Raw genomic sequence first — 144179 nt, 5'->3', positions numbered from 1 at the left:
GTGGTTGGGATGGTGATAAAGATTGATTTCTAGGAGCTTCAGCCATCTGGGAGTTTCTTGAGGACCATCCAAGTCTTTGGGTTTAGTAATCCACCCATACCCAACTAAAGCAGCGTGTCTTGTTCACTGTAACCTTAGAGCTTCATTCACATGATACGCGGTAAAATGGCTCTGCAAAGACGTTGTGTTTCTTTGGAGAGAGCCGTGCCACAGGCGGAAAGCCCTCGGCATCGCCCAAGAATTGGCAACAATTTAGATTGCGATGCAGTTCAAATGACTTAAACTTACACCTTGTTACCAGACCTTTCAATGCGCAAACTCTATGTAGCGCCACAAGCTAGCAAGGGAAATAATCATGGAACATAACTAGTTGTTTTCACCAAGAGGCTTTGCGCCAAACCTCACAGTGAGCAAAACGTGTATCATGTCAATGCAGCTTAACCTACTCAATTCCACATTACATTATAGTATTTCAAAGGCATAAAGCATCAAATGCACCACTATCGACTTACTTCAAACTCTTCGAATAACTTGAAGAATTGAACGGTTTTGGTATTGTTGGAGCACATTTCAGGTAATTTGAGTTTTCTATCCGCAGTCCAAGCACACTGTGATCGCTCAACATTATGCCTACTGCAGAGATAATGATTTGATGTGATAGAAAACAATTATTAATATGTGAAAAAAAGAAAGCACTCTGTCTCCTCTACCATAGCACTCTCACAGGAAATATCACATTATGTTGCATAGCTTTTTATGATTTCATGCATTATTTATCTACATGACTTGAGAGAAAACTGATGCCTTATATGGTCGGAAAAACATCAGCACCAAAATGGACTCAACCACATATTTCTTTAGAAAATAAGTTAAATTATTCAATCCCTCTAAGTCTAATTAAACATTACAAATATCCAAACGACATCATTTATAATGTCTTCATTTCCTGTGTGATGTGGTTGACCCACAATGTGACATAGTTGATCAGCTTTTTATAGAACAGGGCTTTTAAGTTGCTGAGAGTGCTTCACATCCTGTAAATATAATGAGCTACGTTTCAGTAAACTGCATTCAATCATTGTTTGCATAGACAATTATTCTTACAGTAAATTAATATGATTCACTATGTCTTTCAGAATTTTTTCTCTTTTACCAACTTGCTGATTAATCCGTACACTTTCAATTTTTTATAAAACCAAACATGTACACACTCAAATATCAAATGTAACACAATAACATGTTTTGTTCCAGTGTCTCAAATGCATCAGCTCTGAAAAGTGGGTTACAGTTCATCCTCTATGTGGTTCTTAAGTACACAGTAGCTATTCCAATATCCTGTGCTAATGCATTAAGCCGTTTTGTTGAGTTTTATTCATCACAGTGAATTCACAATAAAGTAAGATACCAAAAGAGAAAGGGTCAATAGAGACTGATGTCTTTCAAGTTTGGCAAAATACTGAGTAGCCTATTAATGCTACAAAAAACAAGGAGTTCTTACAACACACCTGAAAAAAGCTGATGCAATCCAACACAAATCCTCTGCAAAATGTAGTCCCTTTGAAGCTTTCAATGTTCAGTCTTGGTTGACTCGGTCACATTGAAATATGTCAGGACCAATTGGTGTCACTTTTTAACGCATTGGTTACCCCATTGGGTTATCTGATAGAAATAAACACATCAACGTTACAGTATGTACGTATGTTAACTACGTAATGTACGTGATGCAGTTATAGAGTAGTTCAGTGATGACTTAATTTTGTAGGCCGACCCGGTAGTTAGCATCGGAAGGGGTCCCTCGATAAAAAGCAAAAGTATTTCCCCGTTGGATTTAGGTATATTGAAGAAAAGTAGCTTTGTGGCAAACACACGTTTATTATACTTAACATGTTTTGTTCAGCAGGATCATTTCCACATATTGACACCACTTTGTGATTTACGAAGCGTCAATGCAATTGGCAGAAATAAAAAGCTACTCTAACGCTATGAACAAACTACATCATGGTCGCATGACTGCACATCACCAACGATAAGCTAAAGGAGGACTTGTGTCGGCTTGATGCCGTTTAGTAGTTTAATTTAGTAATTTTTTTGTATTTACTGATGTATTTTATGTCGCAGAACAAAACATGGAAATCTCTTCAGCTTGTGTTAACCACAGACCGTTTTTCAGACTGTTTTAAACACGTTCAAAAAAACGTTGACTTCAAACAAGGAAGCCGGAAGTGGTAGAATGCTGCAGTACTACTCTGTTGGGCTTAGCCAATACAACTTAACGGTTAAGCATAGGAGAAGATCATGGCTTGGGTTCAAATAAAGTATGGTTATCTGTTACTTAAGCATCGTACGTATGTTACGTTGTGTTAGTTACATTAAGTACATAGGTTTAAATAATGTAATATCTACTTTTGGTTTCAAACAGGACATGTACAAACGTTTACGACTTGAAAATGAATTAAAAACAGAATTAAAACTGAGATGTCTTTGAAAAGAAAAATTGGACTCATTGATTGGAAAGTCTGTATCAAAACAGCAGGAGGGAAGTAGACTAAAACTGCAAAGAAAGCACTGCAGTAAAACAAACTCAAAGACTGAAGGGTAAGTTCACATTTAGTAGACTTCTGTTAATATGTAATGCTTTTCATCTCTGATTTAAGCCAATGTTGGGAGAAATATCCTAGTTGCAAAGACCTTTGAAATTAATTCAGCTCTGCTTTATTCTGGCTGGCTTCTTCTCAATAGTTGCTGAGACTAATGGGTTAATAGGATTAAAGTAATTATCCAACACAAACTGAAAAAATGTGATAGTGTTATATTAGTATAATTAAATCAATCCTTGCTGCCATATGACAGATTCAAATGTGGCTCCACTCTCTCTGCTCCTCCTGGGGACACTAATTGACTGACAGGTGTGGGTCATTCAATTTGGAGAGTAAATTGAACGTCTAATTTACTACATGGATATAATAAAGCAAAAGGAGACCTCACAGACACAAAGAATACAGCTGTAGCACGTTGTCGTCACCACACTAACATGTAGGAGGTGAGAACAACAGAAATAGCAACCAGGAGGTGGCCTGCCAGCTGAGAAACAACATATTCACACTTAAACAAACACAACTTATAACGTAATTGCATTCACCTGATGTTTCCTATTCCTTGAGTCCCTTTATATCTGCAAAGGAAAAATGTCTCTGTGACGCCTCATGTAAACATTTGGACCCAAATCTAAGCAGAAGTTATTTTTGTTAACGGGGTAAAGTGCTTTTAAGGTGTATTTTAATATGTGTGTATTTTCCTCATAATCTTTTCATCCAGTATCTAAAACACTTCTGTCCCTGCACTAAAAACCCAATTCTATCACAACAAATTTCAATGCCCTCAACCAAATAAACTCCAATTATCAGCTTTGCGGTCTTTCTCCATCAAACTAAAGAGGGAGAGGATCACTTCACCTGTCACTGACTCTCACCAAGTTTAGATCAGTCTATAAATACTGTGAGATAAGACACCTACAAGGTGCTATAAGCCCTTCTGGCTATGGAGTTAAATATGGATTGGAGGAGGTATTGACGTCAGACTGACACACACGCGCACGTTAACACACACATTTGCACGTTCATCTGTGAGGAGTCACACACACACATACAGGCAGGCAGGCACACCCACACCTTATTTCCAACCCTGCCTCTGATGTCATTCAGTGAATTGGGACTCTCTCAGCAGCAGGGCATTATGGGATAGCTTATAAGAGCTTAATGACTCCATGAGGTAGAATCCTGCAAAATTAGAGGTTGAGAGAAATAGAGATAGACTGTGTTCAACACACACACACCCTCACAGTACATATCCGCCCAATCTCCACCTTCACACTTCCTATTCCACCGCAACACTTCTCACTCTGTCTTCTGAGTTAGTAGCTCTCACAGCTGATTGGCTACTCAGGCGGGTGGTCATTCACAATTGCAGATAAAGACATATCCCGTCAATAAGAAGCTGATCAAATTCTGCTCCCAGAGGGATGAAGTCCCAAAATGAATTGTGTGTAACGACAACACATAGATTTGCAATTTCCGTGGAAGAGAGGAAGATGAACTACTTCCTGTCTTGGTTAAACCATATAATCCAGCATGTGCACTTCGCTCAGCGTCAGCCAATCGACTTGCTACTCCATCACTGCGAGTGGGAAAAACACGCCTGTTTGTTATCCTGGCTCCTAAATGGTGGAAGGAGCTCCCCATTGACATCAGGATAGCAGAAACTCTGCATATCTTTCGTCGCAAACTGAAAACGTATCTATTTTGATTGTAATTATTGCTGAAAAATAAAAGAGAATGAAGCACTTGTTGAGCTAATTTAGGCCTTGTAACTGATTCACCAGAACTTGTGTGATCTTGCTTGAAGTGAATATATCTGCACTTCCCTTGTTGTTCGGAGTTTGAATCTTTATGGTAGCTCCACTTATTGTAAGTTGCTTTGGACAAAAGTGTCAACTAAATGATATGTAATGTAATGTAACAAATATGTGTTATTATATATTTTTACATTATATTTGTCTTTTTTTACAGAGGATGGAGCCTGGAGGTAAAATAACAACAACACGACTTATCTCAAGATCGCTCAAAACCATTTTTATTTTGGTCAATGCACTTCAGTTCAGCATCATGGAAACAAGCATAACAATGGAGCATACACACGAAGATGTTCCTGGAAATTAATTGTGATATTGGCCTCCACTCTAAAGACGTGAACGAGCTAGCCAGCCAACCCTGGGTCCAGCCGCCTTCCGTAAGGGAAATATGACAGCTTCAGTTGCTTGGGAAAGGGTGACATGGGGCACTAAGTTTGACAAAGTTACTTTTTTTCAAACCACAACTGAGACAAGAATTAGGTACCTAGCGCACACCATGGTTAAACCCTGTCAATCCGATGTGACCATGGACGCTGGGGTTAGCGTCGGCACAATTTGGAGTTACAGTTGCTAATTAAAGCTTTTTTCATGAATTTTGCATCCTCCCTGGCGGAGTGGAATAAGGCGAGGGGAATACGTGTTTCCCTAGCTAGCAAACTCTTGTATTCATTTTTCAGATCAATGTCAAAATAATATTCTTTGAACCTCTACCATGTTTTTTTTTGGTGCGGAAATTGAAGTTTATATATCGAACTTAAAACGTTTTGCAAAAAACATATTTTTAACTCTTTCTTTTTTTAACCTTTGAATCCCCCCCACTCTATGTCCCTTCTGGGACTCCTTAGTTTCTTATTCACATAATTCATTTGACTATTATGTTTATTTATTATGCTCTTCCATCTTGTGTTAATGGGTCATGTTTGATCCTCCATAAATTCGGCTGCTGACGTTATCTTCCTTTCCACAGAGTGCATTGCAACTGTTTCTCAGGGAGCTTAATAGGGTTTAGTCAGAGTTACAGGCAGATCAAATCAAATCAGAGTGGATGATTCTCTGTATTGTTTACTTGTATCAAAGCCACAGCTTAATGCTGGCAATCGAGTGTGTCATCAGGACTAATTTTAACGTGATATTTGAATAACAAAATCCTACGAGAAGCCTTATTAATCATTCATTTACATCCTGGCATTGTTACGCGCAGGGATTGTGATGTATAAGTTTGAGAACCGCTTGCACACGTATGTTGAGTAGGAGTGAACTGACGATTTTAGTTTCATTGTCCAATTATGAGTAATGTTAACTAATCACTGTAAGTTGGAGGGAAATGGGTAAGGAATCGGACCATATGGAGAAAGAACTCTGTGCTGTTAGAATCTGTGGAGCTACTTTATGCCTAAATCTGTTCGGCAGCTACACAAATCAACTATATGCACAAATCAATTGGCACATATATTTGCTCCTTTTCACACACACATGTATGCAAACACACACAAGCACATACTTCAGCCTGACAGTTGGTGTGCGTCATGCAGTGTTGATGCTCATTCAAATGCCTCTATGAAATGTCTGCGGCTGACTGTTGAGTGATGTAAGATTGATATGTAACTCCTCTTCTTTCAGCTCAGACAAATCAGTGGGTGTGTTCAGCTTTCAGGACGATGGAAGGGGGGATAGGGAGGGGTAAGAATTTGGAATAATACAATGCTGATTATGTTTTCGGATTCTTGACATGTTTTACAGCACAGCAAGGGAATACATTCTTTTTAGCTGGCAGGTATTTTAAATGACGTGACAGGTGACATGTTCTAGGAAGGCTACCTGTTTCGCTCCTGGTGTTAAATCAGGGATGAGAACATTTCTGCCTCCGTCTCCCTCCACCTCTCCCTTGTCTCCAAGCCTCCAAACTGAGTCTTGTCTCTCTAACAAGACCCCCTGTGTCTGCCTGTTTTCCTCTCTCATATCAGTCACCGCCTTCTCTGTCTGCAGCCCAGGCCCTTTTTAGTTTACCATGTCCACATCACGTGCCCATATGCGTCACGCAAGAGGCAAGAGGCTGAGGGTTAAAAATAAAAGATGAAAGGGGAACAGACGGATGCAAGGAGAAAGGAGAGGGAGTCTGATGACTAAAGGTGACGGTATGGAGGGGAGAGGAGGGAGGCCTAGCCTCAGAAGCAGCAGTCTGTGGGAGAAAAGCAACAAATCCAACCATTAATAGTTGTTTGTTGTTGTTTTTACTCTGCAGTCCGTCACCTGTACAAGTGGAGCCACTGAAAGCTCTCTGTCCTGCGCTGTGTCAGTGGTGCAGATCCAAATGAAAGTGTGGGAATCCTGAGTGATGGGAGATAATCCACAGTCGATACTATAACCGGTAATGTCATGTTATTCCACTTTGACCCAGGCCGGATGATGACATAGTACTTTGAAAACTGAAAACAACTTATTTGAAACTTTCTGAGTTGTTTCTGTGATTTGAAGATTTAACTTGTCTTGTCTTCTAGGAGAGACTGTCTGAGAATGTGCGTCCAAATTTGACTGGACACATGTCTTTCCCATTTAAAGTTTTGTTTGGAACAGTTTCATACGCGTTTGCCTTTGGATGTGCTCAGAAAACACTTTATACGAAGGGATACACTTGCTAAGGGGCACCTGGGCAAAAAAAGCTTAATTTCTATTAAGTTTCTAGCATTTATACACCCCCTAACCTCTTTAAATAAGTCACAAAACAGCTAGGAAATCCAAGAATGGATCGAGTATAGAATTGCATGGATCAGGATATTTAATCATCATTTGAAGAATGGCTATTTCATATCTTACAATGTATTACCATTTCAGGTTACATCGTGTAACCTAAAATGGTTGTAGATTACACAAAATAACTGAGGGGATGTAGTGGTAAAAACAAGGTGGGTAAACTCAAAACCCACCTGTTTTTAATGCAAGTAATAGTTAACTCCTACAATTTGCATTTGTGTGCAATTACCCTGCACAACATCCCTTCTGAATCCGCTCAGATCAAGCTAACGTTAGGTGGGCTGGCTAACCAATTTAAATAAGTGAAGCGAAAATGGGTTTGGCAGGTGGTACTGCTTCCTCAATTCTAAAGGCGATGTAAAATGGCAAGTCCAAACTGAAGCCTTTGTATACTTAAAAGTATGATTCTCAGATAAAGCAATATAAATGTTCACTGTATGGCATATAATAATAGATTTATTTTGTAAGCGCTTTTACATGTGCTCAAAGTCGCTTTACAGAGATAGTTAAAAAAAACAAATAAATAAATAAAAAAAACAAATAAATATAGTTAAAGGTCCCATGACATGGCCATTTCTAATGATCATAATTCCATTGTTGAGGTCTACTAGAATAGATTTACATTGTGAGGATGGAAGAATGATTTGTTTGGAAGACAAAATTCACGGAATAAAAGTGAATTTGTGTAACATTTATGCTCCAAATGTGGAAGATCCAGGTTTCTTTCATAAAATAAATAAAGTAATGGGGAGCATAGCTGATGGGCATACTGTTATTGCTGGAGATTTTAATCAAGTGTTAGGGGTTCTGGATAAAACTACCTTTTCCAATAATGTACCAAAAGACAGAATAGCAATCGAGCTATTGGGGAAGGACCTTGGACTGACAGATATTTGGAGGCTTGTCAACCCGAGCGAGAGAGAGTATACATTCTATTCTCACAACCATAAATCTCACTCAAGGATAGATTACTTTCTGATCAGCAAAGATTTGGTGGAGAGCGTTTCAGATTGCTCGATAGGACCTATAGCATTGACTGATCATGCTGCAGTTCAACTATAGATAGAATCGGAGGGATGAAACCCTCTTTAATGGTCACACATGCAGAGCACACAGCACACAGTGAAATGTGGCCTCTGCATCTGAGCCATCCTAGTACCAGGAGTCTAGTGGGCAGCTATTGTACAGCGCCCAGGGAAGTTCTCTGCATTTGACCCATCCTTTTATTAGGAGCAATGGGCAGCCATTAGGTACAGTGCCCGGGGAGCAGTGTAGGGACAGTGCCTTGCTCAGGGGCACCTCGGTAGTCACTTGGTTATTCCGGGACACGAACCGGTTACCTTCCGGATCCCAGGCCAAGTCCCTACGGCCTGAGCCACCACCGCCCTAGTGCTAACTATGATTAGTAATGGAGCCAGATGGGGTTAAGAAAAGCAAATGGAGGATGAATGTTTCCTTGCTTCAGGACACAGAATGTAATAGTTTAATGGCAGAGAATCTTGAGAGTTTCTTTCTGGTGAACATCGGGTCAACAGATAAAGTAGGGACAGACTGGGAGGCCTCTAAGGCATATATCAGGGGGAGAATTATAGCCTATTCCAGTAGAAAAAAAAGACAGCAAACACAAAGGGTAACAAATGTACTCCTCCATATGGAACAACCCCTCAATCTGTATAGGGAAAAAGGTATTTTATGGCATACATGGTTGGCAAAGGGATACATGTTGTCAATGATCTCTACAGAGATCACTTGTTTATGTCATTTGTGGACCTTAAGAAACAATTTAACTTGACTGATAAAGGGGATTTCTGGAAATATCTACAGCTGAGGAGCAGCGTTGGTTCGGTATTTGGACTGATAAGGGATGAGGAAGAAGAGAATAAGATTCAAGAGTTTCTAAATTCTCCCCATACTCTACACTCTGCCTCACTATTCTATAGAAATATTTCAAATATTCAAATTAGACTATGTGAAGCCCTGAGAAAGATATGGCAAAAAGATCTAGGTAGTGAGATTAGGGAGGATCTATGGCAGGATATCATCTCGAATGTAGGTTGGGCTACAAGGGATGCGAGAAGCAAGTTTATCCATTATAAAATTGTGCATAGATATTATTTTACCACCCTTAAATTGTTTAAAATGGGCTTAACTCAGGACAATAAATGTTGTAAATGTAATAGAGAAGTGGGCACATTTCTTCATGCTCTATGGCAGGGGTATTCAACTAAAATTCAACGAGGTCCAGTTAGAGAAAATCTCCCCATGCAAAGGTCCGGAACATCAAAATGTCTAACTTGCTTTATGAATTAGTGTGATATATATTGAAGTAGCCTGTAGCTGTATCAACGTCTGCATGTAATCAACAACTGACTGCCAATCAAATAAAGAAAGTACAATTCAAAAACAACAATATTTATTGTCAATGAACATTGAGCTATACAGATATACAGTAAATACTGTGGATATGTGTAATGTTCCTCTCGGGCTGCATTTAAAAATAAAATAAAGAAAGAAATAAAATAGCTTTGTTAACCGTTTCACATCATGACTTAACAGTTTCAGACGATTATAGAACATATCAGTCTTTACACATCATAACAATTGAACAGTTTTAAAGTTTCTCATATTGCAGTCCCTCACTCACTTTTTTGTATTGAGTGCGAGAATTGAGCTTGAGCTTGTCCTGCCAGGAGTTTAAATCTGGACTGAAATGGTGTCAGGGCCATTCTCATACACACATGCAGGTGCTCATTGGTTAGCCTCGGTTAGCCTGCCCTGGAACGACATTTAGTTTTAATTTTGATCCTGGTGGACTGATCATATTGGGCTCTGAGACTGCTTATTTTTTGTGACCTCAGTTCTGACTTGAGAGGGAATGTTTGGTCAAACACTTTGTGTTTTGTCTCATAGTGGCGGTTTGGCACTTTTAATCAGGGTTGGGAGGGTTACTTTGTAAATGTAATCGGTTACTGAATACATGGCTCTGAAAGTAATCCGAATACAGTTAGAGTTACGTGTCTTAAAAAAGTAACGTATTCAGATTACTTTTAGAATACTTTTGGAATACTTTATTTTTCCATAACAGATGGGTATGTTTTGGTGAACAGGAGACACTTATTTTACTGTTTTAATGGCTTATCAAGAGCACAACTCAAACACAACATCTTTGGGTCATTCTGGACAGCTCCCTCTCATCTGCACCCCACATAAAAAACATCACCCGGACTGCATTATTTGTACTCTCTTAAACCTTTCCTTAGAATATGTTATGAATTGTCAGGTGTCCTTGGGTGCTTTGAAAGGCGCCCCTAAATAGAATGAATTGCCATTATTATTTATTATCTGAAACGACGTAAGTTTATTAGTCCATCCATGTACATGTATATGCTGTACAGTATATAACAAGCTAAGTGTTTACTCCCAGCTAATTTTATAATTGGGTAAAGTTTCTGTTTGGTTTATTGTTCATGAAGGGGGTCACACAGATGTTTCATTGCCTGGATTTCAAAAGATCGTTTTCAAACTGAAGAGAGATAATAACAATTTAAATATGTTATTATATTAGTATTTAGTGTTTGGTTTAAACGGTAGACTTGACGTAATAAAGTGTAAAACCCTGCATCTTCCAGACTTCCAGATTTTGCCTTTTTGAGTTTTCATTTTCTGTTGAATGGTCAACTGCCTTTTTTTGTCAACATTGTTGAAGACACTGTTCTTATGTTTATCCACAAGGCAATTCATCTTTCAGTGTCAACATAAAAGACAAAGGTTTGTGCAGAAATGCAGATCAGACGAAGTAGCTTGAGTTAAAACAAAAAAGAGATCAATAAAACAGTGTTTTTTGAGCTGAATGGAGAATAAACACCCTATGGAGTACAGAACAAAATTATGTATTGTGTATCCTTGAGACCTGACAATCATTTTAAATGCTTTTCCTACAAAAAAGCAGATAATAGATCCTGAGTATCATTTTCCAAGAATGTGTCTTACATGGTTAGGAACTACAGGGGACACAGACAGTAGGACATACAACATGCAACAGCCATGACTGAAATTCAACCAGGGACCTAATGACCTTGTCATTGTTAAAGTTATCGGTAGTATGCAACTTTTTAATACGGACTCACATCATGACTCACATCATGACAAAACGTCACACACTTTCGAACTGCATCCTACGGAAGCCCTAAGATGCAATTGAAAAAAAAAATGGTGTTGTTTTATTTGTATGATTGATTTTTTAGAACCAGTACAAAATCTTAACAGTCTTTCTAAGCTTCTTATGATTTACATCTAATAATAATTTAAGTTAATAGTTTCGGCCACTGGAAGCTGAAGTGCACGACTACTGTGTTTTTATAATCTCAGTATAACACTCGATGGAAATTTTACTAAAAAAGTTTACTAAAATCAACATGGAAAAGCAGTTTTTACACAATATAATTCAGTCAATTTAGTCAATTCAGATAATGGCTGTTTCCTTACTTGCTGCTCAAGGCTTTCGTATAACTTACCTAAGGTCAATTTATTTTTTAACAATAATGTCTCAAGAGGTGGCACTAGACTTTTGCGCTGCCCGTCATTTTAACGGACAGGATCGTAACATTTCCGTCAAAATCCATTAATACCCGTCGGTCTGTACACAACTCTGACCGTGGGGGGTGGGAGACAGAGCACGCTCGTGAACTGTCACCAGGCGTGCCCGCTCGCGGGAGCGTGCCCCAGCGTAAAGCAAAAGCTCACAGACATTTCAATGATTTGTACGGCAAAGTTAGGTTTGGAAACTATATAATTTCCTTTTTTGCGGGCATGCATAACACCGGAGCCTCGCTGCGGGGAAGCTTTGGCGCTGTTCTGAGTTTGTTCTAATCCGTCAAAATGACGGACTGCTTTCAGATTTTTCCGTCATTGTTAAAAGACGGAAAATATTCGACCTCTCAAGTCTGGAAACTGTTACTGTAAAACAACATGGAACACAGTGGCACCAATAACAGGTTCAAAAACAAGCACTTCATGTTTCATTGACTGGATTTCAAAAGATCGTTTTCAAACTGAAGAGAGATAATACCATTTTAAATATGTTATCCATTATTTTGCTAGTTAGGGTTTGGTTTAAACGGTAGACTTGACGTGATAAAGTGTAAGACCCTTAGACACTCTGCATCTTCCAGCAATTATATACAGTACAGCTCTGGAAAAAAGATACCACTCCACATTTGTCTTAAATCTCAATCTCTACATGTATGGCAGCCATTCCATTCCAGTGTCTGTTGAATTCCAAGACAGAGAAACGTTGTCAGTAGTTTATAGAATACAATTAAATAAATCTTAATTTTACTCAAACACAAACCTATAGTAAGACCAGAGAAACTGGTCATTTTACGGTGGTCTCCGTCTCAGAGCTTTCCTTTTTCTATTGAAATGTATAATTGCTTTTTTTTGTCGACATTGCTGAAGACGCTGTGCTTACTTACACTTATGTTGTCAATTAATTCTTTCAGTGACAACATAAAAGACGAAGGCTATCTATTCTGGTATATTTGTTTACCCCATAGTAATAAAACGTAACCATTCCTCTACCATGTATAGTGCTATTGGGGACCAGTCCATAACAAACTCATCAGGAGTTCCTCTTAACACATATAATAATCTCTCCAATGACATTTTCATATATTGTCCCATCAGCCGAGGTAGCTACATTGATAATGAAAGAAAGAGAGACAGAGAGCGTGTGGAGTAATAGCTTTCATGTTGGTGATCATTTGCGAGTGAGAAAACAATGACCACATTGGCTGTGAAGACAAATGGAGCGAGTGAGTGAGCGAGATGTTGAGTGAGGGAGGGACGGAGGAAGAGGAGGGAGATTGGACAATATTGATCACAACACATGCAAAACACATACGGCTGAGTGTTACACAATTGTTTCGCTGTTGATGAGAGAGGAGGACAGGAAGTCGACCAAAGAAAGCAGAGTGGGCTCAGCCTCTCTGCTGTTGAATGTACTTCCTTTAGTGAGTTATTGAATGTCTCCCAGTACAAAGGAACGGATGTCCAAAATGTATTAGGTTCATCATAGCTACTCTACACTTCTAAACTGTACTTCTGGCCATGTAAATCGTCAACACTAGGATAAGTATGTCCGTGCTCACAGACAATATCACTCACCAATAATTCTTGACCAGATTTCTCTCTTCTACTAACAGAGTTTAACGTTTCTTTACCCTGTACTCTAGGCTGGGGTGGTATTTAAGAGCAACAACAGTTCATGGAGAGTACGACTGAGAGTAGGAAGTTCTTGTTGTTGCTCATTCAGCAACAACAAGAACACTGCAAAGTTGCTACAAGACCCGTTTGCTATGATTGTGGCATTTGTGGTTTTCGCATACTACTCCTTCTTCAGCAGCCTGAGACATATATTCTTTGGTTTACTGGGTATCAGTTTAAATCAATACATACCATTTTTCATATCAGACAATCAGAAGATAGATCATAGCGATTCAAAGTATTTACAACTAATATGCTATGCGTATGCCCACTTAATGCTCTTAATGATCTGCAAGTTTAATAAAATGGGTTATAGCATTCTTCCATTCAAAACGCCAACAATAATGCAAGGGTTATTCAATGTCTGTTATCGATTAGTCGGACTGGCTTTGGTGGCAAAGTGGTAGGCTAACATCATATGTGTGTGTTACGAGAGAAACATCACATCATACAGTCCTCAATTTATGGTGCTTTGTTTGGCAAAATTGTGCCATAAATACAGGAATTAAAACATGAATCATTATGCATGAAGGGATGGTACAGGTGAGATAGTGTGACAGTGGATACATACTTTATAGTATCACCTGCTGCTAGAAAACAATATTGGTATTTGTTGAACCATAGTGGCATTATTAGCCGCTCTTCAATCTGAGCGTCTTTCTGGAGAAGAGTATGACGTTTTTAGAAGAGTCATGCTCTTGCTTCGTAATAGCACATAGAACACACCTCCTACACAGTGTGCCATTGTTGGTCGGAAAAGCAACTATGTAAACGGTGATGTCATGACGAGGCTCGGCTCAGGCTCAAGTCGGTGGAAAAAAGTGGTTCTAAAGTGGTTACAAATTGAACTAACTGCGATTAAAGTTAGCCCCAGTTTGGTTCTAGACAGCAACTCATGTTAGTTAAACCCGGTAGAAGAGGAATGGCATACTCAGTTTGCTCTTCATAACTTAAAAATACACACAGTTGGTGAGGATCACAGTTTTTTGGTGAAAACACCAAGGCATTTTCTTGTAGAGAGGTCTTCCTTAAAAATTGTAAAACATTTAATATTTCAGATCAAACACGGTAATTTGTTCTAAAGAAATTCTTAAGAGGATAACCAACTGCGAGTTCGTTTTTTGCAATTTGATCATTGAAGGTTGAACATTTCAGCATGCATAATTGCAGAGCAAAAGGAAAAGTACCATGATTAATTTTCTTGAAAATTAAACCCTGATGACATCATCTCACTTTGCATGGATAATTTTTTCAAATGGTGCTGAAATGCACCTCAATATACAGTAGATATCAATATCAGCTCACCTTGAAGAAAACACAAATGCTTTGGTTCGCTGAAGAGCATGCCAAAGGTTTTTTTCACCTGTTTTTACAGAAGATAGAAAAAAGGTCCTTGCTAAAACATTTTTTCACATATGAAAAACTATTTGGTCATCTAAAAGAGATTATCCTGGCAAAACCTTTTTTTCCCTCTGGCATTAACCTGGCATTCGTATTTGTCTCATTTGCCTTTCAGTGCTTCCGTATCCCTTGGCTGTCTAGCTTTTTACAAAATACATTTTTTGTTGCCTTATAAGAAGAAAACATAATTACATTGCACTAATGCAACCAGTGTTCTGCAGACTGTGTGCCAGTATGTGGAAGAAGGCAGCAGTATATGGTTGAGCGGAAGCAGTGACGCAGAGGGGACAGAACAAATGAAAGACAGGAAAGGGAGGGAGAATTGGAAGACAAAGAGAAATGTGATGTAGCAGAGGGGAGTTGAACATTAGACGCTGAAATATCACGTGCGTCTTTGTCGGACACAATTGGACAGGATCTGAAACATGCTGCTGCCTCTGTGAGCATGAGAAAGATGGGCCCTGCCAATGAAAAATGTCTTTGCTAGTTTTCTGTAAAGCAATATGACACGTTGAGTCACCTTTCACGAGTACATGTTCTGGTTTTCTTTCCCTCGTTGTTTTTGTGCGTGACACAACTCTGTCTTTTATTTCTTTGTGTCTTTTGCTGCATGCACATCACCCTACCACCTTTCTCCATATTAGTCCTGCCCAATGGGAGGCAAACATGTCTTTTGTGTCCACTAATGAGATAAACCAGGAAAAAGATCTATCCTGACTCACCAAGTGACCCCATTAAATCGACCCCACTCCAGGATGTTAATGAAGAGAAGCAAATGTGCAAAAAGGGGTTCAATAACCGGAAGACATTATATATATTTAATAGCTTCAAGACCGGCCGGAGAACAGTGTGATGTGTGTTGTTACCTTGGCAACAGTCACACCTATACAGTATTCCATGACCCTCACTAACAATCCCTACGAATTCCTATCAGTGTTGACGTCACACAGGACAGAATTGCGCTGCCGCACTTGTAGAAAAGAATCCATGATTTGGATTAGATGATTGAAAGTGCAATCAGTTCATCTCCGGGAGTCTCCTGCCACGCAGAGAAAGATAACAACACCGTGACGCAGAGTGGATCAAAGCCGAGTAAGGAGAAAATAAAGTGAGATGCAGCGGGATGCAGACAGAGGGACCGATAAAGAGAGATTGGACAAAGAGACGGGCCAGCACATGTGCAGGAGTGGTTGTGGGCCGGGGAAGCCTCTATTTGATTCTGTGTGGGTATTACACAAACACCACGTTGTGAGCATCACTCTCATTGATGAGACGGTGCCTACACACGCAAACCTGCTGTGTGGGTGACTGGCACAACAGGGATTGACTGACACTCCGTGGTGGCATTTAGACAAAGTTGTGCCTCAGCAGCCACACACACTGGCACAGCTGGTGCTGTGGGTGAGTGTGAAGGGGTGGCCTGTGAGGTTTTGGTCCCGGATGGTCACTGGGTACTGGAACACGTCCATAAGACCAGTTAAGGACAAGGCAGAAGGGAACAACAAGACCACACACATTTACACATTTACTTCAAATGTCAGACATACAAAAAAGCAAATATTTGCCAAGGTCTTCTTTTTCTTTCTTGTCAAGTGTTCCTCTAAAATGCTCTTAAGAAACTGTGCTATAGTCACTGTATATCTTTTTATATTGTGGCTAGTTCTATTGCTTTTTAAAGCAACATAATGCCGGAATCTGTGTTTTGTGATTTATCACGGTTACAGGTTCATAGCTCTATTCATTTAGGACTGCTATTTCACATATGGGCAATTCTAGTGCTACAGTACACATGAACTTGGTACAATGACATTATTCATTATGAAAAACCTAGCAAGTGAACTAATTTGTTAACACGACAATCATCAAGCGGATACAACAACCCAAGACCTAGCAAGTGAGCTAACTTAGTTCTGTTACCCACCTAGCTCCAGGTCTGGCACAACACCAGCACTGCTCCCAACCAGCCATCACCCCAGGCTTGAAAACCTTGTTCTAAACAGGTAAACAGCAACACTGCCCTAATAGGCTAAATGAGCTACCAGCTAACTAGCTAAGGGCAGTTAGCAGATAGCAGTTAGTGTTTAGCTTTACTTTTGCAATAGCAAAAGCTTTCTGTTTTTCAGGAAACTCTGTATAGGCCTATCACAAGGCAGAGCAACCAAAAGACATCATGAAATAAAATCAAGTTTCACCGAAATGTATTTAGTGCCGTAAAACTGTCAGGCGATATCATATCAAAGTTACACATTGCAGAATTAGAGTTTGGGCTGCAGAGTGGGACTGAGAGAGGCACATTTCCCGTTTTTACAATTATGTTTTTCATCAAGTTTTGAAGCTGCTATTATAAGAAACAATAGGGACATAATGTTGCATTTCTTCAAGGACTTGACTGACACAAGTCTACAAGTCTGACTTTCATCTTTCAGCTAATTTCATCTTGGAAGCCTGCATAAGACTCTTGAACTGAATATGTCCCAGAGCATAATCTGTACCTTTCTGTCCAACTCAGTAACTAGATGTCGAGTTACTGCAGGAGTGCACTGCAGTAACTCAATAGGGAAAAATGCTTTAAAAATCTAAAATGAGCTTTACACAGTATGATAATAATAATGAGATGTTAATGTTTGTAATAGAATGTTGGCATTACCAGGCGTTAATATCTATTTGCAGCTTCCTATGATGTTAAGAATTGCCCAAAATGGTAATAAATTGTGTTTAATGGTATTTAGCTATAGTGATATTTCCACCTTTACTATGGTTAGATATTTATTTTTCAATGGGTCACTGGATGACAGAGCAATATGTGCATACATGTACAGTGACCAGGAATATAAAAACACATGTTTTATGTTTTATGACAGGCAACATTTAAGCGATATAAAGTACACAACATATCACTTTTTTCAGTAATAATACACAAACATTTCAAACATAATACAACTTTACAGAGCTGTTGTATTGCTTTGCATTACAGTGTATAGAGCTTTAAATCATTCCATTAAAATAGTCAACTACATTTGGATTATATTTGTAGAATGAAAAGGCAATCATTTTATTTATCACACTAGTATTATTGTCACCATTGATGCTATCTTGCTGTTTGGTAGTGTCATCAGCAGCTCGACAAAACAGACTCGAAAAAGGCGAGAAAATGTAGGCGGTTGTGTTGCTGTCTTTCTGGATTAATGGCGTCCTCCGTTTTCCTAATTGATCAGTTTAACATTACGTAGTACCTAAGTATTTGTTCTTCTTTAATTAAAAAAATACATATTAGAGCAATTACACTTTTACCTGCTTCAACAGTCTTTGTATAAAAAGATCCAATGGGGAAAAATAAGAAAAACCCACTTACATCTAACCACTCTTGCCTTGTATACACTTCTACCTACATCATCTAAGAAATTATGTCAGGATCTATAATTGTGCAAACAGCTTGATTGGAGCATGTCGTATTTAACCTCTACAGCACATACTACTCAATCATGGTTGTTTTCAATGACTCTCTTCTGGCACTGAATTCTCCCTTGTCGTTGAATCATAATTTGGGGGCATCCTCTTTTCTTAAAACAGAACCATCTAAGCTCTCTCTGCATCTCTGTGTCTGGCTGCAGCGCGCCGGAAGTAGCCCATAACTGTCTCTAAGAGCCAGCCAGGAAACGAGCCATCCGCTCTTCTCCTACCCGTTCTGCGCTCCTCCACACACAGAGCCCAGTCATCATCAATGGGCTCCGTGCCTTGCCCCCCCCTCTCTTTACTGTTTCTTCACTCCATCTCCCTTCCTCCGTTTTGTTCTATGTGCGTCGAGAACGTCTCCTCCTCTCATTGCCTGAGCGCACGTCTCCAACCAGCCCAATCTTTACGCGCGTACAAGCTCTCCAAGAGAATCCCCGACGGTGGGGCCCCTCCCCTTTCCGTTCCTTGCCGCCCTCACTCATTCATGACCCGGGATTGGTGACGTAGGAGATTCCTCCTTGCCCACTGCCGTAGGCAATAACGGCATGCTTGAGTATATATGGGACAGAGGTAACCAACAACCGGCACAGTCGCTCCGAATCGGGAACTAGGCATCAGCAGAGATAGCAGGCTTTACTTCGCCCTATTAGGCTAACTCGCTTTACGCTTTGGTTCAGGATGGACACCTCTTCGATTTCTCGGAGCCGACGATGCTCCTTTATGCGCAACTGCAAAAGTAAGTTTGTCTTCTTTGGTTTTGGATTCCTGGATGCTACAGTCTTAGAGCTAATGCTGAATTGTAATACTTGTACTACTACTACATTTCTAATCTAAGAAAGATTGATGTACTTTTTTATAAATGTTAAATGTAACATAAAATATGGATTAAAAAAAACGAGACTTTGACGTTCTGCTTTGCAACTGTCTACTTATATTATGACTTATAAAATCAGATTTATATACACACTTATATAGTCACATTTCAAAATGTAGAGAGGAATATAACAATAACGTTGTATAGAGCTTAGAAGAGCTGTTGCGTTTTGAGATTGTTGTGATCATTTTGTGGGTAATGGTCCGTTTAAGTGTACTCTGATGCGTAAACTTCACTTATTGTAAAAATAGAAAGCTCTAAAGTTGAGACCAAATCTCGATTTGACTCGAATGCCAGTGCAATAATAGCAAACATACTCATTCAGCATGCTGGTGTGATGTGTCAGTACCACGGACAACTCGCTCACCTTCCTCTCCTCCGTTATCTTCCAGGCGGTCTCTCCCTCTGGCTGGTGGTGTGGCTGGTCCTCGGCAAGCCAAGTCCGGCATCGGCGTGTCCGCACAATTGCGTGTGCTACCCGACGCCCATGACTGTGAGCTGCCAGGCGCAGAACTTCACCGCCGTCCCAGTCGGAGTGCCCTATGAGTCGCAGCGCGTATTCCTCCAGAACAACCGCATCACGGAGCTGAGAGTTGGCTCTTTTGGATTTGGGACTCAGGTAAGAAGGAATTTAAAAACGGTGTTTTCAGAATGGGAAGGATAAAGCTTATTTTTTTAGTGAAACAATTATTTGTATTTCACATTTAATGTTTAATAATATCCACCGAGGAGAAGAATAACCGTTCAATTAATGTGTTTTCTCGCATCAGGTCCTGTGGCTGTTCTCTAACAACATCACGTGGATTGAAGCTGGGGCTTTCAGTGAGCTGAGGGACTTGGAGGAGTTGGACTTGGGGGACAACTCCAACCTCCACAGGCTGGAGGGGGGAGCCTTCCGCGGCCTTGAGAAGCTCCAGAGCCTCCACATGCACCGCTGCCGGCTCACTGCTCTGCCCCATGACATCTTCCACAAGCTTTACAGCTTGCAGTTCCTCTACCTGCAGGTAGGGGCGCTGGAGATACATGCAATGAAATGCGGTTAGACTCAGTGCTGGCCTTGTTGAGCATCAAATTAATTATTCTGATTTTATTACTTTAATGAAAGTAGCAATACTATGATATAGAAATATTCTCTCAAAGTAAAAGTCCTACAAAATCTTAACGCAACTACAAAATATGTTTTTTTAGCCTTAACATTTAGAAAGTAAAAGTATTCACCTGATACAGAATAGCTTTTTTCCGAACCCCATGTAATAGATATTTAGATTTTAATTAATCACTTTAATATTGCTAAAATATTTGCCTCAAATAATTTGCTTTATACACTTTTTGTAATTGTTGTTTTGAAAATGTATTATTATTTCGATTTCTTATTAAAGAATATGAAAAAGAATATGATCTACAAAGTAACTAACGTTAGCAATTACATCCAGTGGAGTAAAAAATAAAAACACTTGCCTCTTAGATAAGTGGAGTAAAAGTATAAAATGAAAGAAAATGTACTTAGTTACTCTCCACCACTGGATACATACAAACAGATATCAGCCACCCACAGCTTCAACATCTTGTTACATATGTTACAAATACCATTGTGTCTCTTCTTTTCTTGCTTAACCTTTTTTATTCTTTGATTTTTCGTCCATAGGAGAATAATCTCCACTTCCTGCAAGACGACATCTTCTCTGACCTCATCAACTTGAGCCAGCTTTTCCTGCATGGCAACCGAATCCGCACCCTGTCAGAGAACGTGTTCCGTGGCCTGGTCAACCTCGACCGCCTTCTCCTCCACGACAACCGCATCAGGCAGGTGAACCGCAGAGCCTTCCGCGACCTCGGCCGCCTCACCATGCTTTTCCTCTTCAACAACTCCCTGGCTGAGCTACCCAGCCAGGCCCTGAGGGACACCCAGGGGATCGAGTTCCTCCGCCTCAACGCCAACCCCTGGTCCTGCGGCTGCGAGGCTCGCGGCCTGTGGGAGTGGTTCCGTGAGGCCCGCGTCTCTTCTTCCGAGGTTATCTGCGCATCCCCTGCTGCCCGCCGCAACCAGGACCTCCGCTTTCTTCGTGAGATGGACTTCGCCCCCTGCCCCCTTCCCGATGCCGGCTCCATCGCTGGTTCCACCACCACCACCTTCAGCACCAAAACCCGCTGGTGGTTCCACAAGAACAAGCCTCAGTCGTCAACGAAAGGTGTCTTCGAGAAAGCCTCAGAGAATGTCAAAGCTGGTTTATATGGTAAAGGCCCATCCACAACAACCTCAGTAGTCAAGTATGAGTTGGGGGAGGAAGAGCTGGCGCTGCCCAAGCTCGACGCAGAAGAGTACTGGGCGAATTACGGCAATGAGGACTCAGGTGTCACCCTGCGATGCTTCGAGCTCGAATGCCCGCCTGACTTTGACCTGCCTACATCTTCCTCCTCTCCCTCATCGCCCTCTTTCCTCACACTCCTAGCCCTTTCTGTTTGCAGTCTCTGCTTCAACCTCCACCTGCTATTCGGCTGAATCTGACTCTTAGCACGACATCCCATTCCCCTTTCAGCCTGTTTTAAAGGCTGTGAGGAATCCTGTTAGACTGACACCCCCTTTGCCCGATTTGCTGTAAGCCAATTCTCAAGGCACAGCCAGGGAGATAGGGGGACGGTGAGATTCTGAATCTACCACCTACAGGGCTTAACACTTTTCTAAGAGTTCTTCAACTAAGGTCAAGTACATCTACAATACTCTACAGGTATGGCTTTATGTCACCTGTATGGTGTCACGTTGAGTTTCCCTGCAATCAGGGCTACGAGGGCTGAGTCCATCACCGATATCAGTGCAATTTGTAAATGATGTGTTCATTTTGTCACCAATAATGGCTATTAGTGCATCCAATGTACTGGCTGCTACGAATACTACGATTGCTGTTAGAATCAGTGCAAGACAATACTGTAACCACTTAAAGTGTTATGTAAATAGGTATGATCTTTTGTGGTATCTGTGGTTCAACTTTCATCTCCATTTAGGAGTGCTTCTACAGGGCAGAGCACAGTGTGGATTAGAGTTTGCTCAAAGAGGGAACAGAGAGGAAGATATACTGTGAAGCTTGGAGGGGAAAGAGAGTAAGAGGAATGCAGGGGCTTTAAGAACAAAGGAACAGCAGCGAGGAAAACGACAGGGAGAAGAAAGGGAGGGGTTGTTCAACGAAACAACATTAGAAAGAGGAAGAGATAAAAAAGGAGGGAGAAGTGGAGACAGTGTTCATGCAGCAATAAGAAAAGAGGCGGAGATAACACAGCGAGGCACTGTGACAGGGACAGTGCTGGCCGTAGAAGCAGCAACATGCGGGAGAAAAGTAATAAATCCACTCATCAGCTAGTTGTCCTGCCCATCCATCTCACTACCATCCACCATTTTCTGTAAACGTGTTGTCGTCTGAGACAACAACTGTTAAATAATGCTTCCTATCAGGAAGCCAGATATTCTGCTTTTTTGATGTCTTTCTGTGACATATTGATATACTGTGTTAAGATTGTTGACATGGATGCAGATCAAGATCTTGATAAAAAATAATACACCGAATATTTCCTGAATCATGCTTTTTCTTTGGGGCTGAACCAACTTTAAAAAAAGGGATTAAAAGGGGAACACCATTACAATTCCAATGGTTTATGCCAATGGCCTGACAACTATTTGGAAACTACCTCCACAATCCAAAAAGTGGCAACCTTGTGATGTCATGAAGTATATAGTCTGCAGCTGCTTCATAGAAATTGGCATCAATCTTCCCTGATATTTTTGGAGTGTCTTAGACCGTAGACACAACATGAGTTACAAACTGTTTAAGGTTTTTTATACATGGTAATTCAGTGATGAAAGCAAAAACAACATGGAACTGAAAAAAAAAGAAAAAAAATCCACCAATAAGTAGCAGATTGCCGCTATTTGACTAAACAGTGACTAACGTGGAGTGAGAGGACTGACCACATGGAGCTGATGTCCCATGATGGGCATCTGTCTGTGTGTGTATGTGTGTGTGTGTGTGTGTGTGTGTGTGTGGTGTGTGTGTGTGTGTGTGTGTGTGTGTGTGTGTGTGTGTGTGTGTGTGTGTGTGTGTGTGTGTGTGTGTGTGTGTTAGTGTGGATGAATGGGGATGAATGGAGTCACATGCTGGCAGCTCTGCAAAAGGCAAATACGTCAGTAGGTTTGTCACTCCCATGACTCATCGGTGGGCGATGCAAGATGGATGGAAGAGGTGCAAATTGGCTGATTTGTAAATACGCTAAGAGAGCAAGAAGAGAGAACAGGAGACAAATTAAGATCAGAAAATGATGTGAAGCGATAGAGGAGTGGGCTCAAACCTAAAAGGGATTTGTAATTGCTGAGAATGCAAGAATAACAAGAGATGCTTAGCAGTGGAAGTATTGCGAAAAAAGGGAGGTGGAAGTTACCATTTATAGGCATTCACTCCCCGCCTATTGCCATGTAGGAATCAAGATACTGGAGGTGTTCTGATGCTGAAGTTGTTCTTTCCTTTTATTTGCACACCGGTTTCCTCCATCCCTTAACGCATTGCAAGGAAGAAAGGCAGGAAAGAGGGGTCCCCAGCGGCAGTAGAGGTGATGAGGGCAAGGCCAAGATGTAGGAGGAAGAGTAGGAGGTAATATAAGAGATGTACACATACACACAAAGATCCACTTTTGAAGCCAGTTAGACTTGCCTCAGAAACATATTAACACACTCTTCTTTTCTCTGTATGGCTCAGAGAGTTACTGGAAAGCGACTTGATCCTTGTCAATGCAGTTCATAGATAATGATGTTTTAGGGAAATATTTGGTGTAATTACTCTGTTTAGTCTCTTATTGAGTCTCATGGGAGGAGGTCAAACTGAGCCTGGGTGCTCTTCAGTGGCCATAACAGGGAGGTCACTGTCAGACGACCAAAGTGCCAGTTATACCATTTTCATGTTCTATGTTTTGTATCTGACGCAGAAATAATAATTCTATATGACAGATCATTTGGTATGTTATTTTTACTGTTAAAGAGTATGTAATTAAAGGAAGCAGTACATTCATACTTGTTTGAACAAAATGTGCTAGTGTGGGGGTCTTTCTTTAATGTTTTGGCGATTGTCTATTCAAACACCAGAAGCCATCAATGCACACACACACACACACACACACACACACACACACACACACACACACACACACACACACACACACACACACACACACACACACACACACACACACACACACACACACACACACACACACACACACACACACACACACACACACACACACACACACACACTTGCCATTGTGTAAGTCTTCCAGGCACTTGTCCAGCATTCTTAACGGTGCATCTATTGAGCTGAGAGAAATGGAGATCAGGAAGCGTGAAGATGAAAACAAAGCACGTGCACTGTAAACGTCCTTATTTACCCGTATGTCAAACTCAAGGACTCTGGATGGTACAACGCTCCAATGACAAATCACACCTGCTCTGACAATATGCCGTAGGGTTTATTTATGAGAGACAACACCCACTACGATAGTATTTAGATGACATATGAGTATTAGCATTGTTGATCATCACATAGAGATAATAATAATCTAACTTGTGTAATCCAAATGCACTACACCAAAAACTGTTGTGGACATGTGTCTATGTTCTCCTAAAGGAAAAGATAAACTTCAAAATGTGATGACAATTTACATTGATTTATACACATGAAATCATCTTAACTGTAAAGTTCACATAAGTACATTTAAAAGATTGTTGGTCACTGTAATCATCACACTCCAAAGATCCCTTCATATTTTGTGCCTCTACTGTGACATGTTTACATGCTTTAATGTTCTTATTTTTCTCATACTGCCTGTGCTGCAGCACCTCTTTTCACCCTCTGGCTGAAACCAGAGCACAGTCTGCTCTGATTGGTAAGCTGGCCGGCTCTGTTGTGATAGGTCAAGCACTTAGAGATACCCTGTGCCACGTACAATGTGTTGGAGTGCTAGCCAATGCAAGCATGAGTGTTACATAGTGATGTCACTATGTTATGTAAGTAAACAAGGCATTAGATCCGAGGCGTTTCAGGCAGGGGGGGAGTGTGCGGGAGAGAAACTCCCTCTGTAGGGAACTTTGGGATTTTAGCCTTTGCAGACCAAATTTTACATGCACAAAATGATATTTTTGATTGATTGATTGATTGATACATTTTATTTCAAACAAGTAAAATAAATAATTATAAAACAAAACAAATGTTGCAGTGCATAGTCATGTAAGAGAAATCAAAACAAAAAATGACATTTATAACAACAACAACAACAGCATTAGCAACATAAACAGTGCCACATCTAGTGTTCGAAAAGGAGTGAGAAGAAGTATAATTTATTTAATCTCACCCCCTTGTCCCTAAATGATTTATTTATAATCTATAATCTGCAATAATTATCATTATTAATTATTATTGTTATTATTATTATTAATCTGCTTTACCTGTTGATTGACATATATACATACACATATGCACATATACATACACACACATACACATATACACATATACACATACACATAGTCAAACACCTTCCCCATCCCTGTACCTCGAGAAAATAATTTCTCTGTATTTCCTCTTGAACTGGTTAATGTCTGGACATCGCTTTAGCTCCACATTCACACTGTTCCATAGTCTCACTCCACAGGCTGAGATACAAAAAGTTCTTCTGGTTGTACGGACCCTATGGATTTCGAATTGAAATTGTCTCCTTGAACTATATCCCCCCACTCGTTGAGTGAATACTTTTTGGATGTTTCCTGGTAAAACGTTATTATTTGCCTTAAACATGATTTGTGCCGTTTGGAATTCTACCAGAGGCCTGTACTACGAAGCTGGTTCAACCTAACCTGGATATGTTTGAGTTAGCCGGTTGGCCTAATCCAAAACATACGCGCTCTCGCTAAACTGTACTACGACGCTGGTTATCAAGTGGATCGCTCAAGCGTTTGAATGCGTTTGAATGCGTTTGAATGCGTACATTAACAGGTTTATGATATCACTGCCCCGTCCAAGACACGAGTGGATCTGACTTTAATTATATTTGACTCGAGTGTTTCGTCAACTTAATGTGTTGCTTAAAATAATACTTCTGCATACAGTATGTGACACTGTAAGTGTTGCACGGCCAGATACGGCTCAAGAAGCTGACTCAAATAAGGAAATATATGATACATTATGATGTGATATGATATGAATGATAATGGGACACATCGACGTCTGCACTCACAGTGCCGCAGACTGTACTTAATGTTACTCTGATCCGGTTACTTATGTCGTGGCAGATATTTAAGTAAGCTTTCTTAACGCTAATGTTATAATAGTCAGATTGCTTTGAAGATGGGAGGGGATATTCTATTAATTTTCACGTTCACACAGTCAATTGATTTTTGCCGGCCGTCTTTCCAGCAACGGCAGTTTTTCTGTATTTCCTCTATCCTGTAATATGACTTGATAGCTTTAAACTCCGCACACGGAGCTCTGATTGGTCAGCAGGCGGTGCTTTCACTGAGTTGATCTCTTAGCCTGCAACCTAACCTCCTGCATAACATCCACATACGTATGTATTGCCTCATTTCAAAAAGTTTGCTTTAAATGAGCTTGAACTGCAGTGGAAGAATAGTACGGTGGCCAACAGTTGCAAACGCTTTACAACGGCCCATAACATTTCCAATACAAGAAATGGGCTTGTTGACGTTCGGGGATTATAAAATTGGCTTACGATCACTGTCACTGGAAACATACCCACACATAAAAATGTCATAGCATGATACCTTCCGATATTTGTGCAGATCTGCTGTAAGCTAGCTAGCTATCGTAGCTAACTCATTTCAAATATACTTAGCCTACAAGACACAATTATAAAACAGACTAACCCTTCCAGCAGTGAGAGTTGGCCAACTTTATAACCCCAGAAGCGCTCAAGTCCCAGCTGTGTGTCCAATGAATGTAGCTTTTTAGTGCAACCAGGAGTAAAAACGTAATTCTATTCACCTTCAGTCTCAAAATGTCATAACATGTGTTTGGCAATTGTCTAGACTCTGGAACTTGATTACATTTTTTGTAAGGAGGGTATCTTTAACCCCTGACGATTGCCTTTAACTTTTTTTTTAAAACATTTTTTATATTAAAGGACGATATGATGCACCAACCATCCCCTCCCACCCCACATACTGTAAAGATATAAGTTTGATCAAAAAGCACATTGATTCCATTCACTAAAAATAATATAGAACCATTTTGTAAAAGTGTATGATAGTGATTTCACTATGTCATTTTAATAATATTCCCCAATATTCATGGGTGTTTGGAGGATAAAAGAATGTATCAAGCACAGTCATTTCTCATACAAATGGTCTGCAGAGCTGCCTTCAACCATGTAACAGCTAGCTGTTCTGCGGCTCAGTAATTAGTTTTTGCTGGCTGATTATTGCTATGGGTTATTTTGTAGCATTTAATAAGTCAGGCTTAGTTTGTTGTTGTCATGGGAACTTCGTATCCCACATTTAGGTATTATACAAACATAATCATTTGTCAAAGGAGGATAAATGCACATGTACATGCACAGTTTATTCGGGAAGCATAACACATAAAAAAAAGCAGTTATGGGACAGAACCATTACTTATGAGCAATGTTCTCTTTGACAAGGACCAGACCTTGCTATGAGCAAACAGACAACACAACTGAAATGTGTTACATGAAAAAATGTCACAGACCCACACTGCGAACACACACACAGATCACAAAATGTGGCACAGAGCTAACTCACAGCCTGTCATGTCTATATAAGGATGAAACAAGCGCATCACCCTGCTCATTCCAATTGGTCTTCAAGCCTTTGTGTGGCAGAAAAAAATCCATGACGCACCTTCTCCGTCAAGAACATGTAAACTGGGTGGATTCCATTGGAGGACGTCCATGTCACTCACCCGTCAGACGGGGGCGGGAGGAGCACATAACTGTGGAAGCCACAGCACTGTTTGTTGGATAGATTAATATTAATGATTCCCAGTTTATTTATGAGACGAGAAGGAGCACATCAGAGATGGGGAGGGGGGGCTGGTTACTGCGAGCACGTTTAAGTGCGTCACTACTTTGTCACAACTTGCCTCCACCTGCTGGGCCCCCGTCCCTTCTTTCTCTCCCTCCCTCACAAACACACACGTATATTCATGAACTGTTTCTCACTTTCTCATGCACATACGCAATTTGCATGTTGTTTGCCCTTTCATGTGTATTTTCAGCAGTTCAATTTATGCATCCTCTCAGACTCTTATGCAACAAATCTGACATTCTGTCACCAGGCCTCTGCGTTCTTGCTTTCGCACGCACCCTCTTTTTTCAAAAGCGCCCTTGGCGTCGTGTCTCCTGCTCCTCTCCTTGCATCTCGTCATTATTTCGAACATGTCGCCTCAACAAGAGGCAAGAAACTTCAAAGATTATCTTTAGAAATCCATCAATCCGATCAAATTAACTAGAAAAGTGTGACTTCTACATACCCATTTTGGAACTCATGTTTGGTTGACTTTCAATTGTTTATTGTTCCGTGCATCTTCTTCTTCTTCTTCTTCAAAAAAAGCCGATATTTTCATATGCTTTTGTTCTTTTTTACAGCCGGTAGGAATCTACATATTTTCCATTTCAAAGAGATGAAGGTGTTGCTGCAACAAGCAACAACATGAGAGAAGACTTGATCTGGTGTGAAGCCATGAAGCAATTTGGTGGCATAATGCATGGATACAAACACGAGATCATATGGACACATACACAAGAGATGGTTTGGAATGTAAACCAGAAAAACAAACAGCTCCTTAAAGAAGCTCAACATGATTATCTCTGTGGTGATGCTGTGTGTGATGGCCTTTATGCCACCCACTGCAGACAAAAATCTCCTGAAGTGAGACAGTCACTTAGCATGTGTGTGTGTGTGTGTGTGTGTGTGTGTGTGTGTGTGTGTGTGTGTGTGTGTGTGTGTGTGTGTGTGTGTGTGTGTGTGTGTGTGTGTGTGTGTGTGTGTGTGTGTGTGTGTGTGTGTGTGTGTGTGTGTGTGACAAAAAGACTGAAAAAGGTGAAAAGTCACTGACGCCACTGACGCCAATATCGCCTGGAAAACAGAGCTGGCTGTTGACAGAAAATGAGAATTTGTGTAAATGAGAGGGAGACAGAAAGATAGCAACAGAAGAGGTGTGACGTTTGAGTCATGTACTTGGATCTCTTTGCAGGCGAGAACATTTGGAAGGCTTAAGTGTGCACACGCACACACGTGCGAACGCACCCTCATTGGCAGCGTTCACCGTTGCTGGTACGCCTTGAGAGAGGCGCACTGGGAGACAGACGTTCCTTATCGCATCACAGAAGTGGGATCCACGCACAAGCATGCCCACACACACACCTAGAAAAACAAAAACAAAACATGTATTCTTATGTGACTGAGACATTTTTGTAAGTAAACATTTTCTTATAGCAGGAGGCCCCAACAGAGTGTGTCTTTGGGAATTTCATCCAGAAGAGCATTAGTGAGGTCAGATACTGATGTTGGATGAGAGGGCCTGGCTCTCCATTCTAGTTCATCCCAAAGGTGTTCAATGGGGTGGGGGTCAGAGCTCTGTGCGGGCCAGTCAACTTCTTCCACACCAAACTCATCCAACCATGCCTTTATGGACCCTGCTTTGTGGGGCACAGTCATGCTGGAACAGAAAAGGGCCTCCCCCAAACTGTTTCCACAAAGCTGGGAGCATAGAATTGTCCAAAATGACTTGGTAAGATGAAGCCTTAAGAATCCCCTTCACTGGAACTAAGGGGCCCAGGCCAACCCCAGAAAAACAACCCCATAGCATTATCCCTCCTCCACCAAACATTACAGTTGGCAGAATGCAGTCAGGCAGGTAACGTTCTCCTGGTATTCGCCAAACCCAGACTCGTCCATCAGATTGCCAGATAGAGAAGTGTTGATGTTGATGTTATCTGTCTGAAAATTGACCCTATGTGTATGTTAGTGCTCCTGAGAAGAGTAGTAATTTCAGTTGTCATCTTGTACCCCTTTAAATATATACGAATAAATGATGCCCTTTTACAGATGTACGCAAGAAAAACACTCCACACAGAAGGCTGAGTGTACAAAACACACCCATATGCGAATATGTACTAGCACAAACAAAGAACAGATGGACAAACGTGCATACAGATGTCTCAGAGGGATCCCATCCGTCCTTTAAAGGGAACTGATAGACTGTGAAATGGAAGAGGAAGGAGAGAGGGTTGGAGAGAAATAAAGGTAGAGAGTAAACAGAAAAGAGAGCAGGGCAGAAAGTGCCTACCACTCAAACTTTAAGGCTTGGGTTTTTGAGCCTGCAGTACTACTGACCGGATCCACCCTCATCTCTTGCCTCTGCACCAGCCCAATTCGCAGCAGCCTGGCCACTAAAAAAAGCCCAAGCGGCTTGTCCAACAGCTCCTGACCCAGCTCCTGACCCAGCTCCTGACCCAGCTCCTGACCCAGCTCCTGACCCTAGCTCCAGACCCAGCTCCTTACCCAGCTCCTGACCCAGCTCCTGATCCTAGCTCCAGACCCAGCTCCTGACCCAGCTCCTGACCCAGCTCCTGACCCAGCCCCTGACCCAGCTCCTGACCCCAGCTCCTGACCCCAGCTCCAATATGACCTCCGATCCCCTTCCTCCTGCCCCAAAGCAATCCGCCTAAAGAACTATGTCCCGTTTCTGCCATTGCCACACATATTATTTATAAAACTGCATAGCCCTTCCATATTTAATTCAATATAATGTATATATTAAGAGTAATTGGCAGATTTGTATTGTGTATTCTTTGCACCCTTTTTACGTTATAATGTTTTCTATAATATTTAACCATTGATTTGCACTTCGAAAAGACAGAGATGCATTAAAAATACAACTTGTAGGATACTGATGAAATGTGGTATCCCTTTCTCCTTTTTTTGGAGGTGACTGTTTTCTTGTCTGGCTTTCTTGTAATTTTATGTCTAATTACTCATTTGAGATTTTACCAGGCTGGTTTTTGGTACCGAAGTAATTTAGGGATTTAAGCTTGAAGTGAGTGAAGAAGTGAAAACAGATTTTGTGGTTATGATCGTATAATAGGTTAATTTTGAGTAAAACACTATATTGGGTAAAAACTGTTATCTGGATAATTAATGATTTCATGTTTTTTTTATATACCTTATAAAATGTAAAATGTGTTAAAAACACAAATGATCCGTATACTAGGCTAGTATTCACCTTTTAGCTTTGACTTTTGGTGATTTAATGAGTCCAACCTTTTTTCCCCTTAAGTTTTGCCCTATCAAAATGAGAGCCATGAATCGCTGCAACAGTCCATATCATTATTAAGTAGATACATAGTTGGACAACATCTTTATCAGGTTTCTATTACATGCTGGAGAACCTAGGACCCTGGGGCCATCAGAATGACCCATTTTGTTCCACAGTTCATTCTTTTTGGCTAATATTACTAACTGCCAAAGGCTAAAAAGCTGAGTTAATATTGATATTTTTGGAACTAAAGGAGGCGGGCATGTCTAATCACTCTCTCATATAATCATGATACATAACCAAATAATAAGTCCTCCTTAACACAGTACCCAACCCTCTATCCTCATTTCTGTCTGTATTTCATGGATTAAAACTGTCACCAGCCAACTACATCACAGCGAGTCCATGAACTTCACTGCCCCCTTCTTTCTCTCTGTCTTCATGTACATGTTTTTCTGACTCACATGGAGCCTCTCCACCTGTTTTCACCTAATCATCCCTCTCTCTTGTGTCCTGCAGAACATAATTAAACTGTGTACTTCTTCCCACCTCTTTGTGTCTCTCTTTCCCTTTCCAACTCCATGCTGTCTCACCCCATTCTTCCTCCTATTTTAATCTCCTTCTCCGCCTTCTCCGTCACCCATCGGGTACGTTCCGCTCTGTTCTGTTCTACTGAGATGACTGGCCGTGTCACTGAGGTGTCACCAGTCAGCAGTCATTTCATCATTCTACTGCACTGTTGTTTTGACCATTTTCTCTAAAGTGTAACTACAGAACTGCTGTAGGTGCTTTACACTTTCAAGGCCAATGCAATGACAAACCATTCTTGATCCCTAAATTAAAACATTATTATGTGATTTTCTAATAACCAAAGATACCAAAGAACACTTAATGTTATTTTAATGTACATTTTTTTCAGCATGGAGGGTGATCAATAGTCCTTGTTATATATATAAAGGCACTCTGACTGCACTGTATAGTGTTTTTTATTAAAGACAATTTTTATTTTATTTTACAATTATTTATTTAGAAATATATGTCAATATTGATGTGGTTTTTTTTCGTCTTAAAGGTCTCCTATTATACTCTTTTCTTAGGCATATATTATAGGTCTCAGATATATAAAAAACATGTCTCCGAAGTGTTTTGCTCAAAATACCAAACAGATCATGCATTTAAGCATGCCCCACATCCCTCTGTTTCAGCCTGTGGACTCTCCGCCTCCCCAGCATGGCCGGCCGGCCCGAGCGTCATGTGACCATGCTTATGTTACGGGTCCCCGATATGAGGACCACAGTACCAGTAATAATACCTGTATTGTGCAGGTGAAACAGAAGCAATGAGGACACGTTGTGTTCAGTTTCCTTCCAGATCACTTCTGCAGTTGTTTTATTACACAAAATCATGTAAACATATTAATTATCTTATGCATTTCAGTTTCCACTTACATTCCTCAATAAATCATTCACATACCTTCACTCTGTATGTTACTCTTTTATGTGATAAACACATATTTCAAATTTAATTTCACATTCAATAAAATCTGTTGTACCTTAAATACATTTTTATACAGTATTAAATACTACTCTTCTTTTTATTTTCACTTAAAAGTAGTATTTCATGACCCCTTTAACCTGTCATGTTGACTATTAGCCTTCTGCCATTAATGGCAGGTCACTAAAATGCATTACAGAAACGTATTTAAGTGTAACAAACAACCTTACTGTTTTACCAACAGTAACTAAGTTATAACCCTTACAAAGTACATATTTATTACAAACTCACAATCACTATACATGTATGTAAATACTCAGTGTGCGGGAGCCTTCAGACATACTGACAAACTTGTATCCTTACTGCGTCAGACCACGTTGTCCCCAAAATGGCGCCGTACCGGGGAAGCTATGCTAATACACACACTATTTAATGGCTTTACATATGTAAACAGCGCTACAAACTCTTTAACTGTTAGCGGGCCGTCACATATTATTTACGCAGACCTTATGGGGGATTCATTGCACTTTGTTATAATTATTATTATAAGTAAAAAAAAAATATATATATATATTATTATTATTGTATGTTTTGTTTCTGACATGTTCAATAAATTGACAAAAAAATAAATAAATGTATGCACAGTTTACCAAACTGTATTGTGCAGGTGAAACAGCAGCAATGAGGACACGTTGGCCCAATTCCAATCCACCCCCTACACCCTACCCCTACACACTACCACTCCGTTTGCGCGTTCTCGCGGAGGGTCCGCCACATTAAGTGCTGTTCCAAACCAACGAGTGTGGAGGGGGAGTGGGTTATCAAGCCCTCAAACAGCGAGTCTGCATCGGTGCTGACTTCACCTGCTGCCCTACCTGACCGGACTTAATGCTGTGTGTCAGGAAACAAGCTGTTTACAAATAGTTCCTGCAAACATTCACTGATAAATTGCGATGTTAACAACCTCATGATAACCTCATATGTTTTTAACTTAGGATCATACCTCTGTTTAGTCATTCCTATGCATTATTATAAAGTTGTGTATATTTACAGACTGTTGCAAAAACTAAGAAGCTTATAAACATCAGGTTTAACTAAAAGAGCTTTACAAAAAAGTAACACAATTAAAGATGTTTGGAGTTTTATTTTAGTTATTAATTTTATTTTTTGTCTAAGAGATGCTGATTTGAAACCGTTGTTACAAAATTAGACTCACTGTTACATTGTAGCAAATATTGTATGTTCCACTAATGCTCATTTAGCCACTGTCAGTTAAAAGCTAACAATGTAATATAACAAAATTAAATATGCTTATTTCACTTATTGTCCTAATACTATCAGCTAGAACAACTGCCTTTTTTTCTCTGTCAAATATGTGAGGCTAAATGTTTCCATGTGTGGGAAAACTATGTTAGAACAAATTATAGTAGTTTTTAGTTGATCTATTTCCTGTTTTATTTTGCAGAGTTTTTTTGGTCTGTGTTTACATTAGCAAGCATCGCTAACACTCAGAGCTAGCACTGTACTGGAGAGAATATGTGTGACGAAGCCGGATGTAACAGGTTCTTACCTTGTGGTAAGAGAAAGCTTTTGAGCTCCATACTGTTTCAGAAAAAAATCCTTGATGTCGTTTGGAACATAATATGGCGTTTAATCACGTCAGCGTTTAGCTGAGTCTCTGCCGGCAAACACTCTTCTCTTCTCAGAGCTCACTGCACCCTATTTCCAAAGGGGGCGTGGCCAGCAGCAGCTCGGGTTACATTTGAAGCTACTACCCAGAATCAGCCCTTTTGTAACAGGGCTGAAATAGAGGGGTATAAGGCATGCTACAATGCATGATCTGTTTGGTATTTTGAGCAATACACTTCAGAGACATGTTTTTTATATATCTGAGACCTATAATATATGCCTAAAAATAGTATAATAGGAGACCTTTACATTCTCCTGTGTCCTGAATTTGGGTCCACCTTGTGTTTTCCCACCGTAACAGTAGAATATTTTATAATACTTTAATACATGTCTGGAAGAGGATTTGAATGGCATAATGTTGAAAGGTGCTATATAAAGAAAACTCCTCTACAATTTCTTCTGCTGCTTGGACAACAAATCAAATGCAAGCAGGGGCTGTGTCTACAACAGTTGCATCTTTAGTGAGAGAATACCCTTTCATGACCGTGACGTCTTTCTCTGAAAATCTTTTTTACGATATTTCAACACCACATTTCAATTGCATAAAGAGCCTTTATGTATATGCAATTTTAATGAAAGGAAATGTGTATCCACCTCATGATTCAGATCCACTTCAAAACTGGGTGTGTTCTTCCTTGGTCTATGCTGCACCATTCAGCCAAGAATCTAATGACATTTGGGCCAGTATTTCCTTTCTGCAAACAGACAAACAAACCATACTGAGAAGATATCCTACTTTGTGGAGGTAACAATTGAATGATAACACGTTTAAATGTTTAAACGTCACACCGTTTTCACTGATTAAATTAAGGGTTTAAAAGTGGAGAGTCTAGAAAGCAGTTTCCAGACATTGTTTCTTTATCACTACAGGAATTGTTAATACTGGGCAGATACAATGCAGATATAATGCCAGGTCAGCTGTGTGCTCCTTACTTTAGGTGGTTGTTGGAGCATTGCAATCAAAGGCAATATCCAAAAAGAGCAAGCATTTCTACTGTATGCTGTTCATAAATGTGAACATGCTCAAACATCCCTTAGGGTTAAGATAACCACTTTAACTAAACCACTTTGAACATATCAATGTGTATACTTTGAGTGTGACTCATGCTCACCAGGAAGCACAAGAAGCAGCAGCGAACACAGTTTTACCTGAGGCATGGTGGGGGAACAGGGAGAGATGGACTGGGACAGAGGCCTTCACACTGTAGCCCACTCAGCACAAACTGAAGAGCCAAGGCCACCCTGGGATTTGACTCAGTGCAGCACTCACTAACAAACATAACAAGGACACTTGTTTCCATGCACTATAAGTTAGTTGCCTCTATGGCTCTCCTCCTGTTCTGTCTTTTGCTTTCCAGCCAGAGCAGAGAAATCAGTATAAACTATTGAAGTCTTAAACAGCTGCAGAGGTCACTACCTCTTGGATACTGCTTTTGTATATAATTTAGTTTCCATCAGACTGACAGTTGAGCTATGGCACATTTCTTCATTGTTTCTGTAGTGATCAACATTATGGTTGCAACTTGAAAAAACGTATCAATAATAGACAACTCTCCCCCCCAAAAACAAGCTAATACCTTTTTGCTTTTCTCAGAGCCTACTAATGTTGGGGAAATATTTTTCTTAGGCCCACACCTTTGACCCAGTTTATCAGTTTGTGCTGCCCTCGTTGAGCACAGACCTGCAACCTTCGGCTGGTGAGCTCTCAGTGTTTTGTCTCCCTATTCCTGCCTGTTGGCGTCAGCTGATAGAGGTGTTATAGTGCTTTGCCTGTTTTATCTTGTTATGCACAATGTTGATTATTCTCTCAGAACCAGTTAAATTCATGGGTCATGGAATTAATTTGGCAACCGCTGTGACACCTCGGGGCGGCAGCACATGTCTTGTCAGTTCTCCAGCCATTAACTCAAAAATAAACCATCAGTGTTTGCCATCAAGCTCCAGCTCTCCCCGTGTCTCGCTGAGTTACGTCTCCATTGCTTCATAAGTTTCCATCACAACTACTACAACACACACATTTTGCAATTTGGGACCATCAGTTCAAAAAACAGAAATGTACGGTGGCCCTGAAGTGCAAGACACCACAGCATTTCACAAAACACTACAGCATTTCAGAAAACACTACAGCATTTTTAAAAACACTACAGCATTTCACAAAACACAACAGCATTTCATAAAACACCACAGAATTTCACAAAAGACCACAGCATTTCACAAAACACAACAGCATTTCAGAAAACACCACAACATTTCACATTGGACGGAAAGGGTATTCCTTTAGGCAGAACACTTCTTGTTTGTGATTGGACAGAGCCAGCCAGAGAAGCACTGCTGAGATTGGTTGTTTTTGCTGCCAGTCAATAAATGACGCTTTGTGATTGGTCAGCACCCGACAGCGCAACATGTCCCAACACATCAGCCGTTAGCTGTTAGCACACACTCAGAGCTCACAGCCCCTCATATCTGTTCAGAAACTGGACAAAAGTTAAACATGAACAACCCACAGACTGTCTATGTCATGGTGAATACAGTCGTAGCTTTATTTATGTCTGTGTGACGTTGTTGTGAGTGTGGACGGAGCAGCTACAGGTTAGTTTAGCCTGATCGATCCGCCCCCTCTCCAGCACGTCTTGTTTGAATGACAGGAGCAAACACAGCTGACAGCCGCGGTGAAACTCGAGCGATTAGAGCGATGCGAAAAAAACATGAATTAATGCTTTATTAATTAATGGTTTTTAAGGGGCTTATCTCCATGTGAATACTATGGTAGACTATACCAATATTCGCATCGCTCTAATCGCTCGAGTTTCACCGCGGCTGTCAGCTGTGTTTGCTCCATATACTGTATATATAAAGGTTTGCTTCTGTCATTCAAACAAGACGTGCTGGAGAGGGGGCGGGGCGTATCTCCATGTCAATTCTATGGGAGATACCAACTACAACAAAATGAACATATTTGACCGTGATTTAATTGTAATACACGTTTCAAAGTGATGCCGAAGTAACTACATACTGATACCGGTTAGTAAAAACCATGAATTAATGCTTTGACAAGTGTGCAGACAAGACGGCAGACGAAAAGCTTTTAAAATGCGTGTTTTCTGAATGGAATCGGATCCATCAGGCTAAACTAACCTGTAGCTGCTCCGTCCACACTCACAACAACGTCATACAGACATAAATAAAGCAGCGACTGTATTCACCATGACATAGACAGTCTGTGGTTTGTTCATGTTTAACTTTTGTCCAGTTTCTGAACAGATATGAGGGGCTGTGAGCTCTGAGTGTGTGCTAACAGCTAACGGCTGATGTGTTGAGACATGTTGCGCTGTCGGGTGCTGACCAATCACGAAGCGTCATTTCTTGACTGGCAGCAAAAACAACCAATCACAGCAGTGCTTCTCTGGCTGGCTCTGCCCAATCACAAACAAGAAGTGTTCTCCCTAAAGGAATACCCTTTCCGTCCAATGTGAAATGCTGTGGTGTTTTCTGAAATGCTGTGGCGTTTTCTGAAATGCTGTTGCGTTTTGTGAAATGCTGTGGCGTTTTGTGAAATGCTGTGGCGTTTTGTGAAATGCTGCAGCATTTTCTGAAATGCTGCGGCTTAGAGCTGATTGGTGGTCCAGCTATGAACTTAGATTGTCCCTACGCCCACCATTTCCAAAGCAAAAAGCTTACATGGATACGCTTTGGGGATGGCTATTAGTGGCTAACTTGGCAAATACAAAACGGCTAACCTCCTCATAACTTTCCCATATTATATATTGAATTGCAGAAATGTTCTGAAAATGTTTGAATGTTTTATTTCAAAGGTGTGGGTTGCTTAGTAAGATTTGTTTATATACAAATTGATAATGTTCTCTTGAATAATTGCTTGAACTGTTGGTGTGCTTTAAATTTGAGCCATCAGCTTTTAGCAATAAGATGAAATTAAGCCACTGCCACTGCAAGGATAAAAAACCCAGAACATTTAAAAATCTTAATGTGACTCGGGGATCAGCAGATATACAGTAGTATACAAAATAATACATCACAGGCTAAGGAGAAATCCAAACTCAGTCTGGCCTTGGGTTGAATCAGAAGATGATGAAAAGCAGCAAATATTTCCCCTAGCAAGGATGAAAATAAATGATGTACCAGTGGCGGCTGGCCAATAGGGGGCGATAAGGCGCCGCCCTCCCTAAACCACACACAAAAACATTATTATTAATAATAATACTAATAATAATACTAATTAATTATATAAATTGTCAATATTTGTGTGTTAGCAAGTAAGCAACTGCTACGCAGCTGGACGACGGCCACAGGATTGCGGTGAGGAAACACAATGAGGAGGTGGATTAAAACAGGCATATTTTATCCAAAATAATGAAGTTTTGTGGGGCTTTTGAGTTGGCTTTGCGTGGGCATGACGAGACTGACTCTTCAGTCAACCCTGGCATTTTCAGGGGATTGGTGGATTTTGTTTCCTGCACACTGTGCTGGAGGAGCACCTGAAGACCGCCACCATTTTTAAAGGCACGTCAAAGACGTACACATCGATTTTAAGAATAAGAATCATTATTATTCGTTTGTTACATCTTCAGCTTTTTGTATTACTGTTGATTATACCGTTGTTCTGTAATATATATATATATATATAAGATAAGATAAGTTTGTGCACAGATGGAAAGGCTGACAGGCAGGTAGGCCATCCAGTTATTTTAGCCGGGCCGGCTCAGATGATTGGTCGTGCTTTTTACAGCGCTACGGCTTCCACAGATGAATTTTTTTTATGTATTTATTGTCAAAGCATTTAATGTATTCATTGCTATCGGGATGTTAAGAGCATTCCATGGAATATAACAAAAAATGTTTCTGAAATAAATTACATACCCCACCTTTAAGACATATATACTGTTATGTCAAGTCTTGGACCTTCTCAATATAACTATAATGACTATGTTATTGATTTACAGTTTCTAGATTTAGAAGAGGCCCATGAGTCTCTTTGCTAATTATCAATGGTCTTTACAATTATCAGCAGATGTACCCACGTTATAATAATAATTATTATAAATAATTATAAAATGCAATAACGTGCTTTAACCTGTTAAGCACCAAGCCTGTTTTTCATGTTTCAGGCTTGAAAATGACATGCCCAAAACAAATGACTACAACTTAACTTCTAAAAGGGTTATATGAATAATTTCTTTTATCAAAGCAAGGTTACATCTGTGAGTTGGATGTAGAAGTGTCAGAATCAATATAGATGTTTTTTATTTTAAAGAAGATTCAGATTTTACATAACTAACTAAACTACTAAGTTAAACAACTACCCTTGGATGATGGGTTAGTAGACTAAAAGCTTTAGGAATCCAAAGTACAACATATAATAAATACCCTGTATCAAGATTGATGCAAAACAAGTGACATTTTACCTTTTTAGAGAGGTTTAGCCAAAACCACCCCACCTCTGAGGTGATTTGGGTGAAAATGTTTTTTTTTCCATATCTCTGGCCCCCCTTGGTCGATTTTGATGGTTGACACCTCTTTCTGACCGTTAGAGCCAATATAATCGAAGGGGGAGGCCCCCACACACACACGTTGTGAAGAGAAAAGGTGGGGGCTGCACGCATGTAATTTTGCAGCAGAGTGGACCTATCTCTAGCTCTGACATTTGGAAACGAAAAAGCAGTTTTATTGCTTATGGATTATCAGAAATCATTTCAAAGAGGACACAGACACATTTTGATTAACCTATGGATTAACTGCAGCATCGTTTTTTTTATCGTTTTAATGCCATTGAAGACCAGTTTTGACCAAGGTAATCCATGTTAGCGTTTCTAGCTACCTAGCTCCACATGTTATGATGTACGCTTTCGTTTATAGCGTCGCAAATGTTTATCACTGAGGGTTGAGGTGGGCACCCCCAGATTCTGTGTCTCCAGCTGATGCAAAACGAGGGGTTGGCTGTGCATCTAGGATAAGTAATAAGAGAGTTATTGTGAGTTTAGGTGCAGAGATAGGTTACATTTTTTCGCTCGTGGCTAATTCAGAGGGAGAAAAAAAATTAAAAAGATCAGTTAGCTGAGTTTCTTCCCGTTACATGGATATAAAACATTCATAGTTTATTAAATATTAAGATTCCTTAGACGTTGTTTCCTGCAAATGACGCGTTTATCCGCCCGGTACTGGGGGGATGGTGCGTAACAGGTTAACCAGTAGGTGTCCCTTTCTATCAGCTGTGCACCGTTATGGCGTAAATACAGCCTATCTACCAATTGGATCAAATATAAAAGTCAGCCAAATTAGTGTTGATACTGCTGATAAGGAGACGTATTGTGTGAAAAGAAATGTAAGATGTTGTTTAATTGCTTATATATTTAAGATCCACGTCAAGTTTTCAGTTTTGGCGGCAGTTCCTGTTTGTCCAGAAGTCTTCTCATCAGGGCTCTATAAATAGAGTTAACTACGGCAGATATGTAATATTTAATGCAGCCGAAACGTGTATTACAATGCCGTTATGTGATGACTTTCAAAGAGAAAAGCAAGCACACTCGGAATAATGTATTATTTAATTTGTTTTAAATGTTTTCGGATTTCACATCGCATAAACACCAAATCCCAGCGTGCATAGCGGAATATCAGTATGAGAAAAACGGCATCATCTGTCCTTTGACCCTCACATCGTACAAGGAAAAACTTCCAGAGAAAAATCCACAGTTAATATACACACATTCCTTCACATTTAAATTTAAATTTACATTAAAGTATTTCGTGAGGCCTTCTAACATGTTTTTAAATATAACTACGGTTGTAGTTGAAGAGTTTGTAAATTAACATGAACCGAAGCTGTTGCCTGTTGCAATATACAGTCTATGGTTGCTACAGAGGATTGTGGGTAATGTAATGTCTTCGGCCATCCAAAACTCATAGAAAACTACTTGTTTCTCAGAATTGAAGGGGAAAACGTGACAAAAGCATTGTACACACACTAAAACCTATCAATGTCGTTTAATTAACAAGGATAATCTGGTGTTTTTGAGTTGATGAGTAGTGGAGATATCACTGTCAAATCAATCGACAGTAAGGGGAATACTTACTTCCGGGTGTACAATTCTCCGTTATCCAATGGGAATGGACGCTCACATGGCCTTTAAGAAACGCAGACACAAACGAATGCCGTGCTTCCATGAGCGTCAAATCCCGCCGCAGATGGGAATACATTGCAATCAGTTGAAAGCTATTTGCGTCCCTTTATGAAGCTGAAGGAGCCTAGGAGCGTCCCAACTGCACGCCTCGGGACCCTGACCAAGCGTCGCTCCTGGACGTTTATGGAGTGAGAGTGTGTTGTCCAACGACACACTCCCACCCGTCGCCTCAGGTCTTCTGAAGCTAACCTACTGCAGCCCATCAGGACAAAGCTCCGGACCTGGGGCGACGAGTGAGGGGGAGGCTGCAGCCTCCCCCTCACTCTGGAACTCCCTCCCCAGCCACATGAGATCTGACAACACTCTCACATCATTCAAACAATCCCTCAAAACTCACATTTTCACTCTTGCCTTCAACTCCTAATCCACTAACCCCTCACCCTTATTCCACCTTGTTTAGCACTTTTTTACTTTTGTTGTTATTTTTGTTTTACTTGCTTGTAAAGCGCTTTGAGCACCAGGAAAAGCGCTATATAAATGCAATGTATTAATATTATTATTATTATTATTATTATTTGTGTATGTGTGCTTGATAGTGTAGCGATATTTATTAGAAATGTATTTCAAAACGTATCAATTTGTTTTCCTTTTCTTTATTGTTACTCCCCGAGTCTGATGATTGTGGTGCTATAAAGCAGATGAAATGGGTCTGGATCAACAGCTTAATTATTTAGGTACCATGACTTGTTGGAATTTGCATTTGAATTGATGTGCCCAATATGTGTTTTTAAAAAAAAAGAATTAATTCTGTAGCTTTTCATTATACAGATGGAGCATCTTATTTCAGACTCCAGCTTACTGCTTCCTGCCTACTACCTGCCAGTTACCTGCCTAAGACCTGCCAAAGACCAGTATCTGGGAATGTTAAGCCCCCCCACTATTTTCCAAGAGGGCGTTGCCAGATTTTCAATTTCAGGATTTAACCAGGAGATGGCGCTTCCTTCAGAGAAACAGGAAGACAGCTTTTCATGGACTTTCAGTTTTGTTTAGAAGAGCATTTGAACACATCAATATTTTAGATCAAATAAAGTATATCTAATCTTGTAATTCAATAATATATAGTCTTTATATATTAAATAACTTTACACTTGGTAAAAAAATCCTGAGTGAGGCTTTCATAAATTGCATTTAGCTGACGCTTTTATCCAAAGCGACTTACTATTTAATAAATGATAAATGATTATTCATAACAAATATGAGTGATGTGTGATTATTATTCATGCTATATACTGATATAGGGCTAAGTAAGCAATCAATCCTGCAAATTAACCCTTAGTTGTTCAATATATTTATTCAGACAATGTGAGTAGAAATACAGAAATTCTGCTCCCACCTAAGGCCAACGTTGCAATATTACAACATTTCCCTAAAAACTTACCAAAACGTAAACATTTTTAAAACTCTTTCATTTCTGCTCCAGAGGCCAGGGGTTAAATTGGGATTTGATATAAGGGGGGGCTCTGTTAGAAGGTGCGACGGGGGGGGAGAGAGTTAGACGCTCGTGAATTGTCAACGGGGGGGAAGGAACACACGTTCACTAAGCCGAAAAAACTATATCCGGTCATAGTGATCTGCTATTTTAAAGTAAATTCAACACATATCGACCCTAAATATAGCATATATTAAGAACGAGAAAGTGTTAACATCGTTTTTTGTAAACATATGACAAATGTGCGAGGGTGATGACATCAGAGCATCGTCCTATGGGCTTAGCCCCGGACAGGTACAACAGGTATTCACTCAGAGGGGGGTAGGTACTAAATGCCAACCATTTACATGTAGGCAAACAGTCAAAAATCAACATACAGTAGGGGGGTGGGGGCTGGTGAACGGTATGTGGGTATGTGGGACACTGAAAAGTCTATGTTAAAAAGCCTCAGTCACCTTAATTCATGTAATAAAAACATCTCAGGTCAGTAACACTGAAAGCTAAATGTGCAATACCATGTTCAGCTATGTTACTATTTATAATGTTATTGTTGTTACAACAGAAGATGTTTTTCTTTATATTGAAGTTAAATGCATCAATCTGGTGCACTTTGAGGTCAAAATTAAGAGATTTATGGATACCGCTGGAAAAAGCTGCATATGCCGAGCCTGCAGCGCTGTAACTTCCTCCACAAAAGCAGCCTTTTGTTTATTCAACGTGGTGGGGGCCGAGGGAACCGGGCAGAGTTTTTCGCCGGTCAACGTGTGTGAAAGTTTAAATCTTCCTTATTGAGCTTTAAAACAAATGAATAACGACTATATATAATAATAAAATAAACACCGGTTGTTGTTATGCCTGCTGTAACGTTAAATTACTCCGTTCACCGCTTAAGTAATTATGCCGTTACAAGCTTCATAGTTGTATTTATCATCTAAATTTGCCGAAACAAGTTTAATATTCTGAAAGCCAAGACTTTGTTTATTTGAAATCAGATGAAAACAAACTGTGACGGACCCGTGTTATCTATGATTACTATGCCTTACTGTACATTCATAATTTCAGCCGGAGGGAGGTGGGCGGCGCTGCGGAGGAGCAGATTGCGAGTGAGGTGCCTGTCATCTTCCCTTTACAAGCTTCACAAATGTATTTATCGTGTGATTTTGGAAATAAAAGTTTCATATTCTGAAAGCCAAGACTTTGTTTATATATTATACGTGGGTAGCTATGACGTCAGAAGGAGTTACCGTAAATGAGAGCTGCCGTAAAAGTGTTTCTAGGATTTCTAAACGAACTATTACAGCTGTTATAAAGCATTAAATAAAAAGTCATGAAAGAGATAAGGAGGAGAAAAGGTTTAAGGAAGTAAGCAAGGAATACAGAATGTCGAAATCCTCTGTTTCACGCGATGTCGAACATTGAAGACAGAGGACGGCGGTCCCCCAATCTACACAGCGGGAGAACGAAGATCATAAAGCTGATCGGAGTAGACATCACGATCTTTCCCACATTAGTGCAATTCACCTATACTTAACTCCAAATAAAAGAACCCAATAAAAACAGTTGTTAAATAATAGTGAAGTCACGTTGTAATAATAACTCATCTCTCGGTTTGAGTGTTCTTTTTCTGCTTTTCTGACTATTTCTCATTGTGGGGAAAAATAACACCCAGGGATCCTGATCGTTTTAATGAAGTTGAATACAGAATATTCATATTTGTCAGTGATTTCATTTCAATTCGGCGAACATAAACATAAATGATCGTGGTGAAGATGATGATTAAATTAGGATTAAAAATCGGGAGAGCCGGCTGCGTTTCCTCTCGTTCGTTTTTTTCGACTAAACAACATTATTTTGTTAAATAACAACATGGTGATGTTTTGTAAATGATTACATGTATTATTTAGCACAGACTATGATCCTATCCGTGACATATGGATCTTAACAAAGATCCGCTATACATTAGTACCAGACATACTGTACATCCAGCTTACTGTATTGAAGTTGATTTCACATGAGCTCCAGTGTGGAACCCCACTGCACCCCCTGGTGGATCAATGATCCATTGCAGCTGGCTTCACAATAATTAAATGTATTTATCACGGGGGCGGTATCAAGTCAGACTGAGGGCCGGCTCTTCATCACGAACCGATCACGGGCCGATCACGGACCAATCACGACCCTCGCGTTTCAAACTGTCTGAAATAAGATGCTCCATCTGTATGGTGAGTCCTGCTGATCTGCCTTGATGTGACCAATTATGCATATGACATGATAAATATGCTCTATGATGTAAATATCCAGCACTGGTAGCTATTAAAGGGATATGGAATATATGTCCTTGCACAAATGTTATATTGTATTTCTATATGTGTGTGTATGTATTACACATTCTCCCTTTGATGCAGTTGAATATGAATGAATAAAACATATTTATTTTAAATACTTGGTCTTGTGAGTCCCCTTTTTGTGTGGCCACTTCAGCCAGGTCAAACAGAACAGTTGCTCAAGGTTTCTGTTGACATGTCTTAGAATGAACACAGAAGACATTATATAAATGTGCCCAGAGTGAAGTCCTTGTGGCGAGTTACCTTCAAATGCCTCTTAAAGAAGAGAACAATTGTGAATAAATCTATAATTTTCAAGTCTTTCATAAAGCCCTGCATGATTTCTATTTCAAGCCCTTACCCACACACCAAAGCATGTATATCTGGGGGACCAGCATTGCTTTCTGTATACTCATGGTTCTTTGTCTCAGGTTCACATATCATCTGATATAAAAAACACTGCTCGTACACGATAATAGAAGGGTGTAACGGTTGGTGTCTGCTTTGTCAGGACTCCTCACTTCCTCTTAGTTTCTCTGCAGTCGAATCACTCATCCACAAGGCCCTCAGCAGCCGAGGGAAAGGGTCACCACGGATTTCAAGTATTTCATTACGGTATCCTCCAAAAGCCCTCAGAAAAAGAAAAAAAATGTACATTGTAAATACCGTGATATTAAACATTTGCTATCCTACTATCTTTTATGTAGTATCAAATAGCTTTGGGTTACTGCATATTAACTTGGATTCACCATTTAGTTCTGCTATTTTAGTTTGTGCCATGGTAGAGCTTTTGCCTGCAACTAGATGCAGAAACCCATGAATATGCAGAAGAACAAGCTGTGTGACAAACTAAATGTGGATTACTAAAACATCCCCGACATAACATTGTGAATGAGATGGACTGAACAAATAGAACACACGTTCCCGCCTAAGTTCCTGACCTGCAATGCATGTCATTCTTCCAAACAATTCAAGCAAGGGCCGATTATGAGACAACAGTCTGGGCAGCGAAATGCAAAAGGATCCACCCTGGGGACAGACACACTTATAGCTGTCGTTAAGCCTCTTTCTGTTTTTATTTGTGTTTCTTAGTATTTGTTGAGAATCTCTCTGTGATTTGGTGGCTCTTTGTTTTGGTATTTTTCTGTTATTGTTTGTCTGTGGTTATTTCCCTTTCTTTTTGTAGAGGCTTTGAGTCTCTTTCTGTAGACAATTTAAATGTTTGTCATTGTTTGTCATTGAGTGTTTTTGATTCTCTTAACAGCTCTTTTGCCTGTTTTTGTAATCTTTTTGTGTCTTTTGTGTTTGTGTGACTTTTAGTAGGGGAAGTTCACGAGGGGCCCTGACACACTGGGACCCTGGGATTGTGCTAGCGATAAATCCATGCGAACATACAAGAGAACACTTTCGCAATAGTCTATTCTTTGAGGATTTTAAAGATACATACAAATAATCATTACAATTTCCAATTAAAACAAGTCCATTGTAGTCCATTTGATGAGCACATTTCACATTTTTTATAATGAATTGTATTCAATATGAGACAGAAATTTGACAAAATGAATATAAATGGGGGTCACATACTGCCACAGATGCCCCTATCACACCGGCGCTTTTCCAGCTCCGGCTCGGTTTTTCCTGTTCACACCGCAGCGGCGCCGCGTCATAGCTCCGGAATGCGGTTCACTTCCAGCTCCAAAAAATTGTCGGTCTAGAGCAGGGGTGGGCAATTATTTTTTACAAGGGGCCACTTCAGAAACTCGAGCTGTGTTGGGGGGCCGAATCAAAAATAAGTTGAACTTAATTCTGCTCAATATACCAATACTGAAAAGGTGTTTTACAGTATGTTAAAGATAAGAAATGAATCAGCTTTATACAAAAAGAAATGAGTGCTTTTGATTTTTGTTTTTCAGTTAATTTTACTTGTTCAGTGAGAAAAATCCAGTCTGTCTTGGGCTTGAACAAGTGCACGGAAATCTGGTTCAATGTCTGAGGTGGATATGCGAAGGACAGCTGAGAGGTGATCATCAGTGATAGAGGATCTGTATCTGGATTTGTTGAACTTCATCACTGAGAATGTCTGTTCACATATGTAGGTAGATCCAAAGAGGACCATCATCTTCTGAGCACGTCTCCTGATGTGTGGAAAGTTCTCCTCTTTCAGGGAAAAGTAAAACTCAGGCAGTGAGACTGACCTAAAGTGCTCTGACAGAAGTGTGTCAGACTGCAGGTCAATGAGTTCAAGCTGAACATCACTGGGTGCATCATCCACATGGCATGTAAATGGGGAAAAGATCATGTTCATTTCATTCTCAACTGTTTTGAAGTCTTTAAATCGCCTTGAAAACTCACCATGCAGTGCTTCTAACATGGATGAGTACCTCTGGAGGTGATCAGCTGATGGTGTGGCTTCCTTCAGTGTTGGCAAGTGCGTGAGAATGTTGTCCTCCATTTGGCTTGAGAGAAGCTGCAGCTTTCTCATGAAAGCCTTCACTGCACTGTACATGTCATGCACAACAAGGCCCTTGCCTTGCAGTTTGACATTTAGTTCACTCATTAGTGCAGTCACATCTACAGCAAAACCAAGGTCTGCCATCCAGTCTGCATCTGAAAGCTGTGGGATGTCGTTTCCTTTCTTCACACAGAAGTCTTGAATTTCTTCTCTCAGGTCCCATACTCTTTTCAGCACTTTGCCCAGGCTGAGCCACCTGACAGCTGCATGGTAGGGTATGTCACGATGTTCAGTCTCACTTTCCTCCAAAAGTGCAACAAACTGTCTGTGATTCAATGCTCTTGCCCTGATGAAGTTAACTATTTTAGTTACAACATCAACAACATGGTTAATTTTTAACACTGACTTACACAACACTTCCTGATGTATAATACAATGCAAAAATACCTATTTCTGCTCAGGGTTAATTTCTGTCACTTTATCCTGCATTCTCTTCAATAGTCCAACATTTCTCCCTGTCAGATTTGGACAACCATCCGTTGTCACACCTGCCAGCTTGTCCCATTTCAGTCCCAACTCTTTTACACACATGCATTTACCTCCGTGAACAAATCACTCGCTGTTGTTGTCCCTTTCATTGACTGCATGGCTGTCAGCTCCTCCGTGATTTTGAAGTCTGTAGTTATCCCACGTAGGAAGATGAGTAGCTGGGCAGTGTCACGTACATCGCAGCTCTCATCCAAAGCCAAGGAAAAAAAGTCAAAGTTGACCGCTCTGTTCTGCAGCTGAAGCTCCAGATTTCCCGCGATGTCCTCAATTCTCCTCGTAACAGTGCGTCAGGAGAGCGGCACTTTCTCAAATGCCTCCTTTTTCTCCGGGCATATTAGTGTCCAACAAACACTCCTTAATGAACTCTCCCTCCGAAAACGGTTAACTTTTAAGACATAACTCGTCTTGACAGCTGCATCTCTGGATGTGGAATGTTTTGTGAAAATGTGTTGTTGGCTTTGCAGCTTAGCTAGCAAAGCATCCGACCCCTTTGCCCGCTCTTCCTCAGACAGGTTCTTGTATTTATCTGCGTGTTTGGTAGCATAGTGGCGACTCAAATTGTACTCCTTGAACACAGCGACCTGCGCACCACAAACTAAACACACAGCTTTACCTTTCACTTCTGTAAATAAATACTTAGCGGTCCATGTCTTGTTGAAAACGCGGCATTCAGTATCGATCTTTCTTTTTTTTTTCCCTTAGCGGACATTTCGAGGACTAGCCGGCCAGCATCACTCGTAGCTGTTCACGGCATAAGCGTTTACGTAAATAAATAAAAAAAAACAGCAGCGCCCTTTTCAAAATAAAAGCAACACAGTTAGAAAAGTATTTACGCCATGCAAGCAATACAGCTGTGTTGCTTTTATTTTGAAAAGGTTGCTGTTTTTTTTCATTATGTTATAATTTATGATCAACCTCACACGGGCCGGCCAAGGCCGGCCAACGGGCCGGGTGTGGCCCGCGGGCCGTAAAATGCCCACCCCTGGTCTAGAGGCAAGAGCTTCGGAGCTAGAGGCGGCGTCGCTTACATCTCTCTTACGTCGAGGCGTGCAGGAAACTAAACCCACCTCCCCTGAACATGGGTCGACTGAAGAGTCTCGTCATGCCTGCCTACAAGCAGTAGCGCTGAGCATAGTGACTAGAAGGCAACCACACACTTATAAAATAAAAACACACTTTATAAAGTCAGGCAACACTAACCAGGCTTCGTGTGATTCTGTTTATTTGTACCTTACTTTGACCATCCGTTCGCTGTTATTGATCATTGTGGAGAGCAGGCAGACGTTTTGTTTGTTATTATAGCAGCTATCGGATGGAATCAATACATGGGCTGCACAGGTTGTCATGTCCGACTATCACAAGTAGAATCATAATGAAAAATACGCCGGTAAAATGTGCCTGTAGAAAACGGCTTAGCAAGTAGTCAGTTTAGCTTCGGTTGCTATGCTAACATCACCCATGTTATACCAGAGAAACTTTCATAACAGCGTTGTGATGCCAAACAGCGTCAATTCAGACTGACACACATTCACTTAAGGGGAACTGAGGATATGTATCAGCTGCTTGTGTGACAGTCAGACAGTGAATACTTTAGAGCTGTGTGAGCTAACCCGGAGCTAACGGGAGAATAAACTCCCGTGGAAGAGCAGCCAGCACTGCAGCGGTCGGTAAATGCCGCTGAAACACATTAATAAACAATGAACCACGGCACTCTGGAGAAAAGTATAAGGTTGGAGAAGTCGTTATTTAATTTAATCTGGCTTCGTATGATTAAAAGCAACACGATCATCGACCCGACGCAGTCCCCCCCCCGTTGTTGTTGTTGTTGTGAGCTCCATTGGGGAGAAGATCAGCGATGTAAACTGTGACGTCATGACGCAGCAGCGGCAGCTGGGCGGTGTGAACAGAGCGGGAGCTGAAAAGGGAAACCGGAGCTGAACCAGAAAAGCTCTAGCTAGGAGCTAGAAAGGGAAAAGCGCTGGTGTGAAAGCCGCAAGAGATGCAAGGTCTTCTGCAGGGTTGAGGTCCGGACAGATGGGAGGCATCACTCAAACAGCCAATGACCTCGATGCAGCTTTTTATTTCCTTTTACTGTTTGTCTGTACGCGGTATTTTCAGGATGGTTTGGGCCATATAGAGAATGCTGATGAAATGGCTGTTTCATGTACATCATGAGGTAACATTCACACAGAAGCCTGACATAGCAGAGTTAACATACTATGGAATCGTTAGCAAGGGTCACCAACTTGAATTGTCCAATGGTCAGAGTTTTTCTGAGTAGGGCATGGATTAAAAAAAAAAACTGTCATTGTCTAACATTTTAACTTAACAGATTGATGTTACCCTTATCAACCCAAATCAACGTTGACTCGCAAAAACATGTAGAAACAATAATGAGATACTTATAATATGTCCTTATGGGGACAATAAAGTGTATTGTAAAACGAAATACTTAATGAGAGCTTTGAGTTTGTTCCTATTTTTGCATGAAGTTACGGCACAACCTGCATTGAATTAACGAAAGCCCAGAGTGATTCTTTGAACTCTTATATCGGGTTTTCTACTCACTGATAATAACAGAAAGATGGATTTACTATTCATATCAATAATTATCAAAATACTGTAAGATATTGTCCACAAAATGCATTTCCTTAAATATATGCATGCTGGAACAAAGTTGTGTAATGGATCTGACTCAGACTATTCCCCAATATGCTGAAGTAAAAACTGCACATTCAGCATCTTTGTGTTTTTGTGAAATCTTTGACATCCGTTCAATGTAACATCTGTTCACATTGTGAAATATTCCCTTGTGACCCTTGGAGGAGGCAGGTGTTTATTATAACCAAAAACACCAACCAATTTCACTGAAGAGTTTAAATGTGCTGATGGTAGAGGTGTTAAGATCAGTCTTGGAATGTTACATATATCCTGAGTTTAATTTCAATCCTACCTAAACCAGATTTTTTTTATTAACTCAACAGCAATAGGAAGGAAGTGTCTCTGGCTCCGCCCACTGAGCAAACATACATTTCTAGTCAACTGGCCACAATTGTAAAGAAAGTAAGTTCGGACTGTATTGAAGCATAAGCGCAATACTTTTGCAGGGTGAAGTTCTAGGAAGCCAGTAGGTGAGATTCTGCTATCCAAGATATCCAATACTTCATAGTGCATCTTTTCAAAAAGCACAGGTAAGGTTGACTTTGTTTATATCCTAAATTCATGGTGTTTAAGGTCTACGTTTGGTATTATTACCCAATAAAATACTAAACCTAGAGATTCATATTTGTATTGCAACCAGCAAGTTTTAGCACCAAGACAATGTTTGCAGATTCATAAAGTCTGGATTATCCTATTCATGTCAGGGAAGGAATTAAAAAGGGAGAGATTATTTATAATGACATTGTTGTGAATACATATTCATGATATTTTAGAGGATATTACTACTGTTTTTTTTATTTGCTAGTGAGACCCCATTTCATGAAGCAGATCCAAACATGACCGTTGAGTACAGTTCCTCTACAGTGACAAACATGGATATGGACAACAACAAAGTTGGCTATAGCCAATTCTTTGAAGATGGCAGCAAGCTTAGGCAATCAGGTAATACACTAAGAATTTCCTTCGAAATAATAAAAACATAAATGCAACCGGACAAACAAAGGCAATTCCCCTTTGGTCCACAGAGCTTTCAAAATATTTTTCAGCTCACTATTCAGTTTCACATCTAACTACTTACCAACTTTGTATTTTAAGAAGGTACACTTGGCACTTTGGGATAGCAGGGGGAAGTCAACTGACACTGATTAAATGTTGTCGACTTATGATGCTGATTATCTATTGGACAGATGTTTTGTATTTTTTCCACAAAGAATCCTGCAGAAGCACTACTTAAATCTTGTGTTAGGTGAATTTAATTCCTCTGTTTATATAAATCAAAATAAAACTACACATACTGTAATATAAGTTACTGTCAGTATCAGCAGACTCAAGTTTAAAATGATATTGCCACCATTTTAATAAAGGTGGTACAGGTCCTCATAAAAAACATTTTAGAAGCTTTGTGTTGGTATTTGTAATATTTTCTGAGGAACCTGCAGTTTCAATAATTTAAGTTTCTGCGTCTATTCTTTCTGTCCCTCAGTTTATGCTTTGAGGAACAGACCTTTCAAGCTTGCTACAGTCTGTCTCGGGCTGCTGTGCGTTCTCCTGTTGGCTGTGGTCATTGGTCAGAGTGTCCACTGTAAGTCCCTTCCTTGTCTCTGTCAAATATACTAGTTTCAAAAAGTTGGCTGATGTCATTTTAAAATAACTGTTATTTATCTCCATCTCCCACAGACAAAAAAGCAGAGCAAAACCATCAGAACCACTTAACAGCCACGAGTAGCGAGAGAGAGAAGCTGCAGGAGAACTTGAAGACGATGCGAAATGAAAAAAAAAACCTTGTGATGAACCGCAATGACTTACAGCAAAGAAATGATTACCTATCTAAAAGAAAAGATGAACTCCAGACCAATAACAATATATTGACCAAAGAAAGCAGCAGTCTAAAACAAAGCCAAACCGCGTTAAAGGCCAATAACGATGCTTCCATCAAAGAGGTAGAACAGCTTAAAGCCAGTAAAGAACAGCTCCAGACTACTAACAATGACTTGTCTACTGCCAAAGACGTGCTACAACAACAGTACGATTCAGTGTTCAAAAGCAAAAATGAGGTACAGGCCAGTTATGGATCAGTGACCAAAGAGAGGGACAATTTACAGAACAAATTCAATAATGCAACCAGATCAAGAGAGCAGCTACAGTTGAAGTTCAATGAAATGATTAATAAAGTTGAGCATTTGCACGACAAGTACAACTTCTCCAACAGTGAGAAAGAGAAGATAGAAAGCAGTCACCAAAATCTAACAATATCCAAAGAAACGCTGCAGGCCACCTACGACGTGCTGGCGAAAGCCACAGATGAGTTGCGGACTAATTACAAGTCCTTGGTTCAGGAAAGGGATGAGCTTGAAAACACTTGCAAAAATGCCACTGTGGAGAAAGACCTGTTGAAGGTGAAAAATGACAACCTGACTACTGAGAGGGACGCGTTGCAGGTGGAGGTTGATGGACTAAGGGCAGCAGTTCCAGGTAAGCAGAAAGAATAAATAAGTAAAAATAACCAATTTTGCCTGAAAATGTATCTCGATTGAAAGGGAAACATGCAACAACATTTGTTCTGATTGGTTTGAAGTCTGTCTATCTGTACCTGTAACAGTCAAATATACATTTCTTGTATCGCACTTTTAACAATTGACAAAGTCAGGATTTGGTTTTAATGGTGTCTGGATAGTCCTTGTGTCTTGCATTTTTTCTTTATACTGCATACACTATGTGTTATTACTTTTACGTTACGTTTTTTTCTGCAAATATAATGAACCCTAACCCTAAAATCAGTATTCCCATGTTCCTAAACTATACACATAGTATGATAAGAAAATAAACTAGCTTTTCAAGTTAACCACATTTTTTAAATGTCTCCAGATTTTTGCAAAAGCAAGGCCAAAGTAAACTTCTACCAAAGTAAAATCCAAATTTCAGTTTGCGAACAAAGGGCATGTTTTAAATGTTCCAAACTAACCACAGACACCTGAAAAAAATGCATTCTAATTTGTAAACATAATTGATTAATTCCTCTTTGGCATTTTTCAGCTAGGAACTGCCCCACTGGTTGGACGACATTTCAGAGCAGCTGCTACTTCACCTCTGTTGAAAAGATTAACTGGCGTCTGGCCAGGGAAAACTGTAAAACCAAAGGCGCAGATCTGGCAATAATAAAAAGCACAGAGGAAATGGTTTGTCTGGTTCTGTTCATATTTCTGTTCCTGCACAAGTGAGTGTCAACATAGAAATTGTCATTGATGGTGTTTTACTTTGTAACGCTGCACCAAACAATATTCTCACATTAACAAGATATCAATTGACTTTTGTTCGGTTTTGGCTTGGAATAACATAGTATTCACAAAAATTACAACGTTGATATGGCAAAAGTGTTCGGTGAATATTCACTAAAATCGGAGTCAAGGGTCCCATATTTACTCTTTTTTATCTTTGTTTTTGGCCACCGCCACCAACCGTGTGCATCTTTAATATGTTCAGCAATTTTTTGCTAACTTGACTTATACCATCATTTCATCTATCATTAATAAATAAAATGCATCTATGACTTTATGTTTGCAAAACCTCTGCAATTTTGTTTTCTCTGTCTCATATAGACCTTTGTGAATGGCTTATATTCAACTGATAAAGAAGTCTGGATTGGTTTGACGGATGCAGGACTGGAAGGGCAGTGGAAATGGGTTGATGGGACACCGTTGACCACCCCGTAAGAAGCTTAACTCATCTTTAACAACCTCTGAGAATAGACCAGTATTTATGCTAATTGTATATGTCCCTCCTTTTTCTGCAGGTTCTGGGGTAAAGACCAGCCCAACAGCTTTGACGGTCGGAACCAGGACTGTGTGGAGTTCTGGCACCGTGCAACTGGGAAGGGCGACTGGAATGATGAGAACTGTAATTTGGAACAAAATTTCATCTGTGAGAAGTAGTTTGCCTGTACAGAAAGATATATATATATATATTTGGCTAGTACTGATAATCATAATATAATTTGTGTCTAGCATATAACAAAAATGTAAAGACTGTAAATTGGAGATAATGGTTCTATATGAATATTATGTGACCAATTTACAGAGACTGACACAAAGCAGCTAAGAGCTATAACTGGAAATGGTATATATTTTGATGATTTTTGTATTATAAAGTTACATTTAGTACCTATCGCCTATCTTGTGCTAGCGCAGAAAGTCATTGTATTGTGGCTTAGTCTAAGGGATTGATACTCTCATATACATCTGCAAAATGCTTTAAAGTGATCATATTAGTGGTTTAATTCATTTACGGAGTTTCAGCTTGCTTTAAAATGTGTCCTGAGCCACCAGGTCCTGGTCAGTCAACAGCCTAAAGAAAGACAAACATGGTGAAAGTCAAATATTTTCAGTCAATAGATGAGTTATGGAAAATATGCTAGACCTGAAATAGTTGTTTTGCTTATATTATATATCGTATTAACATTTTTTGTACATGTTGATTCATGTAAACACATACAATAATTGATGTTAAATGAGAGAATCCAGCTTGAGCCATCACTCTAATGAGTTAATCTTCAAAGCAAACAATTCATTTGATTGTGTATGACATTTAGGGACAACAAAAAATATATAACTTCATTAATCTGTAGTGTAGTGAATATGATCCAGGTAATGTGATATGGAAGTATTTGTCTGTAATGTATGGAAGCCTATAGTGGACTTTATTAAAATGACAATGTTATATTGTGAAAAGAAATTGCTTGCACAATGGAAAATAAGGCTACATTGTTTACATTGTATTTTCATTTTCAAATGTATTTAACATTTGAACATTGTCCACTGTGAAGCAGGTAAATACTCCCAAAAACTATTGTCAAATGCTGTTTTTAAATTGTTGGAATATTGCTTTTTTTATTTCCACCTAAATAATTCTTGCTTACTTGTTACTTATATTTCATTTAATTTAATATTTGAATATTGCCCAATATGCAGCAGTATGACTGTAAGAATGTCTCATACTTGAAACAGTCCCAATCAAGCAGATGGGTTTTCGAGTGTTAAACTCAGTAATTAAATACTCAAATGTGTTTTATTGTTTGTTATTTTCAAAACACGAGAGGAACACCATCCACAGCATGATACAACAAACCAGTATTACATTTCAAGGTGGACAACTCTGTCACATTGTTGACTGAATCCCCTCCAGCTTTTGGACTGGCAGTCCCATCGAAATCCTACTCATTCCTTTTCAGACCGCCTTCGCATTAGATGAAGAGTGTGTTCTCGTTTCTCTCTCAGTGCTGTAGGCGTTCCTTTCCAATTTCTTTCTCCTTAGTTCCTCTTGAAAGATTTAAATCAATGTTTTACCTAGTGTTCACAGAATAAAACACTTGAATAATAAGGAATCTTCGCCCACATAAACTAAATGTTATTACCTATCTGAGCATGATCTATTAACTATAATAGATTAGAATACCAGCACATTTAATTTAAGGACGTGTTTCATACTTGTGACAAAGGTATACCACTTATACTGCCACCACCCTTAACAATAATAATCATAATTTATGATAAAGAAATTCATAGTTTAAAATCAGATTGCTGCTTAAAGGCCCGGTACACTGAGTTTAACATATAAGGATACCTTTATTTGTAATGAAGAGTATTACCAATTCTGGGAAAAAACTGCTAACAATGTCCTCTGTTGCTCTCGGGAACCTTTTTTGAGTTTGAAATAAATCACCTAGATCAGGGATGGGCAACTTGGATGGTGGTGGGGGCCACATCATTTATGTACTGGCCACCAGGGGGCTGCAGATTCACTTGAAACACACACACACACAACTTCCATATTGTATGTAATTATTAAAGGTCCAATGTCATGGCCATTTCTACTGATCATAATTCCATTGTTGAGGTCTACTAGAATATATTTACATTGTTCAGTGTTCCAAAATCACATTGGTTTTCTCATACAGCATCTCTGTATAGTATGTGTATTCACTCTCTTGTCCTAAACGCCTTGTTGGAGCTCCAGCCACCCAAAAACTGCGGCATGTGTATGGCTCCTTACTGTATGGCTGGAATTTGTGAAGTCCCGCTCCGGAGCGGCGTTCTGGTGCTCTCCGGCAGAACTACACCCCTGTCAGACGAGACATATACCCCTTGATGACACGTTAGGCTCGTGTTGTGTTCAAGGACCCTGACCTTGGCCAGGAAAAACATGCACTCGCTTGTTTAAAGGGGACCTATCATGCAAAATGCACTTTTGTACGTCTTTTATACATGAATATGTGTCCCCGGTGTTCCAGGGAACTCACCAAGTGTCAGAAAACACAACCCTCTCTATTTTCCTCCATACCCAAATCTCTAAAAAAGGGGCTGCAACGGATCTGATAAAAACTGATCCAGATTTGAACACTGTCCTGACGTCAGGACGGTGGCGCTACGGCTATTGGGCCAACTCTCCACCTATCAGGGGAATGTGGGGTTGGGCCACGGCCGGCCATTGCCGCTCGAAAGCGCTGGAGACGCTGTAGTACATATGCCAGACCTGTAAGTGGCGCTGTAGTCTGCCACAAAAGCAGCGAAGAAAACTTCCCGCGCATGGTTGCCATGGTTACCCTTCTGTTTATTCTCCGCTGTGGCTTTTTTTCTCCCTCCCCGAGGCAAGCGTTTGCTCCCGCTGCTTTAATTCAATGCAATCCCTCCCCGTCGAGGCAAGCACTGTAATTCTCTCCGGTTAGTCCACCAGCAGATGACAAACACCCACCTCTCCGCCTCTTCCAAGGAACGAGGGGACCGTGCGGCAGAGTTTCAGTTAGATTTTCTTTTGCCGGTCAAGATGTCCGTTAAAGTTTAAATCTTCCGGACAAAATTAGAAAAGTGCCGGTCATAGGTCTTCTTTGTTATTTATTGAGCTTTAAAACAAATGAATAACGACTCTATATAATAATATAATAAAACACGGAGGACAGAGATCTATTTTTCTCCCCCTCTTCTAACTTGATCAGAGCGCGCTCCCCTCTCCTGCAGGGGGGCGTGGTCAGCTGCAGCTCACAGAATCAGCCCCCTGCAAAAACAGGGCTGGAGAACAGCAAATAGAGCGAAATGAGGCATGGCTAAAATGCATGATCTGTTTGGTATTTTGAAAACAGAAACGTATAAATATACCTTATATAGGTATGGCCTTACAATATATAATTTAAATATAGCATGATAGGTGTCCTTTAATTCTTTTGCGGTCTAGATTTTTTTTAAATCTTTCTTTTTTGTGTGTGTTTATAAATTTAAAAAATGATGTACTGTTTTGGGTTTTTTAAAACTAAAGAGATGAAATGACAGTCACACTTGCATCCCTTTGACAGCACTGCAAAAACTAAAATCAAGCAAAAGGCTGCTGTCTATTTGTGATCGTCTTATTATTATTATGGGATCAGGATAAATTAAAGGGGACCTATCATGCAAAATGCACTTTTGTACGTCTTTTATACATGAATATGTGTCCCCGGTGTTCCAGGGAACTCACCAAGTGTCAGAAAACACAACCCTCTCTATTTTCCTCCATACCCAAATCTCTAAAAAAGGGGCTGCAACGGATCTGATAAAAACTGATCCAGATTTGAACACTGTCCTGACGTCAGGACAGTGGCGCTACGGCTATTGGGCCAACTCCACCAATCAGGAGGAGACAGCCACGGCCATTGCCGTTCGAAAGCGCTGGAGACGTTGTAGTACATATGCCAGGCCTGTAGGTGGTGCTGTTCTCACAGAATCTGCCCTTGCTAAAACAGAGCAAAAAATTGTCAAATTGAGCAAAATGAGGCATGGCTAAAATGCATGATCTGTTTGGTATTTTGAAAAAAAAAAAGTATAAATATGCCTTATATAGGTATGGTCCTACACTATATTATTCAAATATAGCATGATAGGTCCACTTTAAATAAACTTTAACCTAAATAAAAGATGATCAAATCTGGTGGAAATATTGAAAATAGGCTTTTCTTTTAGCCCTACCTCAAAGCAGCATGAGCTGAATAAAAAGGTTGTAATGTTGTCCCAAAGTTAATAAACAGTAAAACATTGCAAAATGTCAGAGAAATAAATAAAGCAATCAGCAGCTACACGTCAGGGTAGCATTTTATAAATCCCACCGTACTGTAGGCTATACCGGTGTAAATGTTTTCACTTTGGTCTATTTATGTAATATAAAGTATAACTTATCTATAACAGAGCCAAGATCTCTGTATGACTTTAGTAAACTTCTGAATTGAATTCAAAATAAGTGCAGTACCTCCAGCTAGCTAGTTAGCGTCATTAACGTCACATATTTATCCGTATTATTTAACGAAAATGTACGTTTTAATGCCCCTTGGGTTTGACGTGTGTCGTTAGTTAATTTAAAGTAAGTTAAAACCCAATACTCACATTTATTAGTGATTCCTCCGCTTGCTGCTGCTTTTAAATCCACTCTGCTGGGGAGACCGGACCGCCATTTCATTTGAAAAAAACTCACTCTTCCCTGCGCACATTGCACCCTGGGATATGGTAGACCGCGAAGGATACATCAGATGTATCCTTCAAATCCGGGAAAATAAGGCCGCATTCGGAGGAGTCTCGTCTTTTTTAAATATTGGGACAGCCTTCTTTCGGCAGAAGTGACGTATGCGGTCTACAAATGCAGCCTCCGAAGGGTGCATGCCCTGAATAGAGACACGGCCGTTATATCTGTCATGATCTTTGTGTTTGTGTAAACTGTCTTTTCTTGTTTCACTTTCTGTCTTTGTGTTTTCCCACCTTTTTTTGATTGTTTAACCTGTCCTGATTCTTTGCACCTGTGAGTTATCACCATGCTGCCCTTGTGTCTTTTACTACCCTCTCCAGCTGTATCTTGTCAATGTGATTAGTCCTGTCTTCATAAATGGCTGTCTTTTGCAGTGTTTTTCAGTCAGTTTGATGTAAAAAATGTCCTGTCAATGAGACCCAAGGGGTTCTGTTTGTCAAGGTTTCGTCCATGTTTCCAGTGTGGATTTGCTACTTGTGTTTCCTTGTGTCATACCAGTTTGTCCCTCATTACGTGTTTTGCTACTTTTCTTCCATACAATACTACCTTAGCCTGCTCCTTTGATTTTGTGTACGTTTGTACCAGCTTTCTTTTAATAAAGCCCGCTTTTTGTTACTTATATCCGGGTAACTCTTTTGTAGTGCATTTGTGTCCTGCCTCCTTCCCTCCTTGGTATGAATATGTTTTAGAGCATGTTCAAAATAATGCAACAACACCATTTCAGTCAGACAACTCGCGTGTTTCTTTGATATGTTTATCAGAAGCAGCATATAGTGTGAGTTTGGCGTCTAGGCTTGGGCCTCATCACTCCACAGATTTACATAGAACATTGAGTGAGGATTAGATAACTATCCCCCCCGAGCCTATAGGTGGACGCGTGGGGGGGCAGGAGAGCAGCAGCAGCAGCAGCAGCAGCGAGGCAGAGGCAGGCAGATCTGGAGGCATAAATGGAGCAGCAACTTTGGGAGCAAACGCACCCGTCAAAAACTGGAAGAGCTGGATTATAAGTAACATTAAAGTGCTAGAGAAAGACAAGTTTATGGATAGCTCGGAAAACCCACATCAGGAACTATTACTTCTTAAGGCTGAATACAATAAAAATATCTGCTGAGAGGGCTATGAATAGCATAATAATATATTACATCATTTTTATGATCAGGGAGAAAAACCAGTTAGACTCCTGGCCTGGAGAATTAAACAGCTACAATCAGAAAGAGCTATTAATGCAATCGAAAATTCTAAGGGAGATGTGACTATGGATCCTGAAGAAATAAACGATACCTTTAGACAATTCTATGAAACGTTATACTCCTCAGAATATCCGCCTAATTTGGACTCTCAAACTTCATTTTTAGATAATTTCAAATTCTCAAGTGTCTCAAAGGAAGAAAGAATTAACCTGGATTCTGATTTGACAACGGTGGAAATTATAGAAGCAATTGATGCCATGAATGCCGGCAAAGCAGCTGGTCCTGATGGATTACCATCATCGATATTTATAAGAAATTCAAGAGGAAACTTTTAACTCCAATTATGGAAGTGCTTCAGGAATCCTATAAAAACGGGTCACTCCCTCCCTCATTGAGAGGTGCCATGATCATTTTACTATTAAAACAAAACAAACCAGCCCATGAATGACAATCTTTCCGTCCAATCTCACTTCTAAATTTGGACATTAAAATTCTCTGCAAAGTATTAGCACGTAGATTGGAGTCTGTTCTCCCTGTCATTATATCAAAATGGATTTGTTAAAGGGATACAAGGCTTTCATAACGTATGGAGTGTAAGAGTCGGGAGTCATCCGATAATTTATTCCAAACTTAAATTACTCAGACCTCCTAATTGACCTAACCGAAGTTATTGAGTCTATGTAAGTTTACTGCTTGGCTCAGATCCACCAACGATCAGCAAGATCTCACCTCTATTAACTCCCCGAAGAACCAGGTTCAATTAACTGCTGTTTCAATTCAGACAACCCCCTAAATCTGTTTAAGCAATCCCGAAGGACTTTGATATCAGTAAATGAGGTGTGGCCCTACCTAAGTGTGAGTGTGGCAGTGTGCGATCTTACCTTTCAAGCAGGAGAGGAGAGCGCAGATGTCTTTTAAGTTGTCCCAATCCAAAAGGTGGGATCAGTTTATTTGAAGAAAAATAGGTCCAAACTAATACAGGGTTTTTACCTTCTCTCGTTACAACATTATCATCCTACTAAACCTATCATGCTGTGATCATGTTCTAATATGAAACTTTAATTCACAGTTTTACATTTATTACCAAATTTGTAACTTCAACTGCCCAATTCAGTTGTGACATTTAAAATCTCCCGATAGAATTTAGAGGCATTTCCTCATAAAAGACCGTTGATAATAAAAAGCACATTCAAACTTTCTTTCACCAAATCAGTTCACATCAATTCCATACCAAATTTCCGACACAGGTGGCGGGTACTAACATTCACAAACACATACCTATTTCCCAATCATGCTGGGGGTATTTTACCTTTTTTTCCGCACAGATGGCGGGTATTTTAACCTATTTTCCGCAGATGGCGGGTAGTTTAACCTATTTTCCGCACAGATGGCGGGTAGTTTAACCTATCATCCCAATCATGCTGGGGTTCTTTCTAAAAGCTTAATTCATAGTTTTTTCCCACACATCTCAAGAATGATAGGTCTATGATCCCAGCCCATTTGAAGAATGGTAGGTTTAAGATCCCAACTCACAACTCTCATCTAAACCATTCCCTCAGCATTCAACACACAGAGATTTACGCAATAGTTACCAAGTTTGAGAGAACCTTACCGAGAGCAAAAACCCAGCTCTCCAGGGAGAGAGCGTTACAGAGAGAGAATATACCAGGGGATCCCCCCCCCCCTGTCTCCCTCTCTCCAAAAAAAAAGTTCCTCCTCATCTGCCAGTGTCTTTATGCTCGAAAACAGGATAGAAAAACCTAAAGACACCTCCTCCATACCCATATTTGTGGAAACTGGGCATGGCCTCTGATGTAAAGAACTGGACATGACCAGACATGTGCTATGGCTCTGGCATAAGACACACCTTCCCATGTTTGTGTAAAAAGGACATGACCCCTACTCTGCAGGACTTGCAAAATATTATTCTCGGCTATGACATAACCACCTTTTTGGGGCCTCAATGTATTTCTCCTTAAGTCAGGAGCCCCCCTCCCTGGGTACTGCTGTGAGGGGAGAGGGAAGAAACTGCCTCTTCTCTTATCAGTGACACCCATAAACCATTATAGGCCTTACACACTCAACTTAACAAACCACTTGTTTTTTGTTTATACCAGGGGTCGGCAACCCCTGGCACGCGTGCCAGCATTGGCACGCGGCACCGTAACCAGTGGCACACTAGGAATAAGTCGAATAAGTGTGCAAAATATTTAAATTGTATTTTCGGATCCTGAACGAGACCGCCGCCAGAGCGCGTCTCCCCGTTACCTGCAGAAGGAAGCCATGCACGCAACGCAGCCCCGCTCTGTTTAACTCCAGGTGACTTTCTGCCGCTTTCCTCCGTGGTGCAGGGCTGTACCAATTGCAGTACCCATAAGGAGCTTTACAAATGCCGCAGTTTTTGCGTGGCTGTGTCTTTAGTTGAAAGCCCAGTGGCGATCTGCTCATCTCTCATTGAAATAATATGCTACAAAGGGGCGGACTGGCCATCTGTGTGTTGAACTTTCCTGTCGGCTCCCAGACCGTAGTCGAGGAGGGCAGAAGCAACAAGCTTCAGGTTCAATAACCCACTTTAGCTTAAATGACTGGAGAGAGGCGAGCTCTTCTGGGGAGGCCGTTGCATTTATTTAGCTGTTCTTCTGTTTCACAAAATACATCACAGACCTCTGTTTTTCTGCTGCCTCGTTTCACTTCCAGAAACATACACACACACGCTCCCTCACTGTCGCTCTACCATCCACACACACACATGCACACGCCACACCCCTCTCTCTCTCTCTCTTAAAGGGACAGCGATCTCATCTCACTCTGCCTGACCCTAATATCATAACATGTGTGTTCTGGAGAATCACAGAACGGACGATCGTCCTTATTATTATGCCGTTTAAACCAATTTAATTAAATGTGTTTGTTAAATTCGGCATCATGTAAGTTGTGCTGACAGGTACACACACACACTGCTTCCCCGCAGCGAGGCTCCCCCCGCCCTCCTGTTGATAGTTCACCAGCGTCAAGCTCCGCAAACCCACCCCCCCCCCCCCCCCGTTGATAATTCTCGATCGTTGGCACGCTGATAACAATTTTTTTTTTTAATGGCACTTCATATCAAAAAGGTTGCCGACCCCTGGTTTATACTGTAAATATAGAACATCATAAAATATGAAGCATTTTCATTGTGGGAATATAATTGATTATATTTGATTATAACTAACTTTCGTTTTAAGTATTCAACCTGATTTGGAGATCTCAACAGGAGAGTGTTAAATATACTTCACGAGAGGAAAGATGCGCCAGACACTGCTCTGCTATCAGTCGATGCCGAAAAGGCATTTGATAGAAGAGAATGGCCTTTTCTATTTGCAATATTAGACCGTTTTGGATTTGGGACTGCTTTCTGTAATTGGGTAAGGTTATTGTACACTCAACAGCTGAAATTCTGACTAACAATGTTATTTCTCAACCACTTAATATTAATAGGGGGGTCAGACAGGGGTGCCCTTTGTCTGAGACTGACAGTTAAGTTTATTTTAAACATTGTCACAGCTCACAGGATAGGTACCTGTCAGCCAATAAAACAGATGTTTATTTCCATGCAACTCTCTGGTTGGTCTGGGGTCTTGCCTCTGTTGCATTCACTGAACACGGGAAATTACAATCCTGCCATCCTCTCTAGTGTCATGATGAGGTTCAGGTAAAGCATGGTTAATGTATTATATGATTGACTCAATCATATAATACATGACTTTGAGTAGGCAATCTAGGCATATTAACAAAATGAATTAAACATACTTATCACGGCGACGGTGTACTGAGATAAAACACGGTGTACTGAGATAAAAAAAAAAAAAAATGTCGCTTATGTCGCTTAATGGGTCGGGCCGGCTCTGATTGCACGTCTGTCCGTCCTGGGAGAGGGATCCCTCCTCTGTTGCTCTCCCTGAGGTTTCTCCCATTTTCCCCTTTAAACTGTGGGTTTTTCTCTGGAAGTTTTTCCTTGTACGATGTGAGGGTCTAAGGACAGAGGGTGTCGTATTGTCATACTGATATTCTGTACAAACTGTGAAGTCCACTGAGACAAATGTAACATTTGTGATATTGGGCTATATAAATAAACATTGATTGATTGATTGATTGATTGATAAACTGCTGTGACTATGTACAGTTTTTAGGATAATGTTGCTACTGCCCAATTGTTTTTGTTTTATTTTAATTTTATTTCATTTAATTTATTGTCTTTTTATTATATATTTCAATTTATTTATTTTTGAAATGATGTCCTGTCTTGTCTTTGCCTCTGTTTTTCACATTATTATTTGTATTATTGTTTTTTGTAAGTTTGTGTAAGGTATGGCGTGTCTTGTTGTCCAAAAGAATGGCAAATTAATAAACATATTGTTTAAAAAAAAAAAGAGGGACGAGGTGCGTCACATGTAAATGTATCATTGGTGCTCGAGTTGACTGCCTGAACTAGCTCACAGGCTTCGCCCCATTTTTATAACTTATCATAAACCAAAGTTCGTACTATTCCCATGCTTACTGTGTTACTGTGTCCGTGAAAGTTGAGCTTACACACACATCGATGACATAATATGGAGCCCAAGTCTTCATTATCAAATGAATAGATTAGAAGAGGTAAAAATATAAATAACATGAATAAACGGATAAACCTGTGAAAAATGATTTCTTTTATACAAATGACTGTAATAATCACCTCAATTCAGTTACTAGGAAAATACATAATGACAGTACAATTGATTTGTTGGTAAGTCAACTATTCCACCATTTCACAATTTGTTTATGTATTGTACGAATTGATAATTTATTTCATAATCATTTTTTATTAGCAAATATTGAACACATAGGCTTTTATACAGGAATGGTGGCCTTGTTCTATATAATTCATACAGTATGAGGGAAAGGTCAGACACTTTTCAAATGAGATAACAAATGTTATGCAATCCTGAGCTTTCATTTCCATTCTTCCTTCCAGTTCACTCCCTTCCCGGTACTGTAAATCAACACATTAAGCTCTGTTCATGTTCTCCGAGCACCGATTCAGCAGGAGACTCATTAAGGTAGGCTATATGTAAACATTTTACTCAACCTAGTCAACAGTATACATCATGTATATTTGATTTTCCATCTGTTCCAGTCTCTCCTATATACCTTTTGATGATAATCATGTAATTATGACAATATAGGAGACACTGATCGCACTCATGTACATGGTTGTTAAGATTCATTGTTATCGAATAACTTTAAAAAAGTTTTAATATGAATGTATTGAGTGTGTCCGTGAGCTTGAATCATTATTGTTTCCTTTTTTTTTTAATGTCAGGGACCAAACCTAACCCCCACAAAATGTAATGCTTATTCATTTTGAAGATTATATTAGATTATATGTAACATTTTTGCTTACACGATCACTAAAAACATGTCCTTTCTATATTAATAAAAACTAAAAACTTGGCTAGTGTTAAGGAATAATTCTTCTAGATATCTAACCTTTTGCTCTGTGACGTTTTATGATCTACTCTGACGTCTGTTATCTCCTTTAAGGAAAGGCATTGGTGCCATATGTGTTGTTGTTACCAGTTTGTGACCGGTCAACTTGTCTGGCACGAATGGTAATTGTTGTGAGAACGCTGAGGCACTTCTTTATCGGTGTTTGTGGACTCTAAGATGTGAAATCTTTGAGGCCATAAGTGTTGGACGCAAGTGATTCAGTGTTCCCAGCTGTTTAGTCTACTCCTTCAGAGATGTTGATTACTCTCTGTGAATCAGTTAAAAGGTCTAACATAGAGAGAGGCTCTTCAGAATTGACGTGGCAACTCTCCCGTGAAGTCAGACCCTCTGACTCGTGATTTGTGATGTGAATCCTCCGGCCGATACTCTGAATAAACCCATCAGTGTTTGACATCAAAAGCTCCAACTCTCACCGTGTCTCCTTCCTGAGTCCTACACAGAAGTTTCCCCCACAGCTAGCTTTACATTTAGTCCCACATTCAGGCATGGCAGTGTAAACAGGACTAAGTGATAATACAACTTGCAGACTTTTGGCATACATTTCCTTAAGTACTGTCCTTAGATCCATTATATAGTTAATAGAAAGTGGAATTTCCAATATATGTTCCTCCACTATATTTAATGGTAAAATGTTGTACTTTGTAACACTATAAACTTTTGCACGAGTGCTCTAACTGAGATAAGGATATTCTATTGATTATTTTGGACTTTTACTAGTGTAGTTTTTATTGTAAGATATATTATGTGACAAGGCACTTTCACAGCCTTGTTTCTACTTTCGATAAAGTAAGAATACTTGAATACTTCTTCCAGGTCTGGGATACCTACCTAACAGCATTTTAAAAACATGGTATTTTAATCAATCAATCATTTATCGGTATGGAAGACCGGAAAGGTAAGCGAGAACTCAATTCTGGTCAATCATTTTATGTATCTAACTTTTTTTGTTTTGTTGCAATGATAATCTTTTTAAGGTATAGGCACTTGCTTGTTCTTTTAACAACTTATTTCAGCTGTCAAAAAAGGGTTTTGGTTGGTACATTTTTTGTTTGTTTGGTGTTTTGATACTAACTCTATAACCACAAGGGTGCAACACTAAAACATGCTTTAAATGGATCCAAAAGCATTTAACGTTTTCTTCCAGGAGAGTTTTATTGTATCCTTTTATACGGTGAGATGTGCGCGCATTCAGGTAGGCCCGCCCCGGGGCCGGCTACGTTTATAGAAGTCACTAGAGGCTTCTCAAGACTATAATTTCCCCTCCTCGACTCCTATCCTCGGCTCCTATCCCCGAGACTTAGTCCCGCCCACAGGAGATGCGAGCGGAGGACTCGAGGAGGGGAACCGAGGAGAGAGGAGGGGAAGCAGCAGGCGGTTAGAGAAATGAGAACTCCTCTCCTCTGAGCGGTCATTTTAAAGAGACATCCATTAATGATGACAGGAGGCACAGCAGCACTCTGTCTGATGGACAGATGTGTTCATGAAGACTTATATATTAACTTTTAATTAATTGACAGTGCGGTATATGAGACAATAACAAGCTACAGATGCGGACATATGCACACAAATATATGTATATAAATATATACAATTTAAAGTATGAGAGCACTCTCATAATAACGTAACACAATCAGAGACTGGATATATCCCCCCCTCTCTCTGGTCGCTGAAATGGGGAATTGAAATTACGGGCCAAAAGTTGTATTTACAAGTATTAAAAGTAAGCATAGGACACCAAACCCAACTGAGACCCGTCTGTCCGCCGCATCTACGCACACACTGTACCACACACACCTACACACTGTACAACACGCACCTACACACTGTACCACACACACCTACAGCTCCTAAAGCATATAATATATCAGGCTCCGTTGTGTATTTTATTATGTGAAGCACGAAATGGTCTTAGAAAAATATCGACTCTTTGTTTGTAGATATCTACTAAACTACAGCATACAAATACAGAGAGTAATGTAGGCCTGTTATACTGAGTGATATCTATTTTACACACTGCTCTGCTTTCTGCACGGACCTCACAGCTGTTCTCACTGTAAACATCGCGTCGCGATGAAAGCAGTTTTACTAAAATAATATCCAGGGGATGCATGCAGAGCTGTCATTGGCTGAGATAAGTCCGGCCGTGCGTCACGACTCCACCGTTCCCGGAAATGCATCCACGGAGGAGCCGTGGAGGACCCATCATCAGTGTATCCTCGGTTATAGCTCCTCCAGAGAGCCTCCTCGATGCTCGATGCTCGGTCCTCGATGTGCATTTAGAGAAATTAGATGTCCTTCAACATGGCACGCTGAAATCCATTTCCAGGTCACTACCGGAGGACCGAGGAGTCGAGGAGTCGAGGAGTCGAGGAGGGGAAATTAGAGTATTGAGAAGCCTCTTCAGTGGATGAATGCTTGCATGATATGATCAAGGGGTAGTACCCATAGAGTCCAGTAGAGGGCGGAGCCTGTGAGAGATATAACTTACATTTTAGATATGTTTCCAGTGAACGTTGAAATTAGGTAACTGAATGTGCGTGTTAGGTAGAAAGCAAGATGTTGTTGTTACAAATGCACCCTGCGATCTATACCATTGAGAGAGCTTAAAACTAAATGTATTTCAGATCGGGGACAGCTCCATCAAAGCCCAGTGGAACTCTGAAGAAGAGTTATTTCCAGTCCATTGGTGGCAATCCAGATTTCAAACTGTAAATCATAGTAACTTCACAGCCTCCATTACATGTATTGTGGAGATTAGCTCTCTATGCACTTTGTGATCAGTATACATTTCCGTGAGAGTAAAACTCATAGGTCAATGTACTTTGCCCAAGTAAAAGTAATTTGACTGTTGGTATGACAATGAAGTTATCAGAGGACATGCCTCTTTCATTTTCAAAGAGTAATCGGGTGAAACAGAATTGTCCAGTTAGGTCTATCAGGGTTTTGGTTAAAATTAGAACAAGGCATAGTCATTATGTTACCTATGTGTAGTAATGTGACGTAGTAACCTTTTGACTCTTTGTTTCACATGGGACACGGACACCTGTCTTCTGGATGCATGTTGAAAGTAGAAAGCTATCTTTTATTGTTAAAACATAACACAAATGAATTTCAGATCGAAGACACACCAATCAGTGCCCAGTGGATCTGTGAGCGAGTGTTCTGAGTGGTCCATGGATGGCAATCCAGCTTCCAAACAGTAAGTAAAAATAACTTCACAGCCTCAAATACATTTATTGCGGAGATTAGCTCTCTATGCACCCTGCGATCTATACCATTCAGAGAGCTTAAAACAAAAATGAATTTCAGATCGAAGACACCACAATCAGTGCCTCGTGGATCTGTGAGCGAGTGTTCTGAGTGGTCCATGGATGGCCAACCAACTTTCAAAGAGTGAGTAAAAATAAATTCACTGCCTCAAATGAATTATGGCGACTAACTCTTTACACGTTGTGATCCAAAAACCTTTCTCTGAAAAGTAGGTACTTTTCCTCAAGTAAGGTTTTACATGTTTGTGAGACAAGGAAGTCATCAATGGACCTGCCTCTTCATTTAAAGGGGACCTATCATGCAAAATGCACTTTTGTACGTCTTTTATACATGAATATGTGTCCCCGGTGTGTCAGGGAACTCACCAAGTGTCAGAAAACACTCTCTCTTTTCCTCCATACCCAAATCTCTAAAAACGGGGCTGCAACGGATCTGATGCAAGCACTGTAATTCTCTCCGGTTAGTCCACCAGCAGATGACAAACACCCACCTCTCCGCCTCTTCCAAGGAATGAGGGGACCGTGCGACAGAGTTTCAGTTAGATTTTTTTTCACCGGTCAACATGTCCGTTAAAGTTTAAATCTTCCGGACAAAATTAGAAAAGTGCCGGTCAAAGGTCTTCTTTGTTATTTATTGAGCTTTAAAACAAATGAATAACAACTCTATATAATCATATATAAGAATAAAACACAGAGGACGGAGATCTCTTTTTCTCCCCCTCTTCTGACAGCCCAGCAGCTGATCTCAAAGCACGCTCCCCTCTCCTGCAGGGGGGCGTGGTCAGCTGCACCTAATTTGCATTAAAGCTACGTCACAGAATCAGCCCCCTGCAAAAACATGGCTGGAAAGAGCAAATAGAGCGAAATGAGGCATGGCTAAAATGCATGATCTGTTTGGTATTTTGAAAAAAAACTTCGCAGACATGTTTTATATAGGTATGGCCCTACAATATATTATTCAAATATAGCATGATAGGTCCACTTTAAGAAAAGTACAATTTAAATACGTATTGTATGCTTTTTGAACTTTCGGACACACAACTATAGCATAGACTGAAACCCGCTGTCATGACCCTTAGTACATACCTGCCAACCCTACCGATTTGGGCGGTAGTCTACCGCTTTTGACATGTTTCTACCGCCTACCGACTTAGCTGACTCTCCCTACCGATTTTCAATCTTCCCAAACTATAACAAATAAAAATGACACTACATAGACACTGGACTCGACTTTTGGCGGACACCGTTTGCAGCGTGTCTGTGATCCCATCATACAAACAGTCCTCTGTGTTTCAGTCGATCACGAGATGTGTCTAAAAATAGAACGACAATATTCTGTTTTATCGTTAATGTCCTATAACATAATCTTCCTGTGCCAGAATAATGCACTTGAACGCATCAAAGCTTTGTGATTTATCGGGGTGTGGCTGGTAGGCAGTGGGCACTAGTTTGCTGTGCAGTCCGCACACACAAGACCACAATTATGGCAGAAGCAAAAGAGCCCAAAATATATAATTTTCACTCCGAGTGGGAGGGTGATTATTTTTGTATCTATTCCAATTCAAAGTCCATCTGTCTCATCTGCAATGCGAGCGTGGCTTTATCGAAGAAGGGTAATTTAGGAGCGGCATTTCAAAACAGTGCACAAACGCTACGAGACGGAATTCCCTCCTAATTCTGTCCTACGCTCCCAAAAGGTGAGGGACCTGAAAGAACAGCTAAATGCACAGCAGTCCATTTTCACCAGGCCCAACAACAAGAGCAAGGCTGCTACCATAGCATCTTATCGTGTCAGTCACGTTCTTGCGAAACACATGAAGTCTTTCAAAGACGGCGAGGTTGTGAAAGAAGCATTCCTGGAGGCTGCCGACGCGCTTTTTGGGGACAGTAAAAAGAACAGTAGCATTTCAACAGGTTTTTGATATAATAAAAACTCAAGTTAGATACAGTTATTAATCAGCTGTAAGTTTTAGTTTGTTTGAACTTATTCATTATAATTATTGTACAAAATGGTATAAGAATGCAAACTTTAAGATCTGTTCTGTTTAAATTGATTATAGTCTATTATCAATTCAGGTTAAGAAACTAGTGTTGCTTGCATCCTATTTTAAAGGCATTTCTTTTTATACTCTACTAAAATGCAAAAAAAAGAAAAGGGTTTGATTCTATTAATTTTGTCTTTTTTATTGCACTCTGGCAGCAGATTCCTGTGTAGCTTCAGATCTGAGTTGTCTTATTAGTAAAACTAATTTATACTTTTGTAGCAACACTATTTTTATATAATGGCAAAGAAAGGGTTCAGTCTTTTCTTTTTTTCCTGTGTCATATGTGGCAGCACTGTTCAATGTTTCTTGAAAACATTACCCACTGTAGTATGTGACGTGTGAATAAACTCCAACTCCAACACTGTTGTGTAGCTTCAGCTACTTGTGTGTGTGTAGATTAGAAAGAGGCAACATAAAGGATCTGCAGTATTTTATGAAGTATTAATCGTACAAAGGTCAGTTTTATACAAGTAGAAGTGTGTATTTACCTGGTAGTAGGCTGTCAGTAATGGCTACACCTCTCTATTTGGACTGGTAGATCTCGGCAGACTGGCCATTTTAAAAGTAGTTCTCGGTTCAAAAAAGGTTGGGCACCCCTGATCTACACTGTCAAGGTTCAAGGTTCAAGGTTCTTTATTGTCAAACTAACATAGCTACAGAGTAATTATGTCGTTGAAAATCTTATGTCACAGGCTTCTCCAACAATGCAACTGAAAGAGGACCAGAAACACATTAAAAATATAATAAAATGCGGAGACTTTGGGATATTTATCTCCCATTCTTTTACTTTTCGGGCATTTTACAGACCAAACATGTCGTTGATGTCACTGTTTACCAAACTACCACTTTTTCTGAAAAATGCATAAAATGATGCAATATATGTTAAATACATGGTTTATACATGTAATTACTGGGGTTCCATTTCTTCTGATTACCTAATTTGGGCGTGCACATTTGCCGCGCGCAAACCTACCTCTTTTGGATTTGGAAAGGTTGGCATGTATGTTAGTATAATGTGCACTACACAGGGCATATGCTCGAATGATAGTATTCTTGCTGCCGCTATCATATTGAGAGCACTATAGCTTCCTAAAGTTATGAGCTTGTCCACTACCTCCCACTCCTGCACAACTTCAAGAAACTAGCTAGCGCATGCTTTAGCAATATGCTTTTCCTTTGTTTTCACTGCACCTACAGTAAAGCAAACAAGAGCCAAACATTAGCCAAGGATTAGTTTTTCTGTTACGCCGGGTAGTTATGACTGCTTACTGATTTCCATTGGTCTCCAGTTAGTGCAACACATGTAGCTTGTGTCAGTTCCTCCGCGTTCTCTGCTATTTTACTGCCATGCTATTCATGGTAAAAATCTGCGCTGGAATTGCGGGAGGAAGTTGGGGTCAAATTTAGTAATTTCATTAATTTGCTTTAATTAGCTTTTTATGCTTTAAGGTTTCCATATTAATTGCAGGGGTTAACATGTTAATGTTCCCAGCCCTAGTTTCCACCTGCACAACATCATCTTTTCAAAAAGTTATGAAATGTCTCAGTGAGTACTTGGATCATCTTAAAGGGCCCATGTCATGGCCATTTCCACTGATCATAATTACATTGTTGAGGTATACTAAAATAGATTTATACTGTGCAATTTTCCAAACTCACATTGGTTTCGCATACAGCATCTCTGTCAAGCATGTGTATTCAGCAGTATTCACTTTCTCCACTAAACGACTCGTTGGAGCTCTTGCCCCCCCCTCCCTGTGAGCCTAGTGTGCTCCGATTGGTCAGCTCGGCCACTCGTTCTGATTAGTCAACCACCAGAGAGGCTGCGCCCATGTCAGTGCTTTTCCCGGCTGCTCTCAGCGTAACATCAGTCTTATCATGGCGTCGGTACAGCGGTATATTTTATATACATATATATTTTTAACTGTTGTTATAGAAGAGTGTGACGGCCTCAGGGCCTTTGTCTTACGGTGGGGTGGAGCTGAAGAGGGTAATCAGCGCGATCACGGACACCTCCGTAGCCGGTGCTATTAATCCCAGCGGCCCGGAGTCTCTCTCCAAAGCGGCTGCAGAAGGACGAACTGAGCGACCCTCTCCCCTCGACCACCTGTCTCTGCATTTACTACAATAAATGTGCCGTGGTTTTGTAAACTCGTGTATGTCTCCTTGTCTTTCCGTTGTGGCCTACGAGCTACTCTCATAACAAAGAGTAAGTTATTTTTACCCGTTATAAACTACTACTGTTTGATGAGAAATCAAATCATGGTTTGCTATATATGAATTCAGGGAAGAAAGGATAGGCCTACTAAGTATTTCCATTAAACTTTATTTTTAGAAATGTACAAAATGAACATAAATATACATATATACACGGTATATCATCCATTCCTCCTCCTCGCATCTTGCCTGCGCACAGTCGGTGCGGTGCCTTTTAGCACCCTCAGTAGTAGTAGAATCCCTTCCCCGTCATGGATTGTCCGCCAGGATCTGGCTGGACGAAATCAAATGCAAATCACAAAATATTAGAGAAACTTAGTTGTTTTAGATTCGTTAGTAGTAGTTGTGTAATGAACAGCTTGCCTGCTAATATGCTAACCTAGCTTTGTTTACCTTGGTAGCTAACACGATATGAACGTTAGCTTGGAGGAAAGGCAACTATAATGCAGTGTAATAAAACTACTATGAACAAAAGCTAGTGGTTCATATTAGGCTAGCAATAACGTGTTTATAATTGCAATCGTATACGGGTATTCTGCTACGTTCGGTCATACAATGTAACTTGCATGAATACATTGTTTTGCGCTAGCATACAGCTAGCCTCGTTAGCTACATGCAGTATATGTACGGTCACAATGTACGGTAAATCACAGTACAGTATACTGTATGAGTATTCCGTGTGTGTGACTGCAGACATTCTCCTGCCATGACAAACATGTAAGGCCATCTGCTGACATTGTAGTTGATATATTTAAACGCTAGCAACGTAGCATCACAAAAATGTTTTTCTGACCGAAACTAGCTCTAGCTCCGTGTGTTAGATCGCTACGCCAGCTATAATGTAATTACGTTTCGCGACTGACCGGCAAATCACCCGGAGTATACTGTCAATAGGTATTTTGTGTGTGAATGCAGACATTCTCCTGCTATGAGATACATGTATGCAAGGCCATCTGCTGATATTAGAGTTGATATATGGAAACTCTAGCAACTTAGTTAGCACTGTGTCAATGGCTTAGCAGTCCAACACAGTTTACACATTTAAACAGTCTTGTTTGATAAATACACAAATAACAATGCAAACTTACAGGTTGTATACCCAGATCTTCCCCTGCTCCAAACGGTCCAAACAAGCTGTGCATATCCGGCCTCAAACTGGGCAATGTTTTGGAAGCTTTCGTCTGTGAAATGCCGGTTCTTCGAACCTCTGGAGGAGGAACACGACGCTGCTGGTGTGGCCATAGCTCTTCGGGATTGGTCCATTTCGTTCCGGGTACCGCATGACATCAGGCGGTACCCGGAACTAAATGGAAGACTCAAATGGGCAGTGACGTATCTCCAACGAGGCGTTTTGGGGAGGTATTTTCTGTGTTAGAGTTTTACTCGCTACAGGGTGTACTTTGAGGGTTTTGACTCTGCACACCGTTTACATGCATAAAAACCTTCATAACACACAAGGGGACGGGTAATAACCGGAAAAGCATGACATGGGAGCTTTAATATAAACTACACTGAATCTTGATAAACAGAATGCCCTGATAAACAGAATGCCCTGAAAGTTTCACTTAAACTTTGTTCCAAGTGCATACAGTACTAAAAATGAACGAACATCACATACAATAATTTCACAATTTAAATGAGTTTTAGGGGGAATGTGGAGAGTCTTCGATCTGTTTTCCGTAACGACGAATTCTCAGGAGTGTCTGCTGACTCTAAGTCTAAGAAGGACGAGGGAAAAAGATACAGAACTGTCTCACAAGAAAAACTGATTTCTAGCGTTAATGAATTGCAAGTAGATAGGTCTGAAGTTACTGCCAAAAAATAATGTTGAAATTAGGTAAATGGATATGTGTGTCAAATAGAACACCAAATGTTGTACTTAAAACATAAAACTAAATGTATTTCAGATCGGGGACAGCTCCATCAAAGCCCAGTGGAACTCTGAAGAAGAGTTATGTCCAGTCCATTGATGGCAATTTGGTTTCGAAACAGTAAGTAAACATAACTTCACAGCCTCAAATACATTTATTGTGGAGATTAGCTCTCTATGCACTATGTGATCTATATACCTTTCAGGGTGCGAATACATTTTTTTAGAATTGTTTTTTTTAATACTCTTTATAATTGCTATGAACAAAATCCCAAATTTGGGATAAATAAAGTATATCTTATCTAAACTCACAATAGGTCTATGTACTTTAGCTCAAGTAAAAGTTGTTTTTACTGTTAGTATGACAATGAAGTCTTCAAAGGACATGCCTCTTTCATTTTAGAACAGAAATGTAAACAGTTAAAACAGAAGTGTTTGGTTAGATTCATAAGAAAAATCGTGGTTTGGGTTGAAATGAAAACCAGGTGGCGTCAATATGTTACCTATGTGAAGTAGAATGTGATGTAGTAACCCTTTACTTTTTGTTTCACATTGGACATGGACACCTGTCTTCAGAATCAGAATCAGAATCAGAAATCCTTTATTAGTCCCACAGCGGGAACATTTACATTTTTACAGCAAAAGTGGCATAGAAGCAATGGATACATGTTGCAAGTAGAAAGCTATCTTTGATTGTTAATACACAACACAAATAATTTCAGATCGAAGACACACCAATCAGTGCCCAGTGGATCTGTGAGCGAGTGTTCTGAGTGGTCCATGGATGGCCAACCGACTTTCAAAGAGTGAGTAAAAATAAATTTGCAGCCTCACATTCTTTATGGTGATTAACTCTCTAGACACTTTGTGATCTAAAAACTTTTCCCGTAATTGAAAACTCAAAGTATAGGTACTTTTCCTCAAGGAAGATCTTTACTGTTTGTGAGACGAGAAGTGATCGACATGTCACTTTATTTTTCTAAAAGAACAATAAGATTAAATATTACAAGCTTCAATCTTTTAGATTCTGGTAAAATGTGTAATGACTGTTTTTAGGTATTTTGTAATTGCACTTACCTCACTTTCCATGTGAATAGAGTATTGCGTATCAGTTTAAATTCCTTTGAATTCAAATGTGTGTTTTTCTACATATAAAACATAATCTTGATTAACAGAATACTATGAGAGTTACACTTTAACTCAGACATGACATACAATCAGTGTCAGTTTAACAGCAAATATGACTATTTGCCTTTCAGGGGGACCGTGAAGGGTCTGCAGTCTGTCTTCAATAAAAAGGAATCATCAGGAGTGTCTGCTGACTCAAAGTACAAGACGGACGAGGGCAAAAGGTACAGAACTGTCTCACATGAAAACCTGATTTCTACCAGTAATAATTTGCAAGTAGATAGGAATGCAGTTAAAGCCAAAATGTAAATGTTGAAATTCATTGACTGAATGTGCGTGTCAAGTAGAACGCAAGATGTTGTTGTTAAAACATAAAACTAAATATATTTCAGATCGGGGAAAGCTCCATCAAAGCCCAGTGGAACTCTGAAGAAGAGTTATGTCCAGTCCATTGGTGTCAATCCAGATTTCAAACTGTAAATCATAGTAATTTCACAGCCTCCATTACATGTATTGTGGAGATTAGCTCTCTATGCACTTTGTGATCAGTATACATTTCCGTGAGAGTAAAACTCATAGGTCAATGTACTTTTGCCCAAGTAAAAGTAATTTGACTGTTGGTATGACAATGAAGTTATCAGAAGACATGCCTCTTTCATTTTCAAAGAGTAATCGGGTGAAACAGAATTGTCCAGTTAGGTCTATCAGGGTTTTGGTTAAAATTAGAACAAGGCATAGTCATTATGTTACCTATGTGTAGTAATGTGACGTGGTAACCTTTTGACTCTTTGTTTCACATGGGACACGGACACCTGTCTCCTGGATGCATGTTGAAAGTAGAAAGCTATCTTTTATTGTTAAAACATAACACAAATGAATTTCAGATCGAAAACACACCAATCAGTGCCCAGTGGATCTGTGAGCGAGTGTTCTGAGTGGTCCATGGATGGCAATCCAGCTTCCAAACAGTAAGTAAAAATAACTTCACAGCCTCAAATACATTTATTGCGGAGATTAGCTCTCTATGCACCCTGCGATCTATACCATTCAGAGAGCTTAAAACAAAAATGAATTTCAGATCGAAGACACCACAATCAGTGCCTAGTGGATCTGTGAGCGAGTGTTCTGAGTGGTCCATGGATGGCCAACCAACTTTCAAAGAGTGAGTAAAAATAAATTCACTGCCTCAAATTAATTATGGCGACTAACTCTCTTTACACGTTGTGATCCAAAAACCTTTCTCTGAAAAGTAGGTACTTTTCCTCAAGTAAGGTTTTACATGTTTGTGAGACAAGGAAGTCATCAATCGACCTACCTCTTCATTTAAAGGGGACCTATCATGCAAAATGCACTTGTGTACGTCTTTTAAACATGAATATGTGTCCCCGGTGTGTCAGGGAACTCACCAAGTGTCAGAAAACACAACCCTCTCTTTTCCTCCATACCCAAATCTCTAAAAACGGGGCTGCAACGGATCTGATACAGACTGATCCAGATTTGAAAATTCTCTGACGTCTGGAATGAGGAGCTCCGCCTATATGCTCCACCTATATGGCCAACTCTCCACCTATCAGGGGAATGTGGGGTTGGGCCACGGCCGGCCATTGCCGCTCGAAAGCGCTGGAGACGCTGTAGTACATATACCAGGCCTGTAAGTGGCGCTGTAGTCTGCCACAAAAGCAGCGAAGAAGACTTCCCGCGCATGGTTGCCATGGTTGCCCTTCTGTTTATTCTCCGCTGTGGCTCTTTTTCTCCCTCCCCGAGGCAAGCGTTTGCTCCCGCTGCTTTAATTCAATGCAATCCCTCCCCGTCGAGGCAAGCACTGTAATTCGTTAGTTAGTCCACCAGCAGATGACAAACACCCACCTCTCCGCCTCTTCCAAGGAACGAGGGGACCGTGCGACAGAGTTTCAGTTAGATTTTTTTTCGCCGGTCAACATCTCCGTTAAAGTTTAAATCTTCCGGACAAAATTTGAAAAGTGCCGGTCAAAGGTCTTTGTTATTTATTGAGCTTTAAAACAAATGAATAACGACTCTATATAATCATATATAAGAATAAAACACGGAAGACGGAGATCTCTTTTTCTCCCTTTCTTCTGACAGCCCAGCAGCTGATCTCAAAGCACGCTCCCCTCTCCTGCAGGGGGGCGTGGTCAGCTGCACCTCATTTGCATTAAAGCTACGTCACAGAATCAGCCCCCTGCAAAAACAGGGCTGGAAAGAGCAAATAGAGCAAAATGAGGCATGGCTAAAATGCATGATCTGTTTGGTATTTTGAAAAAAAAACTTCGCAGACATGTTTTATATAGGTATGGCCCTACAATATATTATTCAAATACAGCATGATAGGTCCACTTTAAGAAAAGTACAATTTAAATACGTATTGTATGCCTAAATTATTTTTAATTGATGTATTGCCTGTAATTACTGAGTTTTGGTGTTTTGTAATTGGATAACATCTCAGCTTAGTTTTGAATATTCGGCACGAAGACGGAGAACTTTCGGACACACAACTAAAGCATAGACTGAAACCCGCTGTCATGACCCTTCGAATAATGTGCACTACACAGGTAAATGGATATATGTGTCAAGTAGAACACCAAATGTTGTACTTAAAACATAAAACTAAATGTATTTCAGATCGGGGACAGCTCCATCAAAGCCCAGTGGAACTCTGAAGAAGAGTTATGTCCAGTCCATTGATGGCAATTTGGTTTCGAAACAGTAAGTAAACATAACTTCACAGCCTCAAATACATTTATTGTGGAGATTAGCTCTCTATGCACTATGTGATCTATATACCTTTCAGGGTGCAAATACATTTTTTTAGAATTGTTTTTTTTAATACTCTTTATAATTGCTATGAACAAAATCCCAAATTTGGGATAAATAAAGTATATCTTATCTAAACTCACAATAGGTCTATGTACTTTAGCTCAAGTAAAAGTTGTTTTTACTGTTAGTATGACAATGAAGTCTTCAAAGGACATGCCTCTTTCATTTTAGAACAGAAATGTAAACAGTTAAAACAGAAGTGTTTGGTTAGATTCATAAGAAAAATCGTGGTTTGGGTTGAAATGAAAACCAGGTGGCGTCAATATGTTACCTATGTGAAGTAGAATGTGATGTAGTAACCCTTTACTTTTTGTTTCACATTGGACATGGACACCTGTCTTCAGAATCAGAATCAGAATCAGAAATCCTTTATTAGTCCCACAGCGGGAACATTTACATTTTTACAGCAAAAGTGGCATAGAAGCAATGGATACATGTTGCAAGTAGAAAGCTATCTTTGATTGTTAATACACAACACAAATAATTTCAGATCGAAGACACACCAATCAGTGCCCAGTGGATCTGTGAGCGAGTGTTCTGAGTGGTCCATGGATGGCCAACCGACTTTCAAAGAGTGAGTAAAAATAAATTTGCAGCCTCACATTCTTTATGGTGATTAACTCTCTAGACACTTTGTGATCTAAAAACTTTTCCCGTAATTGAAAACTCAAAGTATAGGTACTTTTCCTCAAGGAAGATCTTTACTGTTTGTGAGACGAGAAGTGATCGACATGTCACTTTATTTTTCTAAAAGAACAATAAGATTAAATATTACAAGCTTCAATCTTTTAGATTCTGGTAAAATGTGTAATGACTGTTTTTAGGTATTTTGTAATTGCACTTACCTCACTTTCCATGTGAATAGAGTATTGCGTATCAGTTTAAATTCCTTTGAATTCAAATGTGTGTTTTTCTACATATAAAACATAATCTTGATTAACAGAATACTATGAGAGTTACACTTTAACTCAGACATGACATACAATCAGTGTCAGTTTAACAGCAAATATGACTATTTGCCTTTCAGGGGGACCGTGAAGGGTCTGCAGTCTGTCTTCAATAAAAAGGAATCATCAGGAGTGTCTGCTGACTCAAAGTACAAGACGGACGAGGGCAAAAGGTACAGAACTGTCTCACATGAAAACCTGATTTCTACCAGTAATAATTTGCAAGTAGATAGGAATGCAGTTAAAGCCAAAATGTAAATGTTGAAATTCATTGACTGAATGTGCGTGTCAAGTAGAACGCAAGATGTTGTTGTTAAAACATAAAACTAAATATATTTCAGATCGGGGAAAGCTCCATCAAAGCCCAGTGGAACTCTGAAGAAGAGTTATGTCCAGTCCATTGGTGTCAATCCAGATTTCAAACTGTAAATCATAGTAACTTCACAGCCTCCATTACATGTATTGTGGAGATTAGCTCTCTATGCACTTTGTGATCAGTATACATTTCCGTGAGAGTAAAACTCATAGGTCAATGTACTTTTGCCCAAGTAAAAGTAATTTGACTGTTGGTATGACAATGAAGTTATCAGAAGACATGCCTCTTTCATTTTCAAAGAGTAATCGGGTGAAACAGAATTGTCCAGTTAGGTCTATCAGGGTTTTGGTTAAAATTAGAACAAGGCATAGTCATTATGTTACCTATGTGTAGTAATGTGACGTGGTAACCTTTTGACTCTTTGTTTCACATGGGACACGGACACCTGTCTCCTGGATGCATGTTGAAAGTAGAAAGCTATCTTTTATTGTTAAAACATAACACAAATGAATTTCAGATCGAAAACACACCAATCAGTGCCCAGTGGATCTGTGAGCGAGTGTTCTGAGTGGTCCATGGATGGCAATCCAGCTTCCAAACAGTAAGTAAAAATAACTTCACAGCCTCAAATACATTTATTGCGGAGATTAGCTCTCTATGCACCCTGCGATCTATACCATTCAGAGAGCTTAAAACAAAAATGAATTTCAGATCGAAGACACCACAATCAGTGCCCAGTGGATCTGTGAGCGAGTGTTCTGAGTGGTCCATGGATGGCCAACCAACTTTCAAAGAGTGAGTAAAAATAAATTCACTGCCTCAAATTAATTATGGCGACTAACTCTCTTTACACGTTGTGATCCAAAAACCTTTCTCTGAAAAGTAGGTACTTTTCCTCAAGTAAGGTTTTACATGTTTGTGAGACAAGGAAGTCATCAATCGACCTACCTCTTCATTTAAAGGGGACCTATCATGCAAAATGCACTTGTGTACGTCTTTTAAACATGAATATGTGTCCCCGGTGTGTCAGGGAACTCACCAAGTGTCAGAAAACACAACCCTCTCTTTTCCTCCATACCCAAATCTCTAAAAACGGGGCTGCAACGGATCTGATACAGACTGATCCAGATTTGAAAATTCTCTGACGTCTGGAATGAGGAGCTCCGCCTATATGCTCCACCTATATGGCCAACTCTCCACCTATCAGGGGAATGTGGGGTTGGGCCACGGCCGGCCATTGCCGCTCGAAAGCGCTGGAGACGCTGTAGTACATATACCAGGCCTGTAAGTGGCGCTGTAGTCTGCCACAAAAGCAGCGAAGAAGACTTCCCGCGCATGGTTGCCATGGTTGCCCTTCTGTTTATTCTCCGCTGTGGCTCTTTTTCTCCCTCCCCGAGGCAAGCGTTTGCTCCCGCTGCTTTAATTCAATGCAATCCCTCCCCGTCGAGGCAAGCACTGTAATTCGTTAGTTAGTCCACCAGCAGATGACAAACACCCACCTCTCCGCCTCTTCCAAGGAACGAGGGGACCGTGCGACAGAGTTTCAGTTAGATTTTTTTTCGCCGGTCAACATCTCCGTTAAAGTTTAAATCTTCCGGACAAAATTTGAAAAGTGCCGGTCAAAGGTCTTTGTTATTTATTGAGCTTTAAAACAAATGAATAACGACTCTATATAATCATATATAAGAATAAAACACGGAAGACGGAGATCTCTTTTTCTCCCTTTCTTCTGACAGCCCAGCAGCTGATCTCAAAGCACGCTCCCCTCTCCTGCAGGGGGGCGTGGTCAGCTGCACCTCATTTGCATTAAAGCTACGTCACAGAATCAGCCCCCTGCAAAAACAGGGCTGGAAAGAGCAAATAGAGCAAAATGAGGCATGGCTAAAATGCATGATCTGTTTGGTATTTTGAAAAAAAAAACTTCGCAGACATGTTTTATATAGGTATGGCCCTACAATATATTATTCAAATACAGCATGATAGGTCCACTTTAAGAAAAGTACAATTTAAATACGTATTGTATGCCTAAATTATTTTTAATTGATGTATTGCCTGTAATTACTGAGTTTTGGTGTTTTGTAATTGGATAACATCTCAGCTTAGTTTTGAATATTCGGCACGAAGACGGAGAACTTTCGGACACACAACTAAAGCATAGACTGAAACCCGCTGTCATGACCCTTCGAATAATGTGCACTACACAGGTAAATGGATATATGTGTCAAGTAGAACACCAAATGTTGTACTTAAAACATAAAACTAAATGTATTTCAGATCGGGGACAGCTCCATCAAAGCCCAGTGGAACTCTGAAGAAGAGTTATGTCCAGTCCATTGATGGCAATTTGGTTTCGAAACAGTAAGTAAACATAACTTCACAGCCTCAAATACATTTATTGTGGAGATTAGCTCTCTATGCACTATGTGATCTATATACCTTTCAGGGTGCAAATACATTTTTTTAGAATTGTTTTTTTTAATACTCTTTATAATTGCTATGAACAAAATCCCAAATTTGGGATAAATAAAGTATATCTTATCTAAACTCACAATAGGTCTATGTACTTTAGCTCAAGTAAAAGTTGTTTTTACTGTTAGTATGACAATGAAGTCTTCAAAGGACATGCCTCTTTCATTTTAGAACAGAAATGTAAACAGTTAAAACAGAAGTGTTTGGTTAGATTCATAAGAAAAATCGTGGTTTGGGTTGAAATGAAAACCAGGTGGCGTCAATATGTTACCTATGTGAAGTAGAATGTGATGTAGTAACCCTTTACTTTTTGTTTCACATTGGACATGGACACCTGTCTTCAGAATCAGAATCAGAATCAGAAATCCTTTATTAGTCCCACAGCGGGAACATTTACATTTTTACAGCAAAAGTGGCATAGAAGCAATGGATACATGTTGCAAGTAGAAAGCTATCTTTGATTGTTAATACACAACACAAATAATTTCAGATCGAAGACACACCAATCAGTGCCCAGTGGATCTGTGAGCGAGTGTTCTGAGTGGTCCATGGATGGCCAACCGACTTTCAAAGAGTGAGTAAAAATAAATTTGCAGCCTCACATTCTTTATGGTGATTAACTCTCTAGACACTTTGTGATCTAAAAACTTTTCCCGTAATTGAAAACTCAAAGTATAGGTACTTTTCCTCAAGGAAGATCTTTACTGTTTGTGAGACGAGAAGTGATCGACATGTCACTTTATTTTTCTAAAAGAACAATAAGATTAAATATTACAAGCTTCAATCTTTTAGATTCTGGTAAAATGTGTAATGACTGTTTTTAGGTATTTTGTAATTGCACTTACCTCACTTTCCATGTGAATAGAGTATTGCGTATCAGTTTAAATTCCTTTGAATTCAAATGTGTGTTTTTCTACATATAAAACATAATCTTGATTAACAGAATACTATGAGAGTTACACTTTAACTCAGACATGACATACAATCAGTGTCAGTTTAACAGCAAATATGACTATTTGCCTTTCAGGGGGACCGTGAAGGGTCTGCAGTCTGTCTTCAATAAAAAGGAATCATCAGGAGTGTCTGCTGACTCAAAGTACAAGACGGACGAGGGCAAAAGGTACAGAACTGTCTCACATGAAAACCTGATTTCTACCAGTAATAATTTGCAAGTAGATAGGAATGCAGTTAAAGCCAAAATGTAAATGTTGAAATTCATTGACTGAATGTGCGTGTCAAGTAGAACGCAAGATGTTGTTGTTAAAACATAAAACTAAATATATTTCAGATCGGGGAAAGCTCCATCAAAGCCCAGTGGAACTCTGAAGAAGAGTTATGTCCAGTCCATTGGTGTCAATCCAGATTTCAAACTGTAAATCATAGTAACTTCACAGCCTCCATTACATGTATTGTGGAGATTAGCTCTCTATGCACTTTGTGATCAGTATACATTTCCGTGAGAGTAAAACTCATAGGTCAATGTACTTTTGCCCAAGTAAAAGTAATTTGACTGTTGGTATGACAATGAAGTTATCAGAAGACATGCCTCTTTCATTTTCAAAGAGTAATCGGGTGAAACAGAATTGTCCAGTTAGGTCTATCAGGGTTTTGGTTAAAATTAGAACAAGGCATAGTCATTATGTTACCTATGTGTAGTAATGTGACGTGGTAACCTTTTGACTCTTTGTTTCACATGGGACACGGACACCTGTCTCCTGGATGCATGTTGAAAGTAGAAAGCTATCTTTTATTGTTAAAACATAACACAAATGAATTTCAGATCGAAAACACACCAATCAGTGCCCAGTGGATCTGTGAGCGAGTGTTCTGAGTGGTCCATGGATGGCAATCCAGCTTCCAAACAGTAAGTAAAAATAACTTCACAGCCTCAAATACATTTATTGCGGAGATTAGCTCTCTATGCACCCTGCGATCTATACCATTCAGAGAGCTTAAAACAAAAATGAATTTCAGATCGAAGACACCACAATCAGTGCCTAGTGGATCTGTGAGCGAGTGTTCTGAGTGGTCCATGGATGGCCAACCAACTTTCAAAGAGTGAGTAAAAATAAATTCACTGCCTCAAATTAATTATGGCGACTAACTCTCTTTACACGTTGTGATCCAAAAACCTTTCTCTGAAAAGTAGGTACTTTTCCTCAAGTAAGGTTTTACATGTTTGTGAGACAAGGAAGTCATCAATCGACCTACCTCTTCATTTAAAGGGGACCTATCATGCAAAATGCACTTGTGTACGTCTTTTAAACATGAATATGTGTCCCCGGTGTGTCAGGGAACTCACCAAGTGTCAGAAAACACAACCCTCTCTTTTCCTCCATACCCAAATCTCTAAAAACGGGGCTGCAACGGATCTGATACAGACTGATCCAGATTTGAAAATTCTCTGACGTCTGGAATGAGGAGCTCCGCCTATATGCTCCACCTATATGGCCAACTCTCCACCTATCAGGGGAATGTGGGGTTGGGCCACGGCCGGCCATTGCCGCTCGAAAGCGCTGGAGACGCTGTAGTACATATACCAGGCCTGTAAGTGGCGCTGTAGTCTGCCACAAAAGCAGCGAAGAAGACTTCCCGCGCATGGTTGCCATGGTTGCCCTTCTGTTTATTCTCCGCTGTGGCTCTTTTTCTCCCTCCCCGAGGCAAGCGTTTGCTCCCGCTGCTTTAATTCAATGCAATCCCTCCCCGTCGAGGCAAGCACTGTAATTCGTTAGTTAGTCCACCAGCAGATGACAAACACCCACCTCTCCGCCTCTTCCAAGGAACGAGGGGACCGTGCGACAGAGTTTCAGTTAGATTTTTTTTCGCCGGTCAACATCTCCGTTAAAGTTTAAATCTTCCGGACAAAATTTGAAAAGTGCCGGTCAAAGGTCTTTGTTATTTATTGAGCTTTAAAACAAATGAATAACGACTCTATATAATCATATATAAGAATAAAACACGGAAGACGGAGATCTCTTTTTCTCCCTTTCTTCTGACAGCCCAGCAGCTGATCTCAAAGCACGCTCCCCTCTCCTGCAGGGGGGCGTGGTCAGCTGCACCTCATTTGCATTAAAGCTACGTCACAGAATCAGCCCCCTGCAAAAACAGGGCTGGAAAGAGCAAATAGAGCAAAATGAGGCATGGCTAAAATGCATGATCTGTTTGGTATTTTGAAAAAAAAACTTCGCAGACATGTTTTATATAGGTATGGCCCTACAATATATTATTCAAATACAGCATGATAGGTCCACTTTAAGAAAAGTACAATTTAAATACGTATTGTATGCCTAAATTATTTTTAATTGATGTATTGCCTGTAATTACTGAGTTTTGGTGTTTTGTAATTGGATAACATCTCAGCTTAGTTTTGAATATTCGGCACGAAGACGGAGAACTTTCGGACACACAACTAAAGCATAGACTGAAACCCGCTGTCATGACCCTTCGAATAATGTGCACTACACAGGTAAATGGATATATGTGTCAAGTAGAACACCAAATGTTGTACTTAAAACATAAAACTAAATGTATTTCAGATCGGGGACAGCTCCATCAAAGCCCAGTGGAACTCTGAAGAAGAGTTATGTCCAGTCCATTGATGGCAATTTGGTTTCGAAACAGTAAGTAAACATAACTTCACAGCCTCAAATACATTTATTGTGGAGATTAGCTCTCTATGCACTATGTGATCTATATACCTTTCAGGGTGCAAATACATTTTTTTAGAATTGTTTTTTTTAATACTCTTTATAATTGCTATGAACAAAATCCCAAATTTGGGATAAATAAAGTATATCTTATCTAAACTCACAATAGGTCTATGTACTTTAGCTCAAGTAAAAGTTGTTTTTACTGTTAGTATGACAATGAAGTCTTCAAAGGACATGCCTCTTTCATTTTAGAACAGAAATGTAAACAGTTAAAACAGAAGTGTTTGGTTAGATTCATAAGAAAAATCGTGGTTTGGGTTGAAATGAAAACCAGGTGGCGTCAATATGTTACCTATGTGAAGTAGAATGTGATGTAGTAACCCTTTACTTTTTGTTTCACATTGGACATGGACACCTGTCTTCAGAATCAGAATCAGAATCAGAAATCCTTTATTAGTCCCACAGCGGGAACATTTACATTTTTACAGCAAAAGTGGCATAGAAGCAATGGATACATGTTGCAAGTAGAAAGCTATCTTTGATTGTTAATACACAACACAAATAATTTCAGATCGAAGACACACCAATCAGTGCCCAGTGGATCTGTGAGCGAGTGTTCTGAGTGGTCCATGGATGGCCAACCGACTTTCAAAGAGTGAGTAAAAATAAATTTGCAGCCTCACATTCTTTATGGTGATTAACTCTCTAGACACTTTGTGATCTAAAAACTTTTCCCGTAATTGAAAACTCAAAGTATAGGTACTTTTCCTCAAGGAAGATCTTTACTGTTTGTGAGACGAGAAGTGATCGACATGCCACTTTATTTTTCTAAAAGAACAATAAGATTAAATATTACAAGCTTCAATCTTTTAGATTCTGGTAAAATGTGTAATGACTGTTTTTAGGTATTTTGTAATTGCACTTACCTCACTTTCCATGTGAATAGAGTATTGCGTATCAGTTTAAATTCCTTTGAATTCAAATGTGTGTTTTTCTACATATAAAACATAATCTTGATTAACAGAATACTATGAGAGTTACACTTTAACTCAGACATGACATACAATCAGTGTCAGTTTAACAGCAAATATGACTATTTGCCTTTCAGGGGGACCGTGAAGGGTCTGCAGTCTGTCTTCAATAAGAAGGAATCATCAGGAGTGTCTGCCGACTCAAAGTACAAGACGGACGAGGGCAAAAGGTACAGAACTGTCTCACATGAAAACCTGATTTCTACCAGTAATAATTTGCAAGTAGATAGGAATGCAGTTAAAGCCAAAATGTAAATGTTGAAATTCATTGACTGAATGTGCGTGTCAAGTAGAACGCCAAATGTTGTTGTTAAAACATAAAACTAAATATATTTCAGATCGGGGAAAGCTCCATCAAAGCCCAGTGGAACTCTGAAGAAGAGTTATGTCCAGTCCATTGGTGTCAATCCAGATTTCAAACTGTAAGTCATAGTAATTTCACAGCCTCCATTACATGTATTGTGGAGATTAGCTCTCTATGCACTTTGTGATCAGTATACCTTTCCGGGAGAGTAAAACTCATAGGTCAATGTACTTTTGCCCAAGTAAAAGTAATTTGACTGTTGGTATGACAATGAAGTTATCAGAAGACATGCCTCTTTCATTTTCAAAGAGTAATCGGGTGAAACAGAATTGTCCAGTTAGGTCTATCAGGGTTTTGGTTAAAATTAGAACAAGGCATAGTCATTATGTTACCTATGTGTAGTAATGTGACGTGGTAACCTTTTGACTCTTTGTTTCACATGGGACACGGACACCTGTCTCCTGGATGCATGTTGAAAGTAGAAAGCTATCTTTTATTGTTAAAACATAACACAAATGAATTTCAGATCGAAAACACACCAATCAGTGCCCAGTGGATCTGTGAGCGAGTGTTCTGAGTGGTCCATGGATGGCAATCCAGCTTCCAAACAGTAAGTAAAAATAACTTCACAGCCACACATTCATTATGGTGATTAGCTCTCTTTACACGTTTTGATCTAAAAACCTTTCGGTGAGAACTCAATGTCTGTACTTTTTCCTCAAGTAAGATTGTACATGTTTGTGAGACAAGGAAGACATCAATGGACCTGCCTCTTTATTTTAGAAAAGTCCAATGTGAATTCATATTATATGCCTCAATCATTTAAATTCTTGTATTGCCTGTAATTACTGAGTTTTGGTGTTATAAATGTCAGATCAGCATCAATATTTTACAATTAAAATGCCTTTCAGGGGGAATGTGGAGAGTCTCCAGTCTGGTTTCCATAACAACATATTGTCAGGAGTTTCTGCTGACTCAAAGTCTAAGAAGGACAAGGGCAAAAGGTCCAGAACTTTCTCACAAGAAAACCTAATTATTACTCTTCACAACTTGCAAGTAGATAGGACTGAAGTTATTGCAAAATGTAAATGTTACCATTATCCGACTGAATGTGCGTTTCAAGAAGAAAGCCAAATGTTTTTGTTATAAAACAAAAGAAATAAAACAAAATGTATTTCAGATTGGGGACAGCACCATCAACGCATTTCCAGTCCATTGATGGCAATCCAGCTTCCAAACAGTAAGTAAAATAACTTCACAGCCTCAAATACATTTATTGTGGAGATTAGCTCTCTATGCACCCTGCGATCTATACCATTCAGAGAGCTTAAAACAAAAATGAATTTCAGATCGAAGACACCACAATCAGTGCCCAGTGGATCTGTGAGCGAGTGTTCTGAGTGGTCCACGGATGGCCAACCAACTTTCAAAGAGTGAGTAAAAATAAATTCACTGCCTCAAATTAATTATGGCGACAAACTCTCTTTACACGTTGTGATCTAAAAACCTTTCTCTGAAAAGTAGGTACTTTTCCTCAAGTAAGGTTTTTCATGTTTGTGAGACAAGGAAGTCATCAATAGACCTACCTCTTCATTTAAAGGGGACCTATCATGCAAAATGCACTTTTGTACGTCTTTTATACATGAATATGTGTCCCCGGTGTTCCAGGGAACTCACCAAGTGTCAGAAAACACAACCCTCTCTATTTTCCTCCATACCCAAATCTCTAAAAAAGGGGCTGCAACGGATCTGATAAAAACTGATCCAGATTTGAACACTTTACTGACGTCAGTAAAGTGGCCCTACGGCTATTGGGCCAACTCTCCACCTATCAGGGGAATGTGGGGTTGGGCCACGGCCGGCCATTGCCGCTCGAAAGCGCTGGAGACGCTGTAGTACATATGCCAGGCCTGTAAGTGGCGCTGTAGTCTGCCACAAAAGCAGCGAAGAAGACTTCCCGCCCATAGTTACCATGGTTACCCTTCTGTTTATTCTCCGCTGTGGCTTTTTTTCTCCCTCCCCGAGGCAAGCATTTGCTCCCGCTGCTTTAATTCAATGCAATCCCTCCCCGTCGAGGCAAGCACATTTAGTAATTTCATTAATTTGCTTTAATTTGCTTTTTATATTTTAAGTAGGGCTGTCAGTCGATTAAAATATGTAATCGCGAATTAATTAATAAATTAATCGCACATTTTTTATCTGTTCTAAATGTAACTTAGAGGGATATTTTTCAAGTTTTTAATACTCTTATCAACATATGAGTGGACAAATATGCTTTATATGTTTGTTTATTATCATTTGAACAATGACTAATATTCTCATGAATATTAAACACAACAACCTCTGAACATTACAAATATTCGCCTCAATTCAACCTGGAACCTCTCTCATACAATAATACAATACAAAGTGTGTGTGTGTGTGTGTGTGTGTGTGTGTGTGTGTGTGTGTGTGTGTGTGTGTGTGAGAATGTGGAGACACTGTGATGGATCGTTGGAGCTATGTGCAGCTCAAGCCATATATGCTCGAACGGGAGCTGCCTGGACGCTGCAATCACGTTGCGCGCACTATCCGTGCTGAGTGTGCTGACTTTTCGTACAATGTCCCACTGTCTGGCTTCCTGCATAAAGTCAAGTGCTCGGCGCAGTTGTCGGCGAAATGTCGCTCCTCTGTTTTCATTGAAACAGCTCCTTATATCCGTTAGCGTAGTTAGCTAGCACCAGATGCTAACAACAACAACAACAACAACACGTAAGGTGTGCCTCGCTCGCACCACACATACACACACCCTCCCGGTCCTCCCGATGGCCAGTCCGGGCCTGCCGGTGAGCGTGGAAGTGTGGTCTGCCACAAGCGGGCGGCAGGAGCGGGGCTGTCAGCATCAGCTTGTAGATGGTATTTTAAACTCGATGCGCTCTGAAACTACGGGGCGGCCGAGGACAAAAAATACACATGCGTTAATCGCGTTAAAATAATTAGTGGCGTACATTTTTTTTTAAAGTTTAACGCGTTAACTTGACAGCCCTAATTTGAAGGTTTCCATATTAATTGCAGGGGTTAACATGTTAATGTTCCCAGCCCTAGTTTCCACCTGCACAACATCATCTTTTCAAAAAGTTATGAAATGTCTCAGTGAGTACTTGGATCATCTTAATATAAACTACACTGAATCTTGATAAACAGAATGCCCTGAAAGTTTCACTTAAACTTTGTTCCAAGTGCATGGATGGCCAACCAACTTTCAAAGAGTGAGTAAAAATAAATTCACAGCCTCACATTTGCTTCACACGTTTTGATGAACTCTTCATGTAGTAGGTACTTTTGCTCAAGTAAGGTTTTTGTTCATATGTGTGTTTTTCTACATATAAAACATATTCTTGATAAGCAGAATACTATGAGAGTTCAGTTTAACTCTCAGGCCAGTAACTGGCATGACATACAATAAGTGTCAGTTTAACAGCAAATATTACAATTGTAATGTCTTTCAGGGGGGGCGTGAAGTAAAAGTCAAGTCAGTCAAAGTCAACTTTATTGTCAATCTCAAAATATGTTTGGACACACAGAAAGATCAAAATACTGTTTCCCACAGTCCCGAGATATACAATAACACATTAAAATATAAGAACACTCAATAATTACAAAAAAAACACAAAAATAACCATTTACTTCAAGTAAGCAGGATATATATAAAAAATATGGTGTACATAGTGCAAATGAGAGTGCAAAAATGTGAGTGCAAAAATGTCCATAGCAGTGTAAAAGTGACTGGTGCTGGATTTGTTGATTAACAGAATACTATGAGAGTTACACTTTAACTCAGACATGACATACAATCAGTGTCAGTTTAACAGCAAATATGACTATTTGCCTTTCAGGGGGACCGTGAAGGGTCTGCAGTCTGTCTTCAATAAAAAGGAATCATCAGGAGTGTCTGCTGACTCAAAGTACAAGACGGACGAGGGCAAAAGGTACAGAACTGTCTCACATGAAAACCTGATTTCTACCAGTAATAATTTGCAAGTAGATAGGAATGCAGTTAAAGCCAAAATGTAAATGTTGAAATTCATTGACTGAATGTGCGTGTCAAGTAGAACGCCAAATGTTGTTGTTAAAACATAAAACTAAATATATTTCAGATCGGGGAAAGCTCCATCAAAGCCCAGTGGAACTCTGAAGAAGAGTTATGTCCAGTCCATTGGTGTCAATCCAGATTTCAAACTGTAAGTCATAGTAATTTCACAGCCTCCATTACATGTATTGTGGAGATTAGCTCTCTATGCACTTTGTGATCAATATACATTTCCGTGAGAGTAAAACTCATAGGTCAATGTACTTTTGCCCAAGTAAAAGTAATTTGACTGTTGGTATGACAATGAAGTTATCAGAAGACATGCCTCTTTCATTTTCAAAGAGTAATCGGGTGAAACAGAATTGTCCAGTTAGGTCTATCAGGGTTTTGGTTAAAATTAGAACAAGGCATAGTCATTATGTTACCTATGTGTAGTAATGTGACGTGGTAACCTTTTGACTCTTTGCTTCACATGGGACACGGACACCTGTCTCCTGGATGCATGTTGAAAGTAGAAAGCTATCTTTTATTGTTAAAACATAACACAAATGAATTTCAGATCGAAAACACACCAATCAGTGCCCAGTGGATCTGTGAGCGAGTGTTCTGAGTGGTCCATGGATGGCAATCCAGCTTCCAAACAGTAAGTAAAAATAACTTCACAGCCACACATTCATTATGGTGATTAGCTCTCTTTACACGTTTTGATCTAAAAACCTTTCGGTGAGAACTCAATGTCTGTACTTTTTCCTCAAGTAAGATTGTACATGTTTGTGAGACAAGGAAGACATCAATGGACCTGCCTCTTTATTTTAGAAAAGTCCAATGTGAATTCATATTATATGCCTCAATCATTTAAATTCTTGTATTGCCTGTAATTACTGAGTTTTGGTGTTATAAATGTCAGATCAGCATCAATATTTTACAATTAAAATGCCTTTCAGGGGGAATGTGGAGAGTCTCCAGTCTGGTTTCCATAACAACATATTGTCAGGAGTTTCTGCTGACTCAAAGTCTAAGAAGGACAAGGGCAAAAGGTCCAGAACTTTCTCACAAGAAAACCTAATTATTACTCTTCACAACTTGCAAGTAGATAGGACTGAAGTTATTGCAAAATGTAAATGTTACCATTATCCGACTGAATGTGCGTTTCAAGAAGAAAGCCAAATGTTTTTGTTATAAAACAAAAGAAATAAAACAAAATGTATTTCAGATTGGGGACAGCACCATCAACGCGTTTCCAGTCCATTGATGGCAATCCAGCTTCCAAACAGTAAGTAAAAATAACTTCACAGCCTCAAATACATTTATTGTGGAGATTAGCTCTCTATGCACCCTGCGATCTATACCATTCAGAGAGCTTAAAACAAAAATGAATTTCAGATCGAAGACACCACAATCAGTGCCCAGTGGATCTGTGAGCGAGTGTTCTGAGTGGTCCACGGATGGCCAACCAACTTTCAAAGAGTGAGTAAAAATAAATTCACTGCCTCAAATTAATTATGGCGACAAACTCTCTTTACACGTTGTGATCTAAAAACCTTTCTCTGAAAAGTAGGTACTTTTCCTCAAGTAAGGTTTTTCATGTTTGTGAGACAAGGAAGTCATCAATAGACCTGCCTCTTCATTTAAAGGGGACCTATCATGCAAAATGCACTTTTGTACGTCTTTTATACATGAATATGTGTCCCCGGTGTTCCAGGGAACTCACCAAGTGTCAGAAAACACAACCCTCTCTATTTTCCTCCATACCCAAATCTCTAAAAAAGGGGCTGCAACGGATCTGATAAAAACTGATCCAGATTTGAACACTTTACTGACGTCAGTAAAGTGGCCCTACGGCTATTGGGCCAACTCTCCACCTATCAGGGGAATGTGGGGTTGGGCCACGGCCGGCCATTGCCGCTCGAAAGCGCTGGAGACGCTGTAGTACATATGCCAGGCCTGTAAGTGGCGCTGTAGTCTGCCCACAAAAGCAGCGAAGAAGACTTCCCGCCCATAGTTACCATGGTTACCCTTCTGTTTATTCTCCGCTGTGGCTTTTTTTCTCCCTCCCCGAGGCAAGCGTTTGCTCCCGCTGCTTTAATTCAATGCAATCCCTCCCCGTCGAGGCAAGCACATTTAGTAATTTCATTAATTTGCTTTAATTTGCTTTTATATTTTAAGTAGGGCTGTCAGTCGATTAAAATATGTAATCGCGAATTAATTAATAAATTAATCGCACATTTTTTATCTGTTCTAAATGTAACTTAGAGGGATATTTTTCAAGTTTTTAATACTCTTATCAACATATGAGTGGACAAATATGCTTTATATGTTTGTTTATTATCATTTGAACAATGACTAATATTCTCATGAATATTAAACACAACAACCTCTGAACATTACAAATATTCGCCTCAATTCAACCTGGAACCTCTCTCATACAATAATACAATACAAAGTGTGTGTGTGTGTGTGTGTGTGTGTGTGTGTGTGTGTGTGTGTGTGTGTGTGTGTGTGTGTGTGTGTGTGTGTGTGTGTGTGTGTGTGTGTGTGTGAGAATGTGGAGACACTGTGATGGATCGTTGGAGCTATGTGCAGCTCAAGCCATATATGCTCGAACGGGAGCTGCCTGGACGCTGCAATCACGTTGCGCGCACTATCCGTGCTGAGTGTGCTGACTTTTCGTACAATGTCCCACTGTCTGGCTTCCTGCATAAAGTCAAGTGCTCGGCGCAGTTGTCGGCGAAATGTCGCTCCTCTGTTTTCATTGAAACAGCTCCTTATATCCGTTAGCGTAGTTAGCTAGCACCAGATGCTAACAACAACAACAACAACACGTAAGGTGTGCCTCGGTCGCTCCACACATACACACACCCTCCCGGTCCTCCCGATGGCCAGTCCGGGCCTGCCGGTGAGCGTGGAAGTGTGGTCTGCCACAAGCGGGCGGCAGGAACTCTGAAACTACGGGGCGGCCGAGGACAAAAAATACACATGCGTTAATCGCGTTAAAATAATTAGTGGCGTACATTTTTTTTTAAAGTTTAACGCGTTAACTTGACAGCCCTAATTTGAAGGTTTCCATATTAATTGCAGGGGTTAACATGTTAATGTTCCCAGCCCTAGTTTCCACCTGCACAACATCATCTTTTCAAAAAGTTATGAAATGTCTCAGTGAGTACTTGGATCATCTTAATATAAACTACACTGAATCTTGATAAACAGAATGCCCTGGAAGTTTCACTTAAACTTTGTTCCAAGTGCATGGATGGCCAACCAACTTTCAAAGAGTGAGTAAAAATAAATTCACAGCCTCACATTTGCTTCACACGTTTTGATGAACTCTTCATGTAGTAGGTACTTTTGCTCAAGTAAGGTTTTTGTTCATATGTGTGTTTTTCTACATATAAAACATATTCTTGATAAGCAGAATACTATGAGAGTTCAGTTTAACTCTCAGGCCAGTAACTGGCATGACATACAATAAGTGTCAGTTTAACAGCAAATATTACAATTGTAATGTCTTTCAGGGGGGGCGTGAAGTAAAAGTCAAGTCAGTCAAAGTCAACTTTATTGTCAATCTCAAAATATGTTTGTACACACAGAAAGATCAAAATACTGTTTCCCACAGTCCCGAGATATACAATAACACATTAAAATATAAGAACACTCAATAATTACAAAAAAAAACACAAAAATAACCGTTTACTTCAAGTAAGCAGGATATATATAAAAAATATGGTGTACATAGTGCAAATGAGAGTGCAAAAATGTGAGTGCAAAAATGTCCATAGCAGTGTAAAAGTGACTGGTGCTGGATTTGTTGTGTCTGTGTGTGTGGGGGGGTGTTAAAGTCCTGGTCCAGTGTGGGCAGGGTGGAGAGGTGGGAGAGAGGGGAAGAGTCTACTGTCTGTCTTCCATAAAAAAGAATTGTCAGGAGTGTCTGCTGACTCCACGTACAAGAAGGAGGAGGGCAAAATGTACAGAACTGTCACAAGACATTTTGATTTCAACTATTAGTAATTTGCAAGTTAACAGGGCAAGGCATATTTAAAAGTTGAAATCATGTGATTAAATGTGTCAAAAAGAAACTACTAGAAACGTTTATTTGATGTGGATTTTGGTAGCCCCTACCAACCAAAGCGGGAGTTTTGCAGTTAACAGTAAGCCATTCTTTCCTTCTATCCCAGATCCTACCGCAAGTTCCAGGTACCGAAACACATTGAAGTCATGCACACTCAAAAGCTCATCAATGTGTGTGACAAAGCCGAGGGGAATAGCTTCGACAGGAGTACTCAGATGCAGATCTGCAGCTTGAATGCAACGGTGAACATAACACGTGTAAATGAGGCAAAAATATCCTGTAATCGTGAAATGCTGCAATTTTTTATTAACACTATTTTATTTTACAGATATCTCGTGGTAAGGAACGCCGAAACTCTGCACAATCTACAGGTGAGTAAATACTACAGAAGTAAACACTAGTACCTTTGTCTTTTACAAAAATCTTCCATTTTATTTTGAAATGTACTGCACCTGGAAAAAAACGAAACAGTTTTGTGCTGAATGTTGTGGATAGATTTTATGATAGGTTTGACAAAGGGTAAGGCAAAGGTATAAACCATAACATGTTGTGCTCTTGACATTATTTCTATATCTTGTTATTTTCCACCCAAAATGTTCACATCTTTACAAAAAATAAAGATTATTATTAAATTACTAAACATAGAACTTGGGTTACAATACTTAACCTTATTCCAGTTATAACTCACACAGACGCCACCCTCTAATGGGTACAGTGGGCGGAGCCCCAACAAATGTACGCCCACCTCAAAACATGGACCCACCATACTCATCCTGACCAGCGCTATTTCATTGATCAATTACTCCAGCGTGTCTGTCATGCAGCAGCGAAGGTACAGGCTGTCTGCAGAAGGCTGTATGCGCCAGTATAAAATGTCTCTGACCCCTCAGAAAAATCCCCTAGCCCTGCAATCGGGGCTCTCATCTTCTGGTATTTTTTGCCAGGACACCTTGATACACTTGTCGAGGAGCAAAGGCAAAACCAAAGCAGGTTGAGCAAGGCGAGCAGGGCCGTGAAAACCTTACCTGCTTTACAAACCTCAGGAAGTTATCCCACAGATTTTTGGCTGGGACGCAGAGATAAGGTTCTTGCAGTGGTGACGCCATCCTCTATCAAGAGTAAAAGGAAAGCGGCAAAGCTGCCATATTGGATGGTCTTTATGTATGTGGGTAGGCTTGTCCTGACTGGCAGGCTACGTTTATGCAAATGTGAGGGACCGAATGCGTGCGTGTGATGGGAGAAGAGTATTTCCCATAGAGTCTAGCAGAGGATGGAGCCTGTGTGAGTTAAAAATGTTTCACAGTTTATCATGTTTGGATATAAGGTGTAACATGAATCACACAAACTATTTCTTGTGCTTTCTTATGATTGCCAGTGGTGCCCCCTCCTGGTAAAATAGAGTTCCAGCCAGTGACAACAGACTCTGTGATCCTGAGCTGGGGAGTGCCAAAGGGACTGAAGGGGCCCAAGATCTTCAGAGTAATCTGGAGTAAAGGGGGTTGGAGCAATGCTAGAAAACTGGAGGGTTACAAGGTCGTCAAAGATAATAATCAAGTTGTAATAAACGATCTTGAACTTGGACAGCAATATTTATTCAGTGTGGCCACAGAAGACAAGGATGGTAATTTAAGTGAATCGGTCCAGGAATTTCTTTCCACAGAATATAGAGAAGGTAAGACATTTCATATTTATTTCATGTAATGTGTGCATATTACCATTTTATTTACTAATTTACTGTCAAATTATGGCTTTCTTGCAGCAGTGCCATTCCCTCGACACCCAACAGCAAAAGTACATATAGATGCAACGGCTGTGTCCTTGAAACGGAGTCAAGGCAAAGAGATGCAAGCGATACGCACAGAAGAGTACTCAGATTTAGAGCCAGAGACAGAATACATCACAAATGTTAGGTCCAGTGAGCCGAACACAGGTAAGAGTTTTAAAGAACAGATTGCAACATGCCAACCGTTGTCATCCATACTGCTGACTTTTCATAATTTATATACAAATACATATATATATATATATATATATATATATATATATTTATATAATATATTTCAATAAATGAGAATAATATATTTTATATTGTATTTGAAAATATACTTTCATTATACAAGAAAAAGTAGGTTTTGAATAAGTACAAGTGAGCACAGTTTTTGTCAAATTTGACCAACTTTACTTATTAATAATGCTTCCTATTTGTGTTTCTATAATTTTTTTACTTTTCTCTATTGTAAGCAAAGTATATACCTCATTGCTTTCCTGAGTAAAAATAAAGGTCATAGGAAAAGAGTGGAATCTAATGACGGGCACAGTGTTACATATAAAACATATGTTTATATGGCACTTAATGATATGGGCATAGAAGTAAGCATTGTTATTGGGTGGAATGCAATACAAAAATCCTTCATTTGGTAAAGCATTAACTGATCTGAAAAAAACCTAAAGAGTTCCGTGCAAGGTGTGGCCGAAAGTTTTGTCTCAAAGAAAAGAGTTTATGACGGGGCAGGGCAAAGGTATTAACCATCAAATGTTTTATGTTTTGTTGTAATGTGTGTTGTGCTGTTTATCTTGGTATTATTCACAACATATTTGTATACCTCCAGAGCCACTTAGTAAAAAAAACAGACTCTAATAACCTGTGGATTATATTGCTGGTGAATGATTCACTTTTACTGTAAACTGGTGATAAGGGCCGGCTGTGACTCAGTAGGTAGAGAGGGTCCTTATAAGTACATGAGAGGTTCACTCACATAAAATTACTCCTGAAGGTGTGTCTGGATGGGTAAAGGTTGGAATGTAGTGTAGATTTAAGTAAGTAAAGTACAATTATGAAAATAAAATGATACAGGAATACAAGCTTTCTGAGGAATATGCTTGAGAAGATGATGTTTAAAAAGCAGCGATAGATTAGCAAACTTCCAGAGTTGGGGAAGCCAAGCATTAAAAAACATTGAGTGAAATTGTAAGGAGGGGGGAGGGGTATACTTTATGGAGAGTGCAAGGGTTCTTTTAAATCAGGTAGAGAGCAAAACTGGGTAATCAAGGAGCCAATTACTAAAGTTTAAGTTTTTAACAAAATCATGTATTCAGGAGCACATACAAACTTTACTAAGAAACAAAAATCAGAGCTGTCTAAAATACAATTTCCTGCTGTGTTCTGCTGTGTTCTGCTGTGTTCTGCCTCCCTCAGTCTCTCCCAGTCTCAGTCAGTCTCAATCAGCATGGCAGAAGGGGTTAAAATCCAATCCAAACATTTCAAAAATAAAAGCATGCAGCAGGAAGTAAAACCAGTTAAAAAGCAAACACATTTCAGAGTAAAAGCACACAATAAAAAAGGTACCTGTTAAGCCCGATTTCCCCCGCCGACGGGGGCAAACACAGAAATATTCACAAAACTGTGTCTCAGGGCTTCTTAACATTTAACAACCTTTTAATGTGTCATACATAACATTTATGGCAATAAACTTATTTTTCATTAAAGTGTAACGGAGCTTTTGCTTTTGGGAAAACTGCGTGTGCATCACTCTCATTCCTCAATGGTAATGTTTAGATGGATTTAGGAACCCCCCCTAGATTTTATTGGCTCTAATGGTTCAAAAGAGGTGTCAATCATCAAAATCGACCAATGGGTTCCAGAGATACGGCGAATACACCCAAATGCACCCAGAGGTGGGTTTTCTTTTCTAAACCTCTCTAAAAAGGTCAAATTTCACTTGTTTTGTATCAATCTTGATACAGGGTACTTATTATATGTTATAGTTTGGATTCCTAAAGGTTTTTGTCTACTATCCCATCATTCAAGGGTGGTTTTCACTATAAGTAATGGGGTTTTTTTGAACGGAAACTATAATTTACATTTTTTTACTATGTTCAATCGGAATTTACTTTAAAATAAAAAAATAGGCTCAGGGCTTAACAGGTTAATTGTTCATTATTGCATGGTTTTTAACCTGTTAAGCCCTGAGCCTGTTTTTCAGGTCTCAGGCTCGAAAATGACATTCCCAGAACAAATGACCATATCTTCACTTCTAAAAGGGTTAAATTAATAATCTTTTTTCTCAAAGTAATGATAAACCTGTGAGTTGGATGTAGAAAAGTCAGATTCAATATAGATGTTTTTTATTTTAAAGAAAATTCAGATTTTACATAGTAAAAAACTGTAAATTATAGTGTCCGTCCAAAAATTCTTTTTTACTTATAGTGAAAACTACCCTTGGATGATGGTAAGGTAGACTACAAGCTGTAGGAATCCAAAGTACAACATATAATAAGTACCCTGTATCAAGATTGATGCAAAACAAAACAAGTGACATTTAACCTTTTTAGAGAGATTTAGCAAAAAGAAACCACTTCTGGGGTCATTTGGGTGGATTTTCTATATCTCTGGCCTCCCTTGCTCGATTTTGATGGTTGACACCTCTTTCTGACCGTTAGAGCCAATAGAATCGAAGGGGGAGTCCCCCACACACACTCATTGTGAAAAGAAAAGGTGGGGGCTTCGCGCATGCAGTTTTGCATTAGAGTGAAGCTACATTCTAGCTCTGACACCTAGAAACGGAATAGCATGGATTATCCGTTGTATTGGTCATGGATTATCCTTTATTAAGGGACACAGACACATTGGATTAACCTATGGATTAACTTCAGCAGCGTTTTTATCATTTTAATGCCATTGAAGACCACTTTGGAGAGACTACAGAGCCAAGGTAAAAATGTTAGCATATTTAGCTACCTAGCGTCACCTGTTTTGATGTCCGTTTTTGCTTTTAACGTCGCCATTTCGTATAATTCAGTGGTAATGTGGGTGATATGGTGAAAAGATAAATAATAAGGTTTTGTGAGTGATTTTCGGTGCAGTAAAGTGTTAGCATTTTTCGCTCGTTGCTAATTCAGAGGCTCAGTGTTAGCATTGTGGGTTTTCTTATGAAAACAAAAAAAAAATGATGTTAGATGAGTTTCTTCCCGTTACATGGATATAAAACATTCATAGTTGTATTAAATGAACATGCCCTCAGACACTGTTTCCTGCAAGATGTTGCGGCAGTGTCCCGGTACCGGGGTCTCTCGGGCTTAACAGGTTAAAAATACATTGCCATGTGACAAAAGTCTTCCTGTGACAAAAAGTTTTACAACATGATGTTTGGGTATAAGGTCTATCATGACATGTTCACTAATGACTCCTTTTACTCTCTTGTCTTTGCCAGTGGTGCCCCCTCCTGGTAAGATAACGTTTTCTTCAGTGGAAATAAACTCTCTGGTCCTGAGCTGGGAACTGCCGAAGGGACTAAAGGGGCCTAAAAACTTCATAGTAAAGTGGACTAAAGGAGAGTGGATCCACGGAAGAGAGCTGGAAGGTTACTCTGTCGTCAAAGATGCTCATCAATTTGAAATAAACGACCTTGAGCTTGGACAGCGGTATATATTCAGTGTGGCCACAGACAAGGATGGTAATTTAAGTGAATGGGTTGAGAACTTTGTTTTCACAGGTAAACATTTGAGATGACAACCCATTAAATATCTTTACACTGGAGTGTGTGCATGAAAAATAATGTATTTTCAAATGACTACTCTGTTACAGCGGTGCCAGCCCCTCGGCTCTTAACCAAAACACATTCAGAGGCCAGCGCCGTGACCTTGAAATGGACCAAAGGGGAAAACATGGAGGGAATTAAACATCAGTTCATTATAACCCTCAAAAGTCAGGGAAAAGAGGCACTAGCGATACATACAAAAGAGTGCTTCAAGACAATCTCTAATTTAGAGCCAGGGACGGAATACACCATCGAAGTCTCAACAATGCTGATCGACAGGTGCAGTGAGCCTGTCTCTACAACGATACTCACAGGTGAGGGCTTATATCCCCTGCTTTTTATTTTAAAATCACACTGCTCATACTAACATGCTAACTTTTCATAAGTGCAAGAGAATTATATGAGAGAGAGTGGGGGAGAATAAACAAAAGGTGTTTAAGAATAAAACACATTTTGAATTAGAATAAATTGCTCGATCCATGGATAAGTTCTGAGACTAACTGATCTTAATAAATATTTAGTCAAAGTTTGTATGGAATTCCCCTTTAACTAATAGATATAGAACAAAATGTGACATCCTCATTCATCTATCTCTTCATGTTGATCCACAGAGGCCTGTTTCAGGAAGGTGCTGTCAAAGATGGGCCTTGAAGACTATTATGATGACAAGCTCACACTAAGCACTGTTCTTGAGATCAATCAAAGTGATACATCAGAGAGCAAACTTGAAAGCCCAAAGTCATATCCTGAGGCTTTTTTGAGGAAACTCATGATGTTAAACGCAAATGCTCGAAGTGTTAAATGTGTGTCCAAAGATGTTGACACAGACAAGCAAAACACCATCAATCCGTTGGACCTGATAACTGCGTTGTTTCTCTGTTCCGACGGATTTCTTCAACAAGACATGGTTGTGAAAATGGCACTGTGCCAGTTCGCGGTCCCGCTCCTCATGCCCAACCATGACACAAGAGAAATCACCATGATGCTGTGGGCTATGCGCGAAATAGTTCGGACCTTCAGCCCCTCCAAACTGGCATTCAGAAACTTAAGCTGTGAAGAAAGAATTGTGCTCACTGATATTCCTCTGCTGTCGTTCGTCAGGCTGGGGAGGACGAGCCTGTCCAAATCTCAGGTGCTGAACAAACTGCTCAGCAACACTAAGGAGTGTTATGATATATTTTATAATCGTAACATGGAGGGTGGTGATGTACCCAGGCAGATTTCTGAGGGGCTAGTTGAAATGACCTGGTACCTCCCGTGTGGGAAAAAGAACACAGACAAATTCACTGAGCCGCTGGCCGTCGCCAACCTCAGAGGAGACATCAGGGACTTCGACAAGCAGTTCTCATTCCTCTGCCAGACCTCTGCAGCTGTGTACATCTTCTGTGATGAGTCAGAAATGGATTACTTCAAGCATTTGGAAGGGATGGTTGTGGAAGCCAGGTTGCTTTTGATAAGCAGCATACAGGGGAAAAGCTTCACACTCAAAACGATGACAATCAAACCTAGTTTAAAGACAACTACTGTGAGCCAGAGGAAAAATACGGAGTCAGAACTGGTAAAGGCCCTCCAGGAATCAATCCCTAAGATGCTTGGAAACTGCCCAGTCAAAGTGTCAATGGAAAATTTGGCAGACACAGCTCGCCGCTGTGATATCTTGGTTGATGAGGACATTGATGAATGCCAGGGTGTTAGGAAGAATGCAGATAACATCATCCAACACATCGCTAACACCTCTATGTTCAAAGAAAAACAACTACCTTCCCAGGGACACATCTGGAAAGAGCTTTCATTGCTCGAAACGGAGTACTGGAGACTGCGAAACGCTGGCAATGAAAACATTGAGGACTACCGCAAGTCTTTGAAAATAACAGAAAAAGATCTTAAAACTCACCAGCAAAGATTAGAGATAAGCTCTGCAATGCTTAGATTCTTTCAAGGGGTGGCCTCAGAAGTGCAACGCTACTATTTCCTCAAATGGCTGGAAATGGATTTGGACAATCTGTCCCGAAATGAACTGTCAGATCTGAAAGATAGATATAAAGAGCTAAGGGAAAAATGTCCTGAAGACACAGAAAAGATTGCAGAGATTGATCAGAAAATATCAGCTTGTTCTTTACGCCTTGAGCACTTTTTCCGAGAGTGTGGCCAGCTGTTCCAATGTGTGAATCACCTGCCAGAATTCAGCAGTCAAAGAAAGACCTTGGAACAACTTCCTGAACTCTGTGCTCAGATGCTGCTAGATGGTTTCCCTCTTGAGCTCGTTGATGGAGATGTTGCAAACATTCCGTTGAAATGGATCACTGAGGTGCTAAGGGAGCTTCACAAGTCTATGCATTCCAAAAGTAAGCTGAAAGTCATCACAATCATTGGAGCTGAGAACTCAGGAAAATCGACTCTGCTAAACACCATGTTTGGGGTCAGGTTTGCAGTCAGCAAAGGCACATGCACCAGAGGGGCGTTCATCCACCTGATCAATGTCAACGAACACGTCAGGAGGAAACTGGAGTGCGACTGCATCATGATAATTGACACAGAGGGACTGAAACCACATCAGATTGTCCAAGATGATCACAGCCATGAACGTGACATAGAAGTAGCGAGCCTCGCTGTAGCACTTAGTGACGCCACAATCGTCAGTGTTTCCATTGACAACTCAAAAGAGAAAGATCTCTTAGAAATGGTGCTTCATGCTTTCACGAGGTTGAAGAATGTGGGCAAGAAGCCACTCTGTCATTTTGTGCACACCAACATGTCAGAAAGTCCTGCTGTAGAGAGGAAGAAGAGAGGTAAAGAGTTGGTGAAACAGCTCAATGAAGTGATCCGAAAGGACACTAGGATGAGGAAGGCCAAAATCACTAAGTGCTCAGATGTGATGGAGTTTGATCAAGACACTTTCAGTTGGTACATGCCTCCGGTTTGGAACGGGACTCCACCTATGGCACCTTTCAGTGTTGACTACAGTGAGACGGCACATGCTTTGAAAAAGAGACTCATAGGGGACCTCAAAAAGTGCCAGGGAAGAGGTGATCTGATGCAATTTATCAGCGATGTGGATAGATTCTGGAAAGGTTTGTGAGGCAGGAAAAGATGGCAAAGGGAAAATGCAGTTATTTCCCTGGAGCATGTTTTAATTTTATTTAAAAAAAAAGAGAAAATAAAAGATTACTGAGCAATATAAACTAATTTATTGTCACTCTTATTCATTGTTAATACATTAAAATGTATAATGCATTTCTTAAAATATCTGACACTGTACAAACATTAAACATGTATATAGTTGCAGAAAATAAGCAAGTACTACTTTGTGACATTCTGTATATTCATTTTCGCCTGAACAAAGAAACAGGACCTGTGACAGGTGTGTAGACCAAAAAGAACAATCCTGTTATTGTTATCAAATTTGTATCAAAAAGATAGTTGACACTGAATATACAACATCTGCAAGATTTATTTGCAGATATAGGTTGTATCGTATCAAAAGTCCTGAATAAAAGTTTTACTATGTATTTTTGAGGCTGTTTGTGCAATAAAAGTGTATAAATAATCCAATGTCACTTTTGCCTTCTACACTACAATATTCAACAGTAATGACAGTCACAATGTTATGAATGGAAGAGCTTAGATAGTACATTTGTGATAAGTGATAATAAATACTTAAGATTCACGCAGGTTATATAGTAAACTGCATGTTTAAAGGGCCAGTTCACCCAAATTACAAAAAGAAAACATCCTCGAAAATCTCAACAGGCCAACTGAACACCTAAAGTAACTTCTCTTCTAATTTTAACTTGATTGATTGAATACTGTGTGTAAACTGACAAATCAGGTAACTTCTCTTATGTACTGCAAACCAAATTGTTGCTCGTATGGTATTCACAGTTCAAATACATTCAAATTTAAATCCACTTCTAAAGAGAAGCTTTGAGCAACCATCTGCTGAATTATCACTTTACAATCTCTTAGTACATGTTAAATAAATTATACATTATTACATTCATACAACAGTTACACATCAAATGCATTCTCTTATACTTGAGAGATGTTGAATTAACGGAAAACTACAAACACCAATAAGATTATTGTACATCATGAAGAATTAAACGGTGTGCAGTCCGGTCCATGTTGGTGCAGTAGCGCAATAGTTTGGTGAAGAGTCAGCGAGACATCATTCGCACAAACTCTGTGGAAAAAAAGGTGTGGTGTTATTGTTGAAGGGAAGGGAGTATGGCTTTTAAATACATACTTTCTTCAATACTCCATTTCTGTATTTAGTTAGCCTGAATACCAAAGCAAATTCGTGAACATACTTGGCCATAAACTTGATTCTAAATCTGATCTTATTAGCCTGATTGAAAAACAAGCTGAGTGGTGAGTACCACATAAAACAATTTTTTTCCCTTTTATATTTTTCTTTCTGAAATCACATACCTTCGAAGTCCACCTCTCCGTCCCCATTGAGGTCAACATCTCGCAGGATCTCGTCTATCTCGCGGTGGTTCAGCTGCTCCCCCATTAGCTTTTTCATGGCTTCCCTCAGCTCTCCGAGGCTGATCTGACCATCACCATCAGAGTCAAACTGGGAAATAAAAAAAAGGAGTATGAAACATTGAAAGCACATACAAATAAATGCATTACAGTTGAAACAAGTTAAAGTTTGTGAAAGGGGGTGATCTTTTTGTTACAAATTGTCTGGCAGACCTCTTTGAAGGCATCCCTCAGCTCCTTGACTCCAATCATGTCTGCTGTCTCAGCGAGCATTTTAGGACCCATCAGTTCCACAAAGTCTTCGAAGTCCACTCTGCCGCCACCTTAGGGGGTAGAAAACAAGTAGGCAAGAAATGTTCAGGCTTTTCTCATTCACTGTAGGGAAATATACCTACAAAATAAAGGCACTTTATTTATTGCAACTCACGTAATCAATTTGTAACCCACATGTCAATACAAAAGTCAAGTTACGTAGTATAGAGAGCAACAAGGATCGCAAGAAAAATGCAGGTATGGACATGATAAAAAAAAAACCTGACTTTCAGCCAGGAGTCTGACTGTTTAGTACCTTAGTTAAGTATTGTGTGGCAGTGTTGGGCCGTCAGCGCCAGCAAGGCCTATACACTATCAGAATCACTGACTAACCTTTTAATATAATATTTTAATTAACCAGTGGCGAGCCGTGACTTTTATACCTAGGCCCTCTGACCCCCACCTTCCCTCAAAAAAAATAAAATAAAAGAGTTATTACGTCACAACGTATACTTCAGCGGAATAACAAAACAACGGCCCGGGGTGCAAAACGCATCAATGACAGCAACCCTTTACCACACAAAACAACACCTGTAAATAACCCAATTTGTGTTCTTTGAAATTGAAAAGGATATTGCATTGTGTTTGTTACTTTCGTTGCAGTTGTTTATATGTCTTAAAGGTGGGGTAGGTAATTCACTTCAGAAACACTTTTTGTTATATTCCATGGAATGCTCTTAACATCCCGATAGCAATGAATACATTAAATGCTTTGACAATAAATACATAAAAAAATGTCATCTGTGGAAGCCGTGGCGCTTTAAAAAGCACGACCAATTATTTTAGCCGGCCCGGCTCAAATAACTGGATGGCCTACCTGCCTGTCAGCCTTCCATCTCGTGCACAAACTTATCTCGTGCCCTCATTAGTCATGTGCGCGTTCGTGTGTGTTGGAGGAGGGGCTCTGTAAGGAAGTCTGAAGGAAGGGGAAGATTTTTTTCGGCTGCGTACTTTCAAATTCTAGCGCACTCGAGCTGGTTTCTCCATTCTTACCTACCCTACCTTTAAGTGTAATTTGGCTTGGCTTCCTATTTTTGTATGGACATGCTTTTATTTTTAAGGCGAGTTTGTTGTTTCTGTTGACAGGAAGTTGTTGTTGCTATGGAAACAACGTCACGGAGAAAAGCTTCACAGCGGGCGGAACTTGTCATAAAGTCCGCGATAATAAAACCCACTCATTTAGAGGGCAGATATGATTGGTCAATTGTACTGTCATTTGACATTACTCTCTCGTTGAGTTACTATAGATGGCCCTCTGTGAATTCATAGCTGGACCACCAATCAGCTCCTGTATTCACAGTAACTCGCAGAGATGAGCTTCTTTAATTTAACCATTCACATTCCAACAGAAACTGAATAGGCAGATTTGAAGGATTTATTTCTTTGGGAATGTTATTTTAAATACAATTAAATCAAGTTATTTTGGTAAAACTAATGAAAAATATAACTAAAAAAATATTTAAAAAATATATATTAAAAAGAATATTATTTTTTTTAATGTTTTTAAATATAATTTTGTAGAATATCTTAGGCCCTCACGTTCGCCATTCACGTTCGCCATTCCAGCGGGGCAGATGGAGGAGGATGGCGAGGACTTCTCGTTGGCGGGCACTTCTGGGTCCGGCGTCCATGGAAGTCCACCGCCCAGGTCTGTCCGCCAGGACTTCCCCCTGGTGATGACCATGGCGGCGGAGTGTGTAGTGCTACCACTCCCCCCACCACTGCCGCCGAAACCGGTGAGCCGCCTCCGCCAGGGGTTCTACGGCCTGGTCCGCTCGGCGCAGCCAGCCTTCGTTTCACCCCCGTTGCCAGATCTGGCAGTGTGTGGAGGCGTCGTGGCGACAGCCACTGAAGGCGAAGGCTCCAGTGGCTGGTATGGTGGGGATCCTCAGGGTGCAGGGCCGCACGGACACAGCATGTCCCGGCGTGCCCCCCCTTGATGAGAGCCTGGCAGCCCATCTGCTCCCACAGGCAGCAGGCTGGGCGGAGAACCTCTGCCCCGCTGCCGCGTGACATAATAGCTCCGATTAATGCAGTTCACCGTTAATGTGAAACACAGCGTTAATACGAAGGCCCCGAGAGAGTGGCCGCGGTGCGTTCAAGGACCTCCACAGAAAATCGGCCTTTTTCATGTCGGTTCCCCATAAGCCAATCTTCCTTTCATGGAAGGTTTGGCGAAGGAGAGGGCCACCAGAGAGTACCACAGCTTCTTAGCTGCGGCTCCACAGCTCTTTGCGTGTCCCCTAAAACACAGTTTTATGGGGAATGGAAGCTCAGCTGTGTACTGACAGAATGGCTGGACAGGATGCTGCGACTGGGTTACTCACTCCAGTTCTGCAGCGAACTCCATTCAGGGGTGTAAGAGAGGCAAATCTATCATCCCAGGAGGAGATAGGTTTCTTTTCAACAGAAATTCAGGCCCTGTTGCAAGAACGGTGGGTTACGTATTGTAACCCTAGTTCTAGATTGATGTGTGTGTGAAAAATGCATTCAATAAAAACGATTGCATTTATCCCAGAGTAAGAGTCATCTCTCTCCACAATTCCACATTTCCCCATAATGTCTAGTTGAAATCGGCAAGATCCGTTTCATACGATGTTAACTGGGCACCCATTATGAGACACGATTCCCCACTCGCCGCCCCAGTTGTAAACTCCAGTAAAGGAGGCAGCTAGTGGGCGCGCGCATGTGAGTGTGATAAACCGCAGGAAGTGCTGTCAAAGCGCTATGCGGGTGCAGGAACATTATGGCCGGCGTGTTGTCAGAAAACACACCTCGCCTAGTGTGATAGCTCTGATTAATGCATTTCACCGTCTGTGTGAAGACGGCATTATGACGGAGCGCGCGGCCCCGCGAGAGCGTGCCGGCCACCAGAGAGTACCACAGCTTCTTAGCTGCGGCTCCACAGCTGCTTGCATGTCCCCTAACACAGTTTTATGGGGAATGGAAGCTCAGCTGTGTACTGACAGAGTGGATGGACAGGACACTGAAACTGGGTTACTCACTCCAGTTTTTCAGCGTCCCTCCTCCATTCAGGGGCATAAGAGAGGCAAATCTATCATCCCAGGAGGAGATAGGTTTCCTTTCAACAGAGATTCAGGCCCTGTTGCAAAAACAGGCTGTGTCTGTTGTGCACTCTCAGGACAGAGAAAAGGGGCTTTACTCTATGTACTTCCTGGTTTCCAAGAAGACAGGAGAATTCAGACCCATTCTGGATCTTCGCATCCTGAATCAGCACATTAGGTGCGTTCACACCGGAGTACTTTGGTGTACTTTTCCCACAATAGTTCATCAGAACTACGATATATTTGCGTTCACACCAAAAAGCCCCAGGAACTAAAGTAGCTCAATTTAGTTCGTCCGACCCGCTTTTCAGTCCCTGCTAGAGAGCAGGGACTGTCGTGGGAGAAAGTAGTTTGTACGTCTGATTGGCTGTGCGGAATGCAAACCACGCCCGTTTGACTCTGAATTTTTTGTTGTAAGCGGCCATTGTATTTGCTCGCTTCGGGCAGCGCACCCAAAGACATTCCTTTTGTGAAAGCAGTTATTATAGCAACACTAAATAAATCAATTGGAGCGGTGGAGTGATGAGGATGTGTCTGCGCTTCTGGCGATTTACTCGGAGGACGCATTCAGAAGCTTCTACTGAATGCAGTTTCCGTGGCTCGATCAGCAAAGTTAGCAGACCTGGCAAAGTAATGTCGGGACGGCTACGAAGGTAAAATAAAATACATGCACTGCACTGTTTTAATCTGCACAATACTGGTCTTAGATGTACTTTTATTTGCTCAGTAGATCGAGCTAGCCATGCTAGAACTTGCTATAATAGGTCCAAGCTGGCTAACAACATCTAGCTAGCTAGCTATTCTCAGCCGTCCCCGCTATGAACACGTTTTGACTTGTGAATAAGTGTGCAATGTTCTGTAATTTGCTTCACTAACTCATGGCACTACTCGTGTGTTTCAGGCGAGGTGTTTCTCTCAGGATTAGAAACTAGTTTTCCCCTCCGGGATAAAACGATAATATAACGTTAGCAATTAGCATGCTAGCTGGACATAATGCTACCTAGTTGCTATAATTTCAAGTCATTTGCAACATTCATTCTACATGTTAATGGTACAAGCTTAAACAGTTCATTACCTGCATGCCACAAAGACTGATGTTCTAATATTTTTGCACATTTAAGTAGAAATGTAATTGAAATTCTATTTATTTTTCCTTTTTTTTATTGATTGTTATAATTGTACTCAGCCATGTTATGTTAGATGTCAATCCACTTACACTGTAACTACTCTGGCCTTGAAAGAAGGTTACACATCTAACTGATGTCCACGAATCCCTATAAAACAAAGTTCAAGCATACATTAAGCACAAAACAATAAATAAGGGCACTTTGATATTTATTTTTTATTTGATATTATTTGATCCTATCTTATACTTTACACCTGCATTTTGTACACTGTTCCTGCCTGCACCATGTCCAATGTTGGACAATGTTGTCTCGTTGTTGCGATTAAACTGATCTTGTATCTTGCATATTTCACCTTAGGAAAGTGGGCACGCGATGACAGCTTCCTTGACACCATCATGACGATGGACCGCCGTGCCATGGTCAGCAAGGAGAATGAGGACCTGCGTGCCAAGGAGATGCACGACGAACGGCTGCTGCATTCACACAAGGCCCAGGAATCGAGGTGGAGCAACAAAATACCTTTCAGGCTGGGCTTCTGGCAGTGCTAAGCGAGCTGATTAAATCCAACAGGCCTTCAATACAAAAATTAAGAAAAACTTGTCGTCGTTGATAAACTGTACAATGACTTGTTGGGAGGCGTGTGGTGCAGTGGTCTGGTGCGTTGGTGTTCGGATCAGGGGAGCACAGGTTCAAACCCCACTGCAGTCAGGATGTCGTTGTGTCCCTGGGCAAGACACTTCACCCCAAATTGCCTACACCTGGGAGAGTTAATTTTGTATTATTGTGATTATATATATATATGCCACTGTTATTAATACTGACACCTAACTTTGCACTAAGGTGTGTCTGCTGCTGAGCCTACCTATTGTTATTATATATATATATATATATATATATTGCCACTGTTATTATATTGTTTTGATACTACTGACACTTATTGATCTGCTGCTGATAAATAAAAGAGAATCTACATGCACGGCACTAGCATCATGACTGTCTTTGTTTAAACCAGCAGCAGTGCAGCGGTACACAGACTAACCTGTGTGTGTGTAACGTAGTTCTTCAGGTGTGTATGCTTAACATGTATGTATTTATCACAGTAAAGATGATATACAAAAGCTTTTTAAAGAGCTTTCAACCTCATCCCATTGTCTTTAACACACATTTAACATAATAATATACTCATATTAATATACAAATATACAGTATGAGTACTGTTTTGATACTGACATGTAATCTTTGCACTAAGGTGCGTCTGCACTATTGTAATTGTGTCTGTTGACTGTGGTAAATAAAAGAGAGAACCAAATGCACTGTACAAAAGATCAGCTTTATTGTCAATTTACAATTTCCATGCTGTTCAGATGCCTCAAGGGCTGTGCACGTGTCTTGCCCCGCGGCGATTTTTTTAGGTTGCGTCTCCCCAACGTTGCTTCCAGGCGAATACAGAGGAGTTGAAACGAGCCCTTGGACATTCGGAAATCTTTGATCCACTGGTGTACGTTTGCACCACCTTCTCCCACCAGGCCGCATATCTGGAAACACATACAAAGACACAAATTAGCCCTACATAACTCCATAAATCCTACATTAGATAGTATTAATGTGATTTAATGAACGTACCATTGCTGTTCTTTGGGCGTGATAACGGTCATCATGCTCAGCTGTCCTGGCGAAACATGTCCATAGCGTGTGCTTTTCGTGGTCCAATCCTTTTATTAAGGCTTCTTAACCGCCTTCGCCTCCGACTCAGCATTTCTATTGCATTTGAATGGTCGATCTGTATTTGTATTTGTGGCTGAGTTATTGGCTTAAATAACTTGGTTACGAAGCTGTATAACACGACCACCAAAACGTCAACTCCATACCGTGTCTGAGGTCGGAAGGTAAACAGAAGCATACAGCGGAAGTGGAAGTTTTTTTTCTTCTTCTTCTCTCGGTTTTTTGGCGAATTGCAACTTTAAGGTGCATACCGCCACCCACTGTACTCGCCGTGAAGTTGTTTGCGGCCTGCCAGTAAACCCAAAGCAGAAGAAGAAGAAGTGACGTCAGCGGCTCATTTGCCTAATCCACCCCCAGGAACTCATTTTGGTGTGAACGCGATCTGCTTTAGTTCATCAGAACTAAAGAGCTCTCATGAACTAAAGTTCTCATGAACTACTGTGGGAAAAGTACTTGGTGTGAACGCCCCTATTGTCTGCAAAAAGTTCCATAATGTTAACCATAAAACAATTGCTGGAACTGGTGCAGCCGGGCGATTGGTTCACAAACCATCGACCTGAGGGACGCTTACTTTCATGTCAAAATTGCTCCACCGCACAGAAAATATTTGCGTTTTGCCTTCCAGGGGATAGCCTACGAGCACAACAGATTACCGTTTGGCTATTCCCTATCCCCACGCACGTTCAGCAAATGTGTGACCACAGCGCTCCAGCCGCTTCGAGACCATGGCATGAGGGTTTTATTTGATCTCAACAACCTCATAGTCATGGCCAGGTCCAGGGAATGGGCAATGTTCCAAACCGCCCAATTGATCCTACCCCTAACCAAGTTGGGATTTGCGGTCAATTGGAAGAAGAGCAGTCCCATACCTCACCAGCAGGTGGAGTATCTGGGGATTTTGCTCGATGCAGGCAGACTACGGGCCACCCTGTCAGAGAGCAGACAGGCATCCCTGCTTCAGGCAGTTTGCAGACTGCGACGGGGGGCAACGGTGACAGCTTTGACCATCATGCAGACTCTGGGTCTCATGGCGGCTGCTCACCTAGTGGTACCGCTGGGGTTACTGCATATGCGTCACCTGCAGAGGAGGTTTGCCGGCCTTCGTTTAGATCCCAAGAGGCACAAACGACATCTGGTGACCATCCCCCGATACTGGGGGTCCCCAAAACATCTGCGGAGGGGAACTCCACTGGGGCGGGTGACCTCCTACGTCACGGTGTTCACAGATGCATCCATGACAGGATGGGGGGGGACACCTGCCTAGAGAGAGCTATAGGTGGTGGCTGGCCTCTGACAGAAACTCGGTACATCAATCTTCTAGAGCTACGGGCAGTAGTACTGGTCCTACAGCACTTCAAACCCTTACTACAGGGCAAACATGTGCTGGTAAGGACATAATGCACTTACGTTGTCCCATGCTCCTTAGGGACCTGGGAAACGTGGTGCGCAGTAAGCCCCATACAGGGCTGGAATGCACACTCTACACGAGGTAAGCGTGTGTGAGTGTGGGGGACATGGTGCACTTACGTTCTCCCCATGCTCCTTAGGGACCTGGGAAACATAGTGCGCAGTGTCTAGTCACTTGCGCTGGCACCTGCAGGGTGGAGCTATGGGCTTATTCAGACCAATTAGGCTCTACCCAGCCAAGTAAGCTGCGGCCCCGACTTCTCCACGGTCACAACCAGATGATAGGAAGTTGGGGTGCGGTGGCTGTTAACCAAAGGCCGGTCAGGGGCAGTGTGGTGGGTCGATGTTGTAGGGCGACAGGGCGTTTATCCATCGGGACTCCACCCACTGTACCCATAGAGTCCAGTAGAGGGCGGAGCCTGTGTGAGATAGAACAGGGGGGTTACGTATTGTAACCCTAGTTCTATAAGCACAGGCGGAGCCCTCTACCTAGGGGTCCTTTCTTTCCTATGCTGCTCGCTGAAGAGGGTGTAGGATGACAGTCAGGAGGTGTAGCTGCCTTATATGCGCGCGCATTTAGGTAGGCTCGCCCTGATTGGCCGGCTACGTTTATACAACTTCAGTGTGTGAACGCTCGCGTATCATTGATGAGAGTAGTACCCATAGAGTCCAGTAGAAGGCTCCGCCTGTGCTTATAGAACTAGGGTTACAATACGTAACCCCCCGTTTCTAGCTTTATAAATGGTATTCATTCTCGCTACATTAGATACCTTTCTGGAATGCAACGCCCTGTTATACTGCGTTTCTGTACAATATTAAAGGTTTCTATAGTCGTGACGTAAAAATTATGGTACTTTTCTAAGTAGATTTGTGCCTTAACCTGTTAAGCCCGAGAGACCCCGGTACCGGGGCACTGCCGCAACATCTTGCAGGAAACAGTGTCTGAGGGCATGTTCATTTAATAAACTATGAATGTTTTATATCCATGTAACGGGAAGAAACTCATCTAACTGATCGTTTTTATTTTTTTTTCAAAAGAAAACCCACAATGCTAACACTGAGCCTCTGAATTAGCAACGAGCGAAAAATGCTAACACCTTACTGCACCGAAAATCACTCACAAAACCTTATTATTTATCTCTTCTCTACATCCATGACATCGTTTCACATCGTGAGGTGACACAGAATCGATGGGTACCCTCATTATCACTGAATTATACGAATTAGTCTCTGTAGTCTCTCCAAAGTGGTCTTCAATGGCATTAAAACGATAAAAACGCTGCTGAAGTTAATCCATAGGTTAATCCAATGTGTCTGTGTCCCTTAATAAAGGATAATCCATGACCAATACAACGGATAATCCATGCTATTCCGTTTCTAGGTGTCAGAGCTAGAATGTAGCTTCACTCTAATGCAAAACTGCATGCGCGAAGCCCCCACCTTTTCTTTTCACAATGAGTGTGTGTGGGGGACTCCCCCTTCGATTCTATTGGCTCTAACGGTCAGAAAGAGGTGTCAACCATCAAAATCGAGCAAGGGAGGCCAGAGATATAGAAAATCCACCCAAATGACCCCAGAAGTGGTTTCTTTTTGCTAAATCTCTCTAAAAAGGTCAAATGTCACTTGTTTTGCATCAATCTTGATACAGGGTACTTATTATATGTTGTACTTTGGATTCCTAAAGCTTGTAGTCTACCTTACCATCATCCAAGGGTAGTTTTCACTATAAGTAAAAAAGAATTTTTGGACGGACACTATAATTTACAGTTTTTTACTATGTAAAATCTGAATTTTCTTTAAAATAAAAAACATCTATATTGATTCTGACTTTTCTACATCCAACTCACAGGTTTATCATTACTTTGAGAACAAAGATTATTAATTTAACCCTTTTAGAAGGGAAGATATGGTCATTTGTTCTGGGAATGTCATTTTTTAGCCTGAGACCTGAAAAACAGGCTCAGGGCTTAACAGGTTAACAGGTTAACAGTTACGGCACCTAAAGGGCACACTTTTGTAGAATAACAAACAAAAAATAACGCTTATTCATACCGTTGTTTTAAGTATATGTTGCATTGATCTCAGTCAGTGACCAAAGTGATAGGTTTAACGTATAACTTATATTTTAATTGCAGCTTGTTTAGGGCATAGACCAACCTGATCTCACCAGAATGCGTGACTCCACCACGACTCCTTAACACTGCATTGTGTGGTGGAGTCACGAACTTTGTTACATTTACGTGTCTGCACCACGCAAACAACGCCAATGTAAAGTGAATGAGGCTCCTTTGTCGTGGTGCACACACGCATTTCTACAACGTCCAGCAGTGAGCTTTTATTCTATAAAACGTTTTTAAAATCTACTGTATAGCTTGTAGTAACTCACAGGAGGCTTCTTTTATTTTATTTGTATTCATAATAATTTTTATTTTTCGTCAGAATGTATTATGGTGCATTATTCACCAATGTTTGTTCTCAAAAAACAATGTATTGTAAGTAATACAACTGTGATTTTTATTAAATTAGTTCGTTTTTAAGGAAGGCCAGAGCTTCAGCTGTGTCAAAGAGATTGTTCCCTTTAGTTAACGTTATTTAAAAGATAATTATATTCCTATTTGATTAAGTACCCTTTATTGTATTACGGACCCAAAGAGCTGAGCGTCCATTCCCATTGGATAACAGAGCATTTGACACCCGGAAGTAAGTATTCTCCTTACTGTCCATTGATTTTATTTACAGTGATATCTGCACTACTCATCAACTCAAAAACACAAGATTATCCTTGTTAATTACACAACATTGATTGGTTTAAATTGTGTACAATGCTTTTGTATTTTCCCCTTTCGATTCGGAGAAACAAATATGTTTTCGGAGTGTGTGGATGGTAGAAGACACTACACTACCCAGAATCCTCAGCTATTGTTCCGCTTTGCCTCAAGCTCTGTGATTGGTTGACCTCCAACTGCATTCCAATGAAAAAAACGTTTCGTCAAAGATCAAATCATACTTTATTCAGCAGTGCTTGCTTTACTCTTTGAAAGTCATCACATGAATGCATTGTAATGAATGGTTTGGCTGCATTAAACATTACACATCTGTCGTAGTTCTTTATTTATCTACAGAGATCGGGCCTCAGAATGGACCGGAAACTATTCTTTTACCGTTCTATTTTAATTTCACAATAAAGTTAGTAGTAATAATTTGTTTTGATATTATTGTTTTTTATTAACTACTAGACCGCTGGGTCATGTTAAGACCATCTTTTCTGTGTTGCTGTGGGTTTTTTACATCGCTTTTGTGTTACAAATATCAAAACAATAACAGAATATATCCGTCGTAAACTAAACCAGAAACAGCAGTATATTTTATTTTGTTAACACTGTAAACTTGACAGTTTTTTAACCCGCACCTCCTACTGGTTAAAGCACGTTATTACACGTTTAGAGTAATGCAATGCAGGTAGATTGGGTTGCTTTTTATTGACTGTTTTAAAATGCCTTTTTCTTAATGTCTTTCATTTTTGTAAAGCACTTTTGAATGTGTTATATTTGATGAAAACATTTAAATATTAAGAGTACATACTCTTAATATAGTGGGAAAGTGGAAGGTCAATGATATAAATAATATAGAATAGAAAATATCAAGAAGATACTGTAAGTGATCTCTACAATAAAACAGTTTAGTGCCTGATAGGAGGATGTGCAAAACAGACAAACTAATAAGGCTTTATTTAAACATGAAAGAATACTTTAGGTTAAGGTCTTCTTTTAAATAAGAAAAAAGCTTTGGGGGTATCTACAGATATTAAGCCTGACAAAGTACTTAACGTCTAATATATTGCATGGTTTGTTTTGGAACTTGACAATCAACTTTCCTTCAATGTTAACTATGTTGAAGCACTTATTTTAACTGATATTATACATATTAATTATACTCTTATAAGATGTATGTAGATAGTATAAGAAATGTGCAGAATATGTTTAATGGTGGAGGTACACAGATATCGATAGATGTCTTGTGATGCACTGTTGATGAACCTGTGACCCAAGTGTTTCATTCATTGCATAACTACACCGTAGTTGTGTATATGATATGTCAATAAACCTTAAAAAATCTTGAAATCTTGAAAGGGATGTGCAAAATAGCCATTATATACAGTTTTTAATTAACTATTAGTAGAGAATAACGAGTAATGAATATGCTTTAGGGATCTGCAGATACATATTTAGTCTTCTCAAGCACCCACTACCAAATATCTCGCCTGATTGTTGGCTGAATTCACTGAATTTTACTAAATTCTGATTTAAGGGTTGTTTATATTTCACATCATTAATCCAAATCTGTAAAGTAACTAAAATAAATGTAGTGGAGTAAAAATACCAGGTTAACCTTAAAGAAAGCCCTCAGGATTATAAAAGACCCCCATCACCCCACAAACTGTTCTGTCTGCTGCCGTCTGGCAGGCGGTACCGCAGCATCCGGACTAAAACCACCAGACTCAGGGACAGTTTCATCCCACAGGCCATAAGACTATTAAACACCTGAACTTAGAAACAACATCCATAACATTCATCTGGCTGCTACTTAGAAATTATTTATCTAATATATCATATTCCAATCACTTGTATATAGACTCTTATTGCACTATTTCACTTTTTTACTATTTTTCTTTTTGTATTTACTTGCACTATTTGTTCTGTGTAGCCTATCTGTTTTATTGTGTTGCACTGTTGGAGGAGCCTGTGACCTAAGGGGGGGGTAGGACACGTTCTAAGCACATGGTGTAGTCCCATAGCTGAGGATTCTGGGTAGTGTAGTGCCTTCTGCCATCCACACACTACGAACAAATATTTGTTTCTCCGAATCGAAAGGGGAAAATACAAAAGCATTGTACACAATTTAAACCAATCAATGTTGTGTAATTAACAAGGATAATCTGGTGTTTTTGAGTTGATGAGTAGTGCAGATATCACTGTAAATAAAATCAATGGACAGTAAGGAGAATACTTACTTCCGGGTGTCAAATGCTCTGTTATCCAATGGGAATGGACGCTCAGCTCTTTGGGTCCGTAATACAATAAAGGGGACTTGATCAAATAGGAATATAATTATCTTTTAAATAACGTTAACTAAAGGGAACAATCTCTTTGACACAGCTGAAGCTCTGGCCTTCCTTAAAAACGAACTAATTTAATAAAAATCACAGTTGTATTACACACAATGCACTGTTTTTTGAGAACAACAATTCATAACTAATGCACCATAATACATTCTGACGAAAAATAAAAATTATTATGAATACAAATAAAATAAAAGAAGCCTCCTGTGAGTTACTACAAGCTATAAAGTAGATTTTAAAAACGTTTTATAGAATAAAAGCTCACTGCTGGACGTTGTAGAAATGCGTGTGTGCACCACGACAAAGGAGCCTCATTCACTTTACATTGGGGTTGTTTGCGTGGTGCAGACACGTAAATGTAACAAAGTTCGTGACTCCACCACGCAATGCGGTGTTAAGGAGTCGTGGTGGAGTCACGCATTCTGGTGAGACCAGGTTGTCATAGACAGGTCTTTTCTGTGTTAGAGTTTTACTCGCTACACAGCATGACATGGGACCTTTAAATGCTAAAAAGAAAAAAGCCATTTGAGCTGTGTGTTATGGGAAGTGAAGGATGCACTCATTCTGTTTTGTGTTTATTTTTACTTCTGTGCATGCAGGACTTACAGATCTGCTGGCTGAGTTCGATCAGTTCCATCTCTGTCGGCATGTATCCCATAGTCCTCATGCATTCGCCGAGGTCCTTACAGCTGATGAAGCCGTCCTTGTCTTTGTCAAACTCCCTGAATGCCTCACGCAGTTCTGCAGGGAAAATACAATGGAGAAGAGTGAATGAGTGCTCGACAAACACTGCGATTCTAAGGGTATACTCACACGTGTTAGGATCCCGTGTTAAAGCTCGCTATGTGTAGAATTGTAGTGATTGTCAATTCATGATGGTTACGTTTTGCAGAAAAAATTGACAATGGTGGTGATAATTGGTTCAGTCTCTATATTTGCTGCTTTAATAGTTCTTGAATGACACTGTTGTAGGAGTGCAATGCTAATATCTTAATTACTGTTTTAACTGCACTAGTACTAAATGGAAACCATAAACACCTTCCCATAGGATTTTGCGACAACCTGGCCCCCAAATCTGTATAAATCATGCCTAACTACCTATCATTTGTACTGAATACATAATAACTTAGAAGACCTTTGGGTAACACTTTATATTAAGGTACACAAATTAACCATCAACTAGTTGTTAATTAACATGCATATTAGCAGTATATTGGCTCTTTATTAGTCATTATAAAACACTTATTAATGCCTTATTCTACATGACCATATTCTACAAGTAATAAGCCATTAGTTGAGAGTTTTTCCTCAATAACCCTCTAATTAGTGCTTATTTATTGCAAGTAAGGAAGTTGTTGTACATGAGTTTTGGTCAATATGGACCTAATAAGGCAGCAGTACCACAAGAATAGTAATTATCCCATAATAACACTTAACAAATATGATCTAGTCGTATGTAACAAGACATGAAACTATAAGTGTTAATTGTGTCTAAATAACTCAAAATTAGGTATTTATATTAGGGCTGTCAGTCGATTAAAATATTTAATCGCGATTAATCGCATGATTGTCCATAGTTAATCGCGATTAATCGCAAATTAATCACACATTTTTTATCTGTTCTAAATGTACCTTAGAGGGATATCTTTCAAGTTTTTAATACTCTTATCAACATATGAGTGGACAAATATGCTTTATATGTTTGTTTATTATCATTTGAACAATGACAAATATTCTCATGAATATTAAACACAACAACCTCTGAACATTACAAATATTCGCCTCAATTCAACCTGGAACCTCTCTCATACAATAATACTGTGTGTGTGTGTGTGTGTGTGTGTGTGTGTGTGTGTGTGTGTGTGTGTGTGTGTGTGGTGTGTGTGTGTGTGTGTGTGTGTGTGTGTGTGTGTGGACACTGTGATGGATCGTTGGAGCTATGTGCAGCTCAAGGCATATATGCTCGAATGGGAGCTGCCTGGACGCTGCAATCATGTTGCGCGCACTATCCGTGCTGAGTGTGCTGACTTTTCGTACAATGTCCCACTGTCTGGCTACCTGCATAAAGTCAAGTGCTCGGCGCAGTTGTCGGCGAAATGTCATTGAAACAGCTCCTTATATCCGTTAGCGCAGCTAGCTAGCACCAGATGCTAACAACAACAACACGGAAGATGTGCCTCGCTCGCGCGAGTCGCGCCACACATACACACTCCCTCCCGGTCCTCCCGATGGCCAGTCCGGGCCTGCCAGTGAGCGTGGAAGTGTGGTCTGCCACAAGCGGGCGGCAGGAGCGGGGCTGTCAGCATCAGCTTGTCGATGGTATTTTACACTCGATGCGCTCTGAAACTACGGCGGCCGAGGACAAAAAATACACATGCGTTAATCGCGTTAAAATAATTAGTGGCGTTAATTTTTTTTTGCGTTAACGCGTTATTAACGTGTTAACTTGACAGCCCTAATTTATATCTAAGAACATGTTCCTTATTTTAAAGTCTTGTTCATAACCAATAAGCTAGTAGTTTGACTCTAATTGACCTGAACAGGTTCCCTATTCTAAAGTTGCCTCCTCTTCACACTTTATACATTATAGCACACAACTACTGAAATTAACCTCAACAGTACATGAACAAAGTAGGCACACGTTGAAATATCTGTTTTATTAATGAACCACTAAAGAGAGGTTCAGACACATACATGTACCAAAACATGTCAAGTTTCTCGAAGGCTGAGAACACATATGCAGCCTGTACTTTTTTAATAAAAACACATTTTTAACAGAGTTTATGTATTTGTGATCATACTGTGTGACCTGCTTGTATGTACTTACACAATAGGTGTACTGCTCTCTCTATGTGTTGTACTGTCTCAGTGTGAACATAGATTAAACAGCCAGCCAAACTCTTTTGAGAGCCAGGGAATGAGCAGCCATGCTCCTTTATTGACTTATTTGCAGTCCACTGACATTCAAACGGAGTGAAACTATAAAAAAAGAAGTTACAAGGCAATCTCATACATGCAAGTGTAACATACACAGATTAACACATAGGACCGCTAAGTGTAAACCATAGACTGTATATATAGGTAAATATAGCTAATGCTAGCTGTGCAATAAACACGTATACAGGCTAGTAGCCTATGGCTAACGCTAGCACGTATGCTAACGCTAGCACGAATGCTAACGCTAGCACGAATGCTAGCGTGAATGCTAACGCATTTTCTCATTGTGTTTTAACATCTCCAAATGTCATCACATAAACACAATACACGTTACTAATCCTTACAGTGCAAGTGTAAGGCATACACTTACACTTACAGTCATTGCTTTCTGACGGACTTGACACTTTTACTCTTCAGGTTGCATAGGGAAAATTAATAGCAGTCTACTCATGGATGTCTACTGCCATGCCATTCAGATCACTTTCTCCTACTTCCTATAGGCCTACCCAGTTTCCTGTCTAACCTTCAGTACAAATTTTACAAATATATAAATGTGCAAATATGAAACATACAGGTCAATATCACCTTGCTATTGGTAGCTGAACTGTCAATACCCCCAAACATATTATTAGATATAAATACCTAATTTTGAGTTATTTAGACACAATTAACACTTATAGTTTCATGTTTTGTTACATAAGAATAGATATTTGTTAAGTGTTATTATGGGAGAATTACTATTCTTGTGGTACTACTGCCTTATTAGGCCCATATTGAGCAGAGCATATTAAGACCAAAACTCATGTACAACAACTTCCTTACTTGCAATAAATAAGCACTAATTAGAGGGTTTTTGAGGAAAAACTCTCAACTAATGGCTTATGTAGAATATGGTCATGTAGAATAAGGCATTAATACATGTTTTATAATGACTAATAAAGAGCCAATATACTGCTAATATGCATGTTAATTAACAACTAGTTGATGGTTAATTTGTGTACCTTAATATAAAGTGCTACCGACCTTTGTTATAGTAGCGTTATTAGTAAGTGCTACCATGCTTTTTTCTTTGTTGCTGTTTAAAATGTGATCTTCTCCAAAGTCAGGAAATCGTAGGGCAAGGAAAGTTTACAGTAAAGCACTTTTTTCAGATTCAAACAGAGGGTTTCAGGATTAAAAGGAAGAAGACAGGAGTGAGGGAGAGAAAGAGCTATGATTTGATTACGCTTTTGATATCTACCTTCCATTTCCTCTGGTCGTAGATCTCTGTCCTGCAGTGGTGCGGATAGAAGAATAGACCCACACAAAGAGAGAAATGGACAGCCAGTCAGGTCAAACACAAACTTTCATTCTGTGATCAGGCACATTTTCACAATGACATAACATGCTAGAACAAATTAAGTGCTTAGGTTCTAGTGGTTCCATTGCTTCTGTAAACATGTTTATTCCCTGTTCGGACGCCTAAGCAGAGATTCAATTGCGGGATTATTTGGGTTTTGATCTGACTGACCCTTATAACCTTATTAGTTGATCTGCCACAAAAGCTTGTGTCCAATCTCATTGCAGACGCTTTTAGCTTATGCATGGTCCACAACAAGCATTTCAAACGCATCATGGAAAACCCTATCCCTTCACAAACATACAGGAAAATGCATACACGTCCATATTCACAATACATGCATGCAAACTCATAAAAGGCTTTGTATATTGATACAATTATGAGGAACCCAAAGAACCATCCCCTAATTTGGAGCCTAAACTTCCTAGAACTGAGTTAAAACAGTAACACGTAGCTACAGCCACACACCAATAAATCATTTACAGTGTATTTGATTTTGGCTTCACCCTGTTTTGCATAGCCAAAAGTTGATGCATGGATATATTTGTTCATGCTGTCACATCATCAACAGGAATAATACGGGCCTGGATTAGAGGATACATGGGAGAGAACAGTGGCAGGGAGATTACAGCTGTAAATTGTATTACAAATCACGAAGGCTTATCGGTTTTTCATTTTCCTATCTTCCAATGATTTTTTCATCTGCATTTGTCATCTGCTGTTCGACCAGTACCCTATTAACAAATACGTACACACCTGCACACCGTGTACCGATTTGTCTTTTTGGCTGAACATTTGTGACTGTCAGTTTAAGCCCAAATTCAGGCACAGAGGCGGTGAGGAAAATGTTTTTCTTGCTACCATCTGTGTTTCTTTTCTGCTTTTATTCCCAAACAACACTCTGATTGCTCTCAAAAACAAAAAAACAGCAACCCAGCATTAACAACATTTATTGAAGCAAAGACATGTTGGAGTTACAATTTCCTAAAGTAAAGATTCAAGTAATTCTCCCATGTCGCAAAAACAAGGTACCACTTACACCAAAGGAATAGTTAAAGGGTGTTAGTACAAACAAGAAGCGATTGTTACTGCGCTCATTGCAGCCATTTTAGAGTACAAAGGGGATTATGGGGGATTGACAAATAGTAAATGCTATTACTCTCACTATATCCATCCTATAGACTAATCTGTGTTCTCTGTCAAGGAATCCCATTTCCCAACCCATAAGAAGAAGTTGTCCTACAAGTTTAGATGTTGTAGCTTAGAAAAGACGCTGATTGGGAGATAGATAGAAAGAAAGTTCTAACATTGATCATTTTCATCAAGAAAAAAAACAGGGAAGAAAAATAATATAATATAGAGGAGAGACATGTGGGCAGCAAGGATCGTCTGTTCTGCTGAGCCGGTTGGAGGCTTTGCTGTCAAAACTGTTTACACTACAACATTTGGAACCGCAGAGTGGTACCTAATATACCACTTGGTTGTCTGCAACAAATCTTTCTGATGCGTCTTTGAAAATGTAGAGCGAATGCCAATTTATCGGGGCTTTTGTCTACAAGTGGACAATTGGATACATTTGTTTGGTATTGTTTGGTTACATAGAACAGCTGGTTAGCTATGGGCTCAGTGTTTCACATGGTCATCATTTTAGTTTAGCATGTTAACAGCTAGCTAATTAGCACTTAACACAAAGTACAGCTAAGACTGATTGGATGTTTGAGTTTTTGTAGGTACTTTTTTAATTTTTGGTAGCTATTTGATCATTCATTTAGATAATCCAACAATTATACCCCTTTCACACCAACGGTGTTTCAGGGCCGGTTCGGTGCTGGTGCTTGAAAAGCACCGGGTTTTCCTGTTCACACCGCAGCGGAGCAGCGTCATAGCTCCGGAATCCGGTTCGTTTCGAGCACCAAAAAGTTGTCCGTCTAGAAGCAAGAACCGCATACGTCACGCGTACGTCGGAGGGGGGCGAGATTAACCTGAGCTAACAGTTAAAGCGAGTACGGCAAATAAAAGTTGTAACAAGCAGTAGTGCTGAGCAAAGTGACTAGAACGCAACCACACACTTGTAAAAAAAAACACGCTTTATAAAGTCAGGCAACACTAACCAGGCTTCGTGTGATTCTGTTTATTTGTACCTTACTTTGACCATCCGTTCGCTGTTATTGATCATTGTGGAGAGCAGGCAGACGTGTTGTTTGTTATTATAGCAGCTATCGGATGGAATCAATACATGGGCTGCACAGGTTGTCATGTCCGACTATCACAAGTAGAATCATAATGAAAAATACGCCGGTAAAAAGTGCCTGTAGAAAACGGCTTAGCAAGTAGTCAGTTTAGCTTCGGTTGCTATGCTAACATCACCCATGTTATACCAGAGAAACTTTCATAACAGCGTTGTGATGCCAAACAGCGTCAATTCAGACTGACACACATTCACTTAAGGGGAACTGGGGATATGTATCAGCTGCTTGTGTGACAGTCAGACAGTGAATACTTTAGAGCCGTGTGAGCTAACCCGGAGCTAACGGGAGAATACACTCCCGTTGAAGAGCAGCCAGCAGCGGTCGGTAAATGCCGCTGAAACACATTAATAAACAATGAACCACGGCACTCTGGAGAAAAGTATAAGGTTGGAGAAGTCGTTATTTAATTTAATCTGGCTTCGTATGATTAAAAGCAACACGATCGTCGACCCGACGCAGTCCCCGGCCCGTTGTTGTTGTGAAGTGAGCTCCGGCGTTGGGGAGAAACTCAGCGACGTAAACTGTGACGTCATGACGCAGCAGCGGCAGCACCAGTCGGGCTCTGAGCGGTGTGAAAAGAGCCGGCGCTAAACCGAAGAACCGGTTCTGAACCAGAAAAGCTCTAGCACGGAGCTTGAACCGGAGTTGCGTTGGTGTGAAAGGGGCATGATTCACTCACCTTTTAACTCAAGTTTTGGTGTCCTTACACCTTAAAATAATAACTTTCTCCCATAGACTCAGCCAAAGGTCTTCTAATACCTCAGAAGCCTATAGCTCAGTAAAGCTGTGATCAGTGAATACACTATCATCCTAATGGCTCTTTTCAATTAGCGCTGCTAGCTGTTCTGTTGGGAAATTACTCTGTTATTGATCTCTGCCATGCCCCCCCATCTCTACAGAAGACATGCAAGGCACACATCTTATCTTTAGCACTGTTTGAAAATGAATTCATGATCTTAATTACAATCTAGACCAATTGGGAGGCCAGTTTCTTAGTCATTATAGTACAATCGGCCCCCTTTTTACAACGTACTTCTACTAGGATATACAGTATGTGCAAGAAATCCGTCACACAATTGCACAACAATATATATATATATTTCTTTTTTTGAAATAACTTTGCAAACCTATTATAAAATAGTTTAAGGTTAGATAGAGTTATAACAATGAACCTTTCCTAGTGTATTACTCTTTTACTGGTATACTTGAAAACCATGTTTGCATGATTATATTATGTGATCATATTATTTTGGAATATTATAATATAATGGATATTTCTGACGGTAGTACTTGCCTTTAGAACAAATAACTATTTATTCTGATACATTGTATTCAGTCAAATAAATCTCTCCTTCAGAAATGTTTATCATACTTATAACTAAAAACCATACAAATATTAAGTTCTGTATAAATCGCATTCAAAGCAGGGTAACCTTTTTTACAAAACGGACTTTATCCAGAGCGTAAATTCGATGGATATGGTGTAACCTTCTGTATATCTATAATGAAAATCATTGATTTTATACTGGTAGGAAGTCATTTAGTACTCTTAAACTTGTTCCACAGATATAAAAGGAAAAAAGTTAAAATCGTATCTTTTCAAATTAAACCTCGTAGCCCCGCCCCCTAAAAACAAAAGGTACATTGCTGCCTTCAAAGAGCTGTAAATCAAATGACTATAACAGCTCTTCTAGCACAATCACATAACCTCTTGTGAAATATTATGATATGAAGGTATATAGGATTGATGAGGTCGGGGGTTGACATTGTAATTGGTGGAGATGGGATAGGCTGGAACTTCACCTTCACTTGTACTTAGACGCCACTGAGAAAATGGATGGATGAAGAGATTTATGGGCTATGATTATTCCATAGTGTGTGTGTGTGTGTGTGTGTGTGTGTGTGTGTGTGTGTGTGTCTGTGTGTGTGTGTGTGTGTGTGTGTGTGTGTGTGTGTGTGTGTGTGTGTGTGTGTGTGTGTGTGAATGCTATACATACAATCTGGCTCTGTGCAAAGCTCTGTCTGAGGAAGATACAAGCAGGCCCCACTAGGTGGTGCAGCATGTTGCAGTTCTGAACCAGCGCGCACAGGGGCTCGTCGAAGTCCCGCTCGCTCGCTCCTTCGTCTTCGTCATCCGTGTCAAGCTCACCTGCACCCCCCATGCCCCCCAGCATGGCAGCAGCCAACGGGGCGCCGCTTCGTTCTACAGACGACTCCCCCTTAGAGGAGGGGAACGAACCGAATTAGGACCCAGACCACGTTACGACTTAAATTCCGTCTCTTGCAATTCACAAGACCATTTGTAGTCTTGTGCTTTTTAGAATATAGATTTATAAGAACCAACATTTGTTGAAATGGTCGTAAGATGATGTTTACAGTTCAACTTTAGCTGGGGAATTGTCAATCGTTAGGATTAGGGACTAACTTTCACAAATGATCAGGCTTACAAATCATTTATCTTCAATATCTTAATAAATTCAAACTATATCGTAGTCAAACATACTTTGATAAATCGGTTTCTCTTAGCTTAAAGGAATGAAATCAACCCTTACCTTCTTTCTTTTACCGTTCTTTTTAGAAGCCTTGTTTATGTTTCCCATCTCCCTGCCCTCTTCTTCCTGTCCTCCCCTCCTCCTGTCCCCACACGTCTCCCCTGTACCTTTGCCTCTTTTCCTCTTCCTGTCTTTCTCTGATTAATTGTCACATAAAAGTCCAAAATCCATACTCAATCCAGTGCGTTCCATGGGGCAACGTCTTCCATGCCCAGTGAGGCAAATACTTCACCAATACTCCTGGAAGCGAATGAGGATCCCTCAGTGCACCTGCTACCATCCAAGATCCTATTGGTCAAAATGAGAGGCAAGGTAGAGGCATATGATGTCGCGCTAAATCCTAAAGTCCTATAGGAGGATGGAGGCTGGAGGCTGTCATGATGAGATTTGAGACGTGGTGTAGTGTGATATTATGGAAAAGCAGCAGGACGCTGGAGATTGACTGAGGGTAGGGTTCGAGAGCCGGGTCATATCGGGGCTGAACGACCTGCTGCTGCCAGATTCTGACTGACTGGATCATTTTGTTTCTCCCTTTCTATCTCTTTCTCACATACACACACTGTTTCTATCTGTCGGCCCCCGGCCATGAGTGATCTCTTGATTTTAGACCAATTTAATCTAATCCGCCCCACCCACCTCCCACTCTCTGCCTCCCAAAACATCAAAAAGACTAGCAGAAATCAGTGGGTTTAGGTGTGTGTGTGTGTGTGTGTGTGTGTGTGTGTGTGTGTGTGTGTGTGTGTGTGTGTGTGTGTGTGTGTGTGTGTGTGAGAGAGAGAAAGGGGGAGGGGATTGTAGATTTATGGATGGAGAGTTGGCTGCCTGTTTAATCCCTGGCATTTCAGATTAGAAGGAAAGAGTTATGTTGACAGGCCATGGCAATACGAGTTTCAAGTGGGAGCAATAGAAGATTATTTATTTTTGTTTTATAAGTACAGAGACCCTGAAAAACAGTGAGCTGATGGAAGTGGAAAGATATGAACAAGTAACGTGAAGGAATTACCTTTTATTCATTCGTCTATCTGCATTTTTTGTATGTATGGCGCCTCTACTTTATGGCCTGTTTGAACATATTCTTTTCATTTGAAACTAGCAATTTAGTTTAATTCTCTGAAAGTGGGAAATTGAAAAGAGAAAAAAACACAGATTTACAATAAAAAGAAACAAGAGCATATTATTTGAGATTACAGCACGATTTGACTTTTTACTCTGTTATCTAGAGGAAAACTTAAGCAAACACCAGTGCTATGAAGTTGTTTTACTTTCCACTTCATTATATATATCTGACAGCTCTAGTTAGTTGTTGCTTTGCTGAGTAGATTTTACATTTAAAGACTGTTACACACCGAGCCGATTATCGGCGTCGATAGATGTTGGGCCGTCGATGAGCATCGTGTCGCCCTACTCAGATTGGTGTGTACTGCACCATTGTGTCTTTTTGGCCGTGCCGACACCTTCCGCCGTCGATTGGCTGTTCAGTTTAGCGAATCAGTGCATGAGAAGCGAAACGGAAGTGAGGGACCCAAACAAACTATTAAGAAGCAAATCTGAGATTTCATTTAACTCCAGCTCTCGACACAGGTTCGGGAAAGCCCCATGAGCTTCTCGTTGTAGAGTGAAAATGGAACGCACGCTCTATTTGTTGTTTGTTTATATCACACAGTCTGTTCTTCTTCTCTCTGTGTATCACGCAGTCTGTCTTCCGGTTGTTGCCTCTTTTGAATGACGAATACACACTACCGCCACCTGCTGGTAAGGAGAGTTATTGCCACTCACGCATGCGCAGTTCGTATGTGCAACTTGGTCGGCGGCTGAAGTCTTTGCGTTGTGTTCCAGTGCGAAACATGGCCAAGACGCAGGAGACGTGAGGCGACGTGAGGCGACGTGAGGCGACGTGAGGCGACGTGAGGCGACGTGAGGCGACGTTCCGTCGGGACGTGTTTTTTGGTGTCTGTTTGGTGTGTAAGAGGCTTAAAGTCACTATATGTAGGGATGTTTTTCGGCACACGTCAAATTAATTTAACTGCATAGGTTTTTGTAGGTGGAAACATTTTATAATTCCCTGGTGCAGTATTATGGTTTTAGCCCATTTAGGGTTAGGGTTAGGGATTTTGGGTATTGGACGTTTCAAACTGGTATTGTGTCTCATCGACTACTACAGGGCAACTCTTGACTTGTCAGACAGTCAAGAGTTGGGGAATTCACAACTGATTGATTATCCCAGTAGTGAAAGGTAGCGGTGTGGATCACTGTCCATAATATTTCCAATATTAATGAAACTATCAAAAGTGATATCTAATGGCCCAATTCCTATGTGTACTTAACACCATTTTAAGTCACTCTCACAGCTGAATGAAACACACTTCGGTAAGGTTTAGCCTGTCAATACAGCAGCAAGCTGAGGGACCAATCAGGACCTGCTGTGACCTTTCAGAACCATAGTTTAGTTTCCACTGCTATGTATCGGCATCTTTCGGAAGAGCCACCCTGAGTCTATGGAGGAAATCAAACTGAGGAACCATGAAGAGTCTGAACATACTTAACTACCATTTATGAAACTTGAAAAGGGTATATCTGATCCTGAATACGATGTAACATTTACATTATTATGTAATACCGTCTGTATTTCCTCTTGTTAACATCATATCTAGAAAAATATTCTTCTATATTTTTTTTATTGTATGTTTTTAGATTTTTTGTTCTTGATTTATTTTGTTCTTGAATAATTTATTCCCTATTTTCCATAATAATTCCTTAACCTATTTCATGAATCATGTTTTCCCAAAAGCAAACTCTTAACTTAATACTTGTCATCTATTAATTAAGTACATAAAGGTATATATATTTTTTTAATACTGTTCATCTGCCTGGCTTTGATACACGTGTTCACCTGATCTGTAACTGTATACTTCCGATGCTGCTCGTGTGGTGTGTGTGCCAGAGATTAGCACAGTGTGTAAGGCCAATGCTGAGCACATACAGTACAGCCCTAATCTCCTGTGGTCAATTAAGGAGAGCTATAATAACACATGTTCGGTGTATCTCCGTATCTTTCTTTGAAACCTTTTTTGTGTTTCTTGAGTTTTATCCCATGTTATTATAATCCATTTAATTAAATACTGAAGTGTTAATCTCTCGTCATTGCTGCTGTTATTCTGAACCATTTTTATTGCTTAATAAATAACTGGGCATTAACTTAAAATGAAAACATGAATGTGTGTGAATGTTAGCTTACTAGAGCAAGTGGCACTGCTCTGTGTGAATGAGGAATGAAAGGGTGAATGGTGACATGTAGTATGTAAAAGCTGGATAAAGCGCTATATAAGTACAGTCCATTTACATGCTTTTGGAGGAAATAAACTATGGCTGTCAACATTAACGCCTTTAAAAAAACAACAAAAAAACACAAGTTGATCACAATACCAAGTTTGACCCCAATTTTATCCTACGATTCCAGTGCAGAAGAAATTAGCAATATATTAAAATAACCATTCAGGGTTGCCATATAGCAGACTGGGTTGAGCTGGTGGCCCATGTACTGGGGCTTGGTCACCGTGGAGATGACCCAGGTTAAAATCCGGCCTGGGATCATTTGCCGTGTGTCATCCCCTCTGTTTCTTCCCTTCAACATTTTCACTAAGATGAAGCCCAAAAAGATAAAAAAAAAAAAAAAAAGGATACCTGATTATTCTTACGGCCCGTCCACACAGCGGCGTGCGTTGAAGCTTGCCGGCGGGGGGGGCTGAAACTCGACCAACAACCAATCACATTAATCTCCTGCCCCGGACACACAAGCACGCGGTTTGATTGGCTAGACTAGAGCTTGTACTGGCATATGATTCGATTGGCTGACGCTTCCGCAGAAGCTTCAAAAGTTGAACATTGCTCAACTTTTGCAGCGAGCAAAGCTACGCTTCACTCCCACAATGCAGTTCGGTGAAGCGTGACATCACCCCATTCAAAGTGAATGGGCAGAAGCGTTGAAGCGCACGCCGCTGTGTGGACGGGCCGTTACCAGTTTGTCTTGCATTTCTTTATCACAGCACCACTGGTGTATTTGTTTAATCTCCCCAAAAACGACAAGTAAATACTACTACTTCTGTAAGCATTTATAAATGGAAAGCTTTTCAGTGGTTACGATGTCGATGTTTCACCAGAAGAGTGCAGCAAAGCTTAGCTTGTCGCTAAAGCTATTATGCACTCAGACTGTGCTGCAATACTAACATGCTATCACCAGATGTCAGCATCATGCCTTACAACCAAAAATCAATTTTTAGTTACAGAAACAGTTTTGTGATTTTTAGACGGCATACTAAGCAGAAAGAGGGAAGAGAGACACCACAGGATGGAGAAGCGAGTGCCGACAGACACGGTTCTCCTGCTGACCCCGCAGCCTGACCTTTCTATGGACTTACAGAAAATAATTCCACTGAGAACCTATTAAGCGTAGAGGGCAGGGAGTGATGAGATGACTTGTGACAAAGGATTTGAAACCAGTGTCTCTGTTATATAATTGTGTGTGCCTTAGCCTACTGATCCAGCTGGACAGCCACCAGATTAGCAAATGGAAGCTTCAGTCCTGTCATGTTTTCTTTTTTTTCCAGCTTAGATTTCCCAACATATTTCACAGAAATGCTTCACATTATTTTCATCATGCTACATGTAACCGAACAATGGTTTAGGGTGGTATTAAATGTAACATTTGTATAGATAAGATATAAAGGAACGCACACACCCCAGGTTAATATGGTTTTTACCATAGGTGTTATCAAAAAACTTCTCCAGATAACTTGTTTATTTCTCCAGATAACTTTTTTATTTATAAGTTTCGATATAATATTTAGGCATTATCTAATTATTTTTGTTGGTCAAATTTGGAAAAATCTGCCAACACAAATAGACAAAGAAACACCTAAATGTGAATTTCGAGTATTTTATTTCCCAGTCTGTTTTCCTAGTCTGAAAGAAGACGTATTAAGCAGGAAAAATATCCCGTTAAAATTGTCCAGCTAATGAAATACAATGTTTTTCCCTGAAGTATTTAGCTTTAATATTTTAATAATATTTTTTTTATTTATTAAGGCACTAAATCTCTGTCTCACACAAACACAAAGCTTTTCAGACATTAAACAGCAGCTGGGTGAGAATACATGCTCTATCCCTCGACAAAAACAAGCATTACCAGATGCTCGAAAGACAAGGAGAGAATATAAGCCGTAAAAAAAAAAAATCCAGTAAACAACACGATGGACAAATTCCAAAAGTTAGGATTTGGAATTTTGTGCTAACAGCTTTAGTGGAAGTCTGGTCAACTTTTTAGCTGAGATGGGGTGTGCTTCATGCTTGCATATGCAGGATGAAACAAAAATGTATCAAAAATTAATTAATTTATACGACGGTAACATACACATTCAACTAGGCAGAGACTGAGTGCAGCTGTGCAGTCACCAACATGTTGTGACTACAGCCTTCACAGATAGTATCTGTGTCATCAAACAAATTGCATCTCACTTGATACCATAATTCCACAGGTAAAAATGTCAAGCATGCTGAACCTATTTGTCATCATTAATATTAAGTGCATATACTCCACGCCATCCATACATACATGTATGTTTGCTAATCCCTCTGACAATTTAATGTGTGCAGTGTTATCTGACAAGCCTTCTGTGAGATGAGAAGTTCGGAAGGCAAGTTAACACACTGACAGTGCACCATCTGGCAATCTGCCATGTTTAGTGGAAAAAACACAAAGGTGGTATGATGACTGGAAAAGACAAGGACAATCTGTATCAGGTCTTTCTAACTGAGCCAATTTCCTGTTTGCACTTTTTTTAAACAAAAGCACAAACATAATGATAGTGAATACATGTCAATGAATGCTAATTGAGGAATGACATATACTTCTAAAAAACATTTATTTTTCATATCACCAATGGATAAAAAGGATGTTTATTCTGAAAGGTTCCCTCGTAGTTACAAAACATCAATTATCACCTGACTCTGCAGTTGCCAACCCTGTCTGCAATTAAAAAATTAGTTCCTGTAAAACTTTACTGCATTGCCAGTTTCACAATAAATATATATTTTTAAACAGATTATGGTCGCATTTTTAAACACATTTTAAATTAAAACAAAAAACAATGGCAACAAAATTACTTGGTTTGTTTTAGTAAAAGATCACGGTTAAGATTTTAATATTTATTTGTATTATACGCAACTTAAGTTTCGTACGCAAGTTACGTACATAACATAAAATCTATCAGCGTGTTAACTTTTAATTTCACACGTTATATCTGACACGAACAATGGTTTCCTGTGTGAAAGTCCTACGTTAGAAATTGTGTTTCCCTCAACACCTATTCCCAAGTGTAATTCATGCAGTTAGGTTGTATGGGAATTTACATTTTAGGAGACAGGCTTCTTTAATGTTAAGCGTCATCCAGCTTTTCTCAGGAGTGTGTTGAGACCATTGCAGAGCTTAAAGAGAGTAACTATTCATAGGGCTGCCAGAAACAAATATAAATATTTTTTGTCTCCTGGATGTGTAAATAGGTCATGATTATCTCGAGTTTTAGCTTGTTCTGCCACCCAAAGAAAATGAAAGCAGCTTGAAGTCCCACCGCTATGCTAATAGGAGCTAATCCCTGTCGGCGTACAGAGAGGTCGTCGAAAACCTGACATCTTGGTGCCAGGATAACAACCTCCATCTCAACGTCAGCAAAACCAAGGAGCTGATTGTGGATTACAGGAAGCAGCAGGGAGAGGGACACGCCCCCATTGCCATCAATGGGACTACGGTGGAGAGAGTCAGCAGCTTCAGGTTCCTCGGTGTCCACATCACTGAGGACCTGACATGGACTCTTCACACCATCACCATCACCAAGAAAGCTTGACAGCGGCTCTTCTTCCTCCGCAGGCTGAGGAGGTTCAACATGGACTCCAGGATACTCTGCAACTTCTACAGGTGCACCATAGAGAGTATCCTGACTGGCTGCATCACGGCCTGGTACGGCAGCTGCACCGCCCTCAATCGTAAGGCTTTACAGAGGGTGGTGAAAACTGCACAGAACATCACCAGGACGGAGTTGCCATCCATAAAGGACCTTTACTCCCAGCGGCTCAGGAAGAAATCACTACGGATTATCAAAGACCCCCATCACCCCAGCCACAAACTGTTCTGTCTGCTGCCGTCTGGCAGACGATACCGCAGCATCCGGACTAAAACCACCAGACTCAGGGACAGCTTCATCCCACAGGCAATAAGACACCTGAACTGTTGAAGCAAAATCTGTTAAAACACCTGAACAGTTGAAACATCTTTAATATTCATCTGGCTGCTAAAAAATGTCACTTTTTAAACTATTTTTCTTTTTATATTGCTATTGACTATTTACTTGCACTATATTTTCTGTTTATCTGTGTTTTGTGTTGCATTGTTGGAGAAGCCAGTGACACAATATTTTCATTGGCATAACTACACTGTAGCTATGTTCGTATGACTAAATAAAGAACCTTGAACCTTGAACCTTGTATATTATGTGCTGGACTACAGATGCAGATTTCATTTGAGTCATTTTACAGACTATGACAACATTTGGCTCTCTGGGTTGTCCCACATTCCCTGATCTCCATTTTCTCATTCCAAAAAGAAGGATAATGCCTCTTGCACCTGTCAAGATTTTGCTAATGCATTTTTCTGAGGTGCTTGAGGTTACACAGATTAGAGATTCTCTCCGAAAATAGGACAAAGGGATAGAAAGTCACAGAAACGTTGAAACTGTTGCTGCTAAGACTGCCTTGGTGGTTTGTTCTCATTGCTTCGTATGTATTGTCTACACATATTGACATTTAACAGTGGGAGTTCTAGCTGAACGTGTTTTCACTCAGACATCAGTCAAAATTGTTAATTGTATGTTTCCTAAAAGAAAAACCATAACACATTATTAAAATGCCTATAATTTAAAGTCTATATGGAGCCCTACATTTCACATCTGCTCATGGGGAATAAATACAAAATTAATAAATGTTTAAAGCGACAAAAAGACTAAAATATGGTATCCTTTTTGAAATGGGTTTATTTTCCAAATTAAAAGAATATGCATGATGTGTGATCATTCTTATACTAAATGTACATGTCAGTGTTTGTGGTTTGATTCACAAGAAATTAAATATATAATCATCTCATACCTGGCTGCCTATGTTATATTGTAATGAACCTATTCAATTTTGTGCCATTTTACATGTGCTAACCTCCATGGAAAAACGCCAGCAGAAACTAACATATTTTCAGCCTGCGAAAAAAAAAAGATGTAATTATATTAAGGTTTAAAGGTATGCATTATTACAGATGTGGCTGCCTTGATTGACAGGCGGGGGCCGTCTCAGGTCGCTAGCAGCCAGCTCTGACCGGAGCCCACCTCAATTCCACATACGCTCAGACCATTTGGATGGCCAAGAGTTAGTCACGGGAAGACATTGTTCATCTGTTTCGACATAGTGATATATCTTTAAAATATTCAACTTTCATAATGAACAATTAGCGGGAAGCTGGCATTAGTTGTTCTATTGTTCAGAGAATGATTTATTAAGACAACTATTGTCTACGGGAGATTTAAAGACACAAGACGGAAGGAAAAAAAGGTAGAAGAGCCTACAATATGTAAATGTTAAGATTCCAAATGAATTGACACAACAGTAATCAGAGTAGGCCGCCATGTCCTGTATAACTTCTGTACTAATAATAAAGGTACAAATAAAAAAACAAAGAAAACAACAGCATGCTCGTATATCAACTTTTATTCACTTGTTCTATTCAACCTAAAATAAACTGTGAAAAAAATCCCTATAACTCATTCACAACATAAAATAACTCATAGTGGACAGGGGACATACAATTTGCCCGCTCAGTAATTAAAATGATTTGGACCTGGATTAGCATGTACACAGTCGTTACAAAAATACATCCTGCTCCTCAAGTGCAGTCTCTGCAGTGACGCAGTCTTAACCGACTGTCTTGTCCTCTCACTGGTTTTAAGCTTTAATCTCCATTTACATCGCAATCAATCTCTTCTCTCTTTTATGACATCCATCAATCCATCTTTCATCCCAGCCCTCCCTTTCTTCAGTTTCTCATCATTCACTCCATCTGTTGCGGAGTGTATGGATAACTCAACTGCACTATGAGTACTGGAGGGTTTAAACAGGGAACATTTAGGAAGAGAAAAAAACGTATTCAAAGTGGAGTTGATGATGTTCTTTTAAACGTGGCATTTTGACCCAAAGTCCCCCAAATTGACCGCATTGTTCCCTTTCATGCTTTTAGCTGATGCAAGCCAAATACTCAGTTTACAATGTTCACTACAGTATGTCAGATAGATTCAGACAGAAGTACAAATGCAGGCTTCTAATCTGTAACTCACAATTCTTTGTTTTGAGTGTACAATGGCAACTGAGAATGAGAAGTGTATTTTTGCCTCTCTATAATATAGCAAAGATATTCTAAATGTTAAGTGCCTGAATAAAGCTTTAATGCTAAGCATTTCCTGTTAGCTAGCTTTCTACTTAGCATTACTTTAACGATCAAGCAGCATATCAGTATGTTAATATGACAGATTACGCTAAAATAGTTCATGAATCCACGTACATGACTAGAACATTCACTCTGTAGCATTTCTACTCTTATGGATGCTACAAGCCTTTTCTTGAGAACGCTTCAAAGTATTTATTTGAATATTCAATGTTTTAAACAACACAGTTTCAATTAGTTTGAAAAGGCTTGTAGCATCCCAAAGTAGAAAAATAGTTAGAAGTGATTGAAGTAAAACATTTGTGAGTAACCTTTTACCCCGCGTAATAATATACGCTGCTTGATAGTTAAAGTAACGCTAAGTAGCAAGCTAGTTACTAGTTAGTTAGGCTAGTTAATCCCTTAATCAAATGAAAACATATTTTTTATTTTCTCCAATAAAACCACAAACCTTAAATTACAAGAACACTCTATGAACCATCAAATTAACCACATCTACATCTAACAAGACTCAACCATTACTGTAGCTGTTTCTCTTTAGGCAGGGTCCATCTAAATACACATTCAGACTTTTTTACAACCCAGAACACTTTTTAAGGAATATGCAGAGGTATAAAGACGAAGGAAACGTTACATCTGTGGCAGAATAGTGGACTTTTATTATCAAATGAGAGTAAGTTCTGTCCAAGTGTTTGGATAGATTCTCTGCAAAATTAGCTTTCATGGTCCTATGGGAGGTCATGGGAGCTCACACATTATAGATTATTGCGATTTTGTTTAATCAATAAATCCGGCTGAAGGGGGGGTGATCAGAAACCGGTTGTAGGACTAAGCGTTGAGTAACATGAGTTTATGCATTTGTATGTGCGCCAACGAGTTACAAACAAAGCTGGGACCCACTTATCTGAAAACAGTAACAATAGTTTGATACCTTGGAAATCTTTGTTCTCAGGCCAAGCAACGGTTCTTATTTCATCTAAACTATGGTTCTCAAAATGATCTTGCCAACTGACACTTCTACGCGTTAACCACAGGGGCCAGGGATCGAATCACCCTCCGATTGCTCTGTTTCCTGAGCCAAAGCTGCCCAACTGGCTAGCTAAAGGCCGCCATTTTGCACCCCACCCCCAGGATAACATTGTTAGCGGCACTAACGGCACTAGCAATGTAAGCTGCCAACAATTGCTTTCATAAGAGCTGTGTCCAGGCAATCCAGCAATCATAAACATGCTTTGAAATCTAGAGCACTTTTAAACTTGTTGTAGCATTGAGACATCCTTTCACCTTCTCAGAGTGTCGGGATGTCCATTCATTCATTTATTGACAGAAGCACTATGTCTGGCTGAGTTAGACGCATAATTGTCAGACAGCATATAAAGTGTTATGATCCGTATTCGTTTTCCCTGTTTTATTTTGTCATGTCAAGATCTGTCTTTGTTTTCCTGTTTTTTTAGAATAAAATGTATGTCTGTTGTTGCTTCCTGTTTGATTACCTGATTGGTTCACCTGGGTCACCTGTGTTTCTCTTCACTCCCCACCTCTGTCTTGTTCTTGTGATTAGTCTTGTGTGCATTTAAGTTCTGGTTTTTCATTCAGTTGTTGTCAGAGTCTTTATGTTGGACGTTTTATTTTCAGAGGGTTAGGTTTGGGTTTTTGCCTTGTTTTGCCTGGCCCAGCTCTGTGAATTCTGGGTCAATCGCCAATAAAGGACTTTTATTTAAAGAAACTGTCTTCTGTATTTTGGTCCTATGCACTCTGCTCTCCAGCGTTGACATAACGGACAGGTTAACAACACCACTTGAAACAGCAATGTTTTTTTAAGATGTCAGCCAAAATCTAAAGTGTTTTTTTTCAGATGAATTTTCGAAAAAATATGAATGGCAAAAAAACAGCAGAGCAAGATGGACAACATGTCAGAACATAACATCCCAATGGGTTCTGGCCTCGTCTGGCGCTAAGTTTGTCTCGGGCAATGGAAATGTTCTTCACCCCAGCTTGACAGTGCGATTGTTTGGAGGGAGAATTGATGAACCTCGATTTCTCATGTTACTTTGTCACCATAAGCTTTGTAGCTACTGATGACTGAACTGTTACCACAGCAACCCATGCAGATGGGTTGATGAGGGCTGAACACAAACCTGATCGTACCACTTGCAATTTAACAGTGCTTGGAGATCTGATTCAAGAAACAAATCAGACTGTTCACAATCGAAATAACAGCTGAAGAAACCAGGAGCCACGCCCAGTTCTGAGTCCTACCTGTCCGAAGACTGAGTCGACAATGGGTCGAAGCTTTCTCCTGTCTCCCTCTTGCAGCCAGAGTTCTTCAGGGTCCCCCACTGGGGAAGATAGACTCAGGGTCTTGGCCTTGGGCCTTGGAGGCCTCTTTAAGCTAGCCGAACTCCATCGCCTTAATGATTCGATCTTCTTCTTGATGGAACCCTGAAGAATGAGGGATGAATAAAGACAACATGAAATGGGAAAGCTGTCTCACAAAAGAAAAAAAGAACTGAAGGAGATAGGGCTGTGCGATTATGGCAAAAATCATAATCACGATTATTTTGGTCAATAATTGATATCACGATTATTAAAAACGATTATCCATTTACTTTGAAAACATCCATTTATTGAAAAATAAAATTGGAACAGTATGTTTTTAACAGTTGATTACCCTGAACTTAAAGTATAATTCAACTGAAAAACCAATAAAAATATAATTATAAAAAATATTAAAAAAAATAATCACATTTTTTTTTTTTTTTAATAAAAATAATAATCGTTTTATTTCGATTACGTTGTTTTCGTAATCGTTGCAAGCCAAAATCGTAATCGAGATTAAAATACGATTAATTGCACAGCCCTAGAAGGAGATGATTATTCATGCAGGTATTCTGAGAGCAGGTAAATAAATGAAATGAATTCACTACTGCATATATTAAAGTTTTTGCACATTTCCACCCACATTGAAGTCCTGAAAAGGAAAGCGTCAGAAAAAGACTATAAAAACTCGCACAACTCCTGTCCTGGAGGAGAAATTAAATGCACACAAATCTAATTTATCATTTAAAATAACTATTTTTCTGCCTGCTCCTTAAAGGAGAGGTGTCATGCTTTTCCGGTTATTACCCGTCCCCTTGTGTGTTATGAAGGTTTTTATGCATGTAAACGGTCTGCAGAGTCAAAAACCCTCAAAGTACACCCTGTAGGGAGAAAAACTCTAACACAGAAAAGACCTCCCCAAAACGCCTCGTTGGAACTTTCTCATGTTCTTCCTGGGCATTGTGACGTGTGGATACCCAGCAGCCACGCCCAGAGCTATGACGCGATACGGTCATGCGGTACCCGGAACCAAATGGACCAATCCGTGGAGCTGTTACGTTACGTCCGCGGAGCCGTTACGTTAAGCCCCCGCTGATTGACGGACTTCCTCACACACACACACTCAGTGCAGGCAGCTCTGCAGATTTCTCCTCCCTGGCTGCAGGCTGATAACAGACAGTTGGGATCGCGGCGAAATTCTCTCTGCAGACCCATTCTCACAGCGTTTATCAACCTTTTTCTTACTCAATATCAAGCCACACTTATTGTTTTTACTTCGGTTGTGACTTTGTGTGTGCTCAGGATGAGTTTGGCTGTGTTTCGCTATGTATCCTAAACAAGGAAACAACACCTCCACGGAGCTCAGCGCGATTCACAACGTCCCGACCAATCAGAGCACACTGTGCTCACAGGGAGGGTGGGGGCTGGAGCTATTGGAGCTACAACGAGCCGTTTAGTGGAGAGAGTGAATACTGCTGAATACACTTTACAGAGATGCTGTATGCGAAACCAATGTGAGTTTGGAAAAATGCACAGTATTAATCTATTTTAGTAGACCTCAACAATGGAATTATGATCAGTGGAAATGGCCATGACACCTCTCCTTTAACAAATAAAGTTCCTACGTCTGGTCTGCATTCTTTTCCTTACATACACAAACAAATCAGTACAAAGTCATGTTTGGAGAAGACCACATCAGAAAAAGGATTGGTCCATCAAACAGGTCTTCAATAAAGTCAAGATTAATTCATTCTAACTTTATGTTAAACCACCTAATAGTTTTGAGACATATTGAAAAAAAATGTCCTTAAATGTTGGGTTAGGGTTAGTAAGGTTATTGAGAAGGAAGTTTAATTGTATGGCAAAGGAATTCTTTAGGTGACAGTGTTACCATTTTATTGTACCAGCTCTAAGAGAAAAGCTCTGTAATTGCTTTGAAATGTTTTTCTTGAACACAAAAAAAACAACAACAAACAAACAATAATTCAGTTTGTGGCTAAAATACACTTTTTTTTTACTATTTAGTTAGTAGTACATAGTGTGTCATGCCAGTCAGGCCATAGAAGACGAACACTGGGTCACCACAGTAAACCATGTCGAGTTTAAGCACCAAGGATTTAGGGCACAGCAAAGTCATATTTTGGCATATCCACTGACCTTCTTTATTAACTTCCCCTCTGGCACCTCCGTGGACGATACGCTTTTGGCGTCGGTCATCTTTTCAGTCCAGCTTGCATGCACAGAGACGTCCCCTTTCTCTCTGTCTCTCCTCCTGTCACGCTCTTGTCAACTCCTCCTCTTTATCTGTCTCTAGAGCATCTGACTCTGGTTGATAATCTGAGGCATATCTCCCCACTGTTGTTGCTCCTCCTTCTCTCATCCCTCTCATCCCTCCTCCTGTATACACATCCATCACTCACTTTTAATCTGTCCGCTCTTTCCACCTCTTCTTTTGGTCTCTCTTCCTGTAAATACTGCTGTAACGCAAATATGCCAATTTATTCATGCAAACAGGATAAAAAATGACATTTTAGTCTTTCCCAGTCAGATAATGTTAATTATTGAATAAAAACTAAATACATACATATATATTTTGTAGTTATGTCTGTCCATTTTGCCTTTTTTGAGCCTGACACTATATTGACATTGCCTATAATCCTGTACTTATGTCATCTTTGTGATGTTGTCTATTCTGATGTAGGCTTGTCCTAAATCCTCTCCCACATTGCTTCCACTATATATTGTGTTCAACATATGGGCCAGTGCAGTGCATGTACAATCTAACACACAACACACTTCCAACATATACAGTATTCTGGTCAACAGTTTATATTACTAAATATGTCATTACCACAACTTGTTGCTTGATTTGATTCAGTATGAAATTCCATTTTGTTTTCTAGGAAACAATAAAGATCTGGTACATTTTATCAAGAATTTAAGACCACATGTAACTGACGGGAGCTTAAATTATTAACAGTAGGATAAATCATAAAATATGATTCATTATAGTTCCCTGCAAAAGAAGCACAAAAGTGGATGGAAGAGCTCAGTAGAGCAAGAGTTAACAGGATATAGCTGCAGTTATTGTAAGTGCCTTATGATAACAGATGTTTTTAAGCGGTACAAAACTAAACTGTATTCTTCTTGTTTAAAAGGCCTTTTTTATCAATATTATTTGACTGATCACAAAAGTAAAAGTGTAAATAATAAAATTGACGATAAGAGCTTTTATTCCTCTAACATGACTTTGCTCTTGTTAATGCATGGAGATCGTGCTTCATGTGTGGGCTGAAAATTGTGAATACCCAAACTTCCTCACCTGTAGTTTTGTAATTTCGGTATAAAAAAGGGCATTTTAACATTCCATCTTGCATTGAAATCAGTAGAGACAAGTGAAAGTAAAAATGTTTATAAGAACGGATCATAAAAGGTAATCAAGTATTGTGGTACTTTGGCTCCAAGACTCTACTAATATATTTGCATCCACACCTATTCTATTAAGTGTATGCTCCAGGCACTGTAGTGGTGATCTCTGGACTCAGCTGAGACTTGTTGGTTGATGGTGCTAATACATCTGCGTAGATTGACAGTGATGGGAAGGTATGAGGCACATGCAGAGCAGCATAAGGCTCGGTTTACACGGTGACAGAACGGGTGTTATCCGCTACAGTTCTCTATCGTATGGACGGTTCGTTCACACGAGGCCATAACGGAACCGCGGAAACTGAGCCCTCAAACA

The 144179-nt window shown here is 40.0% G+C and overlaps 4 protein-coding genes across 5 annotated transcripts; 3 read left to right on the top strand and 1 right to left on the bottom strand.

The window, feature by feature from the left end:
• Positions 1-18885: 18885 nt before the first annotated feature.
• rtn4rl2a (reticulon 4 receptor-like 2 a) lies at positions 18886-22707 on the top strand. The gene is made up of 4 exons (XM_034129988.1): positions 18886-19013; positions 19544-19770; positions 19922-20155; positions 20797-22707. Exons 1-4 carry the CDS (start codon positions 18956-18958, stop codon positions 21649-21651), a joined length of 1374 nt encoding a protein of 457 aa, XP_033985879.1. The 5' UTR covers positions 18886-18955; the 3' UTR covers positions 21652-22707.
• A 28766-nt stretch (positions 22708-51473) lies between these two features.
• LOC117482016 (CD209 antigen-like) lies at positions 51474-56327 on the top strand. Of its 2 annotated transcripts, none has more exons than XM_034129967.1 (7): positions 51474-51798; positions 52074-52210; positions 52752-52850; positions 52946-53740; positions 54302-54444; positions 54865-54974; positions 55059-56327. In XM_034129967.1, the coding sequence occupies exons 2-7, from the start codon at positions 52105-52107 to the stop codon at positions 55195-55197; spliced, it is 1392 nt and encodes a 463-aa protein (XP_033985858.1). In that variant the 5' UTR covers positions 51474-51798; positions 52074-52104; the 3' UTR covers positions 55198-56327. The 2 variants fall into 2 exon arrangements, with proteins under 2 accessions (XP_033985858.1, XP_033985865.1); XM_034129974.1 differs by having other exon boundaries at positions 51480-51798; positions 52122-52210.
• Positions 56328-65988: 9661 nt separating this feature from the next.
• On the top strand, positions 65989-105400 carry LOC117481775. Its single transcript, XM_034129676.1, has 35 exons — positions 65989-66068; positions 69635-69718; positions 69829-69912; positions 75958-76041; positions 76643-76726; positions 77180-77272; positions 77441-77524; positions 77933-78016; positions 78127-78210; positions 79689-79772; positions 80374-80457; positions 80911-81003; positions 81172-81255; positions 81664-81747; positions 81858-81941; positions 83421-83504; positions 84106-84189; positions 84643-84735; positions 84904-84987; positions 85396-85479; positions 85590-85673; positions 87152-87235; positions 87837-87920; positions 92476-92568; positions 92737-92820; positions 93229-93312; positions 93883-93942; positions 94053-94136; positions 96842-96977; positions 97064-97106; positions 98111-98407; positions 98495-98665; positions 101946-102227; positions 102320-102586; positions 102884-105400. The coding sequence occupies exons 2-35, from the start codon at positions 69693-69695 to the stop codon at positions 105349-105351; spliced, it is 5886 nt and encodes a 1961-aa protein (XP_033985567.1). The 5' UTR covers positions 65989-66068; positions 69635-69692; the 3' UTR covers positions 105352-105400.
• Positions 105401-106301: 901 nt separating this feature from the next.
• cabp2a (calcium binding protein 2a) lies at positions 106302-142716 on the bottom strand. Its single transcript, XM_034130097.1, has 8 exons — positions 142595-142716; positions 140378-140560; positions 128035-128256; positions 123690-123720; positions 120119-120253; positions 106974-107083; positions 106704-106851; positions 106302-106455 (listed from the first exon to the last, which is right to left on the bottom strand). The coding sequence occupies exons 1-8, from the start codon at positions 142652-142654 to the stop codon at positions 106430-106432; spliced, it is 915 nt and encodes a 304-aa protein (XP_033985988.1). The 5' UTR covers positions 142655-142716; the 3' UTR covers positions 106302-106429.
• Positions 142717-144179: the final 1463 nt, after the last annotated feature.

Source organism: Trematomus bernacchii, unplaced genomic scaffold, assembly GCF_902827165.1.
Source record: "Trematomus bernacchii unplaced genomic scaffold, fTreBer1.1, whole genome shotgun sequence".
NCBI lineage: Eukaryota > Metazoa > Chordata > Actinopteri > Perciformes > Nototheniidae > Trematomus > Trematomus bernacchii.
The sequence above is the reverse complement of the archived record's forward strand: the minus strand, read 5'-3'. Positions and strand labels throughout refer to the sequence as shown.

Coding starts and splice junctions, on each gene's coding strand:
- rtn4rl2a (XM_034129988.1), top strand. CDS start 18,956: ATGGACACCTCTTCGATTTCTCGGAGCCGACGATGCTCCTTTATGCGC. Junction 19,014..19,543: donor CTTTATGCGCAACTGCAAAA/GTAAGTTTGTCT, acceptor GTTATCTTCCAG/GCGGTCTCTCCCTCTGGCTG. Junction 20,156..20,796: donor TGCAGTTCCTCTACCTGCAG/GTAGGGGCGCTG, acceptor TTTCGTCCATAG/GAGAATAATCTCCACTTCCT.
- LOC117482016 (XM_034129967.1), top strand. CDS start 52,105: ATGACCGTTGAGTACAGTTCCTCTACAGTGACAAACATGGATATGGAC. Junction 52,851..52,945: donor CATTGGTCAGAGTGTCCACT/GTAAGTCCCTTC, acceptor CATCTCCCACAG/ACAAAAAAGCAGAGCAAAAC. Junction 54,445..54,864: donor TAAAAAGCACAGAGGAAATG/GTTTGTCTGGTT, acceptor TGTCTCATATAG/ACCTTTGTGAATGGCTTATA.
- LOC117481775 (XM_034129676.1), top strand. CDS start 69,693: ATGGATGGCAATCCAGCTTCCAAACA. Junction 81,942..83,420: donor GGCCAACCAACTTTCAAAGA/GTGAGTAAAAAT, acceptor AATGTATTTCAG/ATCGGGGACAGCTCCATCAA. Junction 92,569..92,736: donor AAGACGGACGAGGGCAAAAG/GTACAGAACTGT, acceptor AATATATTTCAG/ATCGGGGAAAGCTCCATCAA.
- cabp2a (XM_034130097.1), bottom strand. CDS start 142,654: ATGACCGACGCCAAAAGCGTATCGTCCACGGAGGTGCCAGAGGGGAAG. Junction 128,257..140,377: donor TCGACTCAGTCTTCGGACAG/GTAGGACTCAGA, acceptor CCCTCCTCTAAG/GGGGAGTCGTCTGTAGAACG. Junction 107,084..120,118: donor CGAACTCAGCCAGCAGATCT/GTAAGTCCTGCA, acceptor CTACCCCCTAAG/GTGGCGGCAGAGTGGACTTC.